This window comes from Apostichopus japonicus, chromosome 17 (genome assembly GCF_037975245.1).
Source record: "Apostichopus japonicus isolate 1M-3 chromosome 17, ASM3797524v1, whole genome shotgun sequence".
Lineage (NCBI taxonomy): Eukaryota > Metazoa > Echinodermata > Holothuroidea > Aspidochirotida > Stichopodidae > Apostichopus > Apostichopus japonicus.
The window spans coordinates 25,015,101-25,159,279 of NC_092577.1; the positions used below are offsets into that span (position 1 = coordinate 25,015,101).

Here is a 144,179-nt window from a genome sequence, read left to right on the forward strand (position 1 = left end):
GCAAGAAAAAAAATCCCCCAAAAGGTCCTTAGATTGCAGGAAATGACACTTCACAAGCCTTCTGATCTGTATCAAAACAATCTTCATATTGAGATATAATGATCTCTCAAATTTATGAAGAAAGAATTGCTGGGAAAAGTACATTTGTAAATTAATGAGATTGGCGGGCCGGACGGGACCTTGCGGCGGGCCGCAGGTTGGACAACCCTGTACTAGTGCCATGTGAAGCTGTGCACTGTACTAACCTACTGTTATCTTATCGTTAATATTAGAATTATATCGGGGAATTTTTTTTATAATGAATACGTGACGATATGCAAAACAAATGATTTTTTCTACATTTATTCATATCTAAATATCCAACTTTTAACCCCACATTCACAAATCGGCGGCCTAATGTACTGCGCGATATAAACAAACGACATTCGTTAGTTCTCACCTGTTTCGCTCATCTTTTCAGAAGGCGCTGTGGCCTTCTTTCGGGCGACGATGGACGAAAATTCTTGGAATGGAGCCGGGTTTGAATTTTTTCCCGGTTTAGTTCCCATTAATCTTGCTGTAACGTCCTCTTGAAAGCATTTCTCTTCGAAGTGGTCCTCGCAAACAACTTTGTGTTTGTAAAACGTAAAGTTGTCGACGATATGGCCAGTCCCGATCTGATGTAGCCATTTCTGGGAAACTTCTCTCTTCTGTGGGTCCGTTTTTCCGCCAGGAATAACAAAAATAGCTTCTCCTTAGATTTTCCAGCACCATGACGATGTGTACAACCATAAGCTTGGCATTACGGCATTATTTAAACTTTATTTCGAACTTAAAGCAACTTTTTCATAACTTTCTGTGACCATTGTCAACACACGATCTGCATATCAATGTACCGTGTGAGTGGTTGGTTTCCGTGAAACAAAGTGAATCTTGTACGTGACTAAATTGAGGGCGGGTGTACAAAATGGCGCGGCCCATACATTTGATTATAGTAGCGAAAAAATGTTTGAAAAAAATCGAAAAACAATTATTATATTACAATTTCTAAATAAACCAAGGCGTGTATAAGGTGTTTATAATATATCTTTCCATCATAAGGGTTCAGACCAATGGACGGTCGGGACCTGGAAATGGACGACCGGGGGTGGGGTTGTCGAAATGGATAGTTTTAGATACCCCAGCACCCCCTCGTCAAATTGGCGCCATTTTGCTGAAAATTGGAGGGCTGAAGTTTGGGTGGGAACCTCCGGGCAAAACTTGGGGGGCTTCTTCCAAAAAAAATTACCGGTCCTTTACATCATATTGATGACGTCAAGAAATTTCAGCTCATTTGCATATTCGCTCAATTAATGAAAATTCATTCCAAAAAAAATTACCGGTCCTTTACATCATATTGATGACGTCAAGAAATTTCAGCTCATTTGCATATTCGCTCAATTAATGAAAATTCATTAACCTATTTGTCTTGCACTAAATTACTCTATATGTAGAAAAACCTACTTTAATATTTTGGAGCGTTACCATGGTTACTGGGTCAGTCCGATTCCGCCAATTCATTCAGGGTACCACCGCTGGGGGGTCACCTTTCCAAAATAGAAGGGTTGTCACTTCTCCGGGTGGTAGGGGGTTCACTTCTCCGGGTGGTTGGGGGTCATTTAAAAAAAAGGCCATTAAATGCCACCACCACTTCCCACGCCTCCGAACCGCAAAATAATCTGATTCATCATCAGCGCCCCAAGTAGCACCAGATGAGGTGTGATTTGTTTCTTTTTTTGGGCCCCTCACCCGCGCACACAACACCCTATTCAAAAATAAACTTCACATTCGTGATCAGCGTGTCGAGAACAAGCAGAAAAGATACAAATTGCCCGTCTCTGCGACAAAAATGATTTGGACCCAAAAAAAACAACAGCCCAAGGGCACTGTGGTTCCTTGCATAGGGGTATATGACAAAACACATATTATCAAGCAAGATTGGGCTGAAATAGTCCAAGTAATTGTGGTCCTACATGTACCCATAAAGTAACCAACACTATAGCCAACACTTTTGTGATCGGATTTTGGATCGGAAGGTACTTTTGAGATTTGTATATGGCGTCGAAAATGTAAGAAATATGAGGTCACCTACAAGCGGGTCAACAGATATGATAACATTCGTGACTTCAAATCACATGACTGTAAAGTTTGAAAATGTTCGACCAGCACATTCACAACTTGTCCCAAAATATCAACCATGTCACACATTGGCATTGAGAGTTAATTGCATTATATGTTTAAAAATGAACTTTGAACTACATAACTTCACACACAAAGGTCACCCGGGGGTTTACCCTTTCACATTTTTGATCGGTGAGACCTAACTAGAGCATCAAAACTGTAGAAATTGTAACATTTTTTATTTGCCCATTTTCTCCCCCAAAAATACAATTTTTTTAACGTTAATCGACCTTTGGTGACCTCGGATCACATGACCATTAAGTTTGAAAATATTCCCCTTTACCATTTGCAACTTGTCCCAAAATATCAACCGTGTCACACCTTGGCACTGGGAGTTATTGCATTAAATGTCTGAAAATTAACTTTGACCTCGTGTGACTTCGCACACGAAGGTCACACGGGGGTCAACCTATTGACATTTATGATCAGAAGGTACCTTTGACATCTCAAAATAGCATCGAAACTGTAAAAATCCCCAAAACACTTAAAGGCCACCAGAGGTCAAATTGAGGTCAGAGGGTTACCCAGATGCGGTTCGACAATTGGATTACAATGAAGCAACTCCCAACCCTAACAGACAATTCGTTCTCAAGTTATCGCAAAAATACTAGTTTTTTAACATGAATTGACCTTTGGTGACCTTGGATCACATGACTGTCCCGGAATATCAAGCTTGTCGCACATTGGCACTGGAAGTTATTGCACTTTTAATATTTTGGGATTTTTGGACCATAAGTGACCTTTGTGGGCACCAAAAACAATAGGGATCATCCTCTTACTATGTACTATCCACCCACCAAGCTTAGTTCATATAGCATAGCCAACTTACACGTAGGGCCTAGCCAAGCCTATACTATAATTCTTATCACAAAATGGAAATTTTGGCTTAAAAAGTAGGAAGGGTGATCAAAATGTTAGAGAGATTTGATTTGGGAGTACATGGGTGATATGGAGTGAACATTTTATGAAGAAAGTGACACAGGGTACTGTAGAATGGGAGAGACACATCATAGAAATTATAAAGGAAACAGACTAAAAAGCTGTTTACTTTCCATTTCAGAAGATAGAGGAGGCAGCCCTTGAGGATGATACATTGCAGGAGTGCTTCAAATGTGGCAAATAGGAGATAGCGGAAACAAGGCTGAAACAACACAAGAGGAACTGCTCAGGTAGAAGGTATAACTTGTACGGCTCTGTGTTAATTTGTTTCATTCCTTGGCAAAACGATATAGGTGGTCTTGCTGGTCATCGAGCCATGCCCACCCCCAGCCATCGAAATTGTTCTATAATATAGATTCTCGGACACAAATTTTACTTCCAAAGATAACTAATTTAGCACCAGATTGCATGTGATGACACTAAATTGCCCAAGGAATCTATGCGGTGACATGCGTGTGTGTGTGGAGGTGCACCTGCTCGTAATGGCTTAAGAAAGCCAACATTCACGATTGTCTTACTTGGCATGTAGCTTTCCCACATTGAGTACAAGAAGCCTATTGTTTTTGGTGCCCTTTCAAGGTCAACAGAGGTAACAAACATGTCTACGGAGGTCGTATATGACTTGTATGTTGCCCATATTGGGTACAAGAGCCCTATTGTTTTTGGTGCTGTTCCAAGGTCATTTCTTGTCAACAGAGGTCAACGTGTGAAAGACTTGTTATATCAATAACTGGAGAAAGCAAATGTTTACAGAGGTCATATTTGATCTGTATGTTGCCCATATGGGGTACAAGAACCCTCTGGTTTTTGTTATTCTCCTATCTTATATAAAATATGTCAACCCCTAACTCCAAGTAGACCCAATTTAGACCAATAAGCTTGTGCCATGGGGAATGCTAGGGTGGGATACAAGAGATACAATTTTATCTTACTGAGTAGCCATACACCATGACCACTCACTGGTCTTGTCTCCAAGGAGATAAACCTGTCCTTGCCTAATTATCCTGTTATCCACCATTGTTTGTTGAGTAAATAAACTACTAAGCTGGTGTTCAGACAATCCCTAGACAGTGAAGTGTTGAGTAAATAATGTCACGAGGTGTTTGGGGCAGGAGGCTTATTGTTTTTCTAGGAGGGTTAGGGGCAATTATCATATATAGGCGTATCCAGACCCTCGCGCATGCGTGTTACTCGTAAAAAGTTTATAGCTAGTACATACAGTGTGTGCGACGCGATTCACGTTTTGCACACATGTATACGTATATGCGTTCGTGCAACAATGGAGACCTGTTCGCCTGACAATCCTTGCGCCAATCTTCAGCTGATATCTTGCTCTAGATTACTGCGCATGTGTGATTTCTCCAGGTCATAGGTCAAAGGGGTAGTTTGGCGAGTAGTGTACATACGGTGTAAAGGGATGTGGTGAATATTTAGCAACATATATCACACTTCCAACCGCATAACCACTTCCTGGCCCTTCCAGCCCCGTCCTCCTTCTATGACAAGCCAGAACAATGCCAGTTGCCCAAATATTTCACCATATATAAGCAATCAGTTGAATGCTAAGCCTCGTTTCAACCAGAGTTCCTGACGTAAGAATGAATCAATGCACTGCGATTACGCTCCGTTTCGTTGTGGGGATTGTGAATGAAAGCTGTTTGCTTTATCGGTAAGTTAATTTGGTTCACGATGGAAATGACTTTAGGATAGGATGAACATAAATAGACAGAAATTAACCTCTTTTAGACTACATACATTGTTAGGTCAGAAAAAACAACGGTAATCTAAAAGGGGAAAAAATGCACGAAGTATTCGCCGACTCGATTGATACTTTGATAGCTACCGTGACGGCTGTTCTGAAACTGTGAAAGCTAGGCATAGGCTACTACTAGTATTAACCTTAGGCTATACCAAATAAACCGACGTACAGTAATAACCTAGCGATGTTAATTGTTTGTCAGGTTTTTTTTTTTCTTTATTGAAACTGACGTGCTTTGATAGAGATAAAATATCCCACACGTGAAAAAAGTACAAATTAACAAAAACGTAGTATCTCACAGTCAGACTTATTAATTAATTTGCAAGATGTGATAGCCTACAACTTGCAATATGTCTGTGTGTCTTCTGAAGCCTACATCATTTAGCCGTTCGCACGTAGGCTACGGCATTTAGCCTTGGTCTTATATTAGACTATCGTCGCTAGCCTAACTCAACATAAGTAGGGGCCCCCATCCTAATGCAGGTATGTTCGATGATCATTGTAACGTTATCGGTACCTTCTTTAACTAACATTGTTTTCATTTTTGTTTTCATCTTTCAGGTGGGAATGGTGCGATACTGTTGCATTGCAGGCTGTACGAATAACTGTAACCACATCCTTAAATGGAATAAAGAATTCTGTGCATTTACACGACCGCAAATATGGGCAATGCTTCTGCCTCCCACCATTCCAATTGATAACTTTTCCTACTGAGAGGAAAGACCCAGAGGCCAGGAAGAAATGGGTCAAAATTGTGAACAGGAAAAACCATGATGGCAGCAACTGGCAGCCCACATCGTACGACCGCATATGCTCAAAACACTTCAAAGATGGGAATCCAACAGTACAAAATCCATACCCATCGCTTCATTTGGGTTACAAGGATTTGCCCGCAGCGAAAAAAGTTAAAACGAGAGTACCTGTCTATGAAAAGCTAGCCCTACGACCACCACAAGAACCTCTCAAACCTCCTTCTTTGCAGGGTGAAGAGCCAGGTACTTCTGAGCCACCACATGGACACACACCAGATCAAGACCACAACTACTACTTTCAGTGCCAGTGCAGCAAAGGGTGTGAGTGTGATGGATGCATCAGTCTTCATAAAGAAGTTCTTAATCTGCGCCATGAGCTATCGGAGCTCAAATGTAACCAAAAGGTAACTGTAAAGGGGAAGAAAACTGATGTATCTGTCGTAGACACCATTCTTAAAAATGATGCCAATGTGAGACGGTTCACTGGATTGCCAAGCAAAGCAACATTTAATGCTCTGGTTAATCATCTCTCTCCCAGTGCAGGCAGGATGCAGTACTGGGTTGGCAAGAAACGAACCATCACCCCTTCATATCGACGCAGGAAATCTGGGAAGAATTGGCCCCTTAAAACTGGACCACTGAGGAAACTGAGTTCAGAAGAAGAATTGACCATTGCCCTACTCAAGCTAAAACTAAATTTATCCATATACTTCCTTTCTTCTCTTTTTTCTGTGTCCACTAGCTTAGTGTCACAGATTATTAACACCTGGGTCAAGTTCATGGCAATGGAATTAAAACCTTTGATATTTTGGCCAGACAAGGAACTGGTGTTGACCCATATGCCAGTTTCAATGAAGAAGAAATATCCATCTCTTAGGTGCACTATTGACTGTACCGAACTTTTCATAGAAAGACCACGGAAGTTGGATCTTCAAGCCATGACATGGTCTGACTACAAGCACCACAATACAGTTAAGTTTCTGGTGGCAATCTCTCCGAATGGAATGGTGTCATTCCTGTCAAAAGCATGGGGAGGTAGGACCTCAGACGGGGCTATTACCAGGGAGTCTGGATTTTTTAACCTGATAGATCCAGGGGATGTGATTCTGGCAGACAGGGGCTTCACCATCAGAGAGGACCTCCTGCTGCGTGGAGCTCAGATATACCACCCCCGAGTAAAGGCTTAGAGCAGATGACCACAGCAGATGCTCTGAAAACCAAGAAGATCGCTAATGCCAGGATCCATGTAGAAAGAGCAATCGGCAGGATGAAAACCTTTCGTATCTTGCAGGAGACCTTGCCTATCACGTTGGTGCCACTAGTTGATGACATCATAACCATATGTGCTGCCATTGCAAACATGCAGCCACCATTGGTCAAGTGAGAACCATAGACCCTATAGATCAATGGATGCTAGTTACTTTTAAAATGCTTTTAATAATTCATTTAACAACCTTGGTCACAGATGAAGCCTGTTTATTGCAATGGTCTATAGGAATCGTGTGGTAGTTGATACGGTTGAAATATCACTTTTTCAAGTTAACATTTTTAATACCTTCTAGTACACACTACATCAATATTGCAGGCATTATTTCCTTATAAAGCCTTAAGTTCCTTTTGCAAATTACACCCAGTAACATTCAGAGACTAGTTTGTGTATGGACTGAGGGGGGGGGGGTTAAAAAAGTTAGAGTCCATAAAGTTTCATCCCGGTCTGGCTTTGTCCAATATAATTCCTTTGCTTATGACTTATGACAATTGTGCAGCAAAAAGAGTTATGAGCATTACCATTTCATCATGAAAATACAGTTCTCATTGAGCATGTCAGTAGACAAAAGCATTGGCAAGTCAGTGAAACTTAATCTAACTTTTTATTTTCCCTGACAGTATTATTCTTTCAGATGAGAGCTCTAACTATATAGTTTGTAATTTCTCTTCTTTTCCATTAATCCTTTTTAAAGAAACCTTGATTTCACCTTGAGGTGCATACAACAAATATTCACACTAAGTGTATGCATTCCTATATTTTCCATGTTACATATTTTAATTAACTTTATTAACTGTTAGACATCAAGTGCCATACATGTGCATTAGAACATTGAAAAGTGCCAGTGTTCAACTGAAATTTCTATGCATTTTTATTCCTTCCATTCCTTCTTTTTATTTTTATTTTCCCTGACAGTATTATTCTTTCAGATGAGAGCTATAACTATATAGTTTGTAATTTCTCTTCTTTTCCATTAATCCTTTTTAAAGAAACCTTGATTTCACCTTGAGGTGCATACAACAAATATTCACATTAAGTGTATGCATTCCTATATTCCTATATTTTCCATGTTACATATTTTATTTAACTTTATTTACTGTTAGACATCAAGTGCCGTATATGTGCATTACAACATTGAAAAGTGCCAGTGTTCAACTTAAATTTCTATGCATTTTTATTCCTTCCATTCATTCTTTCATAAGTGTGTAAACTAATTTTTATAAACAACAGTATTCACCATTAGCCATCTCAAGCTTGTGCCTTTAATTTCTATGTTTTGTTTTTCCCATAAACTCTGCGAAAGTATGTTGAGGTGTCACATGTTACAAACTGAGTCTATTACTAAGTAGTCAATAAATGCGATGTTAAAATTATTTCTGTCACCACTGTTTTATTTCCATGAGACTGCCAACTAAAAGTCTTAATTATTAAATGGTGAATGGGTCAGTATTTAACTCCCTTAACTTTGCTGTGTGACGTGCTTTTTACGTGACCCGCCATGCGGGATACAAAACGTCACGGCCAAACGGCACTACCGAACCATCCCATTCTGACAAACGAAACTAAGGTCTAGCGAGCCAAAAAAACATACGCCCGCCGACCTGCAGAGACAAAACGCCCAACCCCCCCCCCACTCAAACAATCAAAAACGTACAGAAGGACGACCCGCACGCAGCGAAACGAAAAACCCCTCCCCAGCACACCAGCGTCCAAAAAAGGCAGCCCCAGATACACGGCGAAAATCGCCTTCAATCTGAAGGCGAATGTCAGACTTCACCGCCTCCAGGACTGCCTGCCAAGCGGCAAATTTCCCCCTAAAAACCAAATTACATCTATTCCGCCAAACATGTTTTTTTTACAATAGAGCAAACAAAAATGATGCGGTGCAACACAGCTACCGTAACACGGTCGGTCCAGGTCTGGAACCACTCCCATAAGTTTACTACAAAGTAACAATGCCAAAAAACGAGCAGTACTCTCTAAGCTGTCACAGCCGGTCCTAGGGCACAGTCCATCACCCAATCGCCAATGATATCTTTTTAGGTTGGTCACCAAGGCACCGTGTGCAACTCTCCATGCAAGATCACGGAGCCTGCAACCATTCAGCCTTGAATGCACCGAACGCCATACTTCGGCAGAATGACGTCCCTGGACAAAAGTTGCATTGAAGGCCTTATCCCTCAACGAACTGTGAACGAGGGCCGGCTGTGACAGGTCAACAGGGGGCAACTCAATCAGAGCGGAGCAGATGACACGCACCACCCTGTTTGGAGTACTACTATGCGGTTCTCTGTTGCTAAACAGCGCCGGGACCCATCGACGCAGGTGCAAACCGCCCCAAAAACGTACAAAATATGAACAAGGCAACCCTGGGTCAGTTACCGCTACAAACAACTGCATAAATAACAAAAAGGTCAATTTACTTACCAGATGAACCACCCCTAGTCCCCCCTTCTCCAGTTTTTGGTAAAATACCGCCCTCTTGACCAGCTCTGTACCACCAGACCATATGAATGAAAAAATCGCCCTCTCCAACCGTACCAGGACGCGACGCGGAATAGGGTACACCGCGCCAGGGTACCACAAGATGGGCGAAACGAAACGATTAATAACAGTGACTTTCCCCAAGATCGAAAGCCAGCGGGTGCCAAAGGTTTCGAGTCTGCTCTGAAATACCTCAGCCCTCTCGTTCCAGGTGACATCACAAGGTGCATCGTAGCCGAACCATATACCATTAATTTTGATATTCTGATCCGACCACGACGCACCGAATGGTAAGTCTCTGTATCTCCAGCTACCAAGACGAAGGCCCTTTGTCTTTTCTGGATTCAACTTCGCCCCGGTAGCTCTCTCAAAAATAGATAGATCCTGCGAGAGTGCGCGAAAGGAGCCCAGACTCGAAACAATACATGTCACGTCATCTGCATATTGAGCGCATTTCACTTTGGCACCCCCTGGCACAACGAATGGAACAAGTTTGGAGTCCCTTTCCAAAAGACGAGAGAGGGACTCGCTAAACAAAACATAAAGGCGCACCCCCCTCTCTACGTTAAAAACCTCCGAACAAAACCCATTTACGATAACAGAACTGAAACTTTGTTCATACAAAACAGAAATCCATTTACGAAAATTTGGGTGCAACTGAAACGTCTCCAATACATTCATTAAAAAACCGCGATCCACCATGTCAAAGGCCTTCTGCTGGTCCAGAGACACCAATGCACATGGCAGATCACGCTCAATAACAAAGTCGGTCAAGTCGCGCATCAACCACAAGTTCTGCTGGATGCAATGACCCTTCACTGCACAAGTCTGGAGATCACCAACAAGATGCGGCATAGCCAGTGCAAGGCGGTTGCACAAAGCCTTAGCCAGCAACTTGTAGTCCACATTTAGCAAGGTGATCGGACGCTTGTTATGGGGATCCAAGGGGTCCCCAGACTTTGGTAGCAAAGTAATCATGCCCAGACGTTGACTTTGGTTTAACAGTCCGTTTTGGAAGGCGTCCTCGAAGACGGCTCTGATGTCGGGTCCTATTGTTGCCCAGAAGGTTCGGTAGAACTCCCTCGGAAGCCCGTCCGAACCCGGGGACTTGCCATTCTTCATCTTCGAAAGCGCCTTCCAAAGCTCAACAGTGGTTATTCCGCCCCCCAAAATATCATTGACATCGTGGGGAACGGTTTTTGAGATTCCCCTCAATAAATCAGACTGTGCCGACAAGTCGACATTGCCACGCGTAAACAAACTCGAATAATACTCTTTATATACGCGGACAATGCCGTGAGGGTCACTGACCACGGTCCCATCGGTAGCGCGCACAGACGGGACGCGTCTGTCACCCGCCGATGAGCTAACGGACTGGTAAAACCTCAGTGAAGGGCGCTCCTCGGCTTCCACCGCTTCGACACGGGCCCTGACGCGGGCACCGTGGTACTTTTCATCGAGATACGTCTGCAAAGCGATGACTGCCGAAGGGTCGCCAAACTTCACCTCCGCGCACAGCTTCGAGAATTTTTCTCTTCGACGCCGTGCGCGGGTCACGCAATACTGAATTGCGTAGCGTTTGATGCGCAACTTGATATTATCCCACCACTGGGATGTAGAAGCAAAGGCCGGCTTCAATGTTTGCCATCCTTTGTACCTGGTCTCGAAACCTTGGCGGAATTCTGCCTCGCCAAGAATCCGACAGTTAAGCTTCCATAGGCCCCGCCCGATCGGGAAAATGGAAGGCAAAACAAAACGTGCTACCACAGTGTCATGGTCAGAGAGCGGACAGCTGAGCGTCTCGCAACCCGAAAATTTAAAACTTACGGGCGCATACACTCGATCTATCCTGGAGGCATCTTCTCCGTTAGGCCTCACCCACGTATACACCGTACTACACGGGTGTATACGCCTCCAGACATCGGCTAAAAGGTGTGCGGAAGTGAATCTGTCCAATTCTGTGATCCCAGCGTCGGGACTAGCAGACACAGAAGCCCCGAGTCTGTCAAGACCCGAGTCTGGGACACAGTTAAAGTCTCCGACCATGACACATGGAGCACTACCAGGAACAAAGGAAGGCAGTGTGTTAAAAAAATCTCGTCTAGCAGAAGGCCGATTGGGAGCATACACATTGCAAAGGGAGATGTTACCCTGTGGATACTTGAAAAGAATGCAAACCAATCGGCCCTCGTGATCCGTCTCCACCCTAGTGGCACAACCCGCCTGACGAGGTGACAGGAGGATGACAGTGCCACAGGATGAAGACGAACCAAACGAAGCATGCAGCCCACCACCCCACTCATAGGCCCATAGAGGGACATCTTCTTCCAAAATATGTGTTTCTTGTAGGCAAACGCAGTCGACTTCCATTGAAATACAATATTGGAAAATGCGACTGCGCTTGCGATGATCCCTCATGCCATTCACGTTCAAGGTGGCAACTGAAAATGTATGGGCCATGAGAGGGCAATGGGGCAAAACTACGCCGACGTCGATTCTGTAAGCTTCAAGCGCGCTCTAGACGACATATCGTCGTCGGAGTCGTCACTTGAGGCCGACCTTTTCAGTGATGGTTCCCCCATCTCGTCGTACCAGCTCGTCCCAGTGGCACGTTTCGGCTCGACGATCACCGAGCCTCCGGAGTCGCTGTCAGACATAGCCTCCGGAGACCGGACGACCGAGTCGTCGTCAGACAGAGTCTCCGGATCTGGCGATACCGGCGGCGGACTGGGGAGGGAACTGGACGGGTTGATGGGGGAAGCTGGTGGAGACCCCGTGTCCGCTTCGCTGTGTGGTGGAGACGGTGTGGGCACGGGGTTGATGGGGGAAGCTGGTGTAGACTTTCTCGGTGCGGGCACGGGGTTGGGGTCTGCAACTACGGGGGAGGGTGAAGGAGGTGCGGAGAGTGAATCCGCACCCGTTTCCCCCTCGCGTGGAGCTTCCTCCGGGGCAGTAGGTGCGCCAGAACTTGGCGCCTTTGCTTGACCCCCACTCTTTGTCATAAAGACATAAGAGGAGGGACAAGCGCGAAAGACATGTCCCTCCTTCCCACAGAGTGAGCACACGACTTCGCTTGGGCAAGCAGAGGTATCATGCCCAAGACGAAGGCAGCGCCCACACTTTTTATTTGGGCAGCCCTTGGCTTCGTGCCCGGTCTCCCCACACCTGAAGCAGGTACGGGGCTGACCGGGGTAACGCACGTGAGCTTTATGCCCGGCAATAAAAAGGAAGGAGGGAATGTCCTGCTTGAGGTCGATCCGAACCTGTCGGTGCCCGTTGAACACCCCAGGGGCCTGTGCGTAGGAGCACATTTTAATAGCCTTGACAGCCCCGAACCGACCTAAAACAGTTGCGACAAGTTCTTGACGCACCTCTAATCCTACGTGGATGACAGTTACCCATACGGAACGTTCGTATGGAGTAACTGTCAAACCTTCAACCCCACTCAGCAACGTGACACCCTTCTGCCGGGTCACGTCACTGGTAAAACGTAGATCATACGTATTACGACCCTGGAGAGCTTGTAGAGCATCAACCTCTCCAGGCACAACAACACCCTTACTTTTTAAAATACTAAAAACTTGCACCGGTGGAACCGCTTGTTCACCGGTGAAGGTCAACTTAACAATTTTCGAATCACGGCGCGATGCCATGATACCGAAGGTGGCCAGGCCACAGAGGAGTAACAAAAACAAACTATAAAGACAGGTTTAAACTTAAAACGATATACGATAACTATATACGACAAACGCACACACCCGCCTGGCGGGAAGTATAGCACAGTACAGTACAGTAAGGTAAGGTAAGGTAAGAAAGTAGCTGTATCAGATGGAGAGCGAGAGCGAAACACGTCTGCACTCCACGAAAGCCAACTGATTAATCATCAAATGTAAGTCCTTCTTCTGTCCAAATCATAACTCCAATGGCGCTCTCTCTGAACTCATAGCCATGAAGTTCAGCTACTGCAGCAACAAGAATTTCATCTTCCATGCCACAACTTAGCTTTGCTGCAACTTTTTCACTGTTTTCAAGATTTCCAATCGTAGTTATAACTTCCTTGCTTAGAATAACATCTTCACTGTCAATTGGTTTCTCAATCAAAAAGTCATAACACTGGGCTAGCTGATACTTAGTTGTCAATGTTTTTGAAATGTTTTCGAAATTGTTACAAATGTTTGCAAACTGCTTAAAAACTGGGTTTTTCCTCTCAAAACGATTGATGAATATTGTCGCAATGAACCAAGTTCGCGGATGATTGTAGGGTAGTGGATAATAATGTGCAGCTTTGGAGTCAGATTACGTTGTGGAAGCAACTGAAGGAATAGTTCATGATGATCCTTGATTAAAGATTTAAGCATGTATGTTGCAGGCATGCTTATTGATTGGCTGATAACAGTGTTAAGGATTTCAACCAATAACAAATAAAGATCCCACTCTTCACAGCTACTAGTGAATTGCTAAGCATACCATTTGGGCCGCTGTTTGCCCACTTGCCCCACTAGGATTTAAAATTTGTGACTGTCTGAAAGGGTTCGACTTATTTTTTTTTGTCCACAAATCCATAATTATCAAGAAGAATCCTGCTGTTAAGTTCTTCTAAAGTAAATACTCTTGTCTCAATAAGTTTTTGTATTATCAGATGCATCTCAAGTGGGACGATTCCTTCTGCAAAATCATGCATGATGTTTACAGCTAGGTTTTCCACAATTTGACAACCTTCAATTTCACTGAAAACTAAAGTTGCCCTTATTCCAGTCTGAGAAACGTTATTAACATCAATATCTACTCTATAATTTTCTTGAGTGCGTAGGTCTTGTTGTTCAACCATCTGCTTTTGGAGAACACTGCGGTGACCCTTACAGAACGTACAATAATAGTTGGCACTAAAACTCATGACATATCCCAGGAGGGTATGAACACCTACATTATCTCCTACAACCTGAAAAAGTTGAGGTCTCACTTTGCCAGTAAAATCATTCTCATCTTATCTTTTGACAATACCTGCAAATCATTCTTAACATATTTCACCACCTCATTAACACCATACTTGGAGATAAATTTAGATTTCACAAGTGTAGTAAGCAAGATATTATCTAGCCTAGCTTGGTATTTTACAGGGATTGAATGGACACTTATGTAAAATCCTCCCAACTTATGAATGCCTCTCTTTGCACCAAGGGGGTTTGCTGTTTCAAAATCATCATAATATAACAGTAATGGAATGAACATCATTTCTTCCCTGTTTCCATTATTATACCTTTTGAAAAAGGAACCGTCCCTGTAAGTTTTTAAAAGATTTGGATCACATGAGCTTTGAACAGTCATAATTGAATTCATAACACCTGGTCGTTCCAAGTACTGTTTAAGGGAACTTTTCACCGGTCTTCCTGTATTCCTGTGTATTTTAAATTTAAACGGTTCCCCATCAATTTTTCTTCACTGTTTAATAATGCACCCCTGTCATGAAAGTATCATCGCTGCAAGCTTTCAGAGCTGAAATCTTTAAATGGATCATCAACACTTCTAAATATCACATGCAAGGTTTCTTAAGCAACCTTGTCAAGTGATTTATCACAATGAGTATCAAAGAATCCTGATACTTTTCTCTCTGTATCTGCTACAATACTGTTAATAAATTCCTGCGTATCATCAATTATTCTCTGTATAAGTGAATAAGCTATGCCTGATGACTTCAGTCTGGCAATAAATATAGCAGCTGATTCAGTAATATTTTCATATTCTGCGACTTCTTCATCTGCATCACTGCTGGGTGCAGTTTCATTTTCATTGCTATAGTCTATGTCAGGCCTATTGTTTGCCTCGTGTTAACATTGAGGAACTCATATGACTGCCTCCTGCTGAGAAGAATGCTTTGTCAAGAGATGTTTCTTGTAGCCACATAATGTATTAAACGTTAGCACACATCTACTGTCATCGTTGCCGATGTGTGGTATTTGCTTAGCGTGACCAAAGGGAAATTTCCGCTTGGTCGAGGTCGGGCAGAGGTCAATACTGCCCATATACTAGTTGCCTTTCATATCCACCTCCTCGATTTGCATACTTATGTAATCGATGAACAATTACGTAATCGATGTACACATGCTTCATTCCTCTCCTGGTTCAGAGAGGCGTCCCACGTGCCCCCACTGTTCCTTATTAAGTATTAAGTATTAAGGGGCTTGATATTGTAATTGTATATCTCTTTTAATATCGCATTATAGATATTTGCCTTTAATGTGATTTTGCTGTATGCTTGTGCCTGTTATTTTGATTGCCTTTTTTGTGTATTTGTTGTTTGCTTATTGTTGTAAGAGTATCTGGAGTAGAATATATCGCCAGAGGTAATTACTTTGTTGGTGTTCTGTACATTCTCCAGAAAGTCGCCGTTAATCCCTGTAAACCCCTGTACAACGCAGTTTGTCGTGCTGTTGGTTTTGCCCGGTAACGATTGTAAGTTAATTATCAAGAATGTAATTGTCGCCAATCTTTCTCTGTCTTCTTTCATGTTGCCAAATGTTATTTGTTATACCTCTTCCTTTTGTGCGTTGTTTTATAAGGAGAAATACAATGCATTATTATGTTATTATTGATTTGTTCAATTCATGTGTTTATTTCACCATGTTTGTATATTGATGTTTTGATATCTTTACTTTCAAGTTTTCCCCGTGGTCTTGTTGAAACCACGCGTGTAAATAAATGGGTTAAAACCTACAACCACCTGTTCAGCTTCATTGAGCGTCGTCTCGGTGACAGTGAAAAAATCGTTCGGTTTCGACAACCGGAAGTCATGCATATCCTCCGCCGTCCGATATCTGGCCGTCGTTTCTTATTCACCTATTCCTGTCGTCTATAAGCCTACCAATTCCTGTCGTATAAAAACTCACCATCGTATTGCAGTAACAGAAATAGTGTACCACGTTCCTGATTCCCGTAGCACCAATGTACTCGTCGTCAGCCTTCTGACTGACTCATGGAAGACCTGAAGTCTGCCAGGACGTCAGCAAAGAGGGCTGTTACGACGCAGATTAATCGTGTCAGGCAGTATATCGCGGAAGGTAACGTGGACATTAACGATCATGTAATTTTATTGAAAGATCTTTTCAAAGTGTTTACGTTGGCCAACGACAAGTACCATGAGACGCTTACCATAGAGAAGGATGTTGACGAGAGCGACGGGCTCTGCTAAAGAGGCTATTAGGAGTTGCCAGTTAGCCAGGTCTTTGCACGTAAAAAGCAGGAGTTGCCAGTTTCTTGGAGGTAGTAGCGGTTATGCTAAAGCTAGGTCCATATTAGAAAACCGCTTTGGAAACTCGCACCTAGTCACTGAGCGTTTAATACGCGAGTTAACATTTGGTAAACATGTGAGACTGCCGCAACACATACAACAGTTAGCTGATGATATGCAAAATGCATTCCTTGTACTTTTAGAGTTAAAAAGTGTGCAGTTGAGATGGAAAAAATGTGCATTGAAAGCCAAACGGCTCGATGGTTGTTATCCAGGGTTCAAAGAATTCATTGAATTCGCAGGTGAAATCGCCAGTGAGGTAAATGACCCAGTTTATGGCGACGTTTATCTCAAGCGTTGTTGCTTTTTACGTGCTAAGAAACGGACACGGACCAAAGGTCAACAAAACCAAAAACAAACCCAGTCTGTAAAGCAACAACTGAAACCCATCAATCTCTCACTAACGCAGCGTTTAACGTGACGCGAAAAGGGCACGGACCCAAAGGCCAACAGAAGCAAAACAAATAAAACACTACAAACAAGCCCCAAAAAGCCAACCCGAAACCACAAAGAGAAAAATTAAACCAACCTATATTATGTAACGACCACACAGCCCCCACACCTACCAACTAACTCACTCCAAATTTCATCCGGGGAACGCCGTCCCGATAGTAGACGACAGGCTTGCGCCAGCGTCTACGAAAGGCAGTGTCGGGAAGCCGTGCATGGTCCGCCTCCATGCGCCTCCATGCCTCCAAGCGTTCTTTGTCTAAGTCCAATACGTGTACTGGTGAAAGTGCCCAGGCAGTAAAACCTGGAATGTACGCTAGGGCTCAACCTCCTTGTGTACTTGTGATAAGTTTAAACAATTGCGCCCTAGAGAGAGTTGACTGTTGTAATGAACCATAAGTTGTGTCATAACTGCCTCCGTTGCCTCTCATATCACTAGTGATTGTGGCAAGCGCTCTGTTTGTAGTTTGCGAGGTTGTGGTAGGGAACATACCATGTACATTCATAGCTGATAATACTGTAAATTCTTCACCTGATATTGAGGTCTCTAATGCTAGCTTCTCTCGTAGCAAAAGTACAAAAGTTGAGGCCACCGTGAACAGTTTTGTGTGACGCATTTGTATTGTTATCAATTATTATCAATTTGAGCTTAGAACGTTCAACTCGTCAGGTATTCAGCAATCCGAGATGGTGGACCTGTCCTTGTCTTTTAAATCGGGTGAAATCTTGAAATTATGTGCCGTTTACGTAGTTGACGAAATACCAGTTAAGAATGCTATAGTCGATCAGGAATGTTATTCCCATCTTAATGGTATCGGTCCCCTACCTGCTTATCAAAGTACTGGTATCACAGTAGACATTGTGATAGGTGAAAATAATTCTGAAGCACTTGTGCCGTTGGAGGTTAAGCGAGGTGGTCCAGGGGAGCTCTTTGCCGTACGTTACATGTTTGGTTGGAGTCTTAATGGACAATCTCCCATTAGCCTCCCGAGTCGTAAGATAATTTCAAATTTTATATTTTATTATTTTATTCTACTTCGACTATTCAGACTGATGTTTCTCGTTTGCGGGTTTGGATCTCCCGTCATGATCATACGAGGATAAGTTGGTGATATCTTTGTGGGACAAAGAGTACAGGAAAGTGGATGGTCACCATGAACTTCCCATTCCTTGGAGGGACAGGTTGGAGACTCTTCCAAATAATTTTGTTGGCAAAACTAGGTTAGACTCGTTGTACAAGAAACTTATTAGGAACGGCTTGTATGATAGGTATAACGCTGAGATTGTGAAACTTGTAGATAACTGTTATGCAGAGGCAGTACGAGATTCAGAGTTGTTCATGGTAGACAGGATATGGTATTTACTCCATCATGCGGTAGTGTCAGAGAAGAAAGCAGGCAAACTTAGGGTAGTTTTGGATTGCGCTAGTAACTTCAAAGGCAAGTCTTTGAATGATCGTTGTATGCAGGGCCCGACATGATTAATAAGCTTCTGCCAGTCTTGTTGAGATTTCGGCAACATAGTATAGCAGTTCAAGCAGACATTGAAGCTATGTATAATCAAGTTAGGATCCCAGATAGGGATAGAGATGCCCTACGACTCCTATGGTACATTAATGGTAAATTAAGGTACCTTCGTATGACGTCACATTTGTTTGGAGGGGTGTGGTGTGCGGCTAGCTCCGCCTATGCTCTCAGGCGTACAATTGCTGATCTGCCGAGTGTGATTCCGCTTGTTAAGTATGCGGTTGAAAGATCGTTTTATGTAGATGATTGTCTTAGTTCTGTGTCAAGTAAATCAGATGCTTAGATCATTATTAGGGAAACCCCCAAGGCCCTGAAAAGTGGAGGGTTTAAGTTTGTAGTCAATGATTTCAGATTGGTAGCTGAAGTGTCCGTGGAATGTAGGGCTAAGGGAGTTCTAGACTTTGGTACTAGTTGGTAGTTGGTTTTCGTGGAGTGCGGACGTGTTTTCGGCTGCTCTCCAGTTTTCGTTGACCACATACTTTGTGTTTTTTTTTTAATGTTGGCCTTTAAATAGTTTGTAGTTTGTTTAGTGTAGTTTTGGCTTTGTTTGGTGGCTTTGTTTCTGTCAGGTGCGTGGCTTGCCACACCCCTAGCTGTCATGGCGGCTCGCCGTGACAGCAAAATCGTATTGTTGAGTTTTTCGGGGGAGGCTAAGGTCGTCCCCGGACAATTTTTTTTCAGTTTTGCGTTCTGTTGGTTTAAAGGTCCCTGGAGAGGTTGACGCGCTTCAGCGTAAATCTCTCCGGGTATGAATGTTTTTGATATAACATTCACATCGGAGGCTGCCCGCGTGCGAGGCGTCCATGTGTTGGAGGGAGTTGAGGGACTGAAGGTCACACCGTACGACAGTTCGGTGTGGGTCACAGTCCTCCATCTCCCTCTGGACATGTCTTAACAGGTTGTTGTGCGGACACTGGGGCGTTTTGGGAAAGTGAACGGTTACGAGGAGCCGGAATTCCTTGAATGTAAGGGTGTCAAGACCGGGACTAGACGAGTTAGAATCGAACTGAAGTCCGATATCCCCTACAAGAATGATTAGCAAACTGCTAAACTTAATTCGCTCGTCTTAACGGATGGCGATCCTCAAGTCAAAGGGACGGACGTCACCGTGGGGTATACGACTATTACTGGTCATATGTCCCCTCCTGGGTTAAGTGATGTTGGAGATTCAGATGAGCCATTATGTAGGCTAATGAATCATTATTCTTCATGGTATAAAATGAAGAGAGGTTTAGCGTGGCTCTTGCGTCTTCTGCGATTTCTTAAGGGGCAAAAACCTTTAGGCAGATTATCTGTCCAAGAAGTTCGTCGAGCAGGAGATATACTCCTCCGTAAGAGTCAGTCTACTAGTTTCTGTTCTGAGTTAGAAAGGTTAAGTCAGGGTAAGGCTGTCAGAGCATCTAGTTCCCTTAAAACGTTAACTCCGTTTCTAGATGGTGAAGGGCTTCTCAGGGTAGGTGGCCGTTTGAAAGAGTTTGACAGCAAACACCCGTGTATAATCTCTGGTAGACATCCTATTGCTGAGTATATTGTTATGGACGCACACAGTATCGCCCATGCTGGTATTGAGTGGGTGCTAAGTATTGTAAGGAAGGATTTTTGGGTTACTAAGGGAAGGCCGTTGGTCAAGAAGATTGTTAGGGCTTGTGTCACGTGTCGACGTTTGTATTCTAAGCCCTGTGTACAACAAATGGCAAATTTGCCTAGGGAACGTATTGCGGCTAATGTAGCCCCCTTTATTCATGTGGGCATTGATGTGTTTGGGCCGTATTACGTTAAACTTGGCCGTTCTGAAATGAAGCGTGATGGCTGTTTGTTCACTTCTTTAACAGTCAGGGCTGTCCATATCGAGAAGTTGGACTCATTAGATACTGTGGCACGTAGAGGGTGTCCAGAAATCGTATTTTCAGATAATGGCACAAATTTGGTTGGGGGTGAGGCGGAGTTCAGACGGGTCATGAGCGGCCTCTCCAATAAGGTAATACACAGTTATGCAGTAAAAGAGAATTTTGATTGGCGTTTTATTCCCCCTACTGCTTCTCATATGGGGGGAGCCTGGGAACAAGTTGGTGCAATTAAAAGAGTCATGTCTGCTATCCTCCCTAGTACTGTGAGACTTACAGATGAGATCTTGGGGACTTTTGCGAAGTCGAAAGCATTGTTAATGGTCGTCCGTTGACAAAACTCAGCGACGACCCTAGCATTCCGCCGGACAAGTTTGAAAATGTTGATCGTTTCCGTCGCCGCTGGAGGCATGTCCAGCACCTAGCTAACCAATTCTGGCACAAGTGGTTGAAATTGTATCTACCTGAATTGCAAAAGAGGTCTAAGTGGACGGAGGTCACTGATAATCTGGCAGTCGGTGACTTGGTTTTAATCTTAGATGAAGTGACTCCCCGTAACCTCTGGCCGTTGTCGCTGGTTGTTAGTGTTAACTGTAGTAGAGATGGGTTAGTTTTGGAATTGTTTTTGGTTTTGTTGACCTTTGGTCCGTGTCCGTTTTTTCTTTGCACGTAAAAAGCACAGGTCGGTAAGAGTTAAGACTAGGACTACCGAGCTGGTTCGTCCTATTACTGAGATTGTTTTACTTGAATCGGCATTCTCATCAGTGTTTGCAAGCATTGTTGTTGAAATTCCATGTAAATAAAGTTGATGTGTTATTATCTTCGTTATTGAACTGTCAGGTGTGTGAGGCTTTATAGTTGTTTACTTGGTTTAGAAGCTTTACGTCACAATTTTGATTGCTAAAGCTGTTATGGAATTAAATGTACATCGATGGGGTGGTTTAGGTATTCTAGGCATTGTTATACTTGAATATGACGTATTCCAGTGGGGGAGTGTCATCGTTGCCGATGTGTGCTATTTGCTTAGGCAGAGGTGGGGCAGAGGTCAATACTGCCCATTTACTAGTTGACTTTCATATCCACCTCCGATTTGCATACTTCCGTATTTTGTGAAGTAGACATGCATGCTTCATTCCTCTCCTGGTTCAGAGAGGCGTCACACGTGCTCCTATAGCAGTGTTCCTTAGTATGTAAGTATTGTAATTGTTTTATATAAGTATTAAGGGGCTTGATATTGTAATTGTATATCTCTTTTAATATCGCATTATAGATATTTGCCTTTAATGTGATTTTGCTGTATGCTTGTTATTTTGATTGCCTTTTTTGTGTGAGTATCTGGAGTAGAATATATCGCCAGATGTTATTATTTTCTTGGTGTTCTGTACATTCTCCAGAAAGCCGCCGTTAATCCCTGTAAACCCCTGTACACCGCAGTTTGTCGTGCTGTTGCTTTTGCCCGGTAACGATTGTAAGTTAATTATCAAGAATGTAATTGTCGGCAATTTTTCTCTGTCTTTTTATTATTGATTTGTTGAATTCATGTGTTTATTTCACCAATTGTATATTGATGTTTTGATATCTTTACTTTCTAGTTTTCACCGTGGTCTTGTTGAAACCACGCGTGTAAATAAATGGGTTAAAACCTACAACCACCTGTTTAGCTTCATTGAGCGTCGTCTCGGTGACATCTACCTTGACTGCAAACAGGCGACACGCCCTTCTGGGGTGTATACTCAGATTGGTGACTCACTTCGTAGAATCAAAGAGAAGGGTGGGCCACATGTTCTGCTGAACGTGGCCCATCTGTGTTATACCCACCATGCTTCGTTCAATGCTCGTGCCTGTGTGCCCGTCGGCTTGCCAAACCGTCATCTCTCCAGATGTGTGGCGGTCTGTGTGTTGTAAGTTACTAGATAGCCGTCTCCGGGACTTGGCGTGGAGGATTGCACATGGGGTCCTCATGACTAACCATTTTCGCCTAGTTAGGTGGCGATTAGGTTATGGGATTTGTCCCCGTGTGGGCTGTAAAGCCATCGAGACTATATAGCACATTTTGCTGGAGTGTCCCTTTGTCCGGTTGGTGTGGGAATGGTTTCACGCCTTCGTTGTTGGTGTTATTGGTTGCACACAGTGGGCCATTAGTAGTGATTTTGTTTTGTATGGTTTGTTGCCCCCTGTGTGCCCAATCTGGGTTAGGGATCTGCTGTTGGTGTTTGCCGCTGTCATCAGCAGACGCCGTCTAGTTTGATGGGGACGTCTGGGGGGCAGAGGATGTTGTCCCCCTCGTGCAAAGTGACATTAGGTTGCGCATGGAGTCGGACCATGCACGGCTTCCCGACAATGCCTTTCGTAGACGCTGGCGCAAGCCTGTCGTCTACTATCGGGACGGCGTTCCCCGGATAAAATTTGGAGTTACTTGGTAGGTCTGGGGCTTGTGTGGTCGTTACATAATATGGGTTGGTTTTATTTTTCTGTTTGTGGTTGGCTTTTTGGGGTCGGTTTGTAGTGTTTTACTTGTTTTCCTTCTGTTGGCCTTCGGGTCCGTGTCCTTTTGTGTCACGTTAAACGCTTCGTTTAGTGAGAGATTTGTGTTCGTGGGTTTCAGTGGGGTTTTTGTTTTTGTTTTACAGACTGTGATTGTTTTTCGTTCTGTTGAACTTTGGTCCGTGCCCGTTATCTTAGCACGTAAAAAGCACACCTTGACTGTAAAAAAAATTCACCCTGCTTTTATTGGCAATTCCATGTACATGCTTGAGGTGGAAAAAAAAACTTTCTTGTTGCCTCCTTGAATAGTCCTAATGCATTGAAACAGGTGCATGACATCTTTACAGCTTACCTCTTTTCGCCAACCCATTAAAAATTTCAGTCTCAGTCCGACTTTAGGAATCAATTCTTTTATACTTAATTCATCCAACAAGGCGTATGCAGTCACATAAATTCCATTTTCTCTTGAGAAAAACAATGAACCACAAATGAGCAGCGGCAGCAGAGTTTGAAAGCTTCGGGAGTCATATCATTTGACATCAAGCCACTGTAATAGGACTGGATTTTAATGGATGCTGCCCTATTGGAAGCTTTTTGTTTTCAAATCTTAACTTTGAAGTCATTTTTGAAGGAAGTTCCATATACTATTAGCACATGTGCATTTGTTTGTGATATTGATCAATTTATTTTATGGTCTAACCTGCAAATAAATTCATTGCCATCAAGGTATATATGATGCATGGCTTGAAATAACCCACAGCTGAAAGAAGGGTTACATCTCTATGTTCCGACGTCTCTATGTTCCAACAAATGTTTGGACTCTTTTTTTTGACCAACATTTTTTCGGACCCATTTTTTTGTGACCCAATTTTGTTCGGACCCCATTCTTTTTGGACCGAAATTTTTTGGACGACAATTTTTTTAAGGACCCAATTTTTTTGGACCTAATTTTTTGGACCCGATTTTTTGGGACCGATTTTTTATCGGACCTTATTTTTTGGGTCACAAAAGAATGGGGTCCCAAAAAATTTGGTTCCAAAGAAAAATTGGGTCCGAAGACAAATTGGGTCACAAATGGGGTCAGAATAAAATTTGGTCAAAAAAATTAGAGTCCAAACAATTTGTCGGAACATAGAGACGTCGGAACATAGAGACGTCGGAACATAGAGACGTCGGAACATAGAGACGTCGGAACATAGAGACGTCGGAACATAGAGACGTCGGAACATAGAGACGTCGGAACATAGAGACGTCGGAACATAGAGACGTCGGAACATAGAGACGTCGGAACATAGAGACGTCGGAACATAGAGACGTCGGAACATAGAGACGTCGGAACATAGAGACGTCGGAACATAGAGACGTCGGAACATAGAGACGTCGGAACATAGAGACGTCGGAACATAGAGACGTCGGAACATAGAGACGTCGGAACATAGAGACGTCGGAACATAGAGACGTCGGAACATAGAGACGTCGGAACATAGAGACGTCGGAACATAGAGACGTCGGAACATAGAGACGTCGGAACATAGAGACGTCGGAACATAGAGACGTCGGAACATAGAGACGTCGGAACATAGAGACGTCGGAACATAGAGACGTCGGAACATAGAGACGTCGGAACATAGAGACGTCGGAACATAGAGACGTCGGAACATAGAGACGTCGGAACATAGAGACGTCGGAACATAGAGACGTCGGAACATAGAGACGTCGGAACATAGAGACGTCGGAACATAGAGACGTCGGAACATAGAGACGTCGGAACATAGAGACGTCGGAACATAGAGACGTCGGAACATAGAGACGTCGGAACATAGAGACGTCGGAACATAGAGACGTCGGAACATAGAGACGTCGGAACATAGAGACGTCGGAACATAGAGACGTCGGAACATAGAGACGTCGGAACATAGAGACGTCGGAACATAGAGACGTCGGAACATAGAGACGTCGGAACATAGAGACGTCGGAACATAGAGACGTCGGAACATAGAGACGTCGGAACATAGAGACGTCGGAACATAGAGACGTCGGAACATAGAGACGTCGGAACATAGAGACGTCGGAACATAGAGACGTCGGAACATAGAGACGTCGGAACATAGAGACGTCGGAACATAGAGACGTCGGAACATAGAGACGTCGGAACATAGAGACGTCGGAACATAGAGACGTCGGAACATAGAGACGTCGGAACATAGAGACGTCGGAACATAGAGACGTCGGAACATAGAGACGTCGGAACATAGAGACGTCGGAACATAGAGACGTCGGAACATAGAGACGTCGGAACATAGAGACGTCGGAACATAGAGACGTCGGAACATAGAGACGTCGGAACATAGAGACGTCGGAACATAGAGACGTCGGAACATAGAGACGTCGGAACATAGAGACGTCGGAACATAGAGACGTCGGAACATAGAGACGTCGGAACATAGAGACGTCGGAACATAGAGACGTCGGAACATAGAGACGTCGGAACATAGAGACGTCGGAACATAGAGACGTCGGAAGAAGCTCTTTAACATTTTGACATTTTCACCCAGCACCAATTCAAAAATCGCCAATGACGCTGTTCACTGCGCTTTTTACGTGCAAAGAAACGGACACGGACCAAAGGTCAACAAACCAAAAACAATCCCAAGTCTGTTTAACAACCACCAAAAACCCAACTGAAAACCCACAAACAGAAATCTCTCACTGACCCAGAAATCTGGTGAAAGGAAAACTTAAAATCTCTAACCTATTTTACTCGATCACTGATAGAAATTTTGAAATTCTACCTACATAGGCTTAGCTTATTATCGTTGGCGAGCTTTGCACGTGACCTACTGTACGTAGCTTCACGACAAAGTGACAGGGCAACCTCAGTATAATTTTATTATGAGGATCTGAATACTGCATTTGTCATTATATGCAAGCGATTCGCCTCGTTGAAGCTAGCGGCCACTAAGTTCAAGAGCAGACAGTGCTCTGATGTATATATAGCTCAATATCAATGATGAATAATGATGAATACTGTTAGTGGCTGCTCTGCTCTTAATGGCTTCAAGCAAGTAAGCTGGCCCTATGCCTACACTATGTAAAGTGGTGCTTTTTACGTGATCCGCCATGCGGGATACAAAACGTTACGGCCAAACGGCACTACCGAACCATTCCATTCTCAAAAACGAAACTCAGGTCAAGCGAGCCAAAAAAACAACGTACGCCCGCCGACCTGCAGCGACAAAAAACGCCGAAAACATTAAAAAACTACAAAAGAACGACCCGCACGCAGCGAAACGAAAAACACCTCCCCAGCACACCACCGTCCAAAAAAGGCAGCCCCAGATAAACGGCGAAAATCGCCTTCAATTTTAAGGCGAATGTCAGACTTCACCGCCTCCAGGACTGCCTGCCAACTGGCAACCTTCCCCCTAAAAACCACATCACATCTATTCCGCAAAACACGTTTTTTCACAATGGAGCAAACAAAAATAATGCGATGCAATACAGTAACCGAACAAACTGGAGGGTCTACCCCATTATAATATAAAGCCCTGTCCTATCGACCATGAACGGTCTCCCGTTACACGGTCGGTCCAGGTCTGGAACCACTCCCATAAGTTTAAAACAAAGCAACATTGCCAAAAAACATGAGCGGTACTCTCTAAGCTGGGTCCTTGGGCACAGTCCATCACCCAATCGCCAATGATACCTTTTTATGTTGGTCACCAAGGCAATTCTCCATGCTAGATCACGGAGCCTGCAACCATTCAGCCTCGAATGCACCGAACGCCATACTTCGGCAGGATGACGTCCCTGTACAAAAATTGCATTTAAGGCCCTATTCCGCAAGGAACTGAGAACGAGGGCCGGCCGTGACAGGTCAACAGGGGGCAACTCAATAAGAGCGGAGCAAATGACACGCACCACTCTGCTTGGTGTGCTACTATGCGGTTCTCTGTTGCTAAACAACACCGGAACCCATCGATGCAACTGCAACCCGCCCAAAAACGTACAAAATATGAACAAGGCAACCCTGGGTCAGTTACCGCTACAAACAATTGCTTAAATAACAAACAAGTTAACTTACTTCCCAGATGAACCACCCCTAGCCCCTCCTCCAGTTTTTGGTACAATACCGCCCTCTTATCCAGCTCTGTACCACCCGACCAAATGAATGAAAAAATCAGGACGCGACGCGGAATTGGGTACACCGCGCCCGGGTACCACAAGATGGGCGAAACGAAACGATTAATAAATGTGACTTTCCCCAAGATCGAAAGCCAGCGGGTGCCAAAGGTTTCGAGTCTGCTCTGAAATACCTCAGCCCTCTCGTTCCAGGTGACATCACAAGGTTCATCGTAGCCGAACCATATAACATTAATTTTGATATTCTGATCCGACCACGACGCACCGAATGGTAAGTCTCTGTATCTCCAGCTACCAAGACGGAGGCTTTTCTGGATTCAACTTCGCCCCGTTAGCTCTCTCAAAACTAGATAGATCCTGCGAGAGTGCGCGAAAGGAGCCCAGACTCGAAACAACACATGTCACGTCATCTGCATATTGAGCGCATTTCACTTTGGAACCCCCCTGGCACAACGAATGGAACAAGTTTGGAGTCCCTTTCCAAAAGACGAGAGAGGGACTCGCTTAACAAAACAAAGTAATGGAGACGGAGGGCAACCCTGGCGCACCCCCCCCCCTCTCTACGTTAAAAACCTCCCAACAAAACCCATTTACGATAACAGAACTGAAACTTTCTTCATACAAAACGGAAATCCATTTACGAAAATTTGGGTGCAACTGAAACGTCTCCAATACATTCATTAAAAAACCGCGATCCACCATGTCAAAGGCCTTCTGCTGGTCCAGAGACACCAATGCACATGGCAGATGACGCTCAATAACAAAGTCGGTCAAGTCGCGCATCAACCACAAGTTCTGCTGGATGCAATGACCCTTCACTGCACAAGTCTGGAGATCACCCACAAGATGCGGCATAGCCAGTGCAAGGCGGTTGCACAAAGCCTTAGCCAGCAACTTGTAGTCCACATTTAACAAGGCTTTTTACGTGACCCGTCATACGGGATACAAAACGTCACGGCCAAACGGCACTACTAAACCATCCCATTCTTACAAACGAACCTCAGGTCAAGCGAGCCACATTTAACAAGGTGATCGGACGTTTGTTACGGGGATCCAAGGGGTCCCCAGACTTGGGCAGCAAAGTAATCATGCCCAGACGTTGACTTTGGTTTAACAGTCCGTTTTGGAAGGCGTCCTCGAAGACGGCTCTGATGTCGGGTCCTATTATTGCCCATAAGGTTCGGTAGAACTCCCTCGGAAGCCCGTCCGAACCCGGGGACTTGCCATTCTTCATCTTCGAAAGCGCCTTCCAAAGCTCAACAGTGGTTATTTCGCCCCCCAAAATATCATTGACATCGTGGGGAACGGTTTTTGAGATTCCCCTCAATAAAGCAGCCTGTGCCGACAAGTCGACATTGCCACGCATAAGCAAACTCGAATAATACTCTTTATATACGCGGACAATGGCCGTGAGGGTCACTAACCACGGTCCCATCAGTAGCGCGCACAGACGGGACGCGTCTGTCACCTGCCGATGAGCTAACGGACTGGTAAAACCTCAGTGAAGGGCGCTCCTCGGCTTCCACCGCTTCGACACGGGCCCTGACGCGGGCACCGTGGTACTTTTCATCGAGATAAGTCTGCAAAGCGATGACAGCCAAAGGGTCGCCAAACTTCACCTCCGCGCACAGCTTCGAGAATTTTTCTCTTCGACGCCGTGCGCGGGTCACGCAATACTGAATTGCGTAGCGTTTGATGCGCAACTTGACATCATCCCACCATTGGGATGTAGAAGCAAAGGCCGGCGTCAATGTTTGCCATCCTTTGTACCTGGTCTCGAAACCCTGGCGGAACTCTGCCTCGCCAAGAATCCGACAGTTAAGCTTCCATAGGCCCCGCCCGATGGGGAAAATGGAAGGCAAAACAAAACGTGCTACTACAGTGTCATGGTCAGAAAGCGGACAGCTGAGCGTCTCGCAACCCGAAAATGTAAAACTTACGGGCGCATACACTCGATCTATCCTGGAGGCATCTTCTCCGTTAGGCCTCACCCACGTATACACCGTACTACACGGGTGCATATGCCTCCAGACATCGGCTAAAAGGTGTGCCGAAGTGAATCTGTCCAATTCTGTGATCCCAGCGTCAGGACTAGCAGACACAGAAGCCCCGAGTCTGTCAAGACCCGAGTCTGGGACACAGTTAAAGTCTCCGACCATGACACATGGTGCACTACCAGGAACAAAGGATGACAGTGCCACAGGATGAAGACGAACCAAACGAAGCATGCAGCCCCCTCGCACTTGTTGGAGGTGTGGGCTGGAAGGGCATGAGGCCAGGTTGTGCCCGAACAAGCGGTGTAGCCGCTGTTTACAGGTTGGGCATACCCTGGCTGAGTGTAAAGGGGATATCGTTTGCAACTCGTGTGGGAAAACGGGCCATCTCGCCCGATTATGCCCAGACCGCTCATACGCCGCGAGAGTGGCTACGGGCGTGGTTGAAGCGGTCCCTGTCCCGGCCTCTGACACCATACCACATGATGCTCCTGTCATCGCCCCAGTGTCCGACACTAGCGCCCCGATGGAGGCTTTGTTCCCCCTTTCGTGTCCGACCTCTCCCCTGATCGAACTTGCCGAGACTGCCAGCCTGCCCACTGAGGCAGAGCAGGACAAAACGGCGGAGATGGTACTAGCGGAGTGGCACGCGGCGCAGGATGCCGCTTGTACTGGTTCACCGGTAGCTACGCCCGCTATCGGTGATACTAGTCGGGCCCCGAGTCAACCGGCCCAAGAGACATTAAGTGGCCCAGATTCTGACTCGCCAATGGAGGACTGCACTACAGCCGTATTAGTTGTGGCTAAGGAGTCCTCCGATTGGTTTGATGAGACAAAACAGGCCACTGATCTCATTGACTCGAGTGGCCCTTCCACCCTACCCGCAGCCGCTCCCGCTATACCGGACACGATGGTCGCTAGTGGACCTCCTGTTCCTGACAGGGAGGTCCACTCGATCAAGGTTGACGAGGAGTTAAGAACTGTGCTCCCTCGTAGGAAAAGGGGGAATACTGTTAGAGGCTTGAAAAGACCCGTATTGGGAAAATTTCGCCGGTAATGCGCAAGCCTGTCGTCTGCTATCGGGACGGCGTTCCCCGGATGAACTTTTGAGTTAGTTGTTTTGTGTGGGGTGGGGGGTTTGTGTGGTCCTTGCATAATGTGGGTTGGGGGTTTTCTGTTTGTGGTTTGGTGTTGGCTTTTTGGGGCTGGTTTGTGGAGCTTGATTGTTTTGGTTCTCTTAGCCTTTGGGTCCGTGTCCTTTTCACGTCACGTTAAAGGCTATATTTTATACATTTGTGGGTTAGTGAGAGATTTCTCTTTGTGGGTTTTCAGTTGGGTTTTTGGTGGTTGTTAAACAGACTGGGATTGTTTTTGGTTTTGTTGACCTTTGGTCCGTGTCCGTTTCTTTGCACGTAAAAAGCACACTGCAGCCCACCACCCCACTCATAGAGGGACATCTTCTTCCAAAATATGTGTTTCTTGCAGGCAAACGCAGTCGACCTCCATTGAAATACAATATTGGAAAATGCGACTGCGCTTGCGATGATCCCTCATGCCATTCACGTTCAAAGTGGCAACTGAAAATGTATGGGCCATGAGAGGGCAATGGGGCAAAACTACGCCGACGACGATTCTGTAAGCTTCAAGCGCGCTCTAGACGACATATCGTCGTCCGAGTCGTCACTTGAGGCCGACCTTCTTAGAGAGGGTTCCCCATCTCGTCGTACCAGCTCGTCCCAGGGGCACGTTTCGGCTCCACGATCACCGAGCCTCCGGAGTTGCTGTCAGACAGAGCCTCCGGAGACTCGACGATCGAGTCGTCGTCAGACAGAGACTCCGGATCTGGCGATACCGGCGGCGGACTGGGGACGGAACTGGACGGGTTGATGGGGGAAGCTGGTGGAGACCCCGTGTCCGCTTCGCTGTGTGGTGGAGACGGAGCGGGCACGGGGTTGATGGGGGAAGCTGGTGGAGACTTTCTCGGTGCGGGCACGGGGTCTGCAACTACGGGAGAGGGTGAACCAGGTGCGGAGAGTGAATCCTCACCCGGTTCCCCCCACCCTTTGTCATAAAGACATAAGAGGAGGGACAAGCGCGAAAGACATGTCCCTCCTTCCCACAGAGTGAGCACACAACTTCGCTTGGGCAAGCAGAGGTATCATGCCCAAGACGAAGGCAGCGCCCACACTTTTTATTTGGGCAGCCCTTGGCTTCGTGCCCGGTCTCCCCACACCTGAAGCAGGTACGGGGCTGACCGGGGTAACGCACGTGAGCTTTATGCCCGGCAATAAAGAGGAAGGAGGGAATGTCCTGCTTGAGGTCGATCCGAACCTGTCGGTTGCCCGTTCAACACCCCAGGGGCCTGTGCGTAGGAGCACATTTTAATAGCCTTGACAGCCCCAAACCGACCTAAAACAGTTGCGACCAGTTCCTGACGCACCTCTAATCCTACGTGGATGACAGTTACTCCATACGAACGTTCCGTATGGGTAACTGTCAAACCTTCAATCCCACTCAGCAACGTGACACCCTTCTGCCGGGTCACGTCACTGGTAAAACGTAGATCATACGTATTACGACCCTGGAGAGCTTGTGGTAAAGCATCAACCTCTCCAGGCACAACAACACCCTTACTCTTGCCGCTTGCCGCTTGTTCACCGGTGAAGGTCAACTTAACAATTTTCGAATCACGGCGCGATGCCATCATACCGAAGGTGGCTAGGCCACAGGAGTAACAAAAAGAAACTAAAGACAGGTTTAAACTTAAAACGATATACAATAACTATATACGACAAACGCACACACCCGCATGGCGGGAAGTATAGCACAGTATAGTACAGTAAGGTCAGAAAGTAGCTGTATCAGATGGAGAGCGAGAGCGAAAACACGTCTGCACTCCACGAAAGCCAAATCTGTGTTGAACTATTTCATCAACTTGTCCTTCCTGATGTTTTATGTGGTTGTGAGGTATGGGGTTTTGAGGATCTCTCATAATATGGGTTGGTGTTTTGTTTTTTTCTCTTTGTGGTTTGGAGTTGGCTTTTTGGGGCCGGTTTGTAGTGTAGGGTATGGTATGCAGTGTAAGACATACTACATGCCATCTTATTGGTGTTATTGTTATGTGCACTTACCCTTTATTGTTATGTTAATGTTTGTATGGTATGCCTTGCAGCTGGTGTACTGCACTGCTCTATGCAGTGCAGTGTTGGAGGAAATACAAGTCAGTTTTACACATACTACCAACCTGTCAACATCTCTTCTATTGTGCCTTTTCCATCCAACCCTTTAAGTAGTAGTGTACTCTACAATGGCGTAGTCGGCAGGGTTGATGTTTTTTATAGTAGTGGAAGTCCATGGCCACTTATAGTTCCTAATGAACTTTCAAGAAGTGCTTTTGTTGAAAGTCCATTGCCAGTAAGTGTCCGATGTTTTCTATTTCGCTGGTTTGTGTTGTATCTATCATTAATATTAAGTCTGAAAGGTCAGTGTTACAGTATGGAGGATCTGACCAAGAACACTGAGCCATACCCACATCTCAAGTTTATGTTGGCTGACTACATAAAGGAACTATGTGAGTTGTATTTTTTAGATCTATCAGCTTTAAAAACCAAAGAAGAGAGAATGAAAGCTCTACAAACAATTCCCAATCTACAAGATATTACTTCAAAGCCTCAAGTGAAACCCAACATTTTAAGAGGATATGAGCTGAAGGGTTTCCACCCCTTGACTGCAGAGCATGATCTGGAGTGTTACATTGCTACTTTCGAGAGGCTTTGCATCAGCCAGGAAATTCCTGAAGTAAAGTGGACTGTTTTACTTCATACTTTTCTTACTGGGAAAGCTCAAAGAGCTTATCATGTTCTTACGGAGGCACAAAAAGAGGAGTTTCCATTGGTGAAGAAGGCCATATTATAGCAACTTACAAGCTCACCCCTGATGCTTATCGTGAGATTCCATTCAGCCTATAAGCTTTCATCAGAGACCTTTCGTCAGTATAGCAACCGCTTGAATCTGTGTTTTAGACGTTGGTCCAACCCTTCAGATGATTTAATTTCTAACGAAGAATTTGTACGTATTATGGACAAAATAGTGGCGGATCGGTTGATACCCTCGTTACGTGACGAAAACCTTCGTATAAAGTTGCTTGAGCAGAAGTGGGTCTGCATGGCGGAGCTGACAGAGTTTGCCTCCTCTAGGGGCAGATTCCAAAGACCGCCTGGAAGTGGGTCGTATTCGCAACCACAAGCAGGACCTACACCAATGGTTAGACGTCAGAGTCCGTCGAATGTACGCAGATCGTCACAAGAAGTGCCTGATGTGCGCTGTTACAGATGTAATGAACTTGGACACATTCTTGTCCATATAATCAGCCTACTCAGAGTATAAATTTGATCAGATTGTCTGACAAGGTTCGACAGGAAGAGTTATGCAGAGTGCTTTTGCATGAAGGGTCGGATGAACAGGCACCTGCTTTGTGTAGATTGGATGGTGCATATTTTAAAGCTGTGTATGAAAAGGGAGATATTCTTGCTTATGCCGATACTGGCTCTTCTAAGTCTTTCATAAATTCAGCCATAGTGGAGCAGGAACAGGTAGTACCATTAAATCAGCCAATTAGTTTTACACTTTTCGATAAAACACCTTTAGTAGTCACTGGGAAAGTCTCTTAAGAGTTGACCATTGCAGGCGAGACTGAGCATGTGGTACTGTATGTTGCAGATATCCCGTGCCAAGTTCTTGTAGGAAGAGATACCTTGGGTACGTTTTCAATTGTGTTTGACATCGGGGATAGTTCATATTGGTCAGAAAAGCAGGCACCTAGAATCAAGTATCCTCTAGTTTGGGTCCAGACTTGTGGGGAGAATGTGGTTCAGCGTGTGGGTGCAGGATCAAGAGTAGGATTAGTAAAAGGTAATGGGAGGGAGATCCAGTCTGACTCTGTGGTATCTGGAAAGATAGAGGGATATGACAACCAGGTAAAGGAGCTTGTAGAAGTGTATGCAGATGTGTTTGTAGATAGTCCTGGTTTTTGTGACTGGTTGCCACATAGGATTGACACTGGGAATGCCAGCCCTGTGAGACGCCGTCAGTACAAACTGTCTCCAAGTAAAAGGGCAATGTTGAAGGAACAAATATCTCAGATGGTGCAGCTTGGTATAATAGTTCCGTCTACTTCAGAATGGGCTAGTCCGGTAGTCATGGTGGAGAAAAAGGATGGCACCTACAGGCTAGCTATTGATTATCGTGCAGTAAATGCTGTGACCAAGCAGTCAAATTATCCTATACCTATAATTGAAACAATTTTGCATTCTATGTATGATTCAAAAGTTTTCTCTACTTTTGATCTTAAGTCTGGATTTTGGCAGTCTGCCATCCATCCGGATGACCAGCATAAAACTGCCTTTGTTTGTGAAGAGGGATTGTTTGAGTTTAGAAGGTTACCATTTGGTCTGCGTAATGCTAGCCAGCAATTTCAGAACCTGGTTGACATAGTCTTTCAGTCCTTGAATAAAGATGCCTCTCGACGTAGTTATTATCCTTATATTGATGACATCGTTATTCATTCTGCAAATTTAAGTGATCATTTCAAAGATTTAAGAAGTGCTCTTGATTGTTTGCGGAAAGCTGGGTTGTTAAGTTTTTGGGTTATATTGTTCATAGTCAGGGTGTCCGGTTGGATCCGTCCAAATGCTCAGCGGTGCGATAATTTCCGCAACCCACAGATAAAAAGTCACTGGAGAGGTTCTTGGGTTTAAGTGGGTTGTGTGCTAAATTTGTACAGCACTATTCCACAATGATTGATCCTCTAAATAAGTTGAGAAAGAAGAATGCACAGTGGAAATGGTCAGATGAGTGCCAAAGTGCATTGGAGAAGTCAAGCAAGAGATCAGTACCAAGGTTTCTCTTACCATTCCAGATTTAAGAAACCTTTTGAGCTCCATACTGATGCTAATGGGGTAGGATTGGGGGCTGCCTTAGTCCAGCAGACTGGATCGGGTGATCGTAGGGTTATTGAATTTGCATCAACAGTATTAACTCCTGCTGAGAAGAATTATTCAGTAACTGAGTTGGAATGCTTAGCAGTAGTTTGGGCTTTTGACAAGTGGCGTCCATATCTTGAGTGTTCTAACACGACTGTCTTCACAGACCATCAGGCATTAGTATGGATGTTGCATAACACCTCACTTAAAGGAAGGTTAGTGAGATGGGCTCTTAGACTTCAAGAGTTTGATTATACTGTACACTACAGGGCCAGGTTCCCAAAACCTTCCAGACGCTCTTTCTAGAGCCTGTATTGGTAATGTTATTTATGACAAGAATCTTTGTTTTTATCGAGGTTGTAAAGGGGACCCTGCAAAGACAGTGTTCTGGATCCAGTGTGAAGGCTGTGAAAAGTGGTTCCATTGGGCATGTCTGGGTCTCAGTAAGCAAGAGGTTGATAGAATTGACAAGTACTTTTGTACTGAGTGCTCTGATTTTTCACCTCCAACGTTAGACAGCTTGCCCACAGGAAGTGCTGATTATAGCAAGTCTCTTATCCTACCAGATATGAATAAGGTAATTTTGGCACAGCAAAAAGACCCAGATCTGTTACAAATGATTCAAGGCTTGATCAACGGGGAAGGCCATTCTGATCGAAAGTATATTCTTGAGAATGGTCTGTTGATGTTTTTGGATGGTTCGGGAAATAACAAAGTTGTAGTTCCTGAGCAACTGATTCATGAGGTTATCACTCACTACCACTGTACCCCTACATGTCCGCATCTGGGGATAAGGAAGACAGTTTGAAAGATTCAAGAAAGGTTTTATTGGAAAGGTGTCAGGAGAGCAGTTGAGAAATTTGTAAAGAAGTACATCTAGCATATATCCATGGCATGTTCTTGCCATGGACATAATTGGTCCCTTTCCGCAAAGTAAGGAAGGCAATCTGTATATTTTGGTTTTTACAGATCACTTCTCCAAATTCTGTCTCTTGTTTACCTTGAAAAGGGCAACAGGCAGAGTGGTAGCTACGGTGGTGAGGAAACTTTTTGGTCTCTGGGGATCTTGTGGGACCCTTGTATCAATCAGATAATGGCCCTCAAATGGTGTGTAAACAGGTAGAAGAGGTGTGCATTCTGTGAGGAGTGAAAATGGTATTCACTGCTCCCTATCATCCACAGTTGAACTGGGTGGAGAGGGTAAATAGAAACCTTGTCTCAATGTTGGCTTCTTTTGTTAAAGGGGACCACCAAGAGTGGTATTGGCATGTCCCAGAGTTTATGTTTGCACTTAATTCATACCGGCATGACTCTACTGGGTTCTCTCCAGCTGACTTGTTCCTGGGTCGTAGAATTAGAGGGCCAGGGGAGTGGGTGGTGGAAAACGAAGGTGGAGAAGGGGGTGAGGGACAAACCAGCAGAATGTTTACGTTAGCCAGGGAAAACATGAGACGAGAGACAAAGAAGAATAAAATAGGGTATGATAAGAAAAGGCAGGAGGTTAAACTTAAAGTTGGGTGACAGGGTTTTATTGAAGTCACATCCATTGTCAAACCTAAGCAAAGCCTTTTCTGCTAAGCTTGCACCCAAGTGGAGAGGCCCTTATGTCGTGAAGACTCAGTTATCACCTTTTGTAATACAGGGTGAGGGAACTACAGAGCAAATGGTTGCACATGTTGATCAACTAAAGTGTATCGAGAAATGAAGATGTTGAATGTGTATGGGGCTCATACTTAAGAGGGCGAAGCCAAGTCTATTGTTGTAGAGAAGTACCCTCATCTTAAGTTTATGCTGTCAGACTACATCAAAGAAATTTTTGAGAATTATTGTCTCTCTTTAAGTGGGGGAGTCGTAGGGTATGGTATGCAGTGTAAGACATATACTACATGCCATCTTATTGGTGTTATTGTTATGTGCACTTAATCTTGATTGTTATGTTAATGTTTACTACATGCCATCCTATTGGTGTTATTGTTATGTGCACTTACCCTTTATTGTTATGTTAATGTTTGTATGGTATGCCTTGCAGCTGGTGTACTGCACTGCTGTATGCAGTGCAGTGTTGGAGGAAATACAGTTGTACACATACTTGACTATGAGACCACAAATTAAGCCTCTTATACACAAAAGAAGACCACACAATGAATTGGTCACTTTGGTCCAGGATGTACACAAAAGGGTTATAGAATTTTCTCTGCAGGTTGGAGAATTGTTTATCAATAAAGCTACTACATAGCTATATCAATAAAGCTACTGTAACTGCATTGAGTTACTACACAGTTGTGTGTACTTTGCTGACGGTTTGGGCTCGTAACATGAATTTTACGTGGCAATTTCATCGCTATTTTTTATTTCGTGTTTTGCAATTGAACTAACGGAGACACTCCGTTTGGTCTTGAATCCCTTAATACACAAAAACGTACATCATCAATGCTGTAGACAATCTCTGAAACCTGTGGGGACTGTTCTTTCGTTCGTACTATAAAAACTTTATTGAAATGACAGAAAATATATAGCCTAACCATTAAAACTCTCGTACGTATCTATATGCAGAATCACCACCACGTGAGTCATGCAGTCAGACAGAAGGCTAAGACATGTGCGTGATTTACTTTCACGTTGCGCAGCTGCTTTCGGGTTGTAAAAACCTGAACAGTTCGCGACTTGTGCAAGAAAAATTGTTATTGCATGGCGCTTTACGAAATGGAATGGCTAATAAAGAAACCGAATGAATAATTCTTATTCATAGTAGACTTACTTGGCTTCAGTCGTAACGAAGTCAGGAATGATATCATTTTAATTTAGTTTGAGAAATTACGTTTGTTCAGATCGTTTAGCATAAAGCATAAATTCGGTTTAGACTACAACGGTATGACTAGTTGTAATTGTACTATACACTGAACCATTGCGTGACATTTATTCCTTGGCAACTTGCCAACGTTACTTGAGATAGTAGTAATTCAGAGCCAGGCAAAAATAACAGTCTGCTGTGCAAAACTGTTTGCGGCACGAACATTGGTAGAAAAAAAGAACGCCGTGGGCCAAACAAGAAGCAGCAAGGAAATGCGATTGGGGATTTAGCTTAACCAGTTAATGTTTTAATTAATCTATTGGATTATTATTTGTTAAAATTTCCTGCGGCTTTACAGAATTTATTTAGAGAATCACTTTGAAAGGCACTTTTGGTGTGTTTGTGTGGGGGGGTGGGTGGGGGAAAAGTCACATTTGATCGCCGTCCACCAGGGGAGGGGAATAAGGGGCGGGGTGTCCCTTTCTCCTTTTGAAAATTGTTTTTCGAAATGGGTTTAGATGCAAAATGGTACCATAATTTCCATTTTTTTTTAACTACCGTCATGTAGCTAAAAGGAGTACATTAAAAAACAACAAATTACAACACAACATGTATAATTTTCTCTCATTGCTGTTATTTCACATCATCATACATTTTCTAAAGTTGCAAAAATTTTCAAAAAGTTCAGTCAATATGTAATATGGAAGGCCTACATTGTAAGGCCAGGGAAGAAAAATGCCGTAAATCGAATTACATTCTAGTATGATTGTTTGGCTCACAGGTTGTTCAAGAACCACCCCCACCCTACCCGATACACTTTGTCTAAACGCACTATATACGACGAGATTGCTTCTGTCCTCCGAAGGTTTTCCGAGACCGTCAACAATCGACCTGTGACGAACTTCGTCAACTTTCGACGAGAAAATGTACCCCCGTGGGCACAACTCACATGACGTTGCAGTTGTTGGCGGAAGGTTTTCAGCGGTAGTTCTGTTGATTCGGTCATCCCGATAAACAGGGTTTGGTGGCCCGTCGAATCGATCAACTGCAGAGCGTCCACTGCTTTGATGGGATGGGTCGAGCAATACCCACACAAGGCTGATCTGCACTTGCAGATCGAAAACTCTCCTGGTTGCCTGTCGCCATGAGAGATAGCGAACTTCAGTTTCCTCAGCAAGTCCGGGCGTTGTTCCAACTGCCTCAAGCTACCTCGGGAGAGCAGCGGGTGAACTTCATCGTAGTCAGAGAAAACGTCAGAAGTGTCGTGATGTGATCGCACATCAAACCCATCGAACTTCATTCCGTGCCAATACCTACTTAAGTCTTTTAGTGCCCGTCGGAAAACACGCCCCTCCTTTTCGATACGTTCTTCGTCCGAGATTGATCGTTGCAAACATGGTGGAATGTTTTCGCCCTCTCCAGTGGCACGGAATGTAACCCCGGACAACTTACGTGACAGTGGGGACCACGCGTGTTCGATGGGATTAAAGGCTGATTGGCCCGGTGCATAGTTAGTGAGGCATAGGAAGTCTAGGTCCATCTCTTTGAATATCCTCTGCAGGTAAAGCAGAACCGTCCATGACTTAACGCTCCAGTCTGGCCCTCCGTTATCAGCAGTAGCAACGATTTTCCTTGTCTCTCTTTATGAAGAACCTGTACAAGGTCATTTGCGTGGCACTGAATGTTCAAGGGACTGACCTTCTGTATCATGTTAACCATATCCAACTTGCCACTTCGTGGAAACTGGTAGTGTATTCTAACCTACTTCGTCTCTTGTCATGGATGTAGTCTCCTTACTCTCCAGAACCATGTAACCCACGGGAGTAATCTTGTAGCCGTGTCCGATCGGAAAATCGTGATTAGGATAGTCGGGCTTGTCGTTCACTGGGAATACCTTCCTGATCTGACGGTATCGACTAACTGCCAGAGTTCCGATTGCCTTGTTCATCGTGTCTGTAGAGCAAGTAACAGAACTTTTCCACAACTGTGTCATGAACTCGACCCTGTATCGGACTCGGGTGGCATAGAAATGACCAACTGGGCTGTCTTTACGTTTGTTGTTAGCCTTCGAAGCAACCTTTGCAGGTACTTGACATCTTTACTTGGCGGCGTTCACATGGTTTGGTTGTCTCGGCTGAAAAAGGTAGCGAATTGTCGACAAACCAATGTTTTCCAGACCAACCACCTCTCTTAAGACGTGATCCCTTATTAGCGGTACCGTTGTTCCACAACTGAGACCAGTATCCTCTATAAAGATATATAGAGGTAAGTAATCCCATGTCGTAGTAAAATCAAATTCTGATACGAAAATCTTCACAATCATTCATATATAATGATACTGGTCGAACTGTTTGACGTATGTACAAATTTGACGATGATTGGTCAATCGGTGTGACGTTTAATGATATATTTACAAGTTTCATGGAGTTCTGATGAATATTCATGAACAAATTGTATCACAATATTGTGACCACAAGGAGACCAGTGATTGTGACACTTGTTCGTCGGCGCCATTTTGGGACATAAAAAAGGTCTTCTAAAAGCATTTCCCCGTATTCTCATTTACTAATTCATCATGTGCTGTTTTGGGATAAGTATCGGGGTAGTGTATCTATTACCCATTCGTTGAAATCTTGGATATTGAATAACATTTCGGCCGTCGAACTGTCCGAGGCGTACATCGTAGCCCACCAGAGCTACGGTCTAACTAGTAGGTCCCTGTGTGTACTGTTGGTTACCGCTATGTACTACTGCTATATTTATTGTGCATGCCTTATTCATTACGCTTCAAGTACAAGTCGCGAACGTGATTGGCCGAATCTTGTGGTGGTTACGTTTCGCAATAAAATACCGCACGCTTAACATGCTAGTTGCTGATATAGAAATGAATACGTTTAAACTTTTATTACAATTATAGCAATAATGGTGAGCATTTACAAATGCCTACAACATGTATTATCTAAGGAGTTGGTATTTGGAGGGGTAATCGTTTTATAGAATATGAATGGAAGGGGTCGAAAATATGAGGTAACGTTGTCCTGAGAAAACAAATTCAGGACTAACTTATGTGGTACTATGTTTGTGGATCGAATGGATAGAATAAAATGTATAGCTACGATTTCTAACATTTGCTGTCTGTCATTTCTTGCGCTTTATTTACTTAAATATATCTATGTAGGCTATAGGCCTTAGAATGCTTTCAGAAAGCCTTGTGATTTGAATGACTACGCTATAAGGCATTTTATTATCTCTACCATATTGAGTATACAAATTTATTCCTTCATATTTTTTAGTAACTTAGCAAGCAAAATTGGAATGGAAAACATTGTTCTCTTTGATAAGTTTCGTAATTTATCATGTGCATGTTTCGCTCTTGATAAAATGGTAATCAAATAATTTGCGTAAATGGGACTTAAGAAAAACACAACACACACACGTGAGGATATCAATCAACTCAATTCTTTTATCAAACAATTATGAAGTAACAAAATTCTGTTCTGCACTTTGCTGTTGATGTACAAGTCGGTTGCCGAAACTTCGAGGCTGTCCTGTAAGAAAGTATTACAGAATCTATTAAGAATTAATACACAACATATGTGGTATATTTGTTTTCTTCTTTATGAATCAAATCATCTACTAAGAGAAAAGAGAGATGGATCAGTGTTAGTGAATGAAAATACTTGAAATAAATCTCCTTCTACTGTGGTCAGAGTGCCATTGTTACGTAAAAACCACAGACCAAGAAAAGGCAAGTACCGCTTTTGTTTACAAAAAATAGCAACGCTTCTGTGCTGGGAGCTCAATGCTCATTACTTTCACGGAGTTACCGTGGGCGATATGCAGGTTGCATAATGAGCAGTGTAAATATAGTATTAACCTATTTTCTTTATGTTATTTTTATATTCTTTAATTGCGCCCTCTATTGCCATTACTAGAAACTTGCAGCACCAGAGAAGTCGAATAAGCTTTTAGCAACCTTTAAAAATGTAATTTTAGTGATCAATCATACTTTGTTTGAAGCTGGCCTTGCATATATTATTAATGGTAAGTTTCAAACATTTAATGGCACTGTAGGTAAACGTAACTCACATTATTTTATGAGTAATCGGTATGTTTATATGCATGTGTTATCGATCACTTGGCGTAAGTTAAGCCTCGTTATCGTACTGTAGTTTACACGTGCACGTTATTGTGAGCGTTTTAAAATCGTTTTGTTCACACTAGTTATTAACTGCATTTTTTAACTGTTTATATTAAGATGGTGCTTAGATGGCTTCGCCATGTAATTCATAATTAATTATTTAAGCATTTAAGCTACTTTAGAGATCATTGAAGCTTCATTTAGGGCTATTTCTTAGTAATTAATTCCTTGTGGCATACAGCATATAAATGCCCACAACGTGACATGTTACAAGGGAACGTCACTTCGCCATTGCTTCACTTAATTCATGAATATTCATGAGCCTCACAGTATTGGCTTTATAACTCACTGTTCATTATTTGTAACTTGTTTAAATGGTATATTTACTCGAAAATCACGCTTTATCACGATTTAAGTGTTGATTGTGTTGCTATGCAGTAAATTTAGCATTAAGATATTATTCAGATATTAAGATATTATTTAAGAATGTTAATTTGTTTGTTTATTACAGGAAACCGACAAGCAGCGATTCATCTTTACTTTTACTTAGCAGAGATCTCAGAAAGGCAACCAAGGTTAGCAATGTAGGCAATTTGTGCCTGTCTGTGTTAAGAATAATATTGTACCGGTTAAAGTGACATAATTAACTTTTAAGATCAAGATGTTGTTTTAACCTTATTTTTGTAAATTCTTACCTTAATTCCGTCCACGATATGATTATAGTGATATCACATTTTATGTTATATGCTCGTGTAGTCTACAACCTCAAGGAGCTGACGTCATCGGATTTATTGTATTGATTCAATAGTATGTAATATGCACTATGTGCCGGTTTTTATGTACTTTGTTTTTCTTCTCTTTCTATTTTTAGTTTTCACGTTGATGTTGAATAAACTATCATCAGTATAGAAAAAATTGTCACCATTTCTGAGTCTGTAACTGCTACAAGCAGTGGTGTGCTGCTGGCTGGGCCTTCGATCATCGCCGGTTAAATTTGCGAGCCTTCCCTAAGCACCGACGATAACTGGCCTTCTCTTCTCGACTAGTTCTAAGATGGTATCGAGGCAGGGGTGCACTGTATCCAATCCCAACCTGCTCCCGGGACCGCCATTTTATGTCCCCATTCGACGGACGACCAGTCAATCCCAGGATCTAACCACTTTCTCGGATCCTGGAGGAGCAGAAGTTTTTTGTCTTCTCTTTTCGAAGTTCAACCACGGTAACTGCGTACAGCAGACCGACAAGACTTATTGCAACTAACTTGAATTCGCAACAGCCCCACATAATTACCAGGCCTACTGCACCACAGCAGAGCCTGGACGCCAAGACCCCGCCAGTCGTCAGTGTAAGTACAGCCACCTATGTATTGCCAAGCATCACTGGTACCGCTCGACGACTGCTCTGCTCTAGCAGATACATGTGAAAGTATTTCCAGTTTTTCTTCAGTGATGTTAATGGTACATATATAGCACCACGTTTCCAGGTTACACAATATTATGGAAGTCGACCTATATAATTGTGTAAAACCATGGAACCTATCGGATGTAATCATCTCATGCATCGTGTCCAAGTCATCTGGGAAAAATATAAGTGCAAGGCTCACCATTCGTCGTAACTTTCTTTAGGAAACAAGACAATTTGGACTGCACACTGGATCTGGGTTTAGTGGATTCCACAATTGATGATGCTGAGACACATGGAACAAAATGGTTGGGATCCCATCAGTATTAGTATTAGTGTTAGTATCAGTGTTAGTATTAGTGGTGTGGCTCCACATTATTTGTAGGGGTTCTGACCGCTCTACAGATTGCTCACTCGGAACGATCAGTTGGTACATGTAAACACAAGTCCCTGTAAACACATGGGTTCGAAACCATGGGACAGACAGAAAATATGCACATATCCAATGCATTCACCATGCCCATCATGTGTATGAATGAGCAATACCTATAATTAGGAACGAAACAAAAGGTGAAAATTTCCAACTTAATTGTTGGTCTACAGAAACTCATCTGCGACTGTTTCTGGAATAACGTAGTAGCTTCGTTGAGCATTATAACTGGTACGCCACGATCACGATGGGGTTTTGTATTTACCAGGTACCACTTGGCACTCTTAAATAGTTTTCATTAGGCCCCATATATAATAAGTTATATAATAAGTTACAAATACAAGACAGCAAATATTTGTTGGATTCCAGTTCAGTAATCGATATGGTATCACCATACGCAAGGGCGCAGCCACTGGGGTCGGAGAGGGCGGGGACGGGGAAGGGAAGGGATCACGTCTCGAACTCTCTGACCCCCAACTTTCCGAAGTCCCCGTACTGTCGGTGCCCTCAACTTTCAACATGTGGTTCTGCTCTTGCCGTGATGATTCCAGAACAATAACGACATCTGCATTCTGGTGTAAAATAAGGAAGTGGATCTATCGCTATCAAATTGGAGTTCCATTCCGAATGCAATCGGGACGATGATTGTCGCTTTGGCAATCTTTCATGCTATATTGTATTCAAGTCGGTGGAAGTGTGAAACTCACATTTTTGGAACTGCCACGGATTGCTCGGAAACTTTATACATGGGTGAAAAGAGCGTATTTCGTAACCATGAGTTTAAAATTTCGACTCCCAAACTCATTTCGTTGTTTTTTTGTGTTATTCAAAAAAGAATTATCTGGGCCCGATGACGTTACGAGGGTAACGAAAGAAATGTCTTAATTGGCTATACAGAGTAATTGCTGATTTCTCCATAGGTGAAGAATGCAAGTAAATTTATCTCTCCGAAGTCAATGAATGAATGTTTTCATCTATAATTCGATATTTTGTTTTGTGCCTTTTCATATCAATCAGATTCGCCATACCTGTGTGACTGAGTTTTGTAAATTTTGCATTGACTTTGCATTGCACAGGTCTTACCTACCTCCCCCCTTTCGATGTTGCAAATACATTACGTAATAATACGGTTGACTCATTTCCACGCTGTATCGACTGACGTTCAGTTGAGGGGTTGGATTCCTTCGATAGACAAATCAGAAGGAATCGAAATCCCCCAAATCAAGTAACACTTCCACTGACCTTTAACTTTAAACAAAATCAGTTACAATATGAGCTTCACAAAAATCCTCCGGGATATTCCTCTCGAGAGACTGTTTTGTGGACAACTACTGACCTACACATATATTTAGCTGTAATTTCTAGCTGTTTGTAATATTTCCTGTGTTAAATCCACAGTTTCAGTCATCGTCTCGATGAATGAGGATGGGCTTCTTTTCTGCTAATGCATCGGCAACATTTTTCCGAGGAAGGCATCATTACAGTTAGCTTGCTAATTCCTGGCAAGTTCTAAGGCACACCTTGCCCTTATTTCTGTAGCACATTCGTCCTTGCCAGTTAAGAGAATGGAAACGGAGTTGAAAAAACAGTTCCCATTCCCAAGACTCATAATTGATATTTGCTGAGGAACATGTTCATCCGGATACAAAAGTTTGGCTGTGGTGTCTATAGAACTTCTTGGAAACACCAAATCCTTGACTGTTATGTCTGAAATGGAGAGGAAAACCTCAGCATTTTCATATCGATATGACACTTGGCATTTCGGCCAAATTTGCATACTGTAAGTTGACTAATTACATACAAAAAATGCATTTATATATCGCCTCTTCATAAACTTCAAAGCGCATAACAAAAGCAGAACCAAACAAAGAACCCCTGTGGCAAGCAAACTAACTAACGATGCAACAGATGTGTTTTCAGGGATTTCTCAAACACTGACAGAGATTTATTGTTCCTAATTAGTAGCCAACACGACCAAGTGTCGCTATTTAGCATTCAGTCAGTATATAAAATGGAACACTCCCTAGCCACCCGGAGAGGGTGGGGGTGACCATTAGCATTCTCATCAGTTATGTTTACTATATGTAGGGGCCTAAATCCGCCAATGTTGAGAATTGAGCGTTATTTATCTAATTTGCATATACCATGCTCAAAATGTACTTTAGTAAATGACTTGCACGCGTTCAACTTTCTACCAACTTTCAACATAATCGATTTATGGTTCGGACGTTATGAACGAACGGACGGATGCAGAGACTTCTGGAGCTTCTTCTGAAGTCGCAGCTAAAAAGCACACTGGACATAGTAAACATTAAAATAACATGCTCGAAAATTCATACAACAAAGTTTTCTTGGCAACTAGGTGTTTGTTTAATTACATTCATAATTAGATCAGTATCATTAAAAAAACATTAATAAAAAACCCAAAATCAATTAAATATTTATTTCTGGAGCCCTCCCTATTTATATAAAACTGTTGGTAAACTCCGGGTAATCAATTTAACGTTTTAGGGTATGTGTTAGTTACTCCTTAAAGGCATTGAAGACTTGTCCCAAACAGCATGCAGCCATCTGAAAAAGTTAACTTTCTGTTGCTTGCAAGTGATGTTTGTTGGTGTCGCTGAAAAAGACAGACAGTAATGAAACGTGATACCTTGATATCTTTAGCTGGACCTGAGATGTTCATCGCTGTATAGTTTATACACTGTCATGTGGGTATTGACCGCAGCTGTATGTACTGACTGTACACTAGTGTCTAATTACCGACGGTAGCAAGCTGTGTTTGTATTTTCTGGGATCGATGGCAGTGTCTAACACTTCTGTTACACCTCATTCGAAACTTAGTCAGATTACCGGCATTAGACATTCTTTTTGCGCGAGTCTTCACACCCTTTTTAAAGCTACTCCATGCTGACACACGTGGTTCCGGACTACAGACCAATAAAAAAGTAACATTCACTCGTTGAAGTTACTCATGCTGGCTGCCCTTATAGATGTGGCAAGGATACGGACGAAAGACTTCTGTTGGTTGCAAAATTCCATACACCATGGAACTCACAAAACTAGTGTTGTAGAGGGGGTGCATAGTCTATGTTAAATGTATGTTCTACGCCTCTGTCCCTGCTGGAATGGCCAGTTTATCTGCCACAATGAAGAATTGTTTTTGGTTCAATTCTGATCCGAGAGATAGGACAAGCAATCAGGGGCGTAGCCAGGATTTTCGAAGTTGTAGGCACGACTATCTGAGCGGAGCGCCACCATGGGTTGGCGCGGAGCGTACAAGAAATTTTGTGGTTTTACAAACCCCCCAGATGGCCGGAAACCGCCCTTCCCGAGTGTTCATTTTGGTTCCCTGGCCTGTTGGTAACTTCAGACACCTTATTCAATATCACATTTAAACCAAAAGACAAACGAGTTAAAAAGTACTTAAATCAATACTACATAATGTATTTAAAATTAGCAAGGTACATGTACAGAGTAAGTCAGTAACAACAGGCAACAAAGTGCTACAGCTCTATAAAGTCTGTTAATCAACGATAGGCTTATTTGACTGTGGAATGTTTCTCAACTGAAATATTATCTGCGTAAACGGGTTCTTAACTAGATGTTAAAAAACTGACAAGATCGGATTGTAGTCTTTTGCGGCAGGTAGAGTGTTGATTAAAAACGGCACGCGATAGAAATCACAGCCTAGATGACAGAAGAATAGGTCACCTAATTTAGCCTTATTCTTGTTACGTTCTACACTCTAGAACTCGTCAAGCAAGCTTATGGATTTGAGTTATGGGTTTAAAAAAACAAAAAAAAATGGCCAAAAAAGTGTAGGCCCGGGCCTACAGTGCTACATAGTGGCTACGCCCCTGGCAATATGGTATAAATCAAAACATTCTTAAAAAAAGATATGTTGAGAGGTAGAGTTCGATGTTTAGGAGAGATTTAGGAGAGATGTTTAGGAGAGAATGGAGAAACAAGAACATGACTGGCATTGTACGAAGGAGATATATCAATTCACGATAGGCAGCAATATGTCATCCATGGCGGGTGAGATGTGTTATATGAAGGTGGATTCAAATTCAACCTAAAATTTATGGGTTATCATGTAAATTCAACCTAACATTTATGGGTTATCATGTTGATTTTGGCAGGTACATGGTTACCAAGCAAGGTTTTTTGTTAGTTGTTTTCAGAAATCTCTTTTTAAGGATAAATTGTTCATGACATCTCCTGATTCCATTACATCAGAATAGAAAACCTGTGAACAAGGAATATGATTTACATTTTAGCCTACTGATTTCACTAATATGTCTATCTGCTTGTAAAAGAAACTGATTTCATTAGATTAGTGAATGGTAATATTACTGTAAAATCTTATAATAAAGACTGATGGCCCACTATATGTTTAATAAAATAACAAAAGCATACCAATTCTTTTCCAGTTTCCACATGATTTAAATACAATGGTAATGGTTTAACAGAATCGTGTTAGCTTCATGCTGTAATGGCTGTAGCAGTAACTACATTTTTTCAAATAATTAAGGGTGCTTACAATCTATGCATAATAGTACTGTGTTTTGCAATTTCTTGAGCATTATTATGTTCAAGTATTTGTTATGAGGTTAACCTAGCCTAGATTCATTTGGGACGATCGAGTACATATTGCAGTCCTGACAAGCGTGCTTATTCCCCCGACAATTGGGTTCATATGCAGGACAGGCGGGCTAATTTGCCCAACGATCTGGTACCGTGATAGCTTCATGCTGTAATGGCTGTAGCAGTCACTACATTTTTCAAATAATTAAGGGTGCTTACAATCTATGCATAATAGTACTGTGTTTTGCAATTTCTTGAGCATTATGTCCAAGTATTTGTTATGAGGTTAACCTAGCCTAGATTCATTTTGGGACGATCGAGTACATACTGCAGGACAAGCGTGCTGATTTGCCCGACGATCGGGTACATATGCAGGACCGGCGTGCTTATTCGCCCGACGATCGTGTTAATAGGCCCCACCAACTATAACAATAACCTAGCCTAGGCCCTATTTGCTATAGTGCAGCCTAGCTAGGCCTACCTCGCGCACAAGCCTAGAACTTAACTAACGTTACGAACTGCCAAGCTTTTATTCTGTATTAATTGGAAAACAACAAAAAACATACATACATACCCTCGAACACTGTTATCACTTCTTCGTGGAAACCTTTATTTGTAAGAAAAGTTCTTAAAGACTCAGCCATAGCTAATTTATAACCTTTACTCTAGCTTAGACATACGGACGTCTGTCTCGTTCATGCCTAGCTGTGTGTACGGCGTGCGTACGTACAGTACAGCGAGTACGTACCTGGCTGAGCAAAGAATGTACACAAATTGTAGCGCTCGTTGTCGCTTATTTTTGTGCGGACTATTTGCAAGTTTTCGGATGACGTAGGCGCATTTCTATTCTCTGATTGGATACATTTTTCAGTGGAATACAGAGACTGAAAATGGTAAGATGCCATGCCACATGTGATTAGCTGATTGGTTAATACAGTCAGTCCAAAACAGCGACTGAACGGTGTAACTGATAAAACAGTCTAAGCTCAGTGTATAACACTGAAAAAATTTCAGTCTCACAGAAGACTGAATTCTTCAGTCTAACATTTTAAGAGAGTACATCGGCATTGCCATTGCATATTGTTGAATGACACGGGGGGGGGGGTGTCATGTGTATATTGAACTTAATTATTGATATACCCAATATGCAAATTTGGCCTTCGTAAATCGTTTCTCTGGATTTACTTATTCAACGCATTCAGTAGAGCAGCAACGTTGAAAATCAATTCCTGAAGCTAGCACTGTAGCACATGCCGCGGATTCATCACATGCAGAATTGAATCGCTAGTGTGTTAGCTCCAGGATTCGTAATCTGTGCTGCGAACCATGTGCTAGCTCCAGCTCCAGTTGTTCTGCGTGCTACATGTTACGATCTTAAATACAAATTCAACTTAGATTCGAAACATATAGGCCTATTTGATAGGGCTGTTGTGGGGGAATAATTTCGATTAGGGTTGTGCACATGCGTCTGCAAAAACGACAAAAAAAGTGAATTAAGATTTGGGGAAAAGTGGGGGGCAAATGCCCCCTCTTGCCCCCCCCCCGTAATCCCGCCCATGCCCTAGGCCCAGTCTAGTGCCCACTCAATATTATTGGACATGGTCCAGAGACTCTAGCCTAACGTTAGGCCTAGCCTATACCCAGGTTGAGTGTGTGGTGTAGGCTACCCACCTGAACTACTGCAAATCAGGGTTGTTGATTTTTTTAAAAGAATCCAAAAAATCGGATTTTTTTGATTTAAATCAGATTTTTTTTATTTAAATCCGATTTTTTTATATTTTTTTAAAACCACATTTCAGTTGGACCCCATTGTTGCCTACATTATCACATATATGCACCCATATCCACCCAGATCATTATATCCCCACATTGGGGATATTATGGTGTTGATCACTTTCAATTTGACCACATGTGACCCACTGCAGTGGCCATTTAATTCATCCAATTTGAACAAAACAAATGAGAGCAACGTATGGTGGTACCAAAAGTTGGTGGTGATCTCATATAGTTCCTGATATTCTCCCATTTGGCTTTTAAACACACTGTGATTGCTATGATGTGGGGATATACGTTGGCGGTTTAACGCCAGCTGATGTCTAGTTTTAATATATAAGCCTTATAGGCCTATAATATATTCAGAATACTTTGCAGGCTAATTAAACCTGGGCCCTGGGCCTCAATCAATTTCCCATTGAACACACATGACCTAAGGCTACTGCAAGTCTAAGAATACCAATTCCAGTCATTCACTTGGGGAGCTTGTTTGTGCAAGCACTGTGGGCCTAACACTTCATAGTTTATCCATCAATATACACAGGAAATACATTCTGGTCCACTCCACTAGTGATAATTGGAGATTACACTAACACCTATTGTATTCTGGGGTGTTGTTTGAGCACTTGACTTATGAATTGAAGTGTCATGACTCATGCCTAAGACACCTTGTCCATTGGGTCTATTGATTGTGCCATGGATGGAGGTACCTCCATAATTGTACACAGATCACATAGTGACCACTAGTCATCCAGTGAGCTCATTGCACTATATCATAATCACATGGACATAGCAGAACATTGCCAAGCCTTAGTCTTATCATATCTCAGCTAGAACACACCTAAATACAGTATGTCTGGTAGGAAACAGGATGCCATTTGGCATCATTTCAAGAAAATACCATCCAATACCATGACTGGGTGCCGTGCGAAGTGTAACAACTGTGGGCATGAATTGCAAGGTCTTGTGAAGAGGATGAAAATTCACTACAACAAGTGCTCAGGGAAGGAAGATGAAGGTGGTGCAAGTACTTCAACGCCTGCTCATGGGGATACAACTGGAGCTGGTAAGTTTACCTATAATGTGCAGAAGAACTGATGACTAGCGTAGTACGTGCTAATAATTTTTTAGACATTTGCCGAAATCCATAATGTAATTTTGAAAAAATGCAATCATTATTTTTTCTAAAATAATAATTGATCTCATACTGTTTCCCAAATGATGCTCTCACATTACAACTTTCTTAATAAGTCTCCAACTGAATTACATTACCTTCAACCCCAGTATTAGTATAGTATTATATATCCCTGATACCCCCCACTTGTACCCTCCCCACACTTGTACCCCCCACCCCTATTGGCAGGTCCTAAATATGGTTCTGCCATTTGTTCCAAAATATGATGGTGTGTGAATTCAATAAATTTTAGGACCAAATTCTGAGAATGAAATGATGACCACTTTCTCACCTAATTCTTTGCTGGTCCATATACTCATTCCATCAACTTGAACTACAATTAGTGACAGTGTACTGGTCATGGAGGAAAAAGGCAGTGTTCTAATGTCACATTCACCAACCAATACAAATTTATTGCCCTCATCATGTTAATGGGAATTAGAATTCCACAGTAGACTTCGCCCCTGGAAATGTTATGCATAAAATTATTTCACTTGTGTCATTTTTGTGTGCCATCTGAGATTATCAGAGATTCTTCTGAGATTATTATGTTTTACAACTTGTAATTGTGGAACGAACACAGGTATTAAGATTCATGTCCTGGGTATACTGGTACCCATATTTGCAATTCAGGCTACGTCAGTACTGTATGTAGTACTATGTTGCAGGTGAGCTATGAATCAATTATCGTAATGTAAGTTCTGTAACAAACCAGTACCAGGTCATTGTATTACACAGTCTCCCCTATATCATTCACACACAAACAACCTTGGAAAAAAAAAGCATGGAGTTGTCTCTCAATGGAACATGTCATTCATGCCAAATATTGCATTATCTGTGTTGTCATGAAGTTGATATGTTCCAAAATTGAATATGCATGTGCTTTCGGATGATCGAAACTCAAGTTCCAAAATGGGCTTTGTCATTCCGTTCGTTTGGCGGTCATTTTGGATTTTGTTTTCAAAAGTTATCGGTGTTAGTGCAATATTCCTGAATGCTTTGTCCCACTGACTATGCACATGTGTTTTTCGGATGAGATTCTAGGTCGATCATGTGCAAACATGGGCATTAATTGCGGCCATTTCAGATTTATCGGGCAGATTTCTTGCAAGTTCTTTCTTTAGCTGATTTACACTTTTTGGGCTATTTCAGACATTGCGGAGTAAAGTTTTTCCACCTCATATGACTTCCCCAACAGTTGACATTTTTTATTTTTTTGGTTGCAGATGCCAATGCATGTCGGGTTTGTCTATGCGTAAATTCCGCACTGATAGCTATGAGGCAATCATTTTTACCCAGCATATTTTTCTTATTCCCAAATTGCAGGACCATCTGTACCCAGCAGTGCTGCATCCACGTCTGCTGCTGATGTACCATCGGCACCTCGACCCAGTAAACGACCCAGTCCCTCAGGAACTCCTCGAAAGAAGGCAGTGCTGGATAGCTTCGTAGTCAGAACCTCAGCAACGCAGAAAGCAGAGCTTGATGAGCAAGTCGCGAAGATGGTCTACGCAACTAACTCTGCATTCCGCCTAGTGGACCATCCCGAGTTCGTGAAGATGGTAGAAATGCTGCGGCCGGGTTATAAACCTCCCTCTAGACAGGATGTGGCGGACGAACACTTACCACAGGTGTACGAGAAGGAAGTGAGGAAGTGTTCAGATATCTTGAGAGGGAGCACTGTGTGTCTAGGACTGGATGGCTGGTCGAATGTCCACAACGAACCCATAATTTGTGCGACTGCAATGACAGAGAGTGGTCAAGTTTATCTGGTGGATACCATCGATACCTCAGGAGAGCCCCACACTGCTGACTATCTTGTAGATGTTGCGAAGGCCGCGATAGAGAAGGCCCAGAGTGAGTTCGACTGCCAGGTTGGGAGCATAGTGACGGACAATGCAGCGAATGTAGCCGCAATGAGGAAGATGGAAGAAGATGAGGAATCTGACCTGGTGACCTACGGCTGCTCTGCGCACATGTTGAATCTCCTTGCCCATGACGTGGAAGTGCCAAATGTGAAGGAACAAGTTGTGCATGTGGTGAAGTATTTCAGGAACAATCACTTCGCGTCTGCCATGTACCGACAGGAGGGAGGAAACTGCCTGATCATGCCACAGGATGTTCGATGGAACACCATGTCGGATTGCTTGGATGCGTACATCAAAAACTGGTCAAAACTGCTCAAGATCTGTGAAGAACACAGGGACAGAATAGATCCTACAGTGAAGACCAAGGTATCAAACATGGTACTGAAGAGATCAGCTGAGGAGCTGCTTGGCAGACTTCGTCCGATTGCTATTGCACTGGACAGGATGCAGCGGGATACCACCATGCTAGCAGAGTCGGTCGATGTGTGGAAGGAACTCCGGGACCAGCTGGGGTTGCTGGATAACAGAGAGGTAACTCGGAAGTTCGAACGCAGGTACGAGCAGGCTATGACACCCGCCCATCTGTTGGCCAATCTACTTCACCCAACACACCGAGGAGCACGGCTCACTGACGATGAGAGGGATGCAGCACTGGACTACGCAAGTCGGAGGTGGCCCTCCATCATGCCAATGATCGTGAAATTCCAGGCACAGTCACGTCCCTTCCAGCCGTGCAAGTTCACGGATGACGTAACCCATGCAGTCAGCCCTGGAGAATGGTGGTGTTCTCATGAAGGGATCAAAGAAGAAAACATCATGGTAGTCAAGAAGCTACTGTCCGCCGTTGCTGCTTCCTCAGGCGTGGAGCGAGTCTTCAGCTCGTATGGACTGGTGCATTCAAAGCTCAGAAATAGACTCGGTACCCACAAGGCTGCCAAACTTGTCTTCCTGTTCAAAGCATTGAACATGAAGTGAACGCCTAACCACAACATCCGGATGGAAATCTCTGACTATTATCTGTGAAGTGTGCATGTACAATATCTAGGAATATCACCGGGGGCAACTTTTTTTACATAGTGCTGCACTGACCTTAAACAGCGATGATGCATATAGTATGTACCCTAAGGTCAATGCAGATAGGCCTACCTGCTGTCAAGTAAAGAGACTTGTGTGTTTAAGGTTAATGAGCAGTTATATACCAAAATACGTATAGGTAGCTTCCGTAGCTTGGTCATAAATTCCAACATTGTTTTTCTGTTTTCCAGTTGTGTCCGCAAATCCGCAATATTACAACTTTTCAACAGCCGGACTACAAAAAAGCTACTTTAATTCACATTACATTGTAAAGATTCAACAGATTGGTTGCCATTTGCCAAAGTATTAAAGGACCACCTATTCAGCAACTCTGATCTTAAGTTAATATTCCATGTCTTTGCCAAACTATGTAAAAACTAAAATACTCGCTATATTTCTCTAAATGTTTTATGTAACCCTAGTTCTGACCGTGATGCACTTGTGTGCGTGATATGATTCCTTTAAATAACAATTTCCAACTCGATAAATATCTTGGTAAACACTGAAACTCAAAATTTAAAAAAGTAGCCTGCTGTTTATTTAGATCTGATGCATCATGTCTTTTACTGTTTTAGGCCCTAATTGACTTAGACAGTTGGACTACAACAGTTCTGAATTCTGAAGTTAGCAAAATAGATGTTTTTAATGTTTCTATTATTTATTCGTTTCCAACTTCCCATTGATGTTTTCACTGTAGGCTATAGACGGAATAAAACTGAAAAATGACCGAAAAATCTGGTATGTATTTGTCATTACTCCATACCTAGGAATACATCGACCCAGAAGGTCACTTAGGCTTTTGGAATGACTTTGGTCGCATGATCGTATATGGACAGTACCAGCCTCTCTTTTAGAACATTGCTCACAGACTACTATAATCTAATTTAGTTGCTCCAGGGATTGCCTTTTTCACCTTAATCCAATGGACTCAACATTAAGCCTCATTCACCTCCCGCAGTCCTGGTCCTCGATTCCTCGAAGAATGAAAGGAATGTTCACCTCCTATCTATCACCACTGAGTTGTGCCGCAACAAAACCAACCATGCAATACATCACTCAATATATCATATGCATGCATACAACTTTCATGGCATCAAAATATAGCAAACTACATTCCTGATTTTGTAGGGTTTAGCTACAAATTCCAGCGTAATGAGTATGGAAATTTAGTGTGTGAACGAACTACAGTGTACAGTATGTCTGGTTGAAGTAATCTAGGCCTAGTAATTCTGGTACCACAGAGACTGGAAATAATGAGGGGGGTAGCCTGAATGTCTTACAATAAATTATTGTGTGTACTCTAATATAGAATTGGTGATTTGCAATGATTTCAAGCAACTATTCACATAAAAAATGGAAAAGTAGTAAAAGTGGTTTAAATCAGTGATTTTTTTGAAAAAAATCATCTGATTTAAATCGCGATTTAAATCAGTGATTTTAATCAAGGTGATTTAAATCAAACAACCCTGCTGCAAATTCATTCGTAATCAATCAGAAATGTTTCCCCTACCAGTCACTCGGAATTTCTGGAATTGTTCCTCCGCACATAGGTTGCTCACACTCCGCCAGAACCTCTATCGATTTCACAACCCCTCTCGAAATACTCTCGCCGGCTCGACATCTTGGCTTGCTTCCTATCCAATGTCCTCACATAGCCTACCGATAGCCTACGGTATACAGCGATGATATGTGCATGTGTACAACAGCTACCGGTAGTTTTTGGCAGTAGCGCGCGTACTTCGTTCGGTTGCATTCAATGACTTCGCGGACGCTGTAACGTTCACGCGTGTGTCGTAACGGTATTATTTTTCACGAATCGTATAGGTAACGTTGCTTTCAGCCGGGCATATTTAGCACGATCGGCTTTGAGTAATTTCCGATCCTGGCGGTTCTGAGATAATTCGCAATTTGGTGTTATGAAATGAATTTCACGCTATCAATGATACACTTTCACAGGAAAAACTCTGTGGGCCTACAATGTGGGAGATTCTTCAAAAATGCGGGAGTTTTTGGGAAAATGCGGGAGACTCGGTCAGGTGGGCGGGTGAGTGGGAGACGACCCGAAAATGTGGGTGACACCCGCCCAAAGCGGGTGCCTTGGCAGCACTGGGCCACGTTCCAAAATTGGGTCTATTAGGCCTTCCAGGAACAGCGTACCAAAAATTTGCACCGTTGAGTGGCGAGGTTTGTTAATTTTTGATACTGATAGTGTTAAAATGACAAAGACCCCCACCCCACCCCCCCAAAAACAGCTCTTGTGGTAACATTCTTTCCAAAAGCGTCTGGTGTCTGCAGCACTACTATTCTTTATTGGGGATTGTACGTCCCGTCAGACGGGTGGAGTTTCAATTCATGGTTTAGTGTTGACCCGTACAACAAAAAAGTAGCTAAAATATATTGCCTTTAATTAATTAGCAATACTTATATCTAGGCTTATATGCCTACACGTAAAAATAGCTTGGCCAACATTGTTCATGTAAGGAAATCCATACTGGAAACAGTGAAGTACCTGGATACCCAGTCCAATCAAGTTTACAAATAAACAAAACAGTTTAGCCTAGCCTAACGTTAGCCTAGCCTAAACGGTTTAGCCTAGTCTAATGTTAGGCTAGGCCTATATTTAAATTAGCGATCTCTAGCCTAGTTTAGTCATTGAAATATCGTTCTTGGGGGGGGGGGGGATTCATTGTACATATGTTCTTTTAAAACTGAAAAGGAAAACATTTTCAATCGCGGATGAGAAATATGCACCGGAGTTACGGGACACGAATTTACTTTAGTGTCATAGCTTAGGCCTACACCATCTTAGGGCCAGTAGTTGTGCGATAAAAATCAGTCAGACTTATATCAATGTGTTTTTATTTTCATATTTAAATTTTTCACAAGGAAAATGTCATCTAAATGATTGAATAAATCATTGAAACCGATCGACGTTACATTACACAGCACTGGTATGGGACTCCATTTTTATAAACGGCAATATTTTATCTCAGATGCGCGATTTTGCAGGAAAACGGTCACGTGATGTTTGGCTATAGTGCACATGATCGTACTAGTGAAGTTTCATACGAATACAACTATGACGCATTATATAAAATACCAATTTCGAACGAACTTTTGATCGACGTTACGTGAACATTAATTTCTAGTACTAGATGATGTCTACAAATTGCCGTTTATTTATTGTACATGGTTAATATATTCAGCGAGGTTAAATCACCATTGTCATGACAAAATAAAATATTTCATAAATGACAATTCAACATTTCAGGTATTTTTTCGTAGGTGCGTGGCTTGCCACACCCCTAGCTGTCATGGCGGCTCGCCGTGACAGCAAAATCGTATTATTCAGTTTTTCGGGGGAGGCTAAGGTCGTTCCAGGACAAGTTTTTTTTTCAGTTTTGCGTTGTTGGTTTAAAGCTCCCTGGAGAGGTTGACGCGCTTCAGCGTAAACCTTTCCGGGTATGAATGTTTTGAATGTTCGGTTCACCTCGGAGGCTGCCCGCGTCCGAGGCGTCCATGCGTTGGGGAGTTGAGGGATTGAAGGTCACACCGTATGACAGTTCGGTGTGGGTGACAGTCCTCCATCTCCCTCTGGACATGTCTGAACAGGTTGTGCGGACACTGGGGCGTTTTGGGACAGTGACCGGCTACGAGGAGCCGGAATTTCTTGAATGTAAAGGTGTTAAGACCGGTACAAGATGAGTTAGAATCCAACTCAAGTCCGATATCATCTCTACCTTGTGGGCTAATGGGCACAGGGCCCACGTTGCATATCCGTGCCAGCCTCGCACTTGTTGGAGGTGTGGGCTGGAAGGACATGAGGCCAGGTTGTGCCCGAACAAGCGGTGTAGCCGCTGTTTACAGGTTGGGCATACCCTGGCCGAGTGTAAAGGGGATATCGTGTGTAACTCGTGTGGGAAAACAGGCCATCTGGCCCGTTTATGCCCAGACCGCTCATACGCTGCGAGAGTGGCTACGGGCGTGGTTGAAGTGGTCCCCGTCCCGGCCTCTGACACCGTACCACCTGATGCTCCTGTCATCGACCCAGTGTCCGTCACTAGCGCCCCGGTGGAGGCTTTGTTCCCTCTTTCGTGTCCGACCTCTTCCCTTATCGAACAGCCTGCCCACTGAGGCAGAGCAGGTACTAGCGGAGTGGCATGCGGAGCAGGATGCCGCTTGTACTGGTTAACCGGTAGCTACGCCCGCTATCGGCGATACTAGTTGGGCCCCGAGTCAACCGGCCCAAGAGACATTAAGTAGCCCAGATTCTGACTCGCCAATGGGGGACTGCACTACAGCCTTAGTAGTTGTGGCTAAGGAGTCCTCCGATTGGTTTGACGAGACGAAACGGGCCACTCATCTCATTGACTCGAGCGGCCCTTCCACCCTGCCCGCCGTCGCTTCCGCTATACCGGACACGATGGTCGCTAGTGGACCTCCTGTTCCTGACAGGGAGGTCCACTCGATCAAAGTTGACGAGGAGCTAAGAACTCTGCTCGCTCGCAGGAAAAGGGGGAACACGGCTAGGTGCCTGAAAAGACCCGTATTGGGAACAAAACATCGTAGATAGACACCTTATCCCTCATCACCCTTAATGTCAATGGGTTGAGGGGTACCCCCAAAAAGGTCTGCTGTCGGGACGGCGTTCCCCGGGTGGGGTTTGGAGCGAGTTGGTTGTTGGGTGTGGGGGTTGTGTGGTCGTTACATAATATGGGTTGGGTTTTTTTCTGTTTGTGGTTTGGAGTTTGCTTTTTGGGTCCGGTTTGTAGTGTTTTTTGGTTTTGCTTCTGTTGGCCTTTGGGTCAGTGTCCTTTTCACGTGACGTTTAACGCTACGTTGGTGAGAGATTTGTGTTTGTGGGTTTCAGTTGGGTTTTTGGTGGTTGTTTTACAGGTGGTTTTTTGTGGTGTTTGTTTTACAGACTGAGATTGTTTTGGCTTCGGTTGACCTTTGGTCCGTGTCCGTTTTCTTTGCACGAAAAAAGCATTATGAACATTGGAATTGCTTTAAAGATGTGTTCTGTGAAATTTTATTATGGCATTTCATATGTGTATTTTGAAATCCTTCTGCAGATTATGTGGAGCAAAGCAAAGGGAAGGTTGTACATATTTTCAGAAAGAAATTTATGGAAAGGATATTTTTAAATTTATGCAAGTGAACATTAATCGAGACATTCCAGGTGTCCATCCTAGTTCCATTTGTGACACTTGTCGAAGGAAACTATCACGCTGTAAGACTGCATCCAGAAAGTCAAAGAAAAACGAACAGTGTACTTCTAACGTACAGCTTCATAAATTATCCGAACATTCAGAGGATAATTGCGCCATTTGCACAACCAATCAATTGGACAAGAACATGCTTTTAGATTTTTGTAGAGAGACAGGATTTCTGTCATGGATGTCCAAAGATGGCAAAGTGATTGCAGTAGTAATGCATGACCTAGGAGAAGTAGTTTTGAAGAGAATTATAATTGGTGACAACTCAGTCACTGCCTTCATTCTTCATTAAAGCAATCACTGAAATTTGGGATTCACAAATCTGTGTGGGAAACCATGATTTTGATACTGTAACTGAGGCTTACCGTGAAGATGGAATGAAAGGAACTGTTGGTCAGACTGTGGCTCAGGTAGAAACTCTTCACACAGGGGACCAGTTAGAAGGGAAAAGGCCATAATAAATGCCATCTGATAATTTCAAGTGAGTATGTACAGCAGTCCAACCGAGCCATCAGTAAGTGCTGTGCTGTTTGTAAATTCTATAGGCAAATTTAAATCAAAAGCTGATAATGCATCAGCAAAGAGGACAAAAGAAGAAAACCAAAAACATTCTCTTGTAAAAACCAGAACTTATTAACAAAGTCAGTCATCTACAGACAGAGATCCAACTATCAAGGAACAGACAAGAAAAGTTGAAGAGCACCATTAGGGATGTGGTTGAAAAGGAAAGTGTGACCATTGATTGTGAAGAATTCCTTTATTAGTTATGAAATGCAATGAAAAGGAATTGGAGTGTATTCTACCAGCTAACACACATTGTGCTCTACTTTGGGAGCAGCAAAAAGGCATTGCAAAGCAAATCCTCCAAAGGTATGAGATGGCATCCAGCAATAATCAAGTGGGCAATTGCATTGCATTAAAAGTCATCCTCTGCATATGACATCCTTAGAGATTCTGGATTTCTCATTGTCCCTCATCCAAGTACTCTTCATATGTACACACATTTTACACCGCCATCATGTGGACTTAATGTTGGTTTGCTACAGAGGGTTTTTCGACAGTTTGAACCTCATCAAAAGCTTGTAAACTTGATTTTTGATGAAATGAAAATTAAGGCAGGACTTGTTTTTTCAAATACAAATGGCAAGTTAGTGGGATTTATTGATGTTGGAGATGTCAGTAAAGACATGGAGCGTTTTCAAGCCAGATGCACTGAATTGAAATCTGAAATCCCAAATATGGCCTCGCATGTGCTTCTCTTCATGGTTAGAGGCTTGACTTCAGGCATTAACTTTCCGGTGGCTTTTTTTTCACTAACAAGTGCACCAGGCCATCAGCTGTATGAGATGGCAATGAATTGCGTTAAAGCCCTCAAGCTGCTAGGACTTACAGTTCTCTGTTTGACTTCAGATGGTGCAAGCTGCAACAGAAAGCTGTATGAGATTTTATCAGGAAGCTCCTCTTAACCACTTACTCTTCACTACAAGACGAAAAATGTTTATGAAGAGAACCAGTACATATATTTTAATTCCGACGCACCGCATTCATTGAAGACACTTCCGAACAATTTTGAAAATTCCAATTGGAACCGGAAGACAAATATTTTGGTAAATGAGTGTTTTTATTGTCAAGTTTAATAAAATAGACAAATTGAATATAATTTTCACTGCATAACCCTATGTGTATACATTTTCAATAAGGATAAACGGTATAAGAATGTTAACTTCTTAGGCGAAATTTTCATAGACTCTTGAGTTATCACACCTTAAAGGTTTGCTGAATTGGCCCCAAAAATATCAGGAAATTCAAATATGGTCATCATTGGTCAAAATTTATGTTTTTATAACCACCTTGGAGGAAATTTACCTCATTGGGACATTCAGTCATCTTGCATGTTTAATAAGAATGTCTGATAAGAACTGAAAGAGTAAAGACCTCCAGTAAAGTACTTTTAATTTGCCTCTCAGTAAAGATTTACTCTTCTTTTCTTTCTTTTTACCTCTCATGCTCAGTATAATGGAAAGCCAATCCAATGGATCCACCTTCTGTAGCTTCAGGAATGGGATAAAGGGCGCAAAAGACAAACGCCTGGTTTGGTCCTCCTCCCGAAGCTCTCATATGAGCACCTCCATTTGAACCCAGGTTTGCGAATGAAGGTCAGCTTAGCTGCTCAGGTATGTTTTATATTATACCTTCAGTTATCAGTAAAAACAGTACTTGTTGAATACTTTGTTTCTTGAAGAGTCCCTTCAGTTACTATGGTGAGACCGTCAATAACACTACTGTAGAATTAGTGTTGCAATTTTTTACCGAGAAGAAAAAGACTGTATACGAATGTGGATATGTCATCAGTATTCAGTACCACACAACAGGGATTATGCAATTGATTACAGTGGATAACAGTAGAAGGCAAGGTTGTGCACCTTACAGTGTTTTACTGTTGTAACGCTTGTGCTGAAACATAATGGTTACCAAAGAAATTCTCTGTAAAGGACACTAGAGAAGGCAGGAATTTGTCATGGAATGTTTACCTTCTGATTTAATTAGCCGCAACAATTGTTAGTGGTTTGTGATTTTACAAAGAAATGACAACCAAGAAACTAGTCTAACATGAACTAAAGAAGTTCCTGACATGCAGTATGGATATATTTAAAAACCTACTACAACATTTTATGACAAAATGTTACTTTTGTTAAGAATTGATTTCAGCACAAATTTGGTTACTTTGTCCATTGCAGGTGATGTCCAAGACAGTGGCCAATGCTCTTCAATTGAAGGACAGTTTAATGTATTCATCGACAATCAAATTTATTTTGATGGTCAACAAGTTTTTGGACTGCCTTAATGTAGGCTCTACATCACTGTGGCTGAAAAAGAAGAATAACCGACATCAAACCATACACATCTGTTGATGATGAAAGACTTGTGGTCAGTACACGTATGAATGGTACTGAAAAATAAAAAAAATATGCTTGTATCTCTAAAAAACCTTCTTCTTAACCTTCAAAATGGAGAATAACAAAGTACACTTTTACCAGCACAATGTGTCATGAATTTTTCTTTTCAGACAGTGGCTTACAGAAGAATTTTTGGGGTTTCTTGAAAGAGTGGACTGAAGAAGGTAAGCACCTTCCGGGGTTAACACGAAAGCAAAAGCAGGCATTGCATCTTAGTGTACCCACATTGGCTGGATGTCACATAGCAGGTGTGTTTTGTCTTATTTGTTTCTTTATGTTAATCATTACATATTGAAAAATATGTGGAATTGTTTCAGTACAGTAGTAGGAATAAACTCATGTACAAAATGTATATCCATGTTTGAAGTCCAAGTCATAGAATTGTTCTTGAGATTGGAGAAGTGACCTTAAAGCAGCATTTTGCGTTTGGTCGCCGTTTTCTATTTTTTTTTTACATGTCCGTCGAGTTTTTTTACATATATCAATCACAAAAGTTTTTCCCTTGAATGAGAAAAGTATCCATGAAAAAATTCTACATTTAAAATTAATCGCATACAGTACCCCAAACCCGCTAGTTTGAATTCAACCAATCAGAGATGCAGGTTTAGTTATGAGCCGTTGCTAAAAATAGATTCAAGACTTTGCGTTGGCACAACCAGGGAGTTGTCATGGAACTCCCTGTTACAACTGTCATATAGACTGTACACAAATCAAGCTTGGTGTTGGATTACGTATAGGTCAATCAGGTTCGCCCATATTCATAGCGAGGTTTATTGGGACCCCAACGGAAAATATCTTGGAGAAAAAGAAAGTTGAAAGTTGCAAATTTTTCGACTTTTATGCCATCATTTGAAGTAAGATTTAAATAGATAAGCCTGTTATGTATGTCGTTATGGCATAGTGGAGTCAGTGAGGTTGAGAAATATCATAGAAATGGACGCAAACTGCTGCTCTATCATATGCGCACTTATCAACACTCTTCAAATGAGGCAGACTTGTGAAGCTTCAACCCTAATCCTCATTTTTTTATCAGAGGTGCTAGAAATTATGCTCTTTAAGATCCAACATAGAATTAATAAATCTTGAAAGACTATGTAATGTTTATGAATATTGACAGGGCATGATAAGCAGCAAGAAAAAAATACACATTTTCATTTTGAGGAGCTGGGAAATTCATTGGAAGTTATATACATTTGCAATTTTTGGCATTGAGTATCAATAATTCAATACATCAATATTTAAGATCCAAATTGTAAGTGAACCTTCTTGTGAAGTATACTTCATTACATTTGAATGCCTATTAAACCCATGTTATATGAAAGGGTTAACTGTAGCAAGGCGTTGCTTTGGGACTAAGTATTTTATGTTATGACTACTGTCGATCATATTTGGGGGGGGGGGGGGAGGGGCTCTGATAAGTTCCATTATTTTATGACTTTATTTATTTACTGCTTGATGGCACTAGACTTAAATATGTTCTAATGCACTTTCTTTGAAAAAAAATGTCCAGCTGTTATGATCTAATGCATTGAAATCAGGTGAATGGCGTGAATTCCACCTAGTCTGTCAATTTTTGTGCATTCAGTATCAATAATTCAATACATCAATATTTAAGATCTAAATTGTAACTGATATTGTAAGTGAACCTTCTTGTGAAATATACTTTATTACATTTGGAATGCCTATTAAATCCATGTTATATGAAAGGGTTAACTGTAACAAAGCGTTGCTATGGGACTAAGTAATTTTTTTTATGACTACTGCCGATCATATTTGGGCTGGGGGATCTGATATATTTCGTGCTAATTTTTCATTGTGTGTTAAATTAATAGTGAACGCATCTTATAGTGATACCAATGCATGCTTCATGCTGGCTTTGTACTAGAGCATTAAGTGGTTAAATGAAAAGAAAGTACACCAAACAAGAATATGATTTTGTTGTCAAGTCTTCATTATTAACTTAAAACTTGTACACAAAATTTAAAAAGAGGGAAAAAAATGAAAGGAATATATTTACATGATATGGAATAGATGTTATCTCCTAGGTTTGTTAACCTAAGACCCTGCCCCCCCTTTTTTATCAGACCTTGACATTGAAAACCACACACTTAATCTTAAAAAGAGGGATAAACCTTCAAAAAAGTGTTAAATTATCAGTAGAGATTTAACACTTTGTAGTGTAAGTTTCAGCTTGACAAATTAACTGTTATAAGTGGAACACAACTCGATGTAAAATGTTAAGCATTATGCACCCATCCTGCCTCCCTTCATGCTCTAGGGCTATTCATATCAATTGAATGAATGGTTTCTTCACATCCCTAAACTTTTTGTAAGTCCTTTGTCAGATTTTTTGGATATTTTGTGTGTTATTTGCTTTTTTGTATTCACATCTCATTTTGATGAAACATTTAATAACCTCAGAACGAAGTATAGATCTAGCTTCCTGAGAAAGAACGTCACAAACAGCACTCCATGTAGACAACAGTTGCTGATTACCTTCCATTTTTTTCATTAATAAACCTTGCAGGTTAACATCTTGTAAGCTCACAATATTTTTACTTTGTACGGTTGTCCTTACAAGTTCTTCCATACGTTTGAAACAAATAAATACACTATCATTGACTACAAATAAGCCGCCTCTATTCTGTATTTCAATCCACTCATTTCAATAAGCCAGAAATGAGTCTGCAGCTGGACTTTCATCCTGACACCACTTAGATACTATTTTGACATATTGAGCAGCAACGTCATTGCTTTGCATTTTATTGTATTTTTTTTAGTAATTTATATGGTACATAACCAGCCCAATGCCTGGTCCTCTGTCTGAGTCATTGCTTCAGGGGTCACGTGTAAGGTTGTTGCTGGCATGTCACTTTCCAGCAAGGTTGGCTAAGAGGGAGGAAAACATCTTTTGCAGGGCATGCTGTAAAATGAATACTTCTTCTTCTGCTTCCCTTTGAATATCCACCTCATTTAGTAGTTTCTGCCATCTTCTTAACGTTTTATCCATTGACCTATACTTGTGGAAATCATGCCACATTTCACTGTTCACTTTATCAGAAAATGTGGTCCCTCTTATGTTCTTAGTTATGGACCATAATTGTTGTACTGTTTCTGCAGCTTGCCAAATTTTTCATCTTTTGTATGAAGCATAACTCTTCTTGCTGAATGTACGACACTTTATGTTAGTGGGGTCTACAATTTGAATAGGTCGTCTTGAAAAATGTTGATGGCAGCTTCAAAAAAATCCATCGCAAGCACTGAAGCATCAGCCTTCCTAAAGCTCTTTGCGGGATACTGCATTCCTGTAAATGAAAGAGTTATGACAGTTTTCAAGGAACAGGCTATTTTTCACAATATTATAGAAACACCAGTCATAAATTACATGGCTTGTAACTGGTGAGGATTATTTTCCATCCCTTTCAAAAAAAGGATTCTGCACCATCTGTCAACTTTGAAAGAGAATTCATATTGACGAGTATGCATTTCTTAGTCCTTGGGTCTAAGCAGAACTTTCTCCTTATGGGTGGGGTGATATTAGTTAAAATATCAATAATCAAGAAATTCAAGATATATGCCTCATTATAGCAACAATTGTAGAGAACAATGATTCACTTAAAATTGAGCTTCTAATTTCATAGTAGAATCAAAGAAATTGCATCACTCTATATTCTGTGCTGGACATTATATTCCGCCCCAGATATTTTGTTAACAGGTGAGTGGCGAAATGCTACCTTGTTACCTCTCCATTAGCATCCACTAAAGAATATCAACATTCCTTCAAATCATTCTTAAAAGTTACTTATTGCTCCTAAACTCCACGAATAATTAAAGTTTTGAAAGTTCCACAAATAAATTTCAACTTACTTAAGTTGGTGGTAGTGTCAGATGTGGCTTCTAGTGAGGGTCTACTCTCCATTCTAGTCCTCTCTGATGTTTGAGATGAAGTGAAAGATAAATACATTTTCCAACTGAATGTAACATTTCTCAACATTACTCATTCATATCAAACTAGGAAACCTGTACCTCATGTATACAGTATGTTGGCTTACAAAACCTTTTTTGGAAGTTCAATAAATGCCAATACCAAACTAAGGCTTAACTATCAATAACCATGATGTAGAGCAGAGACTTGGAGGTGAGATAAGTATTGCTAAGGTAAAGATGAAAATCAGTTTTTTTTGACAGTGAGACTAGCATCCTTATTGCTCGGTTCAGTTCAGTTCTCGTGGAGTGGGGACGTGTTTTCGGCTGCTCTCCACTTTTCGTTGACCACACCTTTTTGTGTTTTTACGTTGGCCTTTCATTAGTTTGTGTTAGTGTAGTTTGTGTGTTTTGGGTTTGTTTCCTTTTGTTTTGTTTTTTTATAGGTGCGTGGCTTTGCCACTCCCCTGGCTGTCATGGCGGCTCGCCGTGACAGCAAACGTATTGTTGAGTTTTTTGGGCAGTTTTGCGTTATGTTGTTTTAAAAGTCTCTGGAGAGGTTGACGCGCTTCAGCGTAAACCTCTCCGGGGTATGAATTGTTTTGTTACCTCCATGAGTTGGAGGGAGTCGAGGGACTGAAGGTCACACCGTATGACAGTTCGGTGTGGGTGACAGTCCTCCATCTCCCTCTGGACATGTCTGAACAGATTGTTGTGCGGACACTGGGGTGTTTTGGGGAAGTAACCGGCTACGAGAAGCCGGAATTCCTTCAATGTAAGGGTGTAAAGACCGGGACCAGACGAGTTAGAGTACAACTCAAGTCCGATATCCGCTCTACCTTGTGGGCTAATGGGCCAGCCTCGCACTTGTTGGAGGTGTGGGCTGGAAGGGCATGAGGCCAGGTTGTGCCCGAACAAGCGGTGTAGCCGCTGTTTACAGGTTGGGCATACCCTGGCCGAGTGTAAAGGGGATATCGTATGTAACTTGTGTTGGAGAACGGGCAATCTCGCTCGTTTATGCCCAGACCGCTCATACGCCGCGAGAGTGGCTACGTGGCAAGGCTCGACACATTCAGTCACAGGTGGCTCTGCCTCCCTGGGAAGGTTACAGTTGTAAATAGGTTTATTGTTCCTCTCCTTTGGTATCCTGGTACGGTGATCGCCGCACCGGATCATGCCTTGGTGCGACTGGAGAGGATCATTTTTTATTTCATTTGGGGAAAACGCAAACCAAACCTTGTCACAAGGACCGTTCTGTATAAGACCCCCTTGAGCGGTGGGTATGGTTTGGTCCACCTCCATCTAAACTGCGCTTTCTCCTCTTGAAAGGTGTTTTTGTTGCTTTTGAAAATCCTTCGTTTCCCTTTGCTTTTTTGTTAGGTACTGGGGTGGGTTTCTTTTTCGACACTACTGGCCCGGATCCTTTTCCAATAACCGGCCAAAGGCGACACGCCCCTCTATACTAGATTGGTGACTCTCTTCGTAGAATCAAAGAAGAGGGTGGGCCACATGTTCTGCTGAACGTGGCCCCCTCTGTGTTATACCCAACATTGTTTCGTTCAATGCTCGCGCCTGTGTGCCCGTCGGCTTGCCGGACCGCCATCTCTCCAGATGTGTGGCGGTCTGTGTGTTGTAAGTCACTAGATAGCAGTCTCAGGGACTTTGCGTGGAGGATTGCACATGGGGTCCTCATCACTAACCATTTTCGTCTAGTCAGGTGGCGATTAGGTGATGGGATTTGTCCCCGTGTGGGCTGTAAAGCCATAGAGACTATGCAACACCTTTTGCTGGAGTGTCCCTTTGTCCGGTTGGTGTGGGATTGGTTTCACGACGTCGTTATTGGTGTTATTGGTTGCACACAGTGGGCCACTAGTAGTGATTTTGTTTTGTATGGTTTGTTGCCCCCTGTGTGCCCAACCTGGGTTAGGGATCTGCTGTTGTTGTTTGCCGCTGTCATCAGGAGACACATCTGGAACAGCAGATGCCGCATAGTTTTCGATGGGGACGTCTGGAGGGCAGAGGATGTTGTCCCCCTCGTGCAAAGTGACATGAGGTTGCGCATGGAGGCGGTCCATGCACGGCTTCCCGACACTGCCTTTCGTAGACGCTGTCGTCTACTATCGGGACGGCGTTCCCCGGATGAAATTTGGAGTGAGTAAGTTAGTAGGTGTGGGGGTTGTGTGGTCGTTACAGAATATAGGTTGCTTTAATTTTTCTCTTTGTGGTTTGGGGTTGGCTTTTTGGGGCCTGTTTGTAGTGTTTTATTTCTTTTGGCCTTTGGCTCCGTGTCCTTTTCGCGTCACGTTAGACGCTGCGTTAGTGAGAGATTGATGGGTTTCAGTTGTTGTTTTACAGACTGGGTTTGGTTTTGTTGACCTTTGGTCCGTGTCCGTTTTTCTTAGCACGTACAAAGCACGCAATAGACACTGAAACAAGAATAAAAAATAGGCCTTGCAGGCTGTGCAACACTCAAAATGCTACATAATATACAGTACAACCTGGCCTTCACAAAGAAGCCAGCTGGGATACGTAATTTGGGAGTCTTCACTTGATACTGATAAATTGTTTAGTACATATATCACAGAGACTGCGCAGAAGGTGCCAGCATGAAGCATAACAGAGTGGGGAATATCCAGGGGGAAAGCACATTACAAGCCAAGACGTATTGAGCGAACTTTGTGCCAAAATCATACCTCATCCAAGCTTTCCTTCTTGAGATATCATGTTTTACAAGTTTTCACAATTTGACCCCTGCTGACCTCCACCAATCATTAAAGGGTTCTTGCACTCAATGTTGTACACTTATACACTACATATGAGATTGATCCAAGCTTCCCTTCTTGAGATATCATGTTTACCAGGTTTTCACAACCCGACACCTGCTGACCTTTCACCTCCACCCAAAACAATAGGCTTCTTGTATTCAATATGGTAGACCTACATATGAAATATGAGATCCGTCCAAGCCTCCCTTCTGGAGATACCGTGTTTACGAGCTAGGCGTCACATGCTAAACCCAAAAATTACTAACAATAACAAGGGTCATGTCACAAAAGTGACTAACCAAAAGTGACTCACGTTCCCAGAATATGGGTCACTTTTTCATACATACATTTCATACATGTGGGAGCTACATTGTGCATTGTCATAATCCCCAAGTACTATGCTAAAGTGCAGAAATTTGGCTTGATTTTAACCAAGTGGTAATTCAAAGAGAAGAAAAGTAGCCAACGTTCTCTAGTGCTAGAACAGTAACAGCCAAAAGCTTGTAAGGCTCGTAACGTTAAAACACCTGAGCGTAAATCTAGTAATTTTGCCTTTTATTTACCGTTGACTCATTGAAGACAACTGTAGCTATAGCAACACCCTTCCAATGTATAGTAAACACAACCACAGCCTATGCATAATAACCAGTCTTATGCATAGGACTAGGCTAGGCCTAACGCCACAAGGGGCAGCCATTTTGAAAAGAAACTTGTATCAGATCGAGGGCGCTATAACAGAAAAGGTAAGGCCTAAGTAATACAGTTAATAGGCTAGGAGTACGAGCCTTCGCCTTCGCCAACACAAATATTAAAAATGTAATTTCTACGAAGTTACAAAAACACATGATGAATTATTCAATTAGGCTAGCCTTATAATAGGTTACCTTCAACATTATATTGCAGTAGGTTACATAGGCTAGCCCTAGTCGCGAAGCAACTTCAAAAATATATGAGTATCTTACTGTAAAACGACCGGTTGCTGGGACGCAATTTCCGTGAAAATATGACATGGTATTGCCGTGATAGTAACTCAGTTAGGATAGCCTAGGCCTAGTAACAGCAACCAAGTCTCAAATCATCTGTGAATACAATTTATTCTAACGTTAGCCTTTTGATTACGAAGTCGTCGAAGATCAATTACGAAAGTCGCTTAAACTTTTGGGAAAGCTTTCAACGATTTCAGAAACATTACAAATTTCTACGAAAGAAGAATTGGAAACACGATCACCAAGAGTAGTCTGGTTTACCTTGATACTTTTACAGGACTTTCACTGGTATTGAACCACCAGTGTACTTGTATAGCACTGCGGCGCGCAATTCAGATGTAAAAAGTATAACTTTTGCGGGGTGTCCAAATCTCAAAAGCAGGGAAACCAAGGAGAGCCAAAGAGGCGAACTGCGATGTCGAGTGATAGACTTTGCCCAGGCCTTATACAGGTGTAATTTGGGATTTTATATCGGAATTTGGGGGGCTCGAAAATAAAATGATACTTATTTTTACAAAAACGTCAAATCTTAGTCTGAGCTGTGACCGAGTAATGTAAATAGGATGAAAGAAAATACTTCGAAATTACTGGCCAGTTGAGATGAATTGGTAATATAAACATGAACATGTGATTTTTTTGGCCCAATATCAAACATACTATTGCAAAAGAAACAGTACAGGTCTGTTAACAAGGTTTGACAAAGATCACAGGAAATAGAAATATTACTGGGGTATATTTATGGTGTATGGTGACTGACTGACAATATATGCCACTAGAACCTCTGAAAGGATTTCGACTCAAAGACACTGGCAAACTTGTCTCCATACCTTGCCATAGTCTGTTGTTTTCCCTTTTCAAATGATTGACTGAGTCATCTAGTAATTTAGAATTATTAAATTACAGAAAAGTACTGCACGCATTATTGTAAATGCTACATATGAAGATTGTTCAAGTGATTTGTTGCCAGGCTGGGATGGAAGACTTTTGACAGACACGTTATGTATAGAAGGTTAACTATGGTATTCAAGTCAATTAATGATCAAGGACCGGAGTACATGAATGAGATGTTTAAACCAGTTACAAACATTCATAATCACAATTTAAGATCCTCTACTGCACGAAACCAGCACATTACAGGCAGACACACTCATTTTTATAACAACATTTTTTCATGCATTGCCGCAAAAGACTGGAACAAACTAGAGCAAAGAGTAAAACCAGCAAGAAATCTTAACCATTTTAAACGCCTAGTATCTGATATTGTTTAGGCCTACTTCACTTTTATTTTAACCAAATTTCTTAATTTTGTTTACTCTCTACACGTTTTTTTTCAACTATTTTATTGAGCATTATTAATGTATTTATGACTTCTTAAGTTTTCATACATTTTATATTATTAGAGGGCCTCGTGGAAGATGAGCTATTGCTAAACGAGCTACCCTGTTAAAGTTGAAATAAAATATAAATAATTTGTTACTTTTATTTGTCAGGAAGTGAACAGTTTCTAGAACATGACATATAAATATAGGGGCCGTTTAGATGCAACTTGCGACCCTGGGAAGTGCAATCTGAGAAGTCCTTTTTTTCCCCCGAAAATGTTTAATGCTTCGCGCCATAGATGGTGCCACTCCGCTCAGGAAATCTCCGGAGAGCTTTCCACCCCCCCCCCCCCCATGTTTCACTCGGCTGATGGCCGTGCAGCTAGTGCATGGCCAGAAAGAATTGGAATTAACCATACAACCTCATCATAATTTATTAATTAATATTGAATTAATATGTATATATAAATATTCTTAACATAAAACAATATTACAACATTGAATACAAAAATTGAAAACATGGATATTTACCTGTCAAGGCGTTGTACGAGCACATACATTTAATTCAACTGAGATTCTTGTGAAATCTATCAGATTTTTCTTCTTTTCCTTCTTTTACGAACGCGAAAGAGAAATAAATTGAGCCGACCAAAGAACATGTTACACAGCAAATTATTGCAAAATGCTTGTAGCTGGACACCATCGCTTAGACGAAACAAAGTCAGGACCATGCCATATAAACATGTCAAATGCTACCCAATGAAATTTAACCGTAAATAATAAGTATATTACAGTGAGTTATATTATAACTGTATCTTTAATAAGAGCAGTGAGGTACCTTGAAACTTGAACTTAGTTCACGCAATGAAAATTATGTTGCATATTGAATAAATATCATAATGTCTGATCCGACGTAATCATAATGAAAATATTTCATGGTTCCTTGCTGCTGTTTAATAGTTCTATTCAAAGGGAAATTTTAGAAAGCCCTAATAAAACAACAGCAATTCATGCACACAAACTTTTGTTACCAAAGTAATGCTAAGCCCTGCCCTCTCATAAATTTGTATCATATCAATTGCAACATACAGCATGTGTATAGGCTATCTACCAACATACCAAGTTTGGTGATATTCCAAATGATGGTTGTCAGTAGTTAATACCAGTTGAACATGTTCACGTTTGACCCTTCAACCAAGAAAAGGGAGCAATTCAGATTAATTTGTTTTTGATGAGCTTCAAGTTACAAATCCTTTAGGTAGCAAGACAGGTGTTCATAAACTTGGGGCATTTTATTATGTTCTTAAAAATTTAGATCCCAAATTCAAGTCATCTGTAAAAAATGTGCATTTACTGGCAATGTGCAATTGCGTTGATAAAAAGAAATATGGCTATGTACCAATTCTGGCCCCTTTCATGGAAGAATTATACCAACTTGAGTCACATGAGGTGTTAATTGCCTCGGACAAAGACAAGTCATTTTCACTTCGGGGCACTCTAGCTGTAGTATCAGCAGATAATCTTGGTGGCAATTCTCTATTTGGATTCGTGGAGAGTTTTAGTGCAAACATGCCTTGTAAAGTGTGAACAGGAAAGAAAGAAGACTTTGAACAATTCAACGCGGATGTCATGTATCCTTAAGACCTGAAAATATTTCCGTGTCACACACATCCAATTTCTGTGCAGATGTTATGCAAGTTATGCATGATGTTTTGGAAGGGATAGCACGAATGGAATTGAAGCTTATTTTCAAAGCTTTGATTTTTTTTCGGAAAAATTAATCACATTAGATCAATTAAATTTCAAAATATCCACTCATAACTATGGGTGTTGTCATCAGTCAAATAAGCCTAGTCAGATAATGCAGCACACTCTGAAAACAACTGATAACAGCTTAAAGCAAAGAGCTGCACAGATGTGGTGTTTGAGGGTTGTTCCACTTTTAATAGGGGAGTACATTCCAAGAGGTAATTGTTTCTGGGAGGTAATTCTGAAACTAAGACAAATTACAGATACTATCTTTGCTTCTAAAGTGACAAGAGGACAGTGTGTTTACTTGAGAGTGTTTCCTGATGGGAAGCTTCATTCCAAAGCATCATTTCCCTGGTGCATTATCCCTTCCTGATGCTTCAAGTGGGACCTGTTGTTCACTTGTGGTGTATGCGATTCGAAGCAAAACACATGTATGCCAACAGGCTTTCGGGTGTGGTCTGTTCTTTCAAAGACATTTGTAAAACTGTCACTCAAAGACATCAGATTAGCCATTGTGAGAAATGTTTTTTATCATCTAATGATAATGCTGAAGCATCATTATGTGTGGCAAATGTTACTCCATGTCAAGTGTGCGACATTTGTGGTTTTAAAACTGGTTTACAAAATGTTACAGGACTTTCACCAGAAGATGAAGTTGATGTTACAGATCATATCGTGTACTCTGGCACAATGTACAGAGCTGGTATGGTTGTGGTCATAGAAACTGTAAACGAAACTCCAACATTTTGTAGGATGTCAATATAATTAGTTGGTAAGCTTATTTATATACATGGAGAAGTCTGGGAAGCTTGTTTTTTTGATGAACATTTGCATTGTTATTCAAGTGCAAAAAGGTGAATGCTGCACTTAAATTTCTTTGCAAGTGAGACCTATATTAGCCTAAAATATGTAATAATGTAGAGAAGTGTGTTAATTGTTTTGACTGAAATAAGGACACACATGGTGTTTCTATTCTGTATTGAGGCTTTATACTTATTACTTGACAGTAGAAATTCATATGTGCTCTCCATATGAGGTTTAAAATATGTCTCTCTACTACTTTAAAGTTTTGTAACATACAAGTAAAATGAGTGTAGTTTGATAATTCTGTATTGCAAGATTGTGGTATCCTTGCAGAGAATGCCTCACCAAAATAAATCAGCAGACAATCAACAGCAGATTTACCATGTTGAAGTCCAAGAGAAGATACTACTTCTAATCCTTTTGTGTGAAGCATACAAGAGTGGGCTATTTACACGACAAGAACTAATCAATCTCCTCGTTGACTTTTTGTACCAAATTTGACATGGATTAGAGGAAGTTATATGCGACTCTTGAAGGAAGCCAGATCAAGACAGACGGAACAGTAAGAATTTCAGGAAAAGTTGAAAAAGATGGGTTGTTTATAGAAGTAGAAGAGGATGATGAAGACTGCAGAAATCGTGGAGGAAGCACTTCAGTTTAAGGTTACCCAGGCCCTGTTTCAGAATTCTATGCCGAACCAGCTTCATGCATCCCCTGAGAAGAATCATGAAGTTGATAGTGATGACAACCACGTGGAGAAATCTAGCTGTGAAACTTCCATTGCATGCTCGACAGGAACATAATCTACAGTAAGTGTTTTAAGCAAGGTGATGATACTTTGCTTTGCCACAAACACACCCAGTCTGCTTCTTTAAGGCTTGCATCGACAAGAAAAATTTATATTAACCATTTTGGTGCATTTGCATTAGTTGTAAAATAGTATTTGGCATTCAGTCTCACTAATGTCATCTGGTAGAGACATCTTATATGTTCTTTTCAAAAGCCATTTCCAAAGGGTTACATAAGTTCTCAGAATTGACAAAGATTTAAGCCCTAACAGCAAGTCTTTCAGTCAGTGGTAAAAAGAAACTAAAAGCATATCCAAGTCAACAGTGCTAGTACAATTTCATCGTAGGTGACCCCTTTCATTTGGAACCATATTGAGATGACTTTAGAATTAATAACAGTCTATCCCATTTATTTGGAGGGACTGAAAGTTTTACCCCTACAGATTTTGTATGCAACACATGTACTTGACATTTTCATGTTCTGCCTGATTTCAGGGTTCTTACAATGGTTTTAGTGTTGGAACAAGTACAGTACCTTCTCTATGAGCGTTTCTCTTGTTTCTTGCTGTGAAGGGAATCACGGGTAATTAGGGAGTTGGCATCCATTAAATCAAGATCCGTCCTCCAGTTGCTGCAGTTCTTCATCTCTGCAGCATGCATGTATGTAATACATAGTTGGAATTAGCCAATTTGATATTAATGGATGGCCACATAGCCACAAAACATTAACACAAGCTGTGTATGTGCAGTGAGAACATGCAGCTTGTTTGCATAGTATTGATTCTATGCCAGAAATGGGCCAAAGTCGTTTTGAAAAATACATAGGAGCTTGCAGTACTATGGAGCCACATTTTATAAATTTACTACATATCTCAATTACTTTTTCATATTTCTCAGTCGTTGGACCTCCTATCAATGTTGGATACACTCAAGGCTCAGTTTTAGCAAGCCCTATAAGTCTTTTGCCTGTAATGTATGTATGCTGGAAACCATTCCCAATCTTTGTAGGTGGGATTGATATTGTTCAAAGACACTTGTATGGTTTTCACTGGCATCTTTACCTTCAAATCAGAGGAAAGTTCTACTGATTAGCCCAAAATTACAAAAGATTTGTAAACGACACACAGAGCAGAAGCAAAACATTGAACTTCTGAATTAATGACACATATTGTTGTGAAACATGGAGATCATCTGCCATGTTCCATCTGGTTAATGGTCAAATCAAAGACAAGGAGAGCCTCATGTTTCTACTTATACTCAACTGCAACATAGACATTTCACTTGTCCACATGTTAGTTTCCCTGGAAGTTATTGTGGGATTAAATCTTGAAGTGGCTCGAATGCATGTTTGTGTAAGATATGTAAGTACATCATAGGTTTGTACTGAAGATTTTTAAAGTCAGTCATTGTTTACATTTAAAGTTTGATTCCATGTATTCTTTCAGCTATCCATCACCAGAAGAGAAGGAGAGGGCAGCAAGATGCATCATTGATCGATTTCCAAACCTTCGGGATAAGATGGGTAAATCTGGACATATAAGCAATACAAATCCTATATTTAGTATGGCATATATATTTAAAAAAACGTAAACTAAGAGGGTTGGGGGGGGGGCAGCAGCCAAGGGAATCAGATGTATCAAGTATTATCAAGTTGAAGATTTCAAAGTCTGATCAATATAAAGTGTGAATATGCAGTTTTTCTTTTTCTAAGATTGTTCACTGCACTTTTCTTTGTTCAGAAACTACAATGGTAGTTACTAATTGTCTTAAATGTTCCCCCACCCTCCCAAAAAATAACTTGTGCCCTCCCTGACTCCTAGACCTTAACTGAGCATTATGGCAGTGGATGACGTAGCATCATTTAGCCACTACTCTCTCCAGAAAGCCCCCAGAAACTGCACTTTTTTTTAATAATGCATTTTAAGATATTGCGAGATAGGTGGTACTTTATGACATTTAGGTTTTGTTTTGTTATCATTACATGAGTATAAAATTATTGTTTCTTCTGCAAAACCGGTGGCCAAAGTGGTTATATACAGAGCCGACTGAAGAATATTAGAAGACATCTGCAAAAAAGAATCAGCAGAAACCAACACGAGGTATGTCTGGGGCCCAGTACCAGCTTACAAACATGGAAAATGACAAAGGGCAGTCTACAGGAGATCTTCCAACCGTAGAAAGTGTGCTTTTTACGTGCAAAGAAAACGGACACGGACCAAAGGTCAACAAAACCCAAAACAATCCCAGTCTGGCCGGGACAGGGACAGCTTCAACCATGCCCGTAGCAACTCGCGGCGTATGAGCGGTCTGGGCATAAACGGGCCAGATGGCCCGTTTTCCCACGCGAGTTGCACACGATATCCCCTCTACACTCGGCTAGGGTATGCCCAACCTGTAAACAGCGGCAAACCGCTTGTTCGGGCACAACCTGGCCTCATGCCCTTACAGCCCACACCTCCAACAAGTGCGAGGCTGGCCCGGATATGCAATGTGGGCCCTGTGCCCACTAGCCCACAAGGTAGAGGGGATATCGGACTTCAGTTCAATTCTAACTCGTCTAGTCCCGGTCTTGACACCTTTACATTCAAGGAATTCCGGCTCCTCGTCCAGAGGGAGATGGAGGACTGTCACCCACACCGAACTGTCGTACGGTGTGACCTTCGGTCCCTCAACTCCCTCCAACACATAGACACCGAACCGAACATCAAAAACATTTACACCCCGGAGAGGTTTACGCTGAAGCGCGTCAACCTCTCCAGGGACCTTTAAACCAACAGAACGCAAAACTGGAAAAAAAAACTGGGCCGGGGACGACCTTAGCCTCCCCCGAAAAACTCAACAATACGATTTTGCTGTCACGGCGAGCCGCCATGACAGCTAGGGGTGTGGCAAGCCACGCACCTAGCAAAAACAAAAGCCACGCAACAAAGCCAAAACTACACTAAACAAACTACAAACTATTGAAAGGCCAACGTAAAAAACACAAAGTGTGTGGTCAACGAAAAGTGGAGAGCAGCCGAAAACACGTTCGCACTCCACGAAAGCGAACTACAAGGCAACCGTACAATTCATAAAGCAAAGGACTGGCTGATTTTTGTCGAAGTGCACCATTAGAGAGCAAGGCGGCAATTTTAAGGCGATGAAAGAACAGGGAACCGTGTAAACCGTGTAAACTGGATTAAGGAAAAGTCACCAACGATGACACAGGTTATAAAGGCGTACCCACAGTATATACAAATCCCACAAATTGTAAATTCGGTATTAAAGAATGTAAGATTTGGTTTTCAACCTTTAAAAGTGAAAGTTTCTGTCATTTTGTTCTCCTTTCATTTGATGATTGCTGCTGCAAAATGTTAAAGGTGGGATCGCTCGTAAATTCCTCTAAATTCTGGCCTTCACACCACCCGATTCAAAAGTAATATCAATACTACCCTCTACCGGTTCGTCGCTGTTGTCTCGTAATTTCTCAGCAATCTCGTATTTACGGCTAGTAAGCAATAAACGGGTTTGGTTACCTGAAGCGGTGGCCTTGGCGAAATTCCTGCATAGTTTCTTGTCTGTGGCAGTGTCAGTACAGGGAGTTCTTATGGAACAACTCCCTGGTCAGTAGTATGCCGCGTTTTCGTGTGTCTTGTGTGATACAAAACTCTGTGGTTTTGTCAAAGACAGTTGACAGTTGGCTTTCGTGGAGTGCAGACGTGTTTTTCGCTCTCGCTCTACATCTGATAACTGTTTTTTCACTGTACTGTGCTATACTTCCCGCCAGGCGGGTGTGCGCCAGTTCGTATATCGTTATCGTATATAGTCATCGTATATTGTATTTTATCCAACCTATCTTTAGTTTGTTTTGTTACTCCTCTGTGGCCCAGCCACCTTCGGTATCATGGCATCGCGCCGTGATTCCAAAATTGTTAAGTTAACCTTCACCGGTGAACAAGCGGTTCCACCGGTGCAAGTTTTTAGTATTTTAAAGAGTAAGGGTGTTGTTGTGCCTGGAGAGGTTGATGCGTTGCAAGCTCTCCAGGGTCGTAATACTTATGATGTACGTTTTACAAGTGACGTGACCCGGCAGAAGGGTGTCGCGTTGCTGAGTGGGGTTGAAGGTTTGACAGTTACTCCGTACGAGCGTTCCGTATGGGTAACTGTCATCCACGTAGGACTAGAGGTGCGTCAGGAACTTGTCGCAACTGTTTTAGGTCGGTTTGGGGCTGTCAAGGCCATGAAAATGTGCTCCTACGCACAGGCCCCCGGGGTGTTGAACGGGCACCGACAGGTTCGGATCGACCTCAAGCAGGACATTCCCTCCTTCCTTTTTATTGCCGGACATAAAGCTCACGTGCGATACCCCGGTCAGCCCCGTACCTGCTTCAGGTGTGGGGAGACCGGGCACGAAGCCAAGGGCTGCCCAAACAAAAAGTCTGGGCGCTGCCTTCGTCTTGGGCATGATACCTCTGCTTGCCCAAGCGAAGTTGTGTGCTCACTCTGTGGGAAGGAGGGGCATGTTTTTCGCGCTTGTCCCTCCTCTTATGTCTTTATGACAAAGAGTGGGGGTCAATCAAAGGCGCCAAGTTCTGGCGCACCTACTGCCTCGGAGGAAGCTCCACGCAAAGAGGGGGGGCCGGATGCACCTAGTTCACCCTCCCTTGAAGTTGCAGACCCCAACCCCGTGCCCGCACCGAGAAAGTCTCCACCAGCTTCCCCTATCAACTCGTCCAGTTCCGTCCCCAGCCCGCCGCCGGTGTCGCCAGATCTGGAGACTCTGTCCGACGGCGACTCCGGGGACTCGGTGGTCATCGGGTCTCCGGAGGCTCTGTCTGACAGCGACTCCGGGGGCTCGGTGATCGTCGAGCCAAAACGTGCCACTGGGACGAGCTGGTACGACGAGATGGGGGAACCCTCTCTAAAAAGGTCGGCCTCAAGTGACGACTCGGACGACGATATGTCGTCTAGAGCGCGCTTGAAGCTTACAGAATCGTCGTCGGCGTAGTTTTGCCCCATTGCCCTCTCATGGCCCATACATTCTCAGTTGCCACTTTGAACGTGAATGGCATGAGGGATCATCGCAAGCGCAGTCGCATTTTCCAATATTGTAAATCAATGGAGGTCGACTGCGTTTGCCTGCAAGAAACACATATTTTGGAAGAAGATGTCCCTCTATGGGCTTATGAGTGGGGTGGTGAGCTGCATGCTTCGTTTGGTTCGTCTTCATCCTGTGGCACTGTCATCCTTCTGTCAGCTCGTCAGGCGGGTTGTGCCACTAGGGTGGAGACGGATCACGAGGGCCGATTGGTTTGCATTCTATTCAAGTATCCACAGGGTAACATCGCCATTTGCAATGTGTATGCTCCCAATCGGCCTTCTGCTAGACGAGATTTTTTTAACACGCTGCCTTCCTTTGTTCCTGGTAGTGCGCCGTGTGTCATGGTCGGAGACTTTAACTGTGTCCCAGACTCGGGTCTTGACAGACTCGGAACTTCTGTGTCTGCAAGTCCCGACGCTGGGATCACAGAATTGGACAGATTCACTTCGGCACACCTTTTAGCCGATGTCTGGAGGCATATGCACCCGTGTAGTACGGTGTATACGTGGGTGAGGCCTAACGGAGAAGATGCCTCCAGGATAGATCGAGTGTATGCGCCCGTAAGTTTTACATTTTCGGGTTGCGAGACGCTCAGCTGTCCGCTCTCTGACCATGACACTGTAGTAGCACGTTTTGTTTTGCCTTCCATTTTCCCCATCGGGCGGGGCCTATGGAAGCTTAACTGTCGGATTCTTGGCGAGGCAGAGTTCCGCCAGGGTTTCGAGACCAGGTACAAAGGATGGCAAACATTGAAGCCGGCCTTTGCTTCTATATCCCAATGGTGGGATGAGGTCAAGTTGCGCATCAAACACTACGCAATTCAGTATTGCGTGACCCGCGCACGGCGTCGAAGAGAAAAATTCTCGAAGCTGTGCGCGGAGGTGAAGTTTGGCGACCCTTTGGCTGTCATCGCTTTGCAGACTTATCTCGATGAAAAGTACCACGGTGCCCGCGTCAGGGCCCGTGTCGAAGCGGTGGAAGCCGAGGAGCGCCCTTCACTGAGGTTTTACCAGTCCGTTAGCTCATCGGCAGGTGACAGACGCGTCCCGTCTGTACGCGCTACTGATGGGACCGTGGTTAGTGACCCTCACGGCATTGTCCGCGTATATAAAGAGTACTATTCGAGTTTGTTTACGCGTGGCAATGTCGACTTGTCGGCACAGGCCGATTTATTGAGGGGAATCTCAAAAACCGTTCCCCACGATGTCAATGATATTTTGGGGGGCGAAATAACCACTGTTGAGCTTTGGAAGGCGCTTTCGAAGATGAAGAATGGCAAGTCCCCGGGTTCGGACGGGCTTCCGAGGGAGTTCTACCGAACCTTCTGGGCAATAATAGGACCCGACATCAGAGCCGTCTTCGAAGACGCCTTCCAAAACGGACTGTTAAACGAAAGTCAACGTCTGGGCATGATTACTTTGCTGCCAAAGTCTGGGGACCCCTTGGATCCCCATAACAAGCGTCCGATCACCTTGTTAAATGTGGACTACAAGTTGCTGGCTAAGGCCTTGTGCAACCGCCTTGCACTGGCTATGCCGCATCTTGTTGGTGATCTCCAGACTTGTGCAGTGAAGGGTCATTGCATCCAGCAGAACTTGTGGTTGATGCGCGACTTGACCGACTTTGTTATTGAGCGTGATCTGCCATGTGCATTGGTGTCTCTAGACCAGCAGAAGGCCTTTGACATGGTGGATCGCGGTTTTTTAATGAATGTATTGGAGACGTTTCAGTTGCACCCAAATTTTCGTAAATGGATTTCTGTTTTGTATGAACAAAGTTTCAGTTCTGTTATCGTAAATGGGTTTTGTTCGGAGGTTTTTAACGTAGAGAGGGGGGTGCGCCAGGGGTGCCCTCTGTCTCCATTACTTTATGTTTTGTTTAGCGAGTCCCTCTCTCGTCTTTTGGAAAGGGACTCCAAACTTGTTCCATTCGTTGTGCCAGGGGGTGCCAAAGTGAAATGCGCTCAATATGCAGATGACGTGACATGTATTGTTTCGAGTCTCGGCTCCTTTCGCGCACTCTCGCAGGATCTATCTATTTTTGAGAGAGCTACCGGGGCGAAGTTGAATCCAGAAAAGACAAAGGGCCTTCGTCTTGGTAGCTGGAGATACAGAAACTTACCATTCGGTGCGTCGTGGTCGGATCAGAATATCAAAATTAATGGTATATGGTTCGGCTACGATGCACCTTGTGATGTCACCTGGAACGAGAGGGCTGAGGTATTTCAGAGCAGACTCGAAACCTTTGGCACCCGCTGGCTTTCGATCTTGGGGAAAGTCACTGTTATTAATCGTTTCGTTTCGCCCATCTTGTGGTACCCTGGCGCGGTGTACCCTATTCCGCGTCGCGTCCTGGTACGGTTGGAGAGGGCGATTTTTTCATTCATATGGTCCGGTGGTACAGAGCTTGTCAAGAGGGCGGTATTGTACCAAAAACTGGAGAAGGGGGGACTAGGGGTGGTTCATCTGGGAAGTAAATTGACCTTTTTGTTATTTAAGCAGTTGTTTGTAGCGGTAACTGACCCAGGGTTGCCTTGTTCATATTTTGTACGTTTTTGGGGCGGTTTGCACCTGCGTCGATGGGTCCCGGCGCTGTTTAGCAACAGAGAACCGCATAGTAGTACTCCAAACAGGGTGGTGCGTGTCATCTGCTCCGCTCTGATTGAGTTGCCCCCTGTTGACCTGTCACAGCCGGCCCTCGTTCACAGTTCGTTGAGGGATAAGGCCTTGAATGCAACTTTTGTGCAGGGACGTCATTCTGCCGAAGTATGGCGTTCGGTGCATTCAAAGCTGAATGGTTACAGGCTCCGTGATCTCGCATGGAGAGTTGCACACGGTGCCTTGGTGACCAACCTAAAAAGATATCATTGGCGATTGGGTGATGGACTGTGCCCTAGGACCGGCTGTGACAGCTTAGAGAGTACTGCTCATGTTTTTTGGCATTGTTACTTTGTAGTAAACTTATGGGAGTGGTTCCAGACCTGGACCGACCGTGTTACGGGAGACCGTTCATGGTCGGTAGGGCAGGGCTTTATTTTATATGGGGTAGACCCTCCAGTTTGTTCGGTAGCTGTGTTGCACCGCATCATTTTTGTTTGCTCTATTGTAAAAAAACATGTTTGGCGGAATAGGTGTAATTTGGTTTTTAGGGGGAAATTTGCCAGTTGGCAGGCAGTCCTGGAGTCGGTGAAGTCCGACATTCGCCTTCAGATTGAAGGCGATTTTCGCCGTTTATCTGGGGCTGCCTTTTTTGGACGCTGGTGTGCTGGGGAGGGGTTTTTCGTTTCGCTGCGTGCGGGTCGTCCTTCTGTACGTTTTTGAATGTTTCAGTGGGGGGGGGGTTGGGCGTTTTGTCTCTGCATGTCGGCGGGCGCATGTTTTTTTGGCTCGCTAGACCTTAGTTTCGTTTGTCAGAATGGGATGGTTCGGTAGTGCCGTTTGGCCGTGACGTTTTGTATCCCGCATGGCGGGTCACGTAAAAAGCACTCTGTGGTTTGTTTTACGTTCAGAACTTTTCACAACTAGTGGGCTGTACGCTTTTTACGTGACCCGCCATGCGGGATACAAAACGTCACGGCCAAACGGCACTACCGAACCATCCCATTCTGACAACGAAACTCAGGTCTGTACAGTATAGGTTACAGTCGAGCTTTGCATCAGGCGTAATAGCTTGACCAGGGAGCTGCTACTCTAGCAGTTCCCTGCTTTTAATCTTTTAGGCCTACATGGTGAGCAGTCGAAGTCCGGACTGTTCGGATGCCCTGGTTTCGTAGTTGATTCACTGATTTGGAAAGCTCTCCATGCTTTATGCTGTATCGAATATCATAAGTATAGAAGTACAGTAACCTAATGCTATTTTACTGTACAAACCAGTGTATTCCAAACCTTTACAGATGCGCCAGTCTTGTACTAACCCGAGTAAAGTATTTGAAATATTGTAACCGAAGTCGCGAGTCGACATTCTTTCACAGCTCAAGAAACTAATAGTTATGAACTTTATGTCTGATACACACTGACTCGTGTCACAAAAAGACAAACGCGAATGAGTGAAAAATTGATTGAAGTGATTACAACATTGGGTATCAAACGTATGGTCAAGTCCGTCATGTGTGAACAATTGGTATTTCAGCCAATTTAGGTATTAATTATACATAGACACAGTCACAACCTACATTGTATTTTATATATAAATTTTAGTGATCAGGAGGGAAAGACAAAGCATTTTATGTCATATACCATATATTTAATTATTTTTGGACTCCTGGCAACGGGCCCTTTAGCCGATCACAGGGGAAAAGGGAAGGAAAATACGTTGCCATAAGGGGCGGCTCCACCCTCTTTAGAAAGGATTGGCAAAAAGTGACTAAGTACATGAACAATAAATTAATTCTTATTTCCATTGAAAAGTGACTTGCTGAGCATCGGCCGTCAAAGCCAAATTTTTTTTTTTATAAATCACGTCAGTTTATTGCTTTCCAGCGTATTGTACTCCAGAATTGACTATCCTGCTTCTTGTTCCGAACGGCTCCCAACGAAATGCCAAAAAGTCGGAAACGGGGTTGGGGTGGGTTACCCAGCCCCACCATGGGGTACCTCATCACGAATTACAACTCGAAACTTTAACTGAAATTGGATTGAATTAAAACAAAAATACTAGCTGTCTGCATGGATCATACTTATCTATACTATTGTGTGACCATATAGGCGTTCGGGCTCTAGTCAACCAGGAGAGACTGGGGGGGGGGATTTTTTTTTCTTGCCACAGAAATTTAATCATTGCCCGGAATTTCCTAGCACGGTTAATTAATTTCAAACTTCGACGGCAATGAAGGACAAAGAGAACCATATAGGCCTATGCCTGACCATGGGCGGAGAAACAGGGGGTTGTGGGGTTAACCCCCCACTTTTTGAAGAGGGGGGTTGGCCCACACAATCAACACTCCTAGTTTTTGCCAGTAATGTTCTGTTATACTAGCCTATGTTATGTGCTGCAAATGGCAAAATAAATGAAATGATTAAATTTGAAATTGTTAAAGTCATTTCAACCTTTTACCTGGTACATGAACAATTAACGAAATGAAAGTGGGGTGTAGGCGGTTTGACATTATCTAACGCAACGTAGTCGCCAAGAACCTGAAGTACTTTTAAGGGAGGGCCCGAGGAACATGAACTTATAGCATGCTCCTCATGGTGAAACAATTCTGAAACCAAAATCTGAAGTCGTCTAAAATCAGACAAAGTGCGAAGTTAAAGATATCTTTAAATGTTAATTAAACTCTTAAAATAAATTAAATGTTATATTTGAATATATTTTATGTAAAGAAAAAACTTTTTTTCCCCTCCATTTATTGATAACTTCAGTCAAATTAACAGACTTCATATTTTCATACTATAGATGCTTGAGATTAAATAAACGTCATAACAAAATAACACTTGTTCTCATTAAACAGCACAATTGATCGAACGAGATTAATGGAAAAGAGAATCACATGTCCTAAAGGCTTGTTTAAGCTGCATAAAGTTAACCTTACTTTTACTACGATATCGATGTTGTGTCAACTCTTTTACACTTATTGTAAACTTAAATTTATAGAAGAAATCCTCTACAACAGGAATACATTTATTCAATTTACATTGAAAGATGAAGTGCTTCATATATAAAATAAGAAAATTGTATGGGTGAGCTACATCAACACCGAAACCAAGAAGGATATCCTTCTTGGAGAAGAAAAATTGCTTATTTAATAACATAGCCTCAACCCCTAAAATAAAGGTGGATGTCACACTACACTTCCAGAACAGATGTTCTATACTTTCAATATGCGTATCGCAAAAGGTACAGTTTGGAGAGTCGGATTTTCCGATGATATGAAGAAGTTTATTGGTCCCAATATATTGGATATTGGATTTGATTCGGAAACTGTTGCCCAAGGTATACTGTGGAATCTATTCCAATCGTCAGTCGTCAAACACATTAGCCCATTTACGGCTGGCGGTAGGTATCTGCGCGTCTTTATCTAAATATCGGGAATAAACACACTGGGAAGTACAGTTGGAATGTAAGACCTTATCCAGCCAAATCTCATTGCAATTGGGGAAATTACAATTCTGAACATTATCTCGACGCCACTCCAAAGGAATCGCATTAGTTAAACCAGTATAGATAGTGAAAGGAAACATTGGAAGATTAAATTTAGTACCAAAAAAGTGGAAGGTTAAGGGTCTCCCGTTTTCGCCGTAAAGATCTCTCACAATTTGGTTGTTGATACATTTTTGTCGAATAATTCTTACATTCGTATTACCGTAGTTATCAGTTGGATTATTAAAGATATTTCACAGCAAGCCTTAAAGGAGAAATAAACCATAGTTTTTTTTCCATCCATTCTTACGTTTTGACAGATGGTCTTCCAGTAAAAGCAATAAAAAGACATAAAAATCCCTTCTTTGAGATGAAAAAACGATTTGAATGTCGTTCATGTGTCGCGCCATTTTGTTTGAATGGAGCCAGTTCCGTGACGAAAGCCAGCCACATGCACTGATCTGTACACACATGGCGTATTTTAAGAAAAAAATAGTTGCCAATCCCTGAATTAATTAACATTGTACTTTCAACAATAGTAATGAATAAAATATAGATCAAAAAATAAATTGTCTTTATTGATCTGTATAAAAAACTTAAAAAGTGTTTAAAATTTATTATTTGTAACGAGTATTGGTAAAAATATTAATATTGGGATCATTTCAATGATTTGATTTTACCGTGTTTAGATTGCTTTCACCGCATACTGAGTCCTAGCGATAGCGTCACTTACATCCATCATCGCACTCCAAAAGTTAAATCATTTACTATCGATCAATTATCTTGAAAAAAGAAAATGGAAGCCTTTGGATTAGAAGCATATCTTTTCGAACCAGAATATTCAGAGGAAGAACTGAGACATCGAGAAGAGTTAAGCAAAGATTCACAGTCCGCGACTGTTTGTGATGTTGGCTCGAATTCCGTTGCAGATACGAGTACCAGTTCCGCGAGCCACTGCGAAGAATGGTGTCTGTGTGCACTCTGTTCGCCATTGGAAAGCGAAAAGGAGAGGGTTTGCTGCCATGGATTGTTCGCAGAAAAAGCTGTGTTGAACGCAGGAGAATGTCTAACCAATAGCCCTGAATTCTTTCAGATATGTTTGCAGCCAGTAAATTTAGAACTATGCTTTGTAAATTTCTTGAGGTACAAGAAGAAGGATCCTACGGCTGCTGAGAACATGACGAACAGGTACTGTACACCAACTAGCATAGCAAGGCCCTAAACTTGTTATATACAATGTCAAAAAGAATGAAGTGTGGAAATCTTCATCATAATGAAACAAGTACACGTTTGAGTGATTTTGGTCCCCAACTTATCAGTGGATTATTTTGCTGACTCAATGTGGGAAGCCTTAAAGTGGCAAATAACACTTGAGTCCACGGTAGCAGGCTATTCTACCCCACCTTTATCACACTTCAGTCCAGATTTTGTTGATGTTAGTCTATATTGTAAGAGTTGTACAGTGTGGTTTTGCAGATGATCAGATTTTGAGATGTAATAGTCACAGTGTCCGGTGATGAAACATTTACTGCGAGTCTGATTGAATTTCCTTCTTAAGCTGTTTGAACTCAGTTGGTGCACACTGAACACTACAATATTTCTGTTACTGTACAGCATGTTTAAGAGCACACCCATGTAACATTCTACACTTTTGGCATTGAAAAGTATATGTGTGTGTATGTGTCAATTTGTCCATTGCAGTAAAGTAGTAGCCTACATACTTGGTACTTTTTTGTTGATATGGTAGCCTAAGTTGCATTTGAGAAAATTTTTTCTATAAGCCATCGGTACTCCCAAGAGTTCAATGCTTTGCCAAAGATAGCAACATTTCACATATATACCACTTTACGTACACATAAATTTTGCCAATCCATTACTCTAATCCTTCAACTTTCCTCATGTCCCCCCCCCCACCCTCACCCTTCCCTTTCAAAGCCTTGAAATACCTTGATCAAGTACTACAGAAACAGCATGAAAATTAAAATTTTCATTTCTTGTTCTTTTCCTTTGCAGACAAAGACGTCTAATGGCATATAGACAGCTGGCTCTGTGGTCAAATTATTCTCTTCCTCTGGGTAAAGGTGTGAGGATTGTGCTCCCTTCATGCTGCGTTGGCGAAATAAGAAGCCATTTCCCTGAAGATTCCCATGAACAATACATTGGATTTAGGGAGGTTACTGAGGCATTGCAATTAGAGTAAGAAATGAACTTTAACCGTTATTGACCGTTGCTTGGAAGGCTTCCTCTCAACTACTTTGTTCCTTTTATATGTATCTGTGTGGAGTTTGTTAAATAGTTTATGCATCAATAAAGATATATTGGTTTTTAGTCATCTCCCATTTTGGAATTTTCATTGTCAGTTTACCATAGGTGCCTTATGAAATGAAATGCTATGCCGTCGGTGATGATGACATTGAGAACTTGGCTGAAAAGAACTCTACAGACCAGCTTTATAAATGTACAAAATTCACCATCCATGTTGGCTGTCAGAGAAAGACCTCCCTGGCAGGGCCGTAGCCAGAGTTGGATGTTTTGGGGGCACATAACTGATAAGTCATCGGCTTTTTGGGTGAGGGGTCTAAGGGGATGGGTGATTTTTGCTTGAATCTAAGGGGCTAATATACAAAATGGTGGACTTACTGACATAAGTTCAAATTCAACCAAACCTTTGGAAAAAATTGGGTGTGCACTTGCCCCCCCCCCCACCCCACCTTCCGGTGGCTACGTGCCTGCTCCTCGGACTGTTCAAGATATCTGGAAGCTGTATTCAACCTTTAATATTTTTTCCCAAAAGTTTGATACTAATCATGAACAGAAAAAGTACTTGAACAACAGTAAATTCTATCTCTCTATATATAAATATTTATTACACTTTTGTCAATGGTCTATCCTTAGAATGAAAGACACTACTGTACGTAGTTAAATAAAGACTTGACTGGACTGGCGTTTACTACAGTACATTGAAGCTGCTCTACTAATATCAGAAAGAAAGAAAGAAAGAAAGAAAGAGGGAATTTAGTACAAAATAAAATCCTCTCCATGCAGGTTATGTAAAAATGAGAGATCATTCACATCATGTGAATTTCATCTTTGCACTTATGTAATGCAATAGGTTGAAGTCATTTAAATATGTACACTACAGTAGAAGAATAGATTAAAATGGCAAGGATATCCTACATATTGCTGTAGAACACCCACACAAGTGCTTTGCCATGTACAAAATTAAAATCTGGATGAATGCTTTGCAACCATTTCTTCTTTCTCTGGTGCAGGCACAGGAGCAATATTGGGGGCAGGGGCTTGCTCAATGGCCCCAATCCTTCGATCTTGTTTCCGTTTGATAACACCTGCCATCATTGTAGACAGATACTCAAAACTTTTCTTTTCATAAATTAATTGATCACCCACTGCTTCTGAATTTTAGAATAACACTTCTTAAACTGAAGTTCCCCTTTTACACTAGAACCTGTTCGAGGCTGCTGAACAACAGCATGGGACCTTCCCACATTATGATTGTGGTCCATGGCAGCTAATTTGAGTCTAGCAGACATATAAGGGTAATAAAATTCAAGCCTCTTAGGGGCATACTTCAAAACTACATTATGGTAGACCTCTAATGCCCCGGTATGCATAAATTCTGCCAAATATTTGAGGTCATTCAATAGACGTTTGCTCAAAATAATTTTGTTGAGAGCATTATGTGCAGGCGAGCCATCCACTAACCATCTCTTGCGACGACTGATCTCTGGATCAATAGGTTGGTGGCAACATTCTTTGAATGACTGAAAACGTTCATCATCATGCCAAGAATGTTTACCTGTTATGTGGTGAGAAAGAGACATCCACATTTCGAGTAACATTGAGGGATCTTTTCCACAATTTCTACTGCAATACCAGACATGGTTATTAATAGCTTTAATCCAACACTCTATTTCCTCATTCCCCTTTTTCTTGGCAATTTTTCGTAGTTTTGAAGTAATATTTTTGGCTAAATGAAAAACATCCAAATTGTGTTTGACACCTTGATGATTATCTTTCATTAATTTCCTGATTGAGACATGCCTGTCAGAAGCAAACTTTTCAATACTGAGTATATGGTCATTCAGGACCCTAGAAAAACATCTGGTAAATCCAACAGCCTCCATTTTGACAGAGGAACCGGTCTCAGATACTTGCACCAATTCAAAGTCTACAACTTTTTCGGACTCTATGTCCATTAATGTGTAGCTGCAATATTTTGCGGAGTAACCAGGAGAGTCACAGCGACCATCTCCGACCATACTTAACGGTTTGCCTTTAAGGCTACTTACTAACGAAGACTGGTCTTTGACCCAAGATGAATTTATCTCTGGAACGAGGTACTGCCTCTGAATATCCAAAAATAATGTTGGTGAAAATAACTTCAGGTTTGAAAGGTTACCAAATGACAAGATGCGTTGATACGTTAGGCCAGAATACATAATGGAAGCAGCTGTCAATAAATTACCTACAGGCATCCTTCCTTCCAGGGGTTGTGATGCCCATTTCATCACCTCATGCCCAGAAATACACTGAAGAGTAACCAATAATCCAGTACCCACCACTACTTTTCTTATAGTTTCTACATTGCAATAACAATCATCACATTTAATTTTGAAGAAAATTTTGTCCAGACAAGAACCAAACACTAAATACTTGTCATCTGCCACCACTCTCTCTGGGAAAGGAGTCTTCAGGAAACTTACAGGCCATCTCGTCAATTTCATCATCATCACCTGGAAAGTAGGTGGGGTCCTTGGCCAAGTTATCCGTCTCATCAAAGTGGGATGTTGATGTTGACGGCTCATTGCAAGCGCCTGCCTCTATATTCTCGGCTTGTAGTGAGAGTGAAGGCACATCTATGGGTAGTGGCACTGATGGCTGTCCTTGGGGCCGGGGCACTGCATACACATGGTCGTGGTCAAGGGCAGTAAGGTTGACCATAACATCAGGGCATGTCGTCTGACTCTCCACATCCACTGTGTGTTGAAGACTTTTGTCAGTCTGTATTGCAACATTGCAAGAGGGATTGGTAATGAGTTTCTGAAAAATAAAATGTTTAAAGCAGGCATCGATTATCTCTTTGCTACACATATTTAATGGAATTGACATGGCTGTAGTTGAGTCCAGTTAGTTTGAGTCCAGGACAAGCCGAGTCCAGACCCCCCAATGCTGAGTCCAAGTCTACCCTAGTCCAGTTAAAATGTGATTTTTGTAAAATGAAAGGTCCCTATAGATGCAAAATGTTAAGATGTTTTGTAACTTTCTAGCAACAACTGGGGAAGGGGTATAACGGGTCACCCCCTCCCCTTTGAGGATTTTTGTATTTATATTAAAGGATGCTTAGATACAAAATAGTGAGATGTTTTGGAACTTTCTAGCAAAAAATGGGGTGACATATTGTGTTATGTCCCCTCTAGCCCCAAAATATTTTTTTTTTGGGGGGGGGGGCAAGTCCCTGCTTGCCCCCAGGATCTGCGCCCATGGCTGTAGGTAAACTTTAAAATTACATGAGCTTTAGCTTACTCACTGGCATCATTTGGCGGCTCCAAACTGACTGCTCTGTAGTTTTTCTTTTTGCAGGTGGTGGTGTTCCTGACGTGCCTGGTGTTGTGCTATCAATCCCCTCTTTAGGCGGGTCAAGCAAGCTAGCAACATCCTAACATGAAAAACAAAAGCAAGACATAAATTACAGTGCACAGTTACAGTGTACAGTTACAGTGTACAGAATAAACAACAATTATGTACCCCTTTTATTCTATTGTATGTATAGAATGTTCATATCTGTACTTGTTTTATTTTTGGGGGGCATGGGTTAAGGGATGGCAATAAACATCTTGAAGGAGGTAAAATATTAAATACATGTTATTTTCAATACATCAGTAAGAAATTTGGGAGACAAGAATGTGCTACAGGATAATTTTGAGAGAGGTGAGTGATCCAGACACTAACTGCTTTGGTGTTAAAAACCACATAAGAATTAGAACCTTGGCTTGGATACCAAAGGTGTGAAGATAAAGAGTCTTTACTCTCAAGCTTAGTGATTGCATAACACCTTGATAACATCAGTAAAGTTATCTCCTGAATGATATGAAAAGGTCAACAGACCTTGTTACATCAAGTGTGTCATAAGTAGGAGGCAGGTTGAAACTTGTGAGGAACATCTTAAGAAATCTAATTAAGTGTTTATCTGAGGGGAAATTTTCCCACAACAGACTCCTATTGCAAATAGTAGCTATAGGAACTTCAGTACAGGGATGTGGTACTGTGTCAAGAAACATTTAAAACAGTGTATACCAAAAATGCAGCTGGGGGGCAAAGGTAGTTCAAACTTTGCTTAAAATATTTCAGAGGGTAGAGTACTTTATTGATAGGGTTATTCATATGCTGGTTGTACCTAAATTTCAACTTCTTCAATATTTTTTTTTATCCTGTATGATGCACTCTATAAATGTGCTTTTAATTCTACTGGGACCTATTCCACTTCACTGAGTCACTGTTTTAAAATCATAGAGTAAAATAACATATGTATGTACATGCTTGCAACTGTTCTGTAGTATAGAAGCGTAGAGTAACCTAACCTAGCCCACAACTGGTTAGGCTAAGTTTCTTCGCTACAATTAGGCTGGGCTACGTCATCATGTACATTCTGAGAGAATTTGTAAGTATGCAAGTTTTAATGTTAATCCCCTTAGAATTTATGCAAATCTTTCAACCAAAACACTAAAACTGGAAGTTATGAAAAGAGGAGCAAAAGCCTATTATCGCGTTGGTAGCTTGGACCGATGTGGGCGATTTTATCATTAGGCTCTCTAGTTTGAGAGGCAATGGGTATTGCTTTGCCGCAGAGGAAAGCACACAAGTAGCGATGGCCTAAGTTAGACTAGGCCAGGATAACGATATTACTGCACATAGCGTAGTCTAGCCTAGGTTACTTCGTTATATAGGCTGGGCCAACTTACTTTTTTAGAGACCTTTTCAAGGCTCTATTCGAACGAGCAGCGTCTCCTCTCGGTTTTCTGTGAACAAAAACCTCTGGCACAGCATCTGGTTTTAGTTTTTTCTGGGGGTTTCTCCCATCAATCGAGCACGAAGATCCTCTTCGAAGCATTCTGGCCGAAAATGGTCCTCGCACACAACTTTATGCGATCCAAATTTGAACTTATCGACCGTGTGTCTGGTCCCAATATTGTTCAGCCAACTCACTGAAAGTTCCCTCTTTTCTGGATATTTTATTCCATCTGGAATAACGTAATATCTTTTTCCTTTTCCTGCTCCCTCTTCCCCTCTTCGATTAACACAACCAAAGGCTTGGAATTCAGGCATTTTGACTGGCGAAATAAGTTAAGCGAATAAGTTAGTGTGAATATACTATAACTCGTATAAACGCTGTTTTGTTTTGAAGTTACGATGTGGCTGGTGTACGTCACTTTTGAAGCGCCCTCAATACTCAAAGTAACAAGATGGCCGTTGTTCAAATGGGTAAAATAAAATAATTGGGAAATTCGCGTAAAATTCAGGGAAACTTTATTTTCCTTACTTATTTCACAGATGCAATGAGAAAATTATTCCCTATCGCATGTACACTTAAAAACTCAGAGTTTATTTCTCCTTTAATAATCTGACTTACGAAATTATTTGGAATGCTTTTATCTCTTTCGTTGCAGTTACACTGAAACAGAAACTGCTTGCCAAGTTTCTAAAGCTGCAAATCAAACAAAATTTTCAATGGACCGTGAATATCGTTTCAGTAACGTTTCATCCATGTGCACTTAAGGCTATTGATGAAACTATTAATATGATTTATCGTTGACGATCTCTTCACTTTATCAGAAGTACCTACTCAAATGAAATCGAAAATAATGCTCTCGAGCTCTTTAATAAATCCAATTGGAGGGTTTGGCAAAACCAAGAAAAGGAAACCAGTTGAGAAAGAGCAAACGTTTTGACAATAATATTTCAACCAATCGGGGTCAGGTCTCTACCAGACCATACCCGGAGGCACTTTTTCAATGTAGACAATTTAGGTTGCTAGTTCAAACGAAAGAGTTTCTATTTTGAGAAAGTAAAAGTAAAAGAAACACCCAACATAGTAACAGGACCAGTTGTGACATTCAAAGCTAGATCATTAATACAAGTTGGGACATTATTAATATACGAACCCAAAGGATTGTATGAAAAATAAGAAAAAAAACATGAAACGTGAAGATAAAATGTTATGTTTCAGGATATTTTATGTAAAGACAAAAACTTATGGAGTTGATTAAAATCTGAAAATAAGAAAAATAAATGTGAAACGTGAAGATAAAATGTTGTTTGAAGATATTTTATATAAAACAAAAATTATACTTATAGAGTTGATTTAAATCTGAAAATAACAAAAATAAATGTGAAACTTAAGATACAGGGACATATCTATTTTAATTCCAGCTCCTTGATATCCTCTTCCTCCATCGTTCCACACTTTACTGGCATCACGTTCAGCAAGTCATCTGGAGACATGTCATATCTCTCAAGTATGGTTTTTGACATTTTAAATGTACTCGCACACTCAGTCATGACATAACTTGTGGTTCTGTCAAAAAGAGAACGAAAAAGGATAAGGTAAAATATTTAGTGTTATCATATTACTGTCATGATTTTTTTATTCAGCCATTTTTCCCTTGAAATTTTATTGGGAATTTTGGTCCACTTCTAAAATAACAAGAACAAAACCATTGTGGTTTTGTCTAGGTAGTACACCAACATCGTAAATACGAGATCTTTGTAGGCTTATTTTTTATTGTGTTTACACGGTTTTCACAAGTTGATCGGATGACTGTCTTCCACTATAAAAAATAGCTATCTTGTACCTAATTTGGTCCACCTACACACTAAATATGAAATAAATACATGCTTTCTTGTTGAGCTATAGTGTTACAAGGTTTCCACAATTAACCCTGTTATGATACGAGTACAATGAAAAGGGGTGATCTGCACATCATGGACCACCCACCCACCAAGTATGGCATTAATCGATCATTATCTTGTTGAGTTATCATTCATATTAAACTAGGTTTCAAAATGAGGCTAAGCCCAGCCTCATATATATGCATGTCAATTTCCAAAACAAAAGGTGGTATCAATATCTCATACTAAGTGTCAATAAATCGCCTTGTGGACGACATGTAATTGCAATGTTGATTTTGGCTTATCCTGAGACCTCATTAATATCCATCTAAGAAAATGGCATAAATAATGTGAGTAAATTTGGAAGGCTAGTGTTTGGAGAAAGTGATAAAGGTGTCAACCTTATTATTTGGGAGGGTAGGTGTAGGTATCTTTGGGGTTGGTAGTTTGTTTTTTTAATGGTGCAATCTCGTTAAAAAACGAAATGAGAATTGTGAGATCTTAAGGTCACTAATCTTTTAACGATGCTCTATAACACATACTACTATGGATGCACTGAATCCAATTTGTTTGGACCTTGTGAACGAGATTTTGCTGGATAGTACATGAAATTCGGCCGATATATCTGGTTGGAATCGCTTTTTTCATTACACAAAAGAAAATCAAAAGAAAGAAGTATGAAACAAAGAGGAAATCTTAGGTCAAACCATTCAGGAAATTAAATTAAAGATGTTCAACCTATGGAAGGCACGTGGTACAATTCTATATATATTAGCATAAAATGCATACCTTTACAGCAGAGAGCGAGGTCGATTTAAACTGGTGTTTTTCGTTGAATATATCAACCTCTACATTGGTAATTTCCACAGTGGATCCTTCACTGAAACCCGCAACAGATTCTACGTGTCGACCCCACAGCTTGCAACAAATCTTCTTCTTCGTAGTCACATCTTGCAAAATGACATCCCTCCTCTTCTATGTACACCTATTTTCAAGAAATCAAGAAAACAATTGTATGTTATAAAGAAGTAATTTAGTTACAAAACATCAAATTTACTAAATATGGTCACAGTAATCAAATTTCCTACTCTTTGTTACGATCCTCCTCTTTGTAATTCCTGCTAATAGTAATGAACACTTTGAGGACTCAAATGATCTTTGGCCTTTCTAAAGCGAATGGTTGTGTAATCAATGACACAAATTCATCTTCTCGTTCATTGATGATTGATTGCAGGGGCTTGACATAATGGGTGGGTAACCACTTTGTCCTCCAATGTGTCACAATGCCCGTGAAAATTACACCCAACTGATGGCGTTTGTGTTTTGCTATTGATGCTATTGTGTTATTGCCGTAGCTCAGAATAACGCACTGCAATTGTTCAGTGTGTGGCATGCTAGGTCACAGCCTAGTCTAGCCTATTAATCTAGGCCTAACTTGGGCCTAGCAAAGGCCTAACTTGGGCCTAGCAAAGGCCTAACTGTAGCCTGGCCTCACAAGAATCGGCAGATTTTCATGAGGCATAGTTCGCCCTAGGCCTAGCTCCTGAACGGAAGTGTATGTTTCCATTCTGAAACACTACAGTATTTTGAGTATATGGAGGTGTGCCGGAATATTCCCATTCATGTTCAGTGACTAATTACTTCGCCCGAGAGAAAACATGCCCATTTATTTCCCCTTGGAGCCCCTAAGAGGATCATAACCCACTAAAAAGTCCTGCCAGGTTATCACCGTCCCATGGTTTCAGATTCCTGCTGCAATAAATCTTTATGGTTATTAGCTGCCCTGATTTCTGTCGGTCAGTGTGTATACGACCGACAACATTCTGTGAGTGTGAGTGAACAAGGTCATCCTTGGGGGTTGAGAGACTTGTGGCTCGGGTCCGAAGATTTTCTTACCCTCGTAGAAACTGTGGTCGCCAGCGGCACTGGGGTTCGGTTTTTATCGCAGCACTCTCCCAAAAAGTGCAGTGGGGTTGGACAGTCGCTCTCGGGAACAAAATGCATAATGTTGGTCATCTGGATAGGGCCGCACCCATTATTTGAAGCAGTCTGCGCAATTAGGCTAAGGCCCTAGCCTAGGCTACATCTTGGATAATGGTGGGGACGTGTGAATGCTTGGTTATGTTGTTAGGCTATCTATTGAGAGAATCGCGCGCAGCATACAACTTTTTGGCAAATAGCCTTGCCTAGATCACCGGTAATGATACATCCAGACTTGGCATGTTGCTCCCAAACCTCTTTATCTCATGACTAATTGGCCTAGGCTAGGCCTAACTGTTAGGCGTAATTTAGTTTTAGGGAACTTCAGCATGCCCTTTGCATTTAAATTTTAATGCTGGATCAAAATTAAATATTTGGTCAAGAAAAATTGTGGGGACACGGTACCTAAACAAGAGCCCAAGGGCATTGTGGTTCCTTGCTTGCTTGGGTATATGACAATACACATAGTATTATCAAGCAAGATTGGGCTGAAATAGTCCAAGTAATTGTGGTCCTACATGTTCCCATAAAGTAACCAACACTATAGCCAACACTTTTGTGATCACAAAATGTGATCGGATTTTGATCAAAGGCACTTTTAAGATCTAAATATGGCGTCGAAAATGTAAGAAATATAAGAGACCTACAAGCATGTCAACAGATATGATAACATTGGTGACCTCAGATGACATGACCTTCAAGTTTCAAAATGTTCCACCACCCCATTCACAACTTGTCCACAAAATATCAACCATATCACACCTTGGCATTGAGATTAAATTGCATTAAATGTCTGAAAATTAACTTTGAACTTGTATACATAACTTCACACACAAAGGTCACCCGGAGGTCAACCAATTGACATTTTTGATCGGTGAGACCTAAATAGAGCATGACTGTAAAAATTCAAACATTTTTGGCCATTTTCTCCCCCCAAAATACAACTTTTTTAACATTAGCTGACCTTTGGTGACGTTGGATCACATGACCGTTAAGTTTGAAAATATTCCCCTATACCATTTGCAACTTGTCCAAAAAAATCAACCTTGTCACACCTTGGAACTGGGAGTTATTGCATTAAATGTCGGAAAATTAACTTTGACCTCATATAACGAAGGTCAAACAGGGGCCAACCTATTGACATTTATGATCAGAAGGTACCTTTGACATCTGAAAATAGCATCAAAACTGTAAAAATCCACAAAACACGAAAAGGTCACCAGAGGTCAATTTGAGGTCAAGGGTCACCCTAGATGCGGTAGACAACTGGATTACATTGAAGCAACTCCCTGCCCTAACGGACATTTCGTTCTCAAGTTATCGCAAAAATACTACTTTTTTAACATTGACATTTGGTGACCTCGGATCACATGACCGTTAAGTTTGGAAATATTCCCCTATACCATTTGCAACTACTCCAAAAATATCGACCTTGTCACACCTTGCAACTGGAAGTTATTGCATTAAATGTCTGAAAATTAACTTTCACCTCATATAACTTGGCACACGAAGGTCACACGGGGGTCAACCCATTGAAACTGTAAAAATCCACAAAACACCAAAAGGTCACCAGAGGTCAAATTGAGGTCAAGGGTCACCCAGATGCGGGTCGACAATTGGATTACATTGAAGCAACTCCCAACCCTAACGGACAATTTGTTCTCAAGTTATCGCAAAAATACTACCTTTTTATCATTAATTGACCTTTGGTGACCTCGGATCACATGACCGTTAAGTTTGAAAATATTCCCCTATACCATTAGCAACTTGTCCCAAAATATCAACAGTGTAACACCTTGGCACTGGGAGTTATTACACTAAATGTCTGAAAATTAACTTGACGGGTGTCAACCAATTGACATTTTGGATCGGAAGGTACCTTTGATATCCAAATCTAGCATCAAAACCAGACATTTGTGACCTTTGACCTTGGTTTCCTTTGGTTTCCTTGGTTTCCTTGTTTTCCTTGTTTCCTTGGTTTCCTTGTGACCTTTGACCTTGGACCTGTAGTTTAATCTCCTGATTCCAAAAAACAAAACGACAAGTCTGTACAACCATCCTAACTCCGACCGAAAAACTTTGACCCCATATAACTTCGCAGATAAAGGTCACACGGGGTCAACCTATTGACATTTATGATCAGAAGATACCTTTGACATCTGAAAATAGCATGAAAACTGTAAAAATCCACAAAAACACCTAAAGGTCTCCAAAGGTCAAATTGAGGTCAAGGGTCACCCAGATGCGGGTCGACAATTGGATAACACTGAAGCAACTCCCAACTCTAACGGACATTTCGTTCTCAAGTTATCGCAAAAATACTAGTTTTTTATCATTAATTGACCTTTAGTGACCTCGGATCACACGACCATTAAATTTGAAAATGTTCCCCTAACCAGTTCACAACTTGTCCCAAAATATCAACCTTGTCGGACATTGGCACTGATAGTTATTGCAGTTTTAATATTTTCGGTTTTTGGACCATAACTGACCTTTGGTGACCTTTGTGGGCACCAAAAACAATACGGCACACCTTCTCCATATGGCGGATTTATAGTCCAAGTTTGGCCTCAATCCAACATTCCCTTATTGAGATAGAGCGTACCCAAGCAAGTGTCACAGACGCACACACACACACACGCCAACCTGACTGCATAGGTTCCTTTTGCTAAAGCAAGGAACCAAAAATCTGATTAGGGAGACCCAGACCCGCCCAAAGGATAACGTTGCTACAGAACGTGTGTTCGCAAGGTTGGACTGTCTGAAACGAAACAGTCCCAACATATCAGCACTTGCCATGCAAGGGATTTTATTGTGGAGTATAAAGAAAACTTCAAGTTAATACATGTGACAACTTAATACATGTGACACAAAGACGAGAGATGACCTCGTGAAGAAAGCTGTAAAAAATAGGAAGAATGTGGTAAAGTTATACCAAGATAAAAGAAAAGCTATCAAACAAAACCGACTTAAAGTAAGGGAAGCAACAATAAAGGACAAAGAAGCCAAAGAGCTGTCACTGGTTTCTGAAACCATTGCCAACACCGAAGCGGTACTGAAAACTTGTGGGTTCATATGCAAAAATGTAGAGGATGTTGACAAGCTTATGGAGAACCAACAAGATGAGTTGACCAAGAGTGTGTTAACCGTGGAATTGTGAAAGGGTCGTTTTTTTTTACGTCTGGAGGGAAACCGATATCCACACCACAGCTCACAACAAAACTGAAAGAAATTAGAAATCAGTTGAATGTTGAATGTGAAAGTTCTATCGAAGAAGCGAGCTCATCTAATTCTTTGAAGGACAAGAGCCGTATGGAACTTAAAGAAAAACTCCTGGCAAAACTCAACAGAGGTGTCGAAAGGAAATGTTGTGTGCAAAGGAGTAAAACATCTTTGTTTATCTCCAAATGGGTCAAGCTTAGTAACCTAGCAGGGTATGGTTCTTCGTAAGAGTACCACAAAAGATGTTGAGGAGTTGATGGAAGATGAGTACAGATTGCATTTTGAGAAGGGCTACCAGTTTTACACTGTAATTTATGACCTTCCGTATGATGAACTTTTTATTTATCCCCTCAAAAAAGAATGGGATGATGATTTACTCACTATAATGTAGACAAGTTTTACACTGTAAGGTAGCTAATTGAGGAGAAAAAAGAAATTGTCGATAAAAAAAAATCCTCAAGATTTCTTTTTACAGTGTACAACATGTATTGACGTGTAATTCAATCAACAATGTTATGACTGATAAAATGTGTGCATCTGTATGAAAACATGAACAATGTCAACTGATTTGGGCAAATATCAAGTCCAGTTTAATGTCGAGTACATGTACAATGCAGTCCTACATGTAAATATAGCACCATTATTATTATCAACATTTTTGTGAACCATGTAAACTGGGCTTGATTATAAAATTTACATTCATGACTCAATTTCTTTATGTACTGAATTGAAGTAAAAGTGACCCTTCTATATTGCATATACATGTATGTATGTATGCAAGTATGAAACAAACCCATTTGTATGCATGTGCAATGTGGCTTCAATACTGTGCCTCCAATATTACACATGTATGTACATATCCTTCTCAACTTCAATATAATTACAGGTGTATGCAAGAATTATAGTTATATGTGTATTAATTGTCGTCAATACACAAGAGATCTACATTTTGTGTAGTGTAACCATGAAATTTGCATATGCAACTTATCATAAAATATTTTCTTTAAAATTAAACACAATTTCGAAGCTGCGAATTTAAGTTTTCAATTGATTGGAACTAGTTTTGGCTATTTTTGGTTTTGTTTTTTGCATATTTAATGAGGCAATCAAAGTCATTCCTTTGTTCAAGCTAATTTGCATATGCAAATGTGTTTAAAGGTCTAAATTGCTAATTAATGCTGATATAACCTATTGTTGGTGTTTTAGGGCTCTTCAAAGTTTTCGCATATTTAATTAGGTGTCACCTACATTACAATTTTCCACACACACAAATTGGACATTTCAGTTAAATTGGCAGTTATTACACAAAACAAGAGCAATATTTGTAATTCAAACAAAGCGTAATATATTGCACATGTGTTCGGGAATACAAATCATGTTGAAAAAATATTGACGAGTCACACCTAATTTGCATATTTGAGATTTGAATATATGAGCTCATTTGCATATTTTATGAGATAATTAACTGAATGTTGTATTTTCAGATGCACCTTAGCACAGGTAACCAGCATACCAAGTATCATCCCTGTACTACTTTTAGAACTTGAGAAAACTCATTGACCTGTACTAAGTCATTTTTTGGTACATTTCACATTTACGGTTATAAATTTTGCTTAAAGGACATGTGACACGGAAAACGAAACTCTACTGAACTATTTATAACGTATAACAATTATCCCAAATCGACTTCGATGGTTTTCGACAGAAAAATCCTTCAGATTCAAAATTGGTGAAATATAACCGCTCATATCAGGCCATCGAATGCCAGGTAATTTCGTATTCATTTTTGATGACGTACGGTATTGTAGCGCAGAACGTCGATGAAGTTGTCACTTCTGTGCAGTATATTTTACTGGACGAATTCACGCTATTACTAGATATCTTTACCGAAAACAAACATGACAGTGCCATATTTTCCTCTCAGTATCGAGCTCAGATACTGACGAAAGTAGCGAGAATGATGGTGAGAATATCGCCGATCAACAATATTTACCTGGCGGCGGAGATATCTAGCCTTACATGTACGAACCAGAAACGGATGATTCCGGTGACGAGAACGATGGCGAGGGCCGTGCTGGAGGAGGAGATGTACAAGGCGATGAAGGTAATCGCCAAAGGAATTTGGACTGGTACGTACTCAAATAATGAAGGATACGTGAGTTAGTCGAACATTCCCCCCATTCACCAGTAAATATTTGGGAATTTAAGTGTCCTTTATCACAGTGTCAATATCATTGTTTGCCTTCTGATAAGATTATACTTAATAATCGAACGCCGCCCGAATGCTTCAGGCCAGTGTACGTTGTAGTTGTACATACTTGTTGTAGAAAGCGATTAACAAAGTTTTCGTAGGCATGTAGCCTAGGCTAATTTGGACTCAATCGAAGGTTGTTCACTCAATCGTGTAAGTGATCAAGCAGGAATTAGGCAAGCCTGTGGCTGCCAAGGCCTAACATAGTTATGCCTAACGTTAGTTTAGCTGGCTTAGGTCAGTGACAATATGAATTATATTCTCTGACCAAGGCCTACATCAGTGGCTTAGGGTACTGTGATTCAGTCACTTAAAGGTCTGTTCACTCTGTGGTTAATTGGTGAATAGATAAATGAAGGAAATTATTGTTTGCCCTGTTTGTTTGCCCATCAAATTTACTCATGATAATGAAACTGTATCTGTATGCAACATTGAGGGTGAACAGAACCTAGGCTTGAATCCATCACAGTACTACAGTGCAGTACAATAACTGTTGCTCTAAGAAAAAGTCTGTGCCTTATTTTCAAAGGACATTATTTTGTTATTCATCAGATCATCTCAACAAGTTATTTTCAGTTTTTAATGCATATCTTGAAAGGCACAAGTTGTTGGAATGATATCGGAATGAGTATTTGTTCATGGTCAAGCCGATATGAGCCTGCTTATTCCATTAACGTAGATTTTGTACGATTGTTGGTTCAAATGGTTCCAATCGACCATGGTACTAACACATAATCACTAATCAGACCACTCATTTATTTTCTCCTGGTCATCAGAGTGTGGCTTTAATTAGCTGACCAAGCGAATACATAGGGTCTGTTCTTTCTGTTTATCTAATCTTGGGGTGGTGTCTTATAGAAATAAACAAGGATGATTTGGGCAGTAAAAACTTTCAGTAATATTGAACAGTGCATTCTGTCAGTTACAGGCGATTTTTTTTGGAATCAAAGATCTCTTACATTCGGAAATTTGGTGGGTTGCACTTGGGCTTTGTTGCAGTGGTTCATGAAATACAGGATAGACAGAAACTTCAACAGTTTCTAACTCCCTCAGCATTGTCGTTCACTAATTTATTACTCTATATACAGTGGTCTTTCTTGTGGTTTACTACTACTACTTCAATCTTCTTTCACATAAAGGTGTACCTGTGGTCATTGTGCCATAACATAATGACAACTGCGAGGGAATGCAGATGCTGCACTGAAATTGATCAGGTGAAAGTTGTTATGGAAGAAGAAGGTGCAGGATGCATCACAACACATCCTGGATTTCATGCTGTCTGTCTTGACAGGTGGGGATTGAGGACAGCATATTTTGCTTACCGCCAACAGTATGGAGAAAATCCAAGAGAGCAGTTTACATGAGATTTCTGAAAAACTGCATTGCTTACACGAATTGCCATAGAAATTTCATGTTATTATAATTTTAGAAGCCTTTAACTACACGGCACCAGTTTTATGCTGAAATGTACAATAAATAAAATGGAATGGGCAGCACTTGTCATTATTGATCATTGAAGAGAGGTACAACTCATGGACTTTAATTCATCTGGGTGGCCAGCACTCAATGTCATGCTTAAAGTGTTCCACCATTTGGCATTTAAACATTGTAACTAGCATTAGATAACAATCCAAACAGAACTAATGTATGTTTTCAATACACAGCTTGCAAGTATTGGTACTGAACAAGCTTTTTCTCTCTTCTTTTCCTTTCTTTTGTATCTGTAGGAAGTATCGACACGTGGCGTATCGACAACTAGTGAGGTTTTGTTGGCAGTTTTTGGGGAAAGATGTCAGGGTGATCCTCCCAGCATGTGCCGTATTAAAAATTAGAGACACTTTTCCATCAGACAACTATGAAGGTTTTAGATTGCCTCGACTGTCAATTTGCATGTACTAAATAAACATAACGGTAAATCAAGAGAAGGTGTGTCTCTTTTATTAATGAAAATCTTCATTGGTCATCTACTTTAAAGTGCTGATTTTGTATGGTTTTCTAACATTAAAGAAAGCAAGAAAAAAAAATCAGTGACAGAAGAAAGTATGAACTTGGAAGTTGTGATTGTCTACAACTATTTTTAATTTCACAAAACAATGAGGAATAAATGAGTGCTTAATGTGGCAGTGTGTGAATATGCATGTGCTTGTGTGAAGCCTCGACTTTCAATTACTTCAAGAAGTTGAAGAACTTCTCAAGAAGTAGCTGTAACTTAAAAGAAGGAAAAATTAGAGCTAAAGAAAGACTTACATAACATAAGAACTATATAAGATTAAAAAATACTTGAAATATTTATTTGACATAAAAACAGACTTAAATGAGGGGTCAGGGTGAGGAGAATGGGGAAGAGGACATGTCCCCTAATGAACAAGGAGGGTGGCCCATACATTATCCCTGCAATGTTCAGGCTAGATGAAAACATTTTGTCCCCATAATAAATTTCACTTCATACAAAAAAATGTGTAACAAACTTCACGTGGGTCCCATACAGTATGTACCATTGGCAAGCGGTAGTACTGATTAACTTAAATATAATTTGTAGAAGCAGCATTTCAGCATTTAAAAAAAATGGGTGAAAGTGATCACTATTTAACCTTTCATATAACCCACACCCCCCCCCCTTTGTACCATTGGTCAATCATAGTGCTCACCAACTTTCATGATCATACAATACAATAAGTTTTTCTTATAAAATATATATAATGTTTAAGTGAATCTGTTCAAGTATGGTGGTATAGTAACATAAAACTAAAATTGATGGCAGATGGACGGACGGATAGATGGCTAGATCAGTAGAGCTGTATACTAGTTATATCTGCTCTTGTGTTGCTGGACAGCCTCCTCTTTGTCTGGATGGACATAAGAGCTTGCCAGTGGTGGTGGGGCAGAAGCTTCCTCAAGGTCTTCTATAGTGCTTCTTCCAGCCTTACACAAACTGAAGTAGAGTTGATGTCAGTTTCTCTACATAACCTGCAACCCCAATAAAAAAGACTATTTATTCAAGGGAAAAAAGTAACACTGTGACTTAATGGACAAATTTGCCTTTACATAACTTATGAAAGTTGCATTTCACTGCGAGAGGCTGTAGTTGCAAGAAAAAATATTTACCATAAGTTGCATCGGTAAGGACCTTGGAAACGGTGGCTTGGCCTTTCTTAAACTTTGGGAACCTCATGGCAAACCTTTCTTTTACCTCATTTGTGGTGGCTTGTGATCTGCTTGAATTTTCATTAAAATGGAGAGCAGCAAGCTGTAGTCTGAAATCAAAATTAAAGACTAACATGTGAAGCATAAGAATTGAGTATGATTAAATGGCAGGTGTCTAAACACACCTGCTCATTGTTTTGCTGAAGTATTTACCTGGGTACAAATATTATTACTTGTGGAGAATACACCGATAATTTTCAACCCCTTATCTTCACTTTCAAACATTTCTGCTGGTTTCACAGTAAATATAAGACTGGGAGTACCATTGCTTTTACCAAAGATCATGTTTATAATGTGTACTTAGGAAAGTGTTAGGTATGAACCATTTTGAAAATTAAATATTGATGATGTTACTAATAAAAGACATCCATCTGTTTCCAAATATTTTAAAATTCTTTTTGGGTGTTAAGGCTATGCAGCTGGTAAGTGCAATGTCTACATGAGTTAAACCTTGATGCCTAGAATTGATAAAAGTGGTTCAATGTTTACCTGCTGATCATTCCATGGTAGCTGTAGTGGGTATTCTTCGGGGCAAAGTGTATAACTACACTGTGAAAGCTTTCAACGTTTGAAGTTTGATATGCAGATCACAACTGCATAACGTCTTTCTACAAACACTTAGCAGTTATCACCTGTACCATTTTCTCACAAACTTCGGTGCCTGTTCAAAAAAAGGGATAGATTTTGTGTTGTCATGGATACCATTTTGCATTTATTGTATAATCTTACGTTGAGAAATTGGATAACCTTCCAATTTCTCAACGTAAGATTATCAAGAAGAGAGATGGACATCCACCCATGTTATAATAGTTACACCTATACCTAGAACCACTTACTAGGTTGCAGCCACTTCTTCTTTCTTCCTGGTACATTTAATTCGCCATGGACACATCTTGGGAAAAGATCACTAGCATGCTGGTGCACATCTTGGATGTGATTGGCAACAGACAGCTACTTGGCCAACATCACATGACCGTCAGGTGTAGATGCTGCAACCCAGTAGAGGTGGTTGCTCACACTCTTTGCCCAGGCACCAGCTGCTGCACAGGTTTTCTTTTTCCCCAGCTTGTCAATTTTCTTACAAGTACCTGCAAAATAAGAAATTGTCCATTGTAGAAAAATCACTTTCAGACCAAATTTTACGTAATGAAACAAAACATAGCACTGGTAGTAATCTCATCATGGATGATTACCACAATTTGTTTTATAAGTGATGGTGTAGCAATAGGAACTTGGGCAAGCTTACAAAAATTCATTGTGTATGTTGGTCACTAAACCAAGACAGAGAGTTCTTGCTGTATTAGCTTAATTGAATTTTGCAATAAATAGACACCTTTTGTTATGTGCCAAACATCATAGTGATGACCTGGAGATTTTGCCCTGCAAAGAACTGCAACCTCCCAATTGATTTGTCATGTTCAGATTCATCAGATGAGTGAATTGATGGAGTGTAGTCCGTACTACCTGGCGGTTTTTCGGTGTATCCCGATGAGGATGCCACAGCATCTTGTCTCTGTTGGTCCAGTCAGCAACTTCAATGGTGGTAGGGGACCAGTGAACACTGGACTTGTACATGTGTTACATTCACTGAAAATTAGAATAAACGCTTATTATACCACACACATACAGTTGCTTTTTACGTGCTAAGAACAACGGACACGGACCAAAGGTCAAGAAAACCAAAAACAAACCCAGTCTGTAAAACAACACCTCCCGCTTCAGGCCTTCCAGTTCCATAGCATTACTGCTGGAAACTTCATTGCTCTGTAAAAGGGAACAAATTGCAAGGAATATGAAAGATTTGTTTCTGATTGCCTCATTTCATCAAATGTGAGCAAAAGACATAGTTGTTTAAAGACGCGCTAGCGTACAAGAAACCGGCGGCGCTATTTGTCACTGACCGAAAAAGTTTTGTGCCAGTCACAAAAACCCGGATGTTAATTAGAGTACACACAGTGTTAATTAGAGTATGTTAATTACAGTACACACGGGTATACTACACTACTATACCAGGGAGTTCCATAACAACTCCCTGTCTATACCAATTGGTTCTGTGAAGTTACAACGCTGCGCTGTGCGTGTGTGGGGCTCAGACACCCATTCGGTATTCACACTTCATCGAACGTAGTTACATGATCACCATTTCTAAGGAAATCGGCATTTTACAAAAAATTACGGAAAATGTTCCCAAGGAAAAGATTTGGAAGTGCTCCTGGGAGACCATTATCACATGGATTCGATGCCGCGAGGAGTAGAAGAGAAACAATCAGGAGGCGAAACCTTACGCAAGTTTATCTTCTTCATGCTCATGACGAATGGGTCTCACAGAAGGCAACATGGGTAGTTGAACAAGGGAAGCCTATGAGTAATGCGGAGTTTGCTAATCACCTGCTGACAGATCATGCTGACACAGGTAAGTGAATTTGTCCGATTAAGTCATAGTTAATAGGCCTATATTTACTCTCAACTTTGACTTCAGTTAATTCTTCAAGCAAAGTAAAACTTAGTCTAAAGCCAAAATATAGCTTAGTTTATTTCGAGATGGTTATCGTAGGACAATGTTATACTAGTATAGTAACAATAGGGATTAGGCACCCAAACTAGGCCGACATCCCGGTCTTGTACGTGTTTCATGATGGCCGGGTTGTAACTTCTAAGCAACAATTTGGATGGTAACTTCACGATTATTCAACCAAATGCGTTAGAAAGGCATAAAAAATTTTCTTCAACTAGTAGCTGATCACCCGTCGAACTTTCCTACACTATAGCTCAACCGCTACCGTAGTTTGCGTGCTGTAAAATACACCAAAAAGTAAATAAATAATACTCCTTTCTTATCTTAAAGTCCACTATAGCTGCGCATCGCAGACAAAAAGACTAAGTGAGAGGTTACTTTCTTTGTTGGTTTTTGCTGACCCTAACCAGAATTAGGCCTCGCCTAATGTCCAAATTTGTCAATGCATATTTTGGGGTCTTTCTTAGAATATGTACAGAAAATCAAGACTCGCGGAAATGTTTCTGCAAGGCTGGTATAGCATATAATGGCTGTAAGTGCTTTTCAGTTTAATACAAACTGCAATGCAACTGAACCGCCACTGCATATAACATAACATAACATAACAATTAATATTTATATAGCGCTATTCCATCTAGATCATAGCGCTAGATATATTGCCTACATAAAAGAAAGTGTCAGGACTGCAAGTTTTGTTTGAGAAAAAAAAAACTAAAACAAAGTTACTATTCTCCTGCTCATGCACCTTGAGATCAGTTTATGAAGACTTGTACCAGCTACCTCATAAATTAGGCTTTACTGCATTTTCTTCTCATAACTGTGAAAGGTGTGATGTATTGCAAAAGTTGTGACAAATTTGGCTGAAGCTTCAAGCTAGCTGTGTTCAGGCTAAGCTGATAACCCCAACACTGTAACTTGTTCATTTTTTTAAGTAGTACATTTCAAAGAAAGCTTTCCTTTCCATATTGTAAGAGACTCAGGTTAAGATATGACATGACAATGAATAATCTCAGTAGTGCATATCATGAAGGTAACAGTCTACTGGGAGCTGACTGTCAAACATGGAAAAGTTAGGCGAATATGTACGGTAAGGAAGGACTATAGAGTATACATGTGCGGTAAACATACTTTTGGCTAAGGAGTGTATGCAACATTTGATGGAAAACAGTTTTATGGTTTCTATGTGCTAATGCTCATGTGTACTTAGTGGTTCAAATTATGTTGTGCCATCCATTTTCACAACTTTAATAGTGTCCAAGACTTATGGTGATGTATTGGTTACTATCAGATTATGAAAAAAATTTATTGCCACATTTTAATTTCTCTCAATTTGTAAGGCCCCGAACAGTATACATCTGTGTAACATTTTCAATATCACTGCTGTGAATTACACCAATTTCCCAAAAATATGATTGAAATTGATAATAATGACATGCTACACATACAGTGTAACCTGTTTTGTACGTGAATTTGGTTGCCTGACAAAGAAACTATTACCAGGAACTTAACAATACCCCCCCCCCCCCAATCCCACTCTTCATACTACAGTAATTTTCCTTGGTAGTGAATTTTTTTCCACTATACTTCTGTTGAAAACATAATCTCACAAAACAAGAACTAAAAATTGTCTTCTTAAAAAATGTCTTCTTTGCTTGATGTACTTAACCTTCTTATCATATTGATGGAACCTATAAGAATAACTATAAATTGAATGTTGCATTACAGATGTTCACCTCTTTATATGAGTAGTGTTCACACACAGACTGAGTCAGATGACAGCACCCAAGTGTCACAGCCATCTGAAGCTCCTCTTCTTGATATTGGTAAGTGGAATAGTGGCAACTCCTTAATAAGTTTTAAAATTATTGTTCTTCTCTGGGAATTGAAAATAGCAATTAAACCTTCTTGTTCAATTAAGCTTCTGTATAAGAACTTACACTTTCCTTACAAATAAATTGGTTAAACTGAAAATGAATGAGTACAGCTACTAAGACTGCTCAAATCCACAATTTAATGGTGGTTCTTGTACTATTTCATTGGGCTATGTCAGTTGAAAATGATATTATGCAAGCAATACCACTTTATTTCTGTGATTCAAATCAGTAAGGAATGTACATTTTCCCTGAATAAGGTGACTCAAGTTGATCACTAGACCTGTCTCTCTGCAGGATCTGCATATATATTAAGCATGCCCTAAATAGATAAGGTAGAAGCAGATCGGTGCAATGTGAGAATATTTCAACTTTTATATGTAAATAGTGTAGTTAGTGAGAATACCTTAAGCCTTTTATGCCAACCCAGACAAAAAGTTTGATTTAATAGTCAGGTGGCTTAGCAACAATTTTTAGGCTTAACGTTACAGGCCGGACGTTATCGGTTCCGATTTTTCAAGATGGCGGCCAAAATCCAAGATGGCCGCCAGAAAAAAAGGAAATGTCATATATCTGGCTGTAAAAATCAGAGATGAACAAATGAGGGGTCAATTCAGGTGTTTCCGGGGTCACTGAAACAGATGATGATCATGGCATGTTGCTTGAGTAACCCACTTCCAAGATGGCGGCCAAAATCCAAGATGGCCGCCAGAAAAAAAGGAAATGTCATATATCTGCATGGCTGTAAAAATCAGATGAACAAATGAAGGGTCAATTCAGGTGTTTCCGGGGTCACTGAAACAGATGATGATCATGGCATGTTGCTTGAGTAACCCACTTCGAAGATGGCGGCCAAAATCCAAGATGGCCGCCAGAAAAAAACCAAATGTCATATATCTGGCTGTAAAAATCGGAGATGAACAAATGAGGGGTCAATTAAGGTGTTTCCGAGCTCACTGAAACAGATGATGGTCATGGTATGTTGCTGTGGCCACCCACTTCCAAGATGGCGGCCAGAATCCAAGATGGCCCCCTGGAAAAAAAGGAAATTTCATATATATTCAATCTCCAGACCCCCTGTGCCCTTTTCTGATCGGGACCATCAAACCTTCCGTCCTCAAACGTGTAAATGAAACCGGGCTAGCACCCTGACTATATGTTATGGCTGGTATTCTAATTGTGTCACTTTGGTTGAGGAAGCCACTTATTGGGGAACTTTGAGGTGTGGATAGACACTGTCGCAAACCCGTTATTATATGGGAGTTACGAGTGTCATGTAGGACTGGTTACATTGAGTCAACTATATAATAGGGTAACTTGAGGGAAAACAGACCAGATGTGAATACTGACTCATTGAGAGATTTTGTAGGATTGTGCACCCTTCATAAACACAACGTCAATTGTGCGAACAACACACGCTAAGTCAGGTCACTAGGCATCTGGGGCATTTAACTCGTTCTTTTCGAACCTGTACCCCAGGGCTACTGTTAGCGAGGATCTCCAGGAAGACTTGTTGTCTGGTATAGACAAGCCCACCCCCCCCCCATAGTAAAACGATAGGTTGTGTTCGAATCTCTCCGTTGGTGAGCTCTGGACAGCGGTAGCAGCGATGAAGAAGGGAAAGTCCCCGGTCCTGATGGCCTCCCTGCTGAGTTATATAGGACTTCTGGGAGGTTCTCGGTGGGGACACAGAGGGCTGGAAATATTGTTCTCCTCCCTAAGTCGGGAGACCCTTTGGACCCTAATAGGCGTACAATAACGCTGTTAAATCTGGACTACAAAATCCTGGCCAAAGCATTAGGAAATCGCTTAGCGAATGTGATGCCGGATATTGTAGGTCCTCTCCAGACTTACGCTGTGCGAGTCCTTCGGATTCAACCTAGTGTTTATTCGTTGGTTCTCGTTACTATATAAGGACGTCACGAGCATGGTCACTGTTAACGGATTTACTTCTGGTCCCTCCCCGGTTCGAAGGGGAGTCCGTCAGGGTTGTCCCCTCTCCCCGTTGTTATATATTCTCTTCAGCGAAACGCTCAGTACCTCGCTGGACAGATGCTTGGGGTTTCGACCTTTCAATGTACCGGGTGGGGCTAGAGTTAAATGCGTGCAATATGCCGATGACGTCACTTGTATTGTGTCGGACCTCGTCTCCTTCAAGCCTTTATCGAAGGTTTTGGCCACCTTCTAAGAGGCTATGGTGCCAGACTTAACAAGTCCAAGACCAAAGGGCTGCATTCAGGAGGTTGGCGTGGCCAATCCCTCCCGTTCGATGCTACTTTGTCAGATGTCATGATCAGGGTAATCGGCATCTGGCTAGGTTATGGTGCCCCAGAGGCCACCACTTAGGCAGAGAAGGCTGATCAGGTGGAGGCAAGGCTCGACACATTCAATCTGAGGTGACTCTCCCTCCATGGGAAGGTTACAGTTGTCAATCGTTTTATTTTTTCCTCTCCTTCGGTATCCTGGTACGGTGATCGCTGCACCAGGTTATTCCTTGGTACGATTGGAGAGGATCATTTTTTATTTCATTTGGGGAACGTGCAAACCAAACCTTCTCAAAAGGACCGTTCTGTAAAAGACCCCCTTGATCGGGTGGGCATGGTTTGGTCCACCTACCATCTTAACTGCGCTTTCTCCTTTTGATAGGTTTTTTCGTTGCGTTTGAGAATCCCTCGTTTGCCTTTTTTGGTTCTGGGGTGGTTTTCTTTTTCGCCACTACTGGCCCGGATCCTTTTCCAATAACCGGCCAAAGGCGACACGCTCTTCGGGGTGTATACTCAGATTGGTGACTCACTTTGTAGAATCAAAGAGGAGGGTGGTCCAGATGTTCTGCTTAACGTGGCCCACTCGGCTTGCCAAACTGCCATCTCTCCAGATGTGTGGTGTTCTGTGTTGTAAGTCACTAGATAGCCGTCTCCGGGACTTCGCGAGGAGGATTGCACATGGGGTCCTCATCACTAACCATTTTCGCCTAGTCAGGTGGCGATTAGGTTATGGGATTTGTCCCTGTGTGGGCTGTAAAGCCATTAGGACTATGCAACACCTTTTGCTGGAGTGTCCGGTTGGTGTCGGAATAATGGTTTCACGCCTTCGTTATTGGTTGTTATTGTTGTTGTTTTGGTTATTAGTGTCATTGGTTGACCTCAGATGACTAGTGACCCGACTTAGCGTGTGTTGTTCGCAGAATTGATATGTGTTTATGAAGGGGGGGGGGGGCTTGTCTATACCAGACAACAAGTCTTCCTGGAGATCCTAATAGCAGACCTGTAGTACATGTGGAATGTACGCAGGGAACTTACAGCTAGCTGCAGGGATTGTCGTTTCAGGCAACAGCTTCACAAAAACAGGGCAGCTGTTCAAGAGCATGAATTTGAAATGTATTTCTAAGGACACCTTCTTCAGAGTACAGAAATTGTATGTCGCCCCAGCTGTGGAAGAGATGTGGGAAAAGATGCAGGAGACCGTTTTCTTCATTGAGGGACAAAGAAGTAGTTGTGTCTGGTGATGTCTTCAACGATTCTCCTGGACATAGTGCACAGTACTGCACTTACACTATGATGGAAGAAAGCAGTGGTAAGGTCCTGCATATGGAGATTGTAGATGTGAGGGAAGCAGCTGGGAAAAGCCCAAACATGGAGAAGATAGGCTTCACCCGAAGCATGGACTTTCTCATGGAGAGAATCAATGTCGAAGAGGTTGTGACAGATGGCCACCTTGACATTGCTGCTCTCATGAGAAATTGTTCCAAATATGAAGGTATCATCCACCAAAATGATGTATGGCATGGTAGCAAAAGCCTTACCAAAATGCTCACGAAAAGCGAATGCTCACGAAAGAACAAAGCGATTTTGGAGTGGATGCCAGCCATCAGGAAACACTTTTGGTTCTCTTCCAGCAGTTGTGATGGAGACGAGAAGAAATAGAAAATAGGAAATAGATGAAGGGGAGCATGACAAGGCCTGGCTGACCCAGGGATCAGCAGCACATAAAACCTTAGGGAGGTTGCTGACTGGCAAACGCTTTATGAAAAAGTTAGCATACTACAGGAACTTCAGGCATACCGGCAACCTGGAGTCATTTCATAACCATTTACTTATGTACGCACCAAAGCGACACTCTTACGGGTTTGTTGGGTTTGCTACTCGAAGTAAGCTTGCAGCGATTGACAGCAACTACCATGCTGATCGTGAGCAAGCTGTCACCAAGGACGGACATCTACGATACAGGTGCAAATATAGCAAGCGAACCCGCAACTTCCATGCGGAACCATTACGTGAGGCGAAAAGCTACGGCTACATAGCTGACTTAATGAGAAGTATTGCTGCCAAGCGATTAATAACACCTGGCCACCTTTCTCAGCATGTCTCCCTCGCGCAAGATGATCCAAGAAGGATCCATCCAAGGATGTCAATGCTTCCAAGGTCATCATTAGATGAGCTTGTAAAGGATCATCTCAGTCGCTTTTCACCCCAGCAGCAGATATCTGAACAACCCCCAGAGTGAAGAAACCCATTAGAGTTTTTGTAGTTTCATAGGTGTATTTGTAGTAATTTAGCTGTTGCCATTTCCAATATATCATATATCACTTTAATTTTGTTGACTGTATTACCTCCAACAAGTAAGTTTTCACTCTTGTGTTGCAAAATATGTCAGATTCATAAAAAATTACACATCAAAACCACAATGCTTTCAAATATTCTGATTGTCAATGTGTAATTTCAACTCCATGGTTTTTAATTGTTATTGTTTTACTGTGCTGGCAGCATATGTAGAAAAATGTATTTTGCCATTGAGGCTTTCTCCTGTGTTAGTGATGTATGTGTGTGTGAAAGGAGCAAGGCAAGATCACCATTTAAGTAATTAGTTATCATATCGGACTGATATAGTTGCACTACTCACTCATTTTCTGGAGTGCTGTATTTATCTGTACTTGAACAGGGGCGTTAATATATCAAGTCTTGCCTAATCCTTTTCTTCTAATGACATGTGGTATTTAAAAAAAAATTATGGCTAATATGGGAAGTTATGGAGTGTTGTGTAACAGAATGTATGTTACCCTCATCTTATACACTATACAACATCTATAGTGGTAAATTGGTTGTAACCAAGCGAGAGGTGGGAAGTTTGAATATGCTTCCTTATATACTTTATTTATTTGTTTATATTTGTTTGTACTATTGTTTAAGAAATACACTTGGTATGTTTGTAGGCTATTGCCTTTGGAAAATTTTGATGTTTGTTAAATCCTCTGACCTCACATATATGTATCATGTGAGGCCCTCAATCACTAGGGTCATCTAGTCTTAATGCTCTATCCATCCATAAATTATAATCTTAATGATGGTAAAATCATTCCCCTATTGAGAGGGTCGCATAAGAAAGTGTCACAAACACATATGCATATAGTATGCCTATAAGAATGGGGTTACCCCCTCTCCTCTGGTTCAGTCAATTGATTTTCCATTACTTTCTAGCGTAAACCATTGGTTTGATGGTGTTTCAAAGAATATCGGTTATAATAATCCAATTCACATTGTTAACTGCAATTATAGTCTTAGCTTGTTCTTAGTTGTTCAATTAACTGATATGTAATGGCATGTATTGTCTACTACTTTCATTTTGTGAAAATGGTGCAAATGCCAAAAAAAAAGATTGTTTTTACTTTGTTTTCAGCTGCTGCTAGGAATCACTTTGACAATGATGATATGGTCAGTTGTTATACTGTTTAGTTATCACCAGGCCTGGATGTAACTGTAATGACATCTAAATGCAGCTCTTACTTTTCTACGTATTAAAAAACTTGTAAAGTTCATTAATTTGTAGCAAAGTGAGAATTTTAGCTTTTCATTTTCGTGTTAGTAAAATGCTGTTCTTAAATATATTTTTTTGAAAGAATTTCATTTCATTTTCGTTGTTGCATTTATTTGTTTTATAACATAACAGTACAATTAAGTCAAAGAACAAATACGTGAATGGACGTGATTTTAAAAAAGCCTCTTGCGAGTACAAAAGAAGCAACATAGTAGGAAAAAAACCCAACAATGTAGACAAGAAGAATTTCCTAAACGTACGCTACCCCACCATCTTTATGCCACCATAAGACTACAAAAGCTCACAAGAACATAGCGCTTGAGATTAATGAAATGGTTCAAGATATATTTCACTTGTGATAACAGCTTTCTGGAAAAACTTAATGAGATTCCACAATGTATGCTGCTGTCAAAAAAAACACATGAGGCATCACCCACTCCCCCCCTCCCTTCCCCCATATGCAATAGTGTGACAGGGTAGTACATCAAATGCTTTTGAAAGACACCAATATAACTTTCCACATAATCAAGTGAATCAGTGAAGTTTATCAACTGTATTTGCCAGCACAAGCTTGGTTGAGTGACCAGGACATAAACCAAACTGATGTAAGGGAAATATGCTAGGATACAGAAGATTAGAAACATAAGACAAGTAGAAAAACGGTTTCAATTGCTGACTATTTTGAGCAACTCCCTTTTTGATTTCTTGCCTGAAGGCTCAAGGAATCTATGCGTTGGTGATTGCGTGTGTGTGTATGAGACGCCTTTTGCCTGTAAACACAATAACTCACCAATTGCAAGTGGGATTGAAGTCATTCCTTGGACATAGATGCACCATACTGTATGGAAGAACCCACCTGATTTTGTTGCTCATTCACATGAATAATAATGAGGTCACAGGGTCAACCCAAAAAATCTTCAAATGCTAATAACTCTTTAACCAAAAGTCATAATTTATTTATAATTGGTATTGATATATATAACTTCACATACCCCTCCTCCTCCTCCCCCCCCCCTTCACCTTGTACGTGCACGACTGTGGTACATACTTGAACACACGACTACTAATCGTTCAGTCTACAAGTATTGCATCTCCCAGTTGAAATCCTTTATACCTTCCATCAGCGGAAGGATAGCGCTCCCTGATTTTCCACACACAGCATGAAGGAATGACCAGTCGTCTGTGTGCTCCTAGCCGTCCATGTTGCCAGTAGATGTATTGACGATACGCATAATATCTGAAGTTGGCATTTGACCTATCTGGGGTGTCTGCAAAAGTGTCCTCATTTGCCCTCATCGCAACGTCGAGTATGTAAACATTTAGACAGATTTCAGAAAATATGCCTTGTGTTGCCAAGCATATATTTCTGTTCCCACAGCATCTCTGCTCAATAGCACTGTTCATGTCATGGCAATTCCCACAAACACACCAGGATGGAGCTTCTTCAGCTTGAAGTGAGGCACTCACATCATCATTTGCCTGCCTCGTTATAATATCTTGGTATGCACCAGGATTTCTTCTAAGTAGCTGTGCAGCTATCTCTTCTAGGCTGGGACCTGTCCAGATCCTGGAGGAATGTCTACAATGCAAAGAGAATGAACCAGAAAGTCAAAATAAGTGATATCTTGTAATATAAGAGGAAAATTTGTATACTTTCCAAACTCATGTATAGTTGATGGTAGATGACCTTTGTCCTCCTAGAAAAGCAATAGGTATCAGCCACTCACGAATAGCAGACCTAGTTTAAAGTTTTAGCAAATCTCTGTTGCTCAGATACCATGTTTGCAAAAAAGAAAAGCAAATAAGAATAATGTTGTATTGACATACCAAGTTTAAAGACAACATCTTTGCCTATTTTCACTTAATGGTTTGGAGGTTATCAAACTTCCAGCTACATTTACCTCAAATAATATTTGATCCTCATGAAAAACAATTTTTTTGTTATTTTATGAGTTTATTTTCTATTTCAAAATCCAGCCCCTTAATGTTATGAATTGTATATTGCACTGCTCCAGACAGAAGCAGATTCAAATTACAGTTTAATTAATGATGTGTAGAACAGGTGACGATCTTTTGTGTGGCAAATGTAAGAAATCCACAATACCATTTGCAGAGCATGAGTAACATGAGATAACTCTAATATGTAGACCTGTATGAACACTATTATTTCAGACACTGAAAAAGGAGGATATAGGCCTGTGACTTTTTACCAGAATAACTTCGTCTCGATTTTCGGAAGGTTGTTCGTCTTGATTTGTAGTTGGGGATTGCTCCATTTCTTCTTCCTCACTGGAGTCATCCTAGCAAAATGAGATTTTTCCAAACAATTTTCAATGTGGAGCTATTTTTAAGGAAGTGATATTTTAATCATTTAGTTTGAATATTATTATTGCAGAGATTCAAACTGTCATGCAGTTACCCAACAACACTTCTCGACTGGCAATTACTGGCACAAAAGCTTCAACAATATATTGGAGAATTGGGTTTGCGGATATTCAGTTACAATTGTTAGGGATTTTCCGAAGCTTCAGTTGTGGCAAACAAAAGTAGATGAATGGAAACTTCCTTTGACAACTGGTTAGTGGGCTAACATGCAATGTGATTAATAGTGTACATTTATAAAGTATTAGAGGAGGATCAAATCTATTTGCAAACACAAATTAATGATAAATTGATAGGTAAATGACACCATAGCCTTAATGCCTAGCTCTTACATATAGTTTTGGGATTGCTGAGCAAGCTGCATATTTCTAAAGTATATAAGGCTTGTGGAACAGCAAACTGCATTTTGTGGCAGCTTACTCCTTGGTACCGTAACAATGTTTCGGCCTGTTTAATAAGTATGATGGTATGTTTTGTGCTACTAAACCCCTGTAACTGTACAATTCTTTGACTAAACACTTTTGCATTTGATGATCAGTCCTCTTGGATCTCAAACAACCACCTGTGCAATCTCGTACAAAATAGCTCAACCTAAGAAAGATTTTCAATCAAAGTGGCTATTCTAACGACTGTTCGTAAGAATAATTTCCGACTACGCATGCGCAGTTGCTATTTTTATGACAGGAGAACTATTTTTTACGACCAGGAGTAACAATAAATTCCGGTTAGGGTTAGTGTTAGGATTGGGGTTTAGGGTTAAAGGTAGGGTTACCCCTACTACATGCGCAGTTGCTTTATTTACTTTACTGCGCTTCAATTCGCCTTTGTCGTAAGAATAGTTTATAAATAATTTTCAATCACAGTGGTTGTTGTAGTCTTTACAAATAAAGAAGACAATTCTTATTTCATGCTTTAACAGTTTGCATCCCCCCAAAATCCACGAAAACATAAATAGATGCTTGTTTTCAGGTACAGTAGAATGAGCCCTTGGTAACCACTAATTCCTGATGTTACAGACGATATCTTTCTACCTTAGTTTCCTCTGACATGCTTAGAAAGAAGCTTAGGCTTATACCCTATGTGCTTATATAGTATCGACTAAACAATGGAGTGTTATGGAGCATATTTATACTATGAGATCCATTCTGTATTGAAAGGAAAGCACTTTATGTCAGTACTGCTTACATTACACGTCAAGTAACCGATACTGTCAGACAGTGCCTAGATGTAGTATATTTTGCCAGATGACTGCATTGTATAAAATGTGTACATGGTCACTCTTGTGATCCATTAGTTGCAAGTGAAAAATAATTATGCTGTTTGTTTGGTGAGCCTATTATTGATCATTTTAAGGTAGGTCTAGGCCCTAAAGTGCTAAGTAAAAGTTACCGCTACTTTCTCCACTTAAACATTGTAACCTTCTATTATTTAGCCCTTGTAACTTGTAGTGCTGCTTGGGCTTACTTACTTCGTTGTTAATATTTATATGAAAGAAAAGATAGGCCTCACTATAGCAGCACTAGTAGTACTAGTGGTAGGGCCTACACGATATACTCACTGATTCATAACGGTTTCTGCACGGCTTACGATTGCTTCCACATCTACAACTAACGCCACAGGACTTCTCATCTACTTTGCACGGACAAGCCCCTCGTCCCCTTTTCCTTGAACAAGTTGACCGGCAACGACAAACTACAGGGTCAGTTGTAGTTGTAAACCTCTCACTCGATAATTCACTTTCTTATGGCGTGGCTGACATTGTAAGTACAAGCTGGATTCCGCAAATAATATGATCTTGAGGGCCAGCTAATCGCCCGGCGTAATTTTCAGTAGCGTCTTATTACATTCAGCACACGTACGCATTGACATGCACAGGAAGCTTTGTACACGCTGTAGCGGTCGCACAACGATGTATTGAATAGTATTGAGTCAAGAAGGGCCTCCCATATCCACAGGTTCAGAGGTTATGACAAAATTTTTGCAAACAAGGCTGCTTAGATGGCGCTATCATTGTTTGCATATAACGATAAACTTTATAAATGTAATAGCGCCGCCGGTTTCTTGTACGCGAGCGCGTTTTTAAGGTACATTTGTAGAATCAATCTAAGTTTATATCTTAAATATCAGTACCTGTACTAATTCTTGGTGAAGAACCATGTTCCAGTCAAGGTCAACGAAAGTGTAGGACCCATATTTTGCAGAGTGACCTGGGCTGTCACTCCTTCCATCTCCACCATGGTTCACTGCCATACCGATCTCCTTCAGCCCCTCAATCATCTCCTCCTGCGACTCCCGCCAAACTCTGCTGATTGTTGGATGCAGCCAGTTCCTCTGATGCCTGTGAAATGTCCGTTTTGTAATGGCAGGACAATACATATTTGTAAAGACCCGCAGGGTCTTTGAAGGATTTGATCCTGCAAACAGAATCCCTGCACTCATCATCAGGTTGCCATGGGGAATGTTTCCTACTAACGTCTGGCTGTCCCAGAAGGTGATGTTGGCACACTCTTTACACCTCTGCCTGACCCTTATCATGGACCCTATAATGTTTCAGCTCCCACTCACTGAATTTGCAAAGACCACATTCAAATCACTTATAAAAATTTTTATTTGGTCATTCAGACAGAATTTATATTTTTGAGGATTTTTTAGAACAGCCTTTTTTCATCATGAAGGTATGAAAAATGTCAATCAACAAAACAGGCAATGTCCTTCAGAAAAAAAAAACAGACCCTAATACTGTTCATCTATGATTTGCCAAAAGAAATGTAATTGGACGGGAATAAATCTAGTAACAGGAAAACCATTTTGCACTTTCAGAATTGCACACACCACTGTTTCATGAAAACCTTTGATATTACTTTCTTACATTAGAGCATGCAGGTTTTGTGTGCTTGACCAAACGCATGTAAGGCTGAATTCTAAAAACCAGCAAGATCTGTTGATAATTATTACCTAACAAAACAACCCATTCATCTGCTCACACTTTTTTTTTGGTGTTTGTCTTCAATTTTCACACTTTGAGAGAGAATGATTGACTACATTGTACTTAATATAGTGAATTGAGTTAACATATATGTCATACACTGACATGCAAATGTGAGAAAGAAGGATAATAGTTCTTACACTGGAGATGATCCAGGTCCATGATCACCACTGGGATCAGATGAATGAGAAGAAGGCTCATAAATTGGGCTTGATGGCTGGTTTGGCTCACTGGATTCTTCACTAAGTTCTGATGGTGGCTTTGTAGGGCTAACTGATAATGGAGTGGTTGGCTTGGGGGTAGTTGGCTTATGAGTAGCTGGCTTTGGAAACTCCTCAGATGTGTGTCTGAACTCTAGTGGTGGCAGTGGGACAAAAGCACACTGAACGTATGCCTGAACATACTCTGTTCAAAAAATTGAAGGTTGAGATTTATGTACATTGCAAAATGTTTCTTACCTAACTAGACAATAATTTGCACTTACAGGGTTTGACAAACACATGGCTGCATTGGTTTTTCTTCTGTTTAACAGTTTTAGCAATGTAGTTTAGAAATCCTCAATGTCAATGTCTAATTAATGACATGAATATAACCTTGGGTCTATTTCAAATGTCTTAACTGTCAAGCAACATGAAGTCATGTACACACCATATATCAAGTCAATCTCACATTTATTCGCTAAAACCTGCAAATCATTACTATACAGCATATTCACAACAAAACCAATAGGGCCCACCATTGTGCCAAGTAGTATTTCAACCAACCCACAGTTCTATAGATTCTGTGTGAATGAACCAAATTCAGGCATAATTTTCTCGGGCCCCACCCCTCATATTTAACCAGTAAAATGAAATCTGGAACTGAAAATCTTCAATTCAAACCAACCCACTGTTCTTCACATTTACTTACATCAACACACATGTTATCTTCAGTAAATAGTACTTGAGCAAAGGAACCAAAAACTATACAGACAACAATCTTATCTACCAGTAGGGCATGGGCAGAGGTGATGTATTACCTTTAGACAAAAAAGCAGTCTCAACGGCCAACTCATCTCTGACCTGAACGTTCACAGTATCCCTTGGTGCAACAACAATACTACTTTCACCCTAGAGATGCAAATGTTAGATAAATCACTGATGAAACATTGCACATGACTCCATTCAGTTCTTAGATATTCTGTATTTTGTGTCCATGAACACTTACATATTATGCACACAATAAAACAATATATACATATATATATATATATGTATATATTTACCTGGATTCCACCTTTGGTCGACATTCCATGCTCTAAACGTGTAATTTAGGTCGTGTAGTTTGGCTCGCTCGTGTACAGCCAGTCGTGTGCTTTTTGAGAAACGCTTGATGCTGTTGGATTGTGCACAGCGCCATCTATTATGTCGTAACTTTATTTTCTCAAATCGACCTTTTGATCTTGAGGGACGACTTAACAAAGTTAGGGTATGTATAGTTACCCTCGTATAACAATGAACTTTAAGTCAACAGTCGATTTTTCGGGAATATCTTTCTGTTTGCAATATATATGTTCATTGGAAGAAGTGCTTTGCATCTGAATTTCCATTTCACGCAATGCCCTGGTAAATTTTTGAAGTATTTATCACTGATTTGATTTTAAACAAGATATAAAAAAATTAGGGTGCTAATTTGGAGTGAAGATTTGTCTCTCTCTTATGCACATGCGCAGTGTAGCAATATCAAACTTAACGACGTTCGCACACTTTGTGTAGTGAGAAGTAAGGTGGATAGAATACGTTACATTTTGGTCCTGTCAAGTTCAAAATCAAATGCCTCTTACCATGGTGAGTAATTAAAATCAGTAATAAATAATTATAAGGTAGGCATAATATTATGATTTGATGTGTATGTGGATCTGACCTGCTATATGCATTGGCCATGGCTAACTTTACTGCAGTTAGCGTAACGTTATGGCTGGTCTGTAGCATACTACTGTAGTATTGGTAAGATGTGTTGTGGTAGAAAGCTGCAGCATTTGTATTGTAGGCCACTAGGCTATTACTAGCTATGCCTATCCCAGAATACATTAAAGAATAGGCCTATGCCTAGATACAACATGAATAGGCCTTTTCGCTAAGATCATGTGTAGTATCTGTTCCCTTCGAGGTGATGCACACCCGACGATGATCACACAGTCACAGTCCCGCTGCAAGGCGACTGGGTTTGACAGCGGATCAGTTGTTCGGTAGTTTGGTTTTCGTGCCCAGGTTCTTCCTGGGCGACTTTTCTTTAATTCTCTGGGCTCATATTCTAGGATTATTTATGTAATTCAGAGACACAGACAATAATAACCAAGGCTCCATAAATTTCACTGCAGGGTGTTGTTGACCAGAAGTATAGCTACAGCTAGCCTACGCTAGTGTTTGACCGATAAAATGCGAGATAATCACATGTTTAAAGGGCTGATTATCAGGCAATGGTAAAAGAGGGACCTTGCCTAGGCCATAGGCGTAACTGTTGGCTAATTTGGCACAATTAATTCTAATAGTTCCTATTGTTTTTTATGAAAACTGAATTCAAAACTAAATACAAGGTTAGGCCTGAGTTTGGTTTATTGCCAAATGCAGCTAGTGATAGGTCTAATTCTAGCAAAAAGAGAACCAGCTAGCATGGAGAATGATGTTCCCTTCTGTGTCATTTCTTTACAGAACTAAACAAGTTTTATTTGTGCAGTATATAGGTGCAAACTTCCCTGCTACCTCGATGGTACATATGTTCTCAAACTTTGTATTTAGGTCAGGATTTGTTGCAAGCACATCTATTTGGTTACAATTGCCTAGGTCTACAACTTTTTTACTAAGAGCCTGATAATACATCACTGCGGAGTCTCCTATTGTGATATTAATGTATGCAAAGGATGCTCATGTTTCACAGTGAGACTCTCACTTTCACGTATCGTCTGCAGGTGAAATTGTGAAACTTTACAGTAAAATGCCATTTACACTTGCTCTCGTCTAAGTTTTTTAAATGTTTTTATTTGGAATGCACTTTGAACATAGCTCATTGGAATTTTGTGTTTTCAGATCTGCTTTTATATGCATGAACAATTATCTTTTAAATATTCAGGTTTGAAGCAGCAATCTCTTGAATGCTAACTTTGATACATCATGCCTGGTCATTATCTTCTTAGTGACGTAGAAAACTCTCAGCTGGCTTATTTGTGACTGTTACATTAAATATACACTTGTAGTTATAATGCACCAGCCTTCACGTGTGGATATTTCAGACTGACAGCACATGGTTGCTTCTTGAAAATAAAGTAAAGATGCTTTGTTTTTTCCCTCTGCAGATGAGAAAAAAAAAAATACAGTATCAACTTAACCCAGTGGATGATGCCAAAAATCACTGCAGAAAATGCCAAGATAAGCCTGGATTTGAAGGCAAATTTATAAACCATTACATCGGTATGTGAGCAATTCTTATGTCACAGCCCTATTTGATATCAATCTTACAGCTATAGACTAGTGTAGATTAATTCATGAGTCAAGATTTAGTTGCGGTTTAAAGATGACTGTAAAGCAGAGCTTTTAGCACCAATGTAATCAAAATTGCAATTTTGTGTCACTTAATTACATAATGTTTATGTAATATTAATTGTTATAATTGTAATCATAGGCATTTTTATCATATGTTTCAATAGTGATAGTGATTACAAAAAACACTATGGTTGAAACTATCATACAATAACTCAGTGTTTTCTGTTTAAAGTGTAATTAAGGTTTGGTTTACTATTGACTGAACTCTTTGTACTCAGTAACATTATGTGTGTGTATTGTTTTGTTACAGGCCAGGGAGTTTTCACAACCACAAGTTTTAAGAAGGGAGACTTCCTACTTGATTATGCAGGGGTTCTTATCACAGCCGAAGGAAGTAAAAGGGAGGAAGAGTACCCACCAACCACTGGCAGTTTCTTATTCTTTTTTTTAAAAGATAAGTGGTAGGTACACATACAAAGCTGTTTATTGCCACAGTGACCAGCCACTAATAGTACAGATTTTAAGGACAGTTGCAGCACCTGTATTTCTAGACCATTTCTTCCCACATTTAGGGAGAATGTACTATTAATGGGGGCAAGTAAGTCACTATTTTGGTTTAAAATGTGATGGTTGCTATTATGTTTGGCTGTTTCTATGACCAAAATACCAGTTCTGCTAATAATTGTTGTCACTCACTGCAAAAGGCACCATTGTTTATCTCTGCATCTTCCAACTGTCATTCAGAATGGACAAAGCTAGGTTAACTATAAGAGTACTATAGGTCCTTCTTCAGCACTCATTGCCAACCGGTTGTTTGTTGTCATAAACTGCTGAGTTGTTTGCTGGATACATGACAAAGTAACATTTTAGTTCATTTTAGTTCACAGTTGGCTTCGTGGAGTGCAGACGTGTTTTTTGCTCTCGCTCTCCATATACTACACTGTACTATATTAACTTATACCGTATTGCACTGTACTGTACTGTGCTTCCCGCCAGGCGGGAGTGGTATTTTCTGTTAGTACGTGCGTGCTACAGGCGTTGGTTTGTTTTTCGATATATTGTTCTTACTTTACTATTACTTTTGTTTTGGTTCGTTTCTTGCTCCTCCGTGGCCTAGTCACCTTGCGGTATCATGGCGTCGCGCCGTGATAGCCGTATTGTTAAGTTAACTTTTACCGGTGAACAAGCGGTTCCACCGGTGCAAGTGTTCAGTATTTTGAAGAGTAAGGGTGTTGCGGTTCCTGGAGAGGTTGACGCTTTGCAGGCTCTCCAGGGTCGTAACACATGACTTACGGTTCACCAGTGACGTGACCCGGCAGAAGGGTGTCACGTTGCTGAGTAATGTCGATGGTTTGACAGTTACGCCATACGAACGTTCCGTATGGGTAACTGTCATCCATGGGTGCGTCAGGAACTTGTCGCAACTGTTTTAGGTCGGTTTGGGGCTGTCAAGGCTACCAAAATGTGCTCCTACGCACAGGCCCCTGGGGTTTTGAACGGGCACCGACAGGTTCGGATCGACCTAAAGCAGGACATTCCCTCCTTCCTGTTTATTGCAGGGCATAAAGCTCACGTGCGTTATCCCGGTCAGCCCCGCACCTGCTTCAGGTGTGGGGAGACCGGGCACGAAGCCAAGGGCTACCCAAACAAAAAGTCTGGGCGCTGCCTTCGTCTTGGGCATGATACCTCTGCTTGCCCAAGCGAAGTTGTGTGCTCACTCTGTGGGAAGGAGGGACATGTTTTTCGCGCTTGTCCCTCCTCTTATGTATTTATGACAAAGAGCAGGGGTCAGGCAAAGTCGCAGAGTTCTGACGCACCTACTGCCTCGGAGGAAGCTCCACGCAAGGAGGGGGAACCATGGGGGATTCACCTTCCGCACCTGGTTCACCCTCCCCCGTAGTTGCAGACCCTAACCCCGTGCCCGCACCGAGAAAGTCTCCAACAGCTTCTCCCATCAACTCGTCCAGTTCCGTCCCCAGTCCGCCGCCGGTATCGCCAGATCCGGAGACTCTGTCCGACGGCGACTCCGGGGACTCGGTAGTCATCGGGTCTCCGGAGGCTCTGTCTGACAGCGACTCCGGAGACTCGGTGATCGTAGAGCCGAAACGTGCCACCGGGACGAGCTGGTACGACGAGATGGGGGAACCCTCTCTAAAAAGGTCGGCCTCAAGCGACGACTCAGACGACGATATGTCGTCTAGAGCTCGCTTGAAGCTTACAGAATCGTCATCGGCGTAGTTTTGCCTCATTGCCCTCTCATGGCCCATACATTTTCAGTTGCAACTTTCAACGTCAATGGCATGAGGGATCATCGCAAGCGCAGTCGCATTTTCCAATATTGTATTTCAATGGAAGTCGACTGCGTTTGCCTGCAGGAAACATATTTTGGAAGAAGATGTCCCTCTATGGGCTTACGAGTGGGGTGGTGGGCTGCATGCTTCGTTTGGTTCGTCTTCATCCTGTGGCACTGTCATCCTTCTGTCACCTCGTCAGGCGGGTTTTGCCACTAGGGTGGAGACGGATCACGAGGGCCGATTAGTTTGCATTCTATTCAAGTATCCACAGGGTAACATCTCCCTTTGCAATGTGTATGCTCCCAATCGGCCTTCTGCTAGACGAGAATTTTTTAACACGCTACCTTCCTTTGTTCCTGGTAGTGCACCATGTGTCATGGTCGGAGACTTTAACTGTGTCCCAGACTCGGGTCTTGACAGACTCGGGGCTTCTGTGTCTGCTAGTCCTGACGCTGGGATCACAGAATTGGACAGATTCACTTCGGCACACCATTTAGCCGATGTCTGGAGGCATATGCACCCGTGTAGTACAGTGTATACGTGGGTGAGGGCTAACGGAGAAGATGCCTCCAGGATAGACCGAGTGTATGCGCCCGTAAGTTTTAAATTTTCGGGTTGCGAGACGCTCAGCTGTCCGCTCTCTGACCATGACACTGTAGTAGCACGTTTTGTTTTGCCTTCCATTTTCCCCATCGGGCGGGGCCTGTGGAAGCTTAACTGTCGGATTCTTGGCGAGGCAGAGTTCCGCCAAGGTTTCGAGACCAGGTACAAAGGATGGCAAACATTGAAGCCGGCCTTTGCTTCTACATCCCAATGCTGGGATGATGTCAAGTTGCGCATCAAACGCTTCGCAATTCAGTATTCCGTGACCCGCGCACGGCGTCGAAGAGAACATTTTTCGAAGCTGTGCGCGGAGGTGAAGTTTGGCGACCCTTCGGCTGTCATCGCTTTGCAGACCTATCTCGATGAAAAGTACCACGGTGCCCGCGTCAGGGCCCGTGTCGAAGCGGTGGAAGCCGAGGAACGCCCTTCACTGAGGTTTTACCAGTCCGTAAGCTCATCGGCGTGTGACAGACGCGTCCCATCTGTGCGCGCTACTGATGGGACCGTGGTTAGTGACCCTCACGGCATTGTCCGCGTATACAAGGATTTTTATTTGAGTTTGTTTACGCGTGGCAGTGTCGACTTGTCGGCACAGGCCGATTTATTGAGGGGAATCTCAAAAACCGTTCCCCACGATGTCAATGATATTTTGGGGGGGCGGAATAACCACTGTTGAGCTTTTGAAGGCGCTTTCGAAGATGAAGAATGGCAAGTCCCCGGGTTCGGACGGGTTTCCGAGGGAGTTCTACCGAACCTTCTGGGCAATAATAGGACCCGACCTCAGAGCCGTCTTCGAGGACGCCTTCCAAAACGGACTGTTAAACCAAAGTCAACGTCTGGGCATGATTACTTTGCTGCCCAAGTCTGGTGACCCCTTGGACCCTCATAACAAGCGTCCAATCACCTTGTTAAATGTAGACTACAAGTTGTTGGCTAAGGCTTTGTGCAACCGCCTTGCACTGGCTATGCCGCATCTTGTGGGTGATCTCCAGACTTGTGCAGTGAAGGGTCATTGCATCCAGCAGAACTTGTGGTCGATGCGCGACTTGACCGAGATCTGCCATGTGCATTGGTGTCTCTGGACCAGCAGAAGGCCTTTGACATGGTGGATCGGGGGTTTTTAATGAATGTATTGGAGACGTTTCACTTGCACCCGGTTTTTCGTAAATGGATTTCTGTTTTGTATCAGTACAGTTTCAGTTCTGTTATCGTAAATGGGTTTTGTTCGGAGGTTTTTAACGTGGAGAGGGGGGTGCGCCAGGGGTGCCCTCTGTCTCCATTACTTTATGTTTTGTTTAGCGAGTCCCTGTCTCGTCTTTTGGAAAGGGACTCAAGACTTGTTCCATTCGTTGTGCCAGGTGGTGCCAAAGTGAAGTGCGTTCAATATGCAGATGACGTCACGTGTGTTACTTCGAGTCTGGGCTCCTTTCGTGCCCTCTCGCAGGATTTATCTATCTTTGAGAGAGCTACCGGGGCGAAGTTGAATCCGGAAAAGACAAAGGGCCTTCGCCTTGGTAGCTGGAGATACAGAGACTTACCATTCGGTGCATCGTGGTCGGATCAAAATATCAAAATTAATGGTATATGGTTCGGCTGTGATGCACCTTGTGATGTAACCTGGAACGAGAGGGCTGAGGTTCTTGAGAGCAGGCTCGAAACCTTTGGCACCCGCTGGCTTTCGATCCTAGGGAAAGTCACCGTAATTAATCGTTTTGTTTCGCCCATCTTGTGGTACCCGCGCGCGGTGTATCCAATTCCGCGTCGCGTCCTGGTGCGGTTGGAGAGAGCGATATTTTCATTTATTTGGTCGGGTGGTACAGAGCTTGTCAAAAGGGCGGTAATGTACCAAAAGCTGGAGAAGGGTGGGTTAGGGGTGGTTCATCTGGGAAGTAAATTGACCTTTTTGTTATTTAAGCAGTTGTTTGTAGCGGTAACTGACCCAGGGTTGCCTTGTTAACATTTTTTACGTTTTGGGGGAGGTTTGCACCTGCGTCGATGGGTCCCGGCGCTGTTTAGCAACAGAGAACCGCATAGTAGTACTCCAAGCAGGGTGGTGCGTGTCATTTGCTCCGCTCTGATTGAGTTGCCCCCTGTTGACCTGTCACAGCCGGCCCTCGTTCACAGTTCGTTGCAGGATAGGGCCTTGAATGCAATTTTTGTCCAGGGACGTCATTCTGCCGAAGTATGGCGTTCGGTGCATTCAAGGCTGAATGGTGGCAGGCTCCGTGATCTTGCATGGAGAATTGCACACGGTGCCTTGGTGACGAACCTAAAAAGATACCATTGGCGATTGGGTGATGGACTGTGCCCGAGGACCGGCTGTGACAGCTTAGAGAGTACCGCTCATGTTTTTTGGCATTGTTGCTTTGTAGTTAACTTATGGGAGTGGTTCCAGACCTGGACCGACCGTGTTACGGGAGACCGTTCATGGTCGGTAGGACAGGGCTTTATTTTATATGGGGTAGACCCTCCAGTTTGTTCGGTTGCTATTTTGCATCGCATTATTTTTGGTTTGCTCTATTGTAAAAAAACATGTTTGGCGGAATAGATGTGATGTGGTTTTTAGGGGGAAATTTGCCAGTTGGCAGGCAGTCCTGGAGGCGGTGAAGTCTGATATTCGCCTTCAGATTGAAGGCGATTTTCGCCGTTTATCTGGGGCTGCCTTTTTTGGACGCTGGTGTGCTGGGGAGGGGTTTTTCGTTTCGCTCCGTACTGGTCGTCCTTTTGTGGTTTTTTTAATGTTTGAGTGGGGGGGTTGGGCGTTTTGTCTCTGCAGGTCGGCGGGCGTATGTTTTATTGGCTCGCTTGACCTGAGTTTCGTTTGTAAGAATGGGATGTTTCGGTAGTGCCGTTTGGCCGTGACGTTTTATATCCCGCATGGCGGGTCACGTAAAAAGCACATTTTAGTTCACTAAATGCACAATGCTCTTAAATGCACAAATCATTTTGAAATAATTAGCCTAATCTTCAAGAGAACTGGAATAAAAGCTGATATTGGTATCACTATTGGAAATTTGTGATGGACATTTCAAAACCTACACACAACTGTATATCCTCCTTTAAAGGTGGAAAAGAAAACAGACTTTTCCTATGTAACATCAAAAACAGGATTGGGAATATTGCTAGTATTAAAATAGAAATTGACCTTCAAAACATGTTTAAATATGGTACAGTGGGATTCTGCAGTATTGCTGCTGTAGTTTTTTGTTCTTTAGGATTCTGCTGTTGGTGCTATAAATGTTTTCAGTAGTGGTGGACAGCATTTCAAACCTAGCTGGAGAAGTTCTGGACACTTAAATATTGAATTGGCTATACATAAACTGTATTCACAACAACACAGCCTAGGATCCATGAATGGCCATTGATTTTCAAAAGACCCTTGACGTATACTATTACCTTCTTAAATATGGCATTGTTTCAAACATAAGCCTAACCTTCAATACATGTTAACAAGGGTATGGAGTAGTGTTTGCACGGGTACGTTATCCGGGTACCCGCCCGACGCGATACTACCTGGTTCCTAATTTATTAGCCGAATCCTACGCAAAGTGTGATTTAAAAAAAAAAAGGAAAACCGACGGTTCGGCAGATTTCCCATTGACTTAGTGTGGTGTTAGGGCTACCATGTGGTCGAAGATAACAGCATATAACGAAGGTACCCGCCCGACGCGATACTACCTGGTTCCTAATTTATTAGCCGAATCCTACGCAAAGTGTGATTTAAAAAAAAAATGGAAAACCGACGGTTCGGCAGATTTCCCATTGACTTAGTGTGGTGTTAGGGCTACCATGTGGTCGAAGATAACAGCATATAACGAAGGTACCCGCCCGACGCGATACTACCCAGTTCCTAATTTATTACCCGAATCCTACGCAAAGTGTGATTTTTTTCTTCAGCAAAGCGATTGTTAGGCAGATTTCCCATTGACTTAGTGTAGTCTTAGGCTATCCCATGGATATCTTATAACTGCGTCACAATTTCAGCTAATAAATAGATGGCTAGGCTAGATTATCCCATTGACTTAGTGTGGTGTTAGGCAACCATGTGGTCGAACGTAACAGCAATAATGACAGTATTCCATGGATATCTAGCGTAACAATTTCAACGAATAAAAAGATGGTTAGGCTTAGCCAGATTTCCCATTGAGTTAGTGTGGTGTTAGGCTACCATGTGGTCGAAGATAACAGCAATAACGAAGGTACCCGCCCGACGCGATATTACCCAGTTCCTAATTTATTACCCGAATCCTACGCAAAGTGTGATTTTTTTTTGGAGCAAACCGATGGTTAGGCAGATTTCCCATTAACTTAGTGTGGTGTTAGGCTACCATGTGGTCGATAATAACAAAAGTATCCCATGGATATCTTATAACTGCGTCACAATTTCAGCTAATAAACAGATGGCTAGGCTAGATTATCCCATTGACTTAGTGTGGTGTTAGGCAACCATGTGGTCGAACGTAACAGAAATACTGAAAGTATTCAAAGGATATCTAGCGTCACAATTTCAACGAATAAAAAGATGGTCAGGCTTAGCTAGATTTCTCATTGACTTAGTGTGGTGTTAGGCTACCATGTGGAAGAAATTATTATTTATTCATGCGATTATTTCATATTTTATTTCATTTATAATTATTTTTTTTATCTATTTTGATTGATTGATTGATTGACCGACCGACCGACCGACTGATTTTTATCATTTCTTTTTTATTTATTTATTTCGTTTATTTCAATCATAAGGTCCCCGGTTCGAGTCACTCCCAGATTAATGTACGTCGTCCAGTTACAGAGTTGTTGACAATTAACAATTCATAATCATGGACGTTAAATATGAATGTAAGAGACTGACTCCGGTCAGCTTGCGGCTTTGATAAGCCAATGAGGCTTCTTCGCGAGTTCCTGCTTGCAGGAGGATCTTATACATACATACATAGAAGGAAAGGGTGACAAGGTATTTTCAGAGATGTTTATGGATTATAGACGGGATAACTAAAAAATAATAATCGCAAGTGGCCTTTTACCAATCGTTTATTCCAAATGCGATCAAATTGCACGAATCGCGCAATCTCACGTCTTATGCGAACCCTGGGCCTGCAAAATAGATAGTAGTAGTAATAACTGTTTAAGAGCTAAATTGGATATTTATATGGTCTGATCCAATAGACGTGGAGAGCAAGCATAAGCAGCGGCGGCAGTGCGATGTTAGTAGTAATGTTAATTATATGAAGTTATTAACAACTTAATGAAAGAAACAAAAGCCAATAGAAATTATTGAGGAAGGTTTTATACATCATCTTACACCTACATATTTGAACATGAGAACATTGTCAGTAGAGAATATAATTAATTTATTATAGCATCCAATATGAAATTTCTTGAAAACATTTTTTTCTGGGTACCCGGATACCCGACAGGTAATGGCTCTTGGGTACCCGGGTCCCGATTTTTGGACCCGTGTAAACACTAGTATGGAGATTCTGCAGCATGGGTGGTCTAATTATTGGCAGAAAAAAGGTTCTTAATCTCCATTGTTCTGTCATTGACATGTAGACAATCCTTTAGATAAAATATATCTCCTTAACTCTTAGCTTTTTATTTCCTTTTTTTTTGTTACTTCCTTTTGTGCGCTTGTCTGTTAATGATTAATTTATTCATTGATTGTTATTAGCCATCTGTTTGATTTTATTTTTAACCACCTTATTGCATTCAAATTTACCAAATTATTTACTTCTGAAGTACTGTTTTTTGATGATCTCCTTCGTTGATTATTCTGGAAATTTGTGTTCCTTTTTTTCAGTGTTGATGCAACAACTAACTCAAAGAGGTTGGGTCGCTTGGTAAACGATAGTCCTGCAAAAGAAGCAAATTCCTACGTGAAAGTAATTGATGTTGATGGTATTCAGCACCTTTGCCTTTTTGCGCGACATGACACAAGGAGTGGTACTGAGTTGAGGTACGACTATGGAGTCCCAGGGTTACCATGGAGGCAAAAATGTAACCGAATTAAAAATCTTGCTGACCATATGTTTGATTGTGAACTGATGGAGGAAGGTACTGCTGAAGAGACTAGGGAAGCATCCACCACAGAAAGCATCCACTGCAGAGGAAGGAGAAATATCTGTATTGAAGAAAAGCAGTGTTGTAGATGAATCTTTTGCATTATCAGCCATTGAAGAGGAATGTGAAATAACAGCCAAAGAAACTGTTGTGGAGGAATGTGAACAAGCAAAGAAAGACACTGATGTAGAGGAGGCATGTGAAATCTCAGCTAAGAATATCATTGGAGAGGAAAGTAAATTACCAGCCAAAGAAATTACTGTGGAGGAATGTGAACAAGCGAAGACAGACACTGATATAGAGGAGGCATGTGAAATCTCAGCTAAGAATATCATTGGAGAGGAAAGTAAATTACCAGCCAAAGAAATTGTTGTGGAGGAATGTGAACAAGCGAAGACAGACACTGATATAGAGGAGACATGTGAAATCTCAGCTAAGAATATTATTGGAGAGGAAAGTAAATTACCAGCCAAAGAAATTGCTGTGGAGGAATGTGAACAAGCGAAGACAGACACTGATGTAGAGGAGGCATGTGAAATCATCGGAGAGGAAAGTGAAATAACAGCAAGAAAAACAGCTGTCACAGAAGGTAAAATGTTCAAGAAAGTCACTGTTGTGGAGGAAGTCATTAAAATACCTAACGAAGATACTTCTGAGGAGAATGGTGGAAGGCCAGTCACTGCTAGAGGGGATAGTGATACAGGCACAGAAACTCCTTTCATAACTGTTGCTAGAGAAATAGACATGGGGGAAGGGAAATGCTAACAACGCTCTCGTGGTTGTGGACTCCCAACTTTCAACAAATGTTTGCGTCAGATTAGGCAAAGCAGAAAACGCCCAGCTTCTAGTGATGAACAATATGTATCTGATAGTTGGGATTCAGAAAGTGATGTTGATGATCCCACCTACCAGTACAAAGGAAGCCATGATGGAGACTCAGATTCTGACTGATTCCTGTTGTAACCTCCAGTTTAGGGTTTGTGACAGATACAAAAATGCTTGTAGGTGAAAATAGTGCTGATCGAGGCTTCACCAGTACCCCAAAGAACCACAACTTGTCAAGAAAACCCAGAAGACGGTGTCCATTCTGTAATATCTTCCAAGCGAGTCTATCAAGGCATATACGGTTAAAACACAAAGGTATCAAGGAAGTTGCAGATGCCATGGAGGCTCCTAAACAGGAACGTTTGAAGCTATTTGATGGTTTTAAGAAAAGGAGGAATTTTTAAAGAAAACAAGGAACAAACTAACCAGGAGAACCCACAATATCAGCAAGAAAGAAAATGCAGAACAGGGTCCGGGAAGATTATTATGTGTGGCAACTGTCAAGGATTCTACCATCCAGTTTTTTGCCAGACATAAAAAGATATGTCTTTCAGAGGCATGTGATGCAACTGTGTCTATACCTCTGTCGTTGCTGACAAAACTGGATGGGGCTGATGACTTTCTGTGTGAAGTCCTTTGCAAATTGAGGGAGGATGATATTGGAAAGATTTGCAAAACAGACCCTCTGATAATTATGGTTGGCAAGAGGCTCTATATGAAGAATAAATTAAAAGCTGACAAGAAGAATGAAGTGAGGAAATCTGTTATGTCCTCAATGAGACGTTTGGCAGCCCTATACCTTGCTTTTAATGATTCAGAAGAAGAGTTGGGTCCTATTAACAGGGAAGAGGCTACAGTTGCAGACATGTTCAAGAGGTGTAATTTCAGTCACTTGGACAAAGCAGTGGTGTCATACACACGCAAAGGAGGTGCACAAGGTATGGATGATTTGAAACACGGCCTAAAGAGTGCCTTGTACTGTGTGATCAAGAGAACAAGTAAGATACTGAAAGGAACCTACCATATTGATGAACATGACAAGAAAGCTGAGGATGTGGACAAGTTTGTAGACATATTTGAGCTAAACCATGATTATCTTTTCGGGGATGCATCATATGCCATGGCCAAAAAAAAAAATTAAACACTCCGCAAACCAGCAGAAATGCCTCTAGAAGCAGATGTCAAGACAGTTACAGACTATACTGTATCAAGGTTGCAGGAGATTGTCAACGACCCCTTCAGCCTATTTGATTCACATTTGTATGTTGAACTGAGAGACTTGCTAGTGTGTCGTCTTACACTTTTCAATGCAAGACGAGGAGGGGAACCTTGCCGTCTTGAGTCTGTGCGAATGGAAGGATGCAGAAGGAAGTGTATGGATTGACCCTGGCGAGGTAGAGAAACTAGACAATGCATTAGACAAGTCTCTTGCAAAGGATATGAAGATTGCATACCAAACAGGAAAAGGCAACAAACACTTAGTGCCAGTGTCTTTGCAAGCACTCAGAATTCCTTGTACCATGTGTTAGGCTGGCATGCAGTTCATAGTGTCTGTGAGAAGTTGGAGTTGGAAAAAGGACATCTGCTTACAGCTACAAAAAATAGACACCGAGTGAGCACGATGTACGCCGTGATGGACACAACAGAAAGTGACAGAAGATATTTTTATGAACATATGGGCCACTGAAAGGAAATCAATCATGATATTTATCAGGCCCAACTTGCTCTAATGGAAGTCCTCAAGGTTGGACGTTCACTAAAAGAAATTGATGGTAACTATATATTTTGAAACATTCCTTCACATTGCAAAGAATAATAAGTATTGTGCTCTTATACATCATGTATCATTTTCCCAACATGTCTTTCCAGTCAATCATAACATATTAAACATGGTTGATTTTACAGTTACGTTTTCATAAAGAAAAAATATTATTTTGGTAATCCAGTGAATGTAATGCATCTCATACCTCTACCTTAAAGTGAACATTTATACTGAATTTGTTATGTAGTTTTTTATTTTGTGTTTTCGATGAACCAAATATATAATAATGATATACCCAGAAGTTGCAGTTATGCAAAATTATATCTTGTGGAATCAGTTACATACAATAAATATCCATACGGTATGTATAAAACTCTAAATTTCAACATCTTTCTCTAATAATGCAGATGCTGAAGAAGATGACGATGAGGAAGCAGAAGTGGAAGCTCCATGTTTTTCCCAAGTCCAAAAGCGTAGACAAGGTAGTATTTATCTTACAACTTTGTATGTGTATATGTTGGAATTGAACTGTACATGCTTAGCTACATTCAGTCTTGTGCTGTTGTTTGATTGAGTGGTTGACATTGTGTACTGTGCGTCTCTGTTGCCCACTGTATGTAACACTGACCTCATTGTGGAATAGTAGGCCTCGTTCTTGTAATATATCATTTTGATTTAATCTGTATCCACAATGTATGTTAAACCTGTATCTAAAAATTTCCTTTATTAATTCAGATGCCAATGAAGATGAAGATGAGGAGGCCGATGTGGAATTTCAATGTTCCTCTCGAGTCAAGAAGCGTAGTCAAGGTTTAAATGGTTGTTTTTGCATCTGTAACTTCTTTATGTATCTTGGAAGTGAACTGATATTTAGCTATGTACAGTAGGTAAGTGCACTATATTGCAGAAAATGTTGATATATGTGCTTATATGTAAAAAATATGTACTGTCGTTTGAAACGGTTGACATGATTTGTATGTGTGTACTAAACCTGTGTATCTTGATCTGTGCTCACAAGTGTAACATGATAGTGGCATAGTACTTCTTGTTGTGGAATCATTTCGATGTAACCTGTATCTACAATGTGTGTTGAACTCTAAACCTCCAAATTTCACCCATTAATTCAGATGCCAATGAAGATGAAGGTGAGCAGGATATTGAAGCTCCATGTTCCTCTCAAGTCAAGGAGCGTAGACAAGGTAGGCTACTGTGTGTTAATTTTAGAAAGTTCTGTAAATACCTTGGAATTGAATTGCTCATGTTTAGCTAGCTTGTTAAGTGCAGTAGTGTACACAGTAATGAAAGGTACCTACTGATGTGAAAGTCAGCCTGCTACACGCATGTATCTGTGTTGCTCAGCCTTACATCATTCTGACTACACTGAATAATCTCTTCCTATTCTTTGAGTGAATGGCATATTGAATCCATGCGATCTGATGTCTGTATCCAGAACTGTTGCATCATGCTGAATACTTTGTGGAATGATACGTTTACCTATATTGCTTGAATGATTGTTCAGATACATATTGCCCTGCAACACCCATGAAATCTGTATTGAACATAGCACAGCCATACATTACATTGGACATTAATGTCTACCTATATTTTTAGTGGTATATATTGTGTACAAGAACTATGCAATCTGTATTGCAGTACTAGCGCTGTCTTGTTATACTGAACACTTTGTGAATAAAATGTCTACCTGTTGTTTGAATGATGTACATATATTCAATTGTAACTTAGTCTTGCAAACTGTATTCTCTACCTATTGCATCAAGCTGTTCATACTATTGTGAAATAATATGGCAACCTATTGTTTGTATAGATGACAAGTGCATTTGTCAGAGCCCTTGACCCATACAAGTTGTATTGTTCTATGCTGCATCATAAACTGAATGAGTGTGGAATAATATGTCTACCTATTGTTGAAATGAATGGTCAACACATATGTCAAACTGGACCCATGATTTACACAATCAGTGTTGTGCAATAGTATTGTTGCATCTGACTACAGCTTTGTGGAAGAATATGTTTATACCTAGTAATTTGGATGAATGATCAACACCCGTACTTTTGCCATAGTATTTGAACCATGCAATTTGTATTGTATTCTGCTGCATCATAAACTGAATGAATTGTGGAATAATATGTCTACCTATTGTGTGAATGAATGGTCCACACATATGTCAGACTGGAACCATTCATACCATCAGTGTTGTACACTAGTACTATATAGCAACAAACATGCATTGTGGAAGAATACTGTACCTCTTCTTATATGTTTGAAGGAATGGGCAACATATATTTATCTATGAGAAACATGCAATGTGTGTTATTCACTAATGCATCATATACTTAACACTGTACAACAATCTACAGGATGCTTTGCGGATCCAGACTACCAATTGATTGAGTATATTTTCAACATATTTGTTCCTATATCCCCCTCTACACTGTGTTCTGTCCTGTTGGCCTCACAGGTACATGTGACTAATTCATGTTGCATTGTAATGTTCTTCTGATGAATTAGACTGGCTACAAAGTAGAGTAATACACTCTAACAGGGCCCAAGTTGTACCATATCTAGAAAGTTATAGTCCGTGTTTGGGATTGTAGCAGATAAAGATTTTCCTGTAGTGGTATTGACTAATTTAGGGTCAATGCATACATGCATGGTCATTGTACAAATGTAAGGAAATTTTGATATGAAGCAATGCAGCAGTATAGTTTGTTCTGACTGTCAAAGTGTGTCTTTCTATTGTTTTTAGTAAGGGTTGTGTTTTCAATAAGCTTTTGACATTTACCAGTGTAGAGGGAACTGAACTGTGGCATTAATGTAGCATGATAACTGTGATCAACAGTACATTTGTCAGACTGAAACCATGCAATTTGTTTTATTCTCTGCTGTATCATGCTCTGCGTTATGGAATGGTATGTCTACTTATTGGTTGAATGAATTGTCGATACATTTGTAAGACTGAACCATGCATGTAATCAGAGTTGTACACTATTGCCACATAATGTGGCATAATATCTACCTATTGTTTGAATGAATGGGCAACATATACATCTACCACAACTAGGCATGCAATTTGTATTGTTCACTGTTGCATAAATATGGACACTGTTGCATCATATTGACTACATTGTAGAAAAATAGGTCAACCTACTGTTTGAATAAAGGGTCTACTTATACGTATTTAAATATATAACTCTTGCAATCTCTATTGCTCATTGAAGCATATTTCTGGCTACATTATTGTGGAACAATATGTCTACCTATTGCTTGTATGATTGGTCAACACCTTTATATTTGTTTTCAAAATCATAGCATGGCATTCAACAGAATATATTTTTATTTTATTGAATAGTTGGAATGCAAATGTAAGAACAATTTATTTGTTCACTTTTGCTGGCATTTATTGGTTTAAAATGGATTTGACTGCTCATGAAGTGCTACCATTTGCAGTTGACCATTGTTGTTATCCTTCTACTATATGTAATTAAATTTTGCCTTCGAAAATATATATGACTGTATGTTAGCATGGTATAAGTACAGTAGGTCAGCCCATGATCCAGGATTCCATTCAATGATTTTCTTAACTGGTAGAAGGAATGTTTACTCAAGAATATTGAAAGTGTCGCTACTTTGATATACTCAAAAGACTGTTACTGTGCATGCTGCTTATGAATTGTTCATTTGTGTTGGCTACTGTTTAAAAAATGCTTATTATGGTGATCCCAATGTGTGAGAGTGGTATCCTGTCAGTGTTGCAGGGTTTGGGAAGTCACTATTCAGAAGCTGGAGAACTCTGGATATTGTATTTACTGCGTTATTTTTAGTTGACAAGAAAAAGTGTACAAAGATCTCACTTGTTTGTGTTATTCAATTCTAATTAGTATTCTTTGTTCCTTAATTGTTGAATCATATATCTGTTATCATTCTCAGGTCGCAAATACACTCACTGGACAAATGATGAAGAACATGATGAGGTTAAAAATTACTTTAACTCATTCATTCTGGACAAAGAATCAAAGAAACTACCAGGTCAGAACTAAATAAATGGTACTTTTTGTTATGATATGTAGGCAATGACTTCCTACCAGTTTGTCTGTTAGCAAGGAGTTAACATGTATTTGTGTACATGCATTATCACTATCTTTGGATTTGTGAGTTTGTGGTGTGCATGCATATGTGAGAGTGGGTGTGATATATATGTCTGTTGGTTTTCTATTGGAGGGTCAGGAAACCTTTCTCACTTAAGAACATCAAAAACTAGGATCCTTTCAATGAAAACTGTGGATGAACACTAATTTCGAGAGGTTTTATCATTTGCTTTTGACTAGGATTCAAAAATTAACAAGTCGTGTATGTAGTAATTACCACCCCCCCCCCCACCCCCTCAACATCCTGCTGAAATGACTTTCTTTTCCCTCCTTATCCGAAACATATGAGAGCATATTCCGGGGCTTAGCCACTTTTCCACAAGCAGAATGGGGTGGAGGTACGCAATGGTTGCACACAGTTGCTTGTCAGCTGGGTTGGACTCATTGCAAACTCATATAATGCAACACTTATAGGAGCAGCTTGTTATGCTGGGCTTGAACATTTTATCTGGAACACATTTCCCATTGGTGAACCATCTTGGAACTTTTAGGTTGCAAGTCAGTAGTGCTGTGCATGTTCAATTAATCTACTAACAGTTTCAGTGTTGTCGTTAATTATCTTAAGCACAGGTTTTCACATTCAGGTAAACACTTTTGTGACTGTTTCTCTTCATGTACTACATCTTTATTCCATCATTTCAGGAAGGAAAGAGATCCTATCTTTTCTGACAACAGCAACAAGCATGTGACATGATTGGGGCACAATAAGAACTAAAGTTATGAATGAAAAAGCCAAAAGAGATAAACTACGACAGCATAGAATGCAAGCAATGGAAGTATCTAATAAGTGACAAGTCTGGAGCTGACATAACTTCCTCTACATCGACCCAAATGTGGAAGTGGAATAACCTCATCTTAAAACAATTTTAAGTTTTATGGCTTAGGTACCTGATTTTTGGTTTATATTTTCTTTTTGTTTTATTCTACTTTGGATAGTTCAAAACAACTATGCTGGTTGATTTTAATATTGTATACCAGGTATACCTTTTACATGCCTGTCCACAGGTAGATTTTTTTATTGTTATATGTCATAAGGGTCTTCCTTCAGGAGTTGAAAGTCAAAATGTTTTTAAAAATGAAGCTCATGCATATGCAAAGGAGGCTATGGATAAACTTTAACAATACTGGATTGAGACCTATAAACTGGATTTTGCCTTAAAATGCAAGAAGTTTTAATTAAAGTACAGGCACAAGTTACACAGTGAAAATCTAGATACTGCATCAAATGCATTCAAAACCACTCTTCTGTTTATCTGTACCTCAACTCCTGCTTCCACTTTTTTGAAAACATTTTCTTGTTTGGCCACGATAGAATTTAAAACAGCTACAGCAGACACAATGTTCATGTTGTTGTTTCACATGAGGTTTACAATGTGTACATTACCTTTAGAACTGTTGTCATTAGGAAAGATCTGTCTTGGAAATGTTACAGAAATGATACATATGTTATCAATAAGGAGTGTAACCCTTTTACACCTGGGTTATGAAATTCAGCTTTTACTAGGAACCTCCATTATTTCAAATATTTGTTTGTTAAAAAAGAGTTATTTCCAATAAGGATCTCTTATGTTTATAATGTTCACATTTGTTTCCCATGGTTTCAAACTTATTGCTGCTTTTGCTACTATATGTTACATTACAAATGTATTTTGTTAAGAGAGTTTGGCTTTGTACATACATATAGGGGGTGAGTGGGGGGGGGGGGGTTAAAGTTGCAAGTTATTACACAGTGAAGTGCACACATGATGTGATAATTGCTACAAAGCTTTGGAATAATGAACTAAAGTGAAGGTGAAAGTTTCAAGATAAAATCTGGAGACAGTATATTATGATCATGAAATTGACACTGTAGCCTAAGGTTGACCTTGTGTACTGGCACATAGGTTTACATTAGTAGTGGTTGGGTGCACCTTCACCCTTGCTTCTATGATAAACCACCTGTAATGACAAGCTTATGAAGTTTGAATAAACCAGTGTTCCTGAAATATGCTTTTGTGTTTGTTCTTTGAGTGGCTACCTTTGTGAATCAATTGTTTAACCATATAACTATATAGTAGTTTGCTGCAGCTAATAAGTTACAGCGTCCACTTAACATGTGCAACTTAACATGTCACTTAATATTTGTTTTCAAGAGGGCTTGTGAATTGCAGGGAAAGTTCTTTATGGTAACTGTATTATACCCAAATATACATCTCATACTAGCTCTTTCATAACCCTACCACGAAAGCCAACTAAACATTTGAGTCCTCACAGTTTGAGAGCAAAATCAACTGAACAAAATTTCAGTGCAGTAGCACTTCGCCTAGAACACAGGGGCATCCCTAGAGCATAGTACATTGGGGTGGGTCAACTTGCATGGAAAAATACCAACTGAAACGGCTTTTCTGCAAGTGGCACAAGGGCAGTGATCACCTGAGGGGTTAGGAGGGCACCATACTAGGCTGGTTTGAAAGCTCTAGAGGGTTGGGGTGAAATGAAGTTGGGACTTTTGAATATTTCAACATAATTAGATGAAATTTGATAGTACATATGTGTAAGCTTTTAAGTAACGTTCCTGTAAATTGGATTTTACAGGTTTTTATTTAGGTTTTAGGTTTGTGCCAGCATATTGACCTTGTTTGAAAGAAATCAAAATTCAACCCCCCACCTCCCCTTCCCTATCCCTCACTTTCATTGTGACAGTCCAGCTAGAAGTGTTTTGACATCAAAAGAAGAATAGTTACAAGCTTGACCAAATGTAACCTTCATACGACATAAAAAATAAGGTAAATATTACAAACGTATGAACAGCAAAGCTATTAGATTCAGGAACTTGGTTCAAACAAGAAAAATTAACCAGACAAGTGACAATTGATCCATGTAGTATATTTGACTAGTACCACCAGCCTATAACAAAGGATATCATCAAGTAACATCTGGAAAATGGCGAAAAATCCTAGAATTTAAGCTAATTAATCTCTTGCATAATTTGTGAGATAATTTTTAGAATTGAGAGGAAACTGAATATATTGAATTGGTATGAGATAGGTTCTTTGTATGAAATACAATACCCCATTTAACTTAATCACAAACTCATATAGGCCATTCTAGTTGTTTCATTTGCTATAGAATTTCCCTCTGGTTTTCTCATTATCAGGCTCTTTTTAACATGTTAGTATATGTCTCCCTTAAGGTCAGAGTTATTGGTCGACATATACACTGTCGCCCTGTCAAATAATACGTCGACATATAACAATGTCGCCCTATGGTACATGGGAGGGTTAGAAAACATTAAGTTGACAGTTTTTTGGGAGGAAAAAATGTATATCTTACCAGAAGCATAATTTTGAAGAAATGCATGTACATCATTTTGGGGCTGCATGTGCTGATGTTTCAAACAGTACGGTGTAAACCAAAGCTGTCACCAGTGTTAATATATTGCTGATTTTGACAATTGTTTACCAAAGGTAGTGTTTTAGACGATGTCGACCAAAGGTGCGATCCAGTGTTATATATATATATATATAGCATGAAATGCTATATATTCAGTGAAAATATCTGACAAAAGTGTTTTCAAGTAGCAAACAATACATGACTTATGAAAGTTGCACTGTGTCTGTATGCAGATTAACTCTCTCCTCTACTACACTCAACTATTCTATTATCAAGGTGACATGTTAATTTGACCCATAGATGAAAACCATTCATGACAGACTTTGCTTCCAATTCTTGCCACAACAACTAAGATGCAAGATTTATCATTAGTTGGAGATTTTTCAAATTCAACACACCTAATGGAAGCAACATTTACAATACGTTTTAAC

At 41.4% G+C, this 144,179-nt stretch overlaps 4 protein-coding genes, 3 long non-coding RNA genes and 1 pseudogene across 8 annotated transcripts; 6 read left to right on the forward strand and 2 right to left on the reverse strand.

The window, feature by feature from the left end:
- Positions 1 to 4,483: 4,483 nt before the first annotated feature.
- On the forward strand, positions 4,484 to 8,506 carry LOC139984901 (uncharacterized; annotated as a pseudogene).
- A 41,713-nt stretch (positions 8,507 to 50,219) lies between these two features.
- Positions 50,220 to 55,817, forward strand: LOC139954794 (uncharacterized). Its single transcript, XM_071954726.1, has 2 exons — positions 50,220 to 51,299; positions 52,734 to 55,817. Exons 1-2 carry the CDS (start codon positions 51,086 to 51,088, stop codon positions 54,248 to 54,250), a joined length of 1,731 nt encoding a protein of 576 aa, XP_071810827.1. The 5' UTR covers positions 50,220 to 51,085; the 3' UTR covers positions 54,251 to 55,817.
- Positions 55,818 to 77,345: 21,528 nt separating this feature from the next.
- On the forward strand, positions 77,346 to 90,639 carry LOC139954949 (P2X purinoceptor 7-like). 2 transcript variants are annotated; one of them, XM_071954972.1, is made up of 3 exons: positions 77,346 to 78,133; positions 84,422 to 87,209; positions 88,035 to 90,639. In XM_071954972.1, the coding sequence occupies exons 2-3, from the start codon at positions 86,818 to 86,820 to the stop codon at positions 88,219 to 88,221; spliced, it is 579 nt and encodes a 192-aa protein (XP_071811073.1). In that variant the 5' UTR covers positions 77,346 to 78,133; positions 84,422 to 86,817; the 3' UTR covers positions 88,222 to 90,639. The 2 variants fall into 2 exon arrangements, with proteins under 2 accessions (XP_071811073.1, XP_071811072.1); XM_071954971.1 differs by lacking the exon at positions 77,346 to 78,133 and having other exon boundaries at positions 83,132 to 87,209.
- An 11,817-nt stretch (positions 90,640 to 102,456) lies between these two features.
- Positions 102,457 to 104,449, forward strand: LOC139984238 (uncharacterized). Its single transcript, XR_011798984.1, has 3 exons — positions 102,457 to 102,534; positions 103,521 to 103,672; positions 104,109 to 104,449. It is a non-coding gene; the product is annotated as an uncharacterized lncRNA (long non-coding RNA).
- Positions 104,450 to 104,708: 259 nt separating this feature from the next.
- On the reverse strand, positions 104,709 to 106,874 carry LOC139984236 (uncharacterized). Its single transcript, XR_011798982.1, has 4 exons — positions 106,422 to 106,874; positions 106,075 to 106,246; positions 105,487 to 105,635; positions 104,709 to 105,348 (listed from the first exon to the last, which is right to left on the reverse strand). It is a non-coding gene; the product is annotated as an uncharacterized lncRNA (long non-coding RNA).
- A 6,659-nt stretch (positions 106,875 to 113,533) lies between these two features.
- On the forward strand, positions 113,534 to 115,723 carry LOC139984234 (uncharacterized). Its single transcript, XM_071998053.1, is given in 2 exon segments — positions 113,534 to 113,895; positions 113,897 to 115,723. Coding segments are annotated over 2 exon segments (915 nt in total). The 5' UTR covers positions 113,534 to 113,558; the 3' UTR covers positions 114,475 to 115,723.
- Positions 115,724 to 116,936: 1,213 nt separating this feature from the next.
- Positions 116,937 to 119,862, reverse strand: LOC139984237 (uncharacterized). Its single transcript, XR_011798983.1, has 3 exons — positions 119,723 to 119,862; positions 117,993 to 118,082; positions 116,937 to 117,361 (listed from the first exon to the last, which is right to left on the reverse strand). It is a non-coding gene; the product is annotated as an uncharacterized lncRNA (long non-coding RNA).
- A 16,220-nt stretch (positions 119,863 to 136,082) lies between these two features.
- LOC139984231 (uncharacterized) lies at positions 136,083 to 143,435 on the forward strand. The gene is made up of 6 exons (XM_071998051.1): positions 136,083 to 136,219; positions 136,617 to 136,691; positions 136,945 to 137,019; positions 137,337 to 137,408; positions 140,159 to 140,257; positions 141,019 to 143,435. The coding sequence occupies exons 1-6, from the start codon at positions 136,177 to 136,179 to the stop codon at positions 141,063 to 141,065; spliced, it is 411 nt and encodes a 136-aa protein (XP_071854152.1). The 5' UTR covers positions 136,083 to 136,176; the 3' UTR covers positions 141,066 to 143,435.
- The last annotated feature ends 744 nt before the right edge of the window (positions 143,436 to 144,179 follow it).

What these genes read in the sequence shown, in the direction of transcription:
- LOC139954794 (XM_071954726.1), top strand. Translation starts at nt 51,086, where the DNA reads ATGTCTGGTAGGAAACAGGATGCCATTTGGCATCATTTCAAGAAAATA. An exon ending in TGGGGATACAACTGGAGCTG is followed by an intron (nt 51,300 to 52,733) that starts GTAAGTTTACCT and finishes CCCAAATTGCAG; the next exon opens with GACCATCTGTACCCAGCAGT.
- LOC139954949 (XM_071954972.1), top strand. Translation starts at nt 86,818, where the DNA reads ATGGAAGCCTTTGGATTAGAAGCATATCTTTTCGAACCAGAATATTCA. An exon ending in GCTGAGAACATGACGAACAG is followed by an intron (nt 87,210 to 88,034) that starts GTACTGTACACC and finishes TTTCCTTTGCAG; the next exon opens with ACAAAGACGTCTAATGGCAT.
- LOC139984231 (XM_071998051.1), top strand. Translation starts at nt 136,177, where the DNA reads ATGGAAGTCCTCAAGGTTGGACGTTCACTAAAAGAAATTGATG. An exon ending in TTCACTAAAAGAAATTGATG is followed by an intron (nt 136,220 to 136,616) that starts GTAACTATATAT and finishes CTAATAATGCAG; the next exon opens with ATGCTGAAGAAGATGACGAT. An exon ending in AGTCCAAAAGCGTAGACAAG is followed by an intron (nt 136,692 to 136,944) that starts GTAGTATTTATC and finishes TTATTAATTCAG; the next exon opens with ATGCCAATGAAGATGAAGAT.